The sequence below is a fragment of the Pagrus major genome, chromosome 23 (genome assembly GCF_040436345.1).
Source record: "Pagrus major chromosome 23, Pma_NU_1.0".
NCBI classification, from domain to species: domain Eukaryota; kingdom Metazoa; phylum Chordata; class Actinopteri; order Spariformes; family Sparidae; genus Pagrus; species Pagrus major.
The window spans coordinates 16,587,613-16,731,791 of NC_133237.1; the positions used below are offsets into that span (position 1 = coordinate 16,587,613).

A 144,179-nucleotide genomic window follows, 5' to 3' on the forward strand; every position below is an offset into this window, starting at 1 on the left:
TCAAGGGATACACAAGTTCATTTTCATACTCAAATGGCCAAGTTGATGTATTTCCTCTGAGGTTTATAATTCAGACAGTAGATGGAGCTGTGTGCAAATAATGTTACAATGAGAGTTTTGTCCTTCTCTGGTTACTATTTACCTAGTGATAAGGTTATTATGACGCTGCTATATTATATGTTGTGCCAAGTATTTCTGTTTTATCCCTGTTATAAATGTCTCTGTGTTCTATCTCTCTCTAAAAAGGGAACTTCAGTATTTGGCCGACCAAGAGAAAATCTCCCCAGCTGCCATAAAGAAGACAACTCTGGACAAAGTGTTGCAGCAGCCAGGAGTGACTGCAGAAGCTGTTGGAGTCAAACCTCGTGGGATCAGTATGTTCAACAACAGCGGCAGCAGCAGTAACCCAAGGAGCAGAAAGAAGTGAACATTTCTTTTGTAACGCTCAGACACAGCACATTGTAATGTGAGGATGCAGTATACACTGTAAATAAACCACTACTGGCAGATTAGATAAGCCAGTGGAGTACTTTCTAGAATAAAATATATATATTTGGGATGATACTGTGAAAACAGCAATATTTCTTTTTTGTAATAAACTGTCTTTAAATAAATAATAAACTTTGTGAGATGTAATGTCTTATATTTCTACAGTAGTTTACAGTATGCACTATTTGTCTTGGAATCTATTAGGACTGGTCATTTCTCTTCCCAGCAACAATACAACATTTATATTCTTATGATGTGAAAAGTTTCATGTTAAAATGTGATAACGTATATTGGTATAACATGTTAAGTTTGTATGTCGAAATAATGTGAAAATATTTAGTTATAACGTGAAAAACATGTTGTTACAACAAAACTATTTTCGCCTTTCATGCCAGACTAGAAAAAGAAAAAACGGATCACTATCACATCTTAACATGAAAATTTACATACAAACTTATCATGTTATAACAAGGAACTTTTCTTGTTAAAATAATATAAAAACAATGTATAAACATTGAATTGTGATAACTTACATTGTTGTAACGTGATAAGTTTGTCATAATAACATGAAAATATCTTGTTATAACATGAAAAAATCATGTTATAGCAATAACATTTTCATGTTGTCATCTCGTTATCACAGTGATGAAAATGTGTTTTTTTTGTATTTGGCATATTATGTTAGAAAACTATGGAGGACTATTGCTGCCAAACCACAAAAAGAAAAACGGATCGCTATCGCATTATAACATGAAGATTTTATTGTGATTACAGGATTGTTTTCACGTTATATCAGGGTATTTTCACATTTTTACAACATACGAACTTATCGCTTTTACACATTAAAACGTGGTAAATTTAAGTCATAATAACGTTAAAGTATCTTGTTATAAGGTGAAAAACATCTTGTTGTAAAAAAAATTTCACATTGTAACGCGATAGTGATCTGTTTTTTCTTTGTGTGGTTTGGCAACAATAAGCTCCAGTAGTTTTCAAACATATTTCTTAAGATGCAATGAAACTGGAAGTTTTCAAAAGCTTACATGATTAAAAACGTGGATGTGATTTATTTATCGTTGGCGAGCAGTTCTGTTTTCCAGTCACCTGATAAGTGTTAGCAGCTGGTGAGAGTGTGACAGTAAGGGGAACATTTTTGGTGAAAATGTTTTTTTTTTCTTGTGAGGGAAGAAGATCCTTCATGAATGAAGGCACGTGACCAAACACGATGACGTCTGGCTTCGATACAAGAGAAAGGAATCAACAAGGAGAGCACGAGCTGGCGTCTGGAAGCGCCAACGCTTCTGTCAGTGAGCCGACATTTATCCGCTGCCCCTGATGTTTACTCACCGTCGGGACGGTACCAGGAGAGGAAACTGACGGCGACAACCCCAGAGAGCGTCATTTTTTAAAGCCAGGTGGGTCTGTAAACCAAACAGAGTCGGTGTTGTTATGCTGAGTGTGCATGCTTTGCCGACGAGCTGCGGCTAGCTTCACGGGCTAGCATGCCTAGCCGTCGTCGTCAAGCTGGCACGATGCGTACCAGAAACGGATTTCAAAATAAGACTAACACGCTTGCTCTCGCTTGTGAGGGTTTTTTATTGTGAAACGCCCGTACCGGAAACACGTCGCGTATTCGCCGGGAGCTGACAACAGTCGGGCTGCTACTATGCTGAGATGGCAGCTAATCTTTTGTACACACTCGTGAGCCGCGGATCAAACATGTCACTCTGATTCGGGACTCGGTGTCACGACGGGCAGCAGTTTCGCCCGTTGACGGTGATTTCCCCGCGGGGAGAGAAATCGCTCGGATAATGCTTCAGTGGTAGTAGGGAGGCTGAGCACGGGGATTTCCTCGCCTGCTTGTTTTGTAGGCGGGGAGTTGTTTGCCACTTTCACAAGCAGCCGATGAGGGGCTGGAGACACAGGAGTCGAGGAATGTCAAAACTGTGCAACTAAGGCTGCTTTTGTGATAAATATTGCGTGTGCAGTGTATCACATCGCACCTTCTTCTTCTTCTTCTTCTCCTCCCCCGTCTTCTTCTTCTTCTTCTTCTTCTTCTTGCTGGTTTGTCAACTCATGCGCTTCTTGCTGTTCAAACCTGCTGCTTCATCACCTCGTTGTGAAAAGGAGCAAGAGCGAGCCGAGGCAGCGGTTTAGCGAGATCAGGTTGGTTTTTTTAAAAAATAAATAAATATTTAATTTATTTTTTTTTAAATATTCCCCCCTTCATGACATTTGTTAACGTGATTTTGTAAAAAGAAAAAAAAAAAAAGAAAAATCTGTGCAGCGTGTTGTGAGCTTTCGTGCGGCTTTATGTGAATGCATGCGCGGATTTCATCTGTTCAAGAAATGCAGCGAATTGGTTCACCTGAAGTGACAATTCATTTAACCACTGGTTCAGTTGTAACAATGGCAGAGGCAAACCTAACCCGCCGTCCTTGGCTTTAATATCACAGCCAAGGCAAGCATTGTTTCATTCTCAGAGCCAACAAACAAGTAGCGGTATTTTTATCGTGCTGAATCATCACAATGATGTATTTAGACGTTCTCAGAATCCACCCCGAAATATGGCACCACCGCACAAAGGTCTGCTCGCTGGATAAAGGGGGTCGATGTCTATCACCGAGCCGCCTTTTATTGTTATTGTGATTATTATCATCATCATCATGGATCGAAATGGTGCTGATCTGTCGTGCACAGTCAGTCATCAAGCCATGAGCATCAAGTGATGACCATCATGCATTTATCAATAGCCTCATCTACATTCATGCTGAGAATGTGCATTTTTATTGCAGTGCTGTCAGGATGTACATCAACAAGCGGGGTGTGAGTACATTTCGACTAAGTGCTCAAGTGTCAACTGCGATGTCAAATCCATTTTAAAAATGCATGATAAGCAATATATTATGCCCGCATGTGTTGTTATAATGGAGTCTGGCAACGAGTGGCTGTTTAAATTGGGTCATGTGTAATTATGGGATGTATGGGAAGTTGAAAACAACACATAATTCAGGTGGTATTTGACATAAAATGCTGGCGTAGGAGATAAGTATTTTTGTGTGTTTTTATTTTGTATTTTCTTTTTTTCAAAAAGCTAAATACTATTGAGAACCAGCTTACGCAGGATAACACTTGATTTATTTTGGAGGCAGATGCTCTTGTTTCTCTGTGTGTGACATGATGAAATTTGCTGCCTATTAGAGTGCATGCTTATGGAGGGCAGGTAATGAATTATCCATGGAGAATCACCGTGCAATTTGAAAAGTCACCTTGGAAACTGTTGAGCGTTTATAGGCAGCGGGGCTAAACAGATAGAAGTTGCCCATTCTTGCTCCGATATCCAACTTATTTCATCATCTCTGTTCATGCGAGCAGGGCATTGAAGTGTGTTTAGCAGACAGGCCGGCCCTACATCAGAAGCTCGGCTTTGCAATAAAGCGTAATGCCCATCTCTGCCTTTCTCTGCAGGTAACCAGAACAGATGAGGGCCCATATTAGAGCCCGATGGGGCTGTGTGGAATGGATGCAGGGAGTGGTGGAGATCAGATCTGAGATTTATCGCCTCTTGCATTGAGGTAGCGATGATAAAATAAGTCTGGATACCGTAGAGGTGAACCGAGTGCACAACTCATACCCAGTGGCGTTGCTCAGAATGGGCAGGCGGTGGAGGGTAGAAGAGGGATATTTGAGGTTGATGAAACACGAGGCAAGACTTTACACAGCATAAGGCGCAGTCTGGCCACCAACACCTCTGTATGGCCAACACAGCTGTGCCGTGGGACTAGTTACGCCTATTCAGGACAATTAATAGCCTCCAGAAAGGAACACAAATGTGGGATTTGTCCACAAAAGTGCTGCTTAAGCTGCACGGGGAAATGGGAATGCCTGGAAGGAAGGGAGAAAAAGATCAATATAGTTTTTTTTCCTCGTCTTTTTTTGCAGTAGGGAGGGAATGTTGGTGATGAAACCTCTTGCAAGTGCGGTGCGGATTATGATTGCTTAGCGTTGCGATATGCCCGCTCCACTTCTCAAAGCAATACTTTCATCCAGACAGAGTAGCAAGTGTGTTTGATGAATTTCTGTTTGGAACTTGAGTTAGACTTGGCATGTTCATTACCGCCCTGTGTGTGTGTGTTCATAATTTAGATTAGCCAGTACCGGACAGAACATGGCGAGCAAAGGCGTCAAGCAGTGCATTAATAGCTGCTGTTTATCATGTAACCTACTTTTAACTTGGCTGATTAATGTTTGAGAGACATCAGTGGTGAACTGACATGAAAAACAAGTCATTTGACCGGACAAATACTTCTGTAAGGACTCGAAATGAAACTAGTTAACGACACAATGAGGAAATAAACAGTTTCTGTGCACTTAAAAATAGACTGTTCTTCCTATGTTCTGATGTGTCCGGGGTAGGGATGCAAATGTAAAGCAAAGAAGACATTTGCAACATGTGATTTGACCGGACGTTTACTTCTGTAAGAAGTCGAAATGAAACTAGTTAATGACATAATGAGGAAATCAGCAGTTTCTATACATTTCTGAGAGCACTGGGGGACAAAAATAGACTGTTCTTCCTATGTTCTGATATATCCTGCGAAGGGATGCAAATGTCTGACATGATCTATGTTTGAAGCAAACTCAGGGAACGCTACATTAGGAGTTAAAATAAAAGGTAAGGTAAACACCAAGTTACTTTACTGATAAACTAACTAACACAAAATAATGACTTCATTTTAATTGCAAAGCTCCAGTCCATCGCTATTCAATACCTGACCCAACAAAATCCAACCCTTATTCGGTCTTTTCGTAGTACAAATTACTGGTATTTTAATTAAATACTTTTTCTGATGCCATTATTTTGTATTTTATACTCATATATTTTATAAACAAGTATTTGTAATTTGTGACAAGATACTTTTGGATAGATTTGTGCTGATCTTGATTGTGGGTTCATAGATATTAACTCGGTTAAATACTAAACAATGATTAATCCTGAATCATTAACATCCCAAGTCATGTTTATAAAGAGGTTAAATATAGGGAGACCTTTTTCTTAGACAAGCAGCACATAGAAAAGGAGCTCAAGCAGATCATTAAACTGCCACTAATACTGCATGTTTTGGTTCTTGATCAAATTAGCAGATTGTATGCTGCAGGATACAGCATTCAGACTTTGTATTACTTGTTTTGTCCAGTCAATATCTTTTAACTGGCACTGGTAGACAAGATGACAATCAAATTTTATAAATGTGCAGGTTTTAATGCTACAAAATACTCCTTCTTTACAAAAGAAGAGTGACAAAATTCTTTAAAGACTATCCTGCTTTCTTTATCGCTAAATAGAACAATGAGTTCATTATTTGATATTTGCTCAGTTATTAAGTATACAGCTGCAGTAACAGGGTGAGCAGGTTGCAGCTCAGTTTCTTGCTCAAGATTAAAGGTAATTTTGGGGAAGGAATTTCAATCGGAAGAGAAAGTTCTTCATTGATTCACTCAATGTGGAATTTCTTCTCCAAAATTACATAGTAGTTAATGATAATATTTTCAGCTCTGTGGACGGACACACTGGGTGCTGCGGGGATCAAACTTGTGACCATTAGACCATTTAACAATCTTTATTCCACTTCTACATTTCTTGAAATTTGAAAGTATGTGAAGCACTGAGTGAGGACTCCCCAGGTGATCAGTTGAGGGAGACTTGACTTAAAAGTCTCGGTACTGAAGGAACGGTTGTTATTTCAGACTGTATGCTGGAGTGACGTAATTGTGATTTTCTTTTTTAGACCAGCACATGAAGTGTGAGGCTCCATCAAATATCCTGTAGGCAGACATCATCAGTCACTTGGCATAATTTGAACTGAGCGCTGGCAGTGTTATTAATAGAAATTAGCATCTTTGTTACTCTCAGGTAATAACTCTGCTGCTAACCGACTGCACTTGAATCAAAGCCCTCCACAGGAGAAAAACAAGATGATAAATTTGTTTTCTTTATTATGTTTTTTAACTCGGTGGTGCTGCTGAGCTCTGTTTGTGTGATGGCGTTATCACAGAGTGGTGTTTCAGAAGAGAAATCATGGCTGTGCAGTAGTAACCAGTAACAGATGTGAATTAATGCAGTGCTGTTTTACTTTCAGTAGCATTAAAATGTATTGAACTGCTCTAGTTTAGCCTTTTGTGTGCAGAATGCTGTGTTGTAGTTGTTAGGTCAATGCAATGTGCATTTAATATGTATGCAACCAGTGTAGTAAAGCTCCTGGATATTTTTCCAGTGTGTGGGTTGCCTGCAACCCTTACTTCCTCTGCCAGTGCAAGGCCGAAGTATCAAGAGCTATTCTCTTCCTGTTTAATCAAGTCCTCCAGGCAGATGCTGCAGAAGGCCAATGAAGTCTCCTCTCCTGTCCTACTGCTTGTACTAACAGAGCAGCTCTGAGAGTAAACAGCAGCTACTGAGCTCGGAAATGGATAAATCTGTATGTATCGAAACATTCGTTAATTCAAACCAGTCTAACCCGAGTCCCTTTAAATAAGCTTCACATTTTCAGTGACTCCAGAAAATACAGAATCCCTCGGGGGCGGTGATTCATGTTTTCACTTTAAACCACATGAACTGGATGCAAATCACAGACATAAATGTACCACATGCTCTTCTGCATGGTATAACATACTAGCTTCCATATGGGACTTTCTCAGTGCCAGAGTTTATTATAGTGCATCCTTTTGTGGTGTCTATTTTCACATTTGGACGAATGCTCAGTGTTTTGTACGGATATTTAACTTTAATGTTGTTCGCTTCCATCTTACAACCAGTTATACTTTATACTTCGAGACTGATTTTCAAATTGAGCAATATTGACAAACACGTTAAGCATAAAAGCAACATAAATAACACATGCTTGACTAATTAGTTATTAACCTAAAAAGCATTTGCCTTTAATCCTGAAAATATAGTGTAATCTAAGATTAGCAATTATTGAATAATTGAGCATTTAAAATGTAAATACCAATTAGGGCTTCAACTAACGATTGTTTTGATTTTCAATTAATCAGCCAATTGTTTTCGCAATTAATCAATTAATTGTGTAGTCTGTAAAATGCCAAAACAATTGTGAAAATTCTCTTTATTTGTCCAATAAACAATACAAAACCCAGAGACTCTTCATGTACCGTCACAGATTTATTACATTATTGCATGAAAAATATCATCAAAATAGTTTGGAAATAAATTATCTTCTGGTCACGTTATTGATTAATTGACTAATTGCAGCTTCACTCTTTATTAACTTAAAGGCATCAAAATAATTAAGACTAAATTCGGTGCTTTGTAAAATTAGAAACATGTAGGTGCTGATAAATAAGTTAATCATAATGAGTCTATCGTTATTTATTCGGCAGATGGTAGAAGTTCATTCTGTTAAGTCAAATCTTATTTTTACTGTATGAGTTTCTGGAGCAAGAGTCACCAAAGCCTTGGATAAAACGATCACATATTTAGTTTCATAGTGAAAGTATGTCTTTATATCTACCTTGACATCATTTGCAAGTCAGAGCTTTATTAGGGCAAAGTACAGACTGTTCCTAACAACCATTTAACTCTTCAGTGGAATAGTCATACTGTATTTATGCTGTGAGTCAGGATCCAAAAGATTTCAGTGAACTGCTATTTTTGCATCGCCCTGAACCTCCGCTGGTCAAAAGCATTGGCTTAGTATTTCCCCTCTACTACAAGCGTATCACATTTCCCTGTGAAAGCTGCTGAATGATTTCCCCTCTCCCTCTTTTTGTCACTCTTATTTCACGCTCTGAATACTTAGTAGTTAATAGCTTCCCTCCCCTCTTCCCATCGTACCTTTCTTTCTTTCAGACAGACACACTCACTCGCACTCTGCTGCTCTCTCCGTGCACAAGTTCGTACCAGTCATCCAGTAAGTCTTCCAGAGCTATCAGAGGAGTCTGATTTTTAATTTGCAGTTAAATGGCGCCCAACACATGGAGCGTGCTTGATAATTGACTTCACTCAGCTGAAGGGAGGAATGATTAGATCTGAATATCTAGGCGATCTTTTTTCGACTCCCAAACTAGTAGGGAGGGAGTAAAAGTAGTGGCTCTGATCAGGCGTGAAGTGGTGAAGATGACTATTTATGGCATCCGGGATGGCGTGGTTGGCTGGCTGCATTAAACGTCTGACCCCTGATGGAGCACAAATAAGCACAAAGTATGATGGGAAAGTGCTGACATCTCTTTTTATTTTTTCACAGGCTTATCTCATCGTGTGCTTTTGGGTATCTGTGTGGTCATCATCGCTCTATTTCCTGTGGAAAGTCCATGATAATGGAGCGAGAGGCTACATGTCTCATACATTATTGATCAGGGAAACTGAATAGGTGATCACACTGACTTCACATCCAGCTCTCCTCTTTTTTTCATGTGTTAATTGTATAAGATGTGCAAAGACAACAGAATGCTAAGCCGTTCTATCATCTTAGGCCACATCTCCTATGTCTCTTCTCTTGGCTGTACAAACCTTTACAAGTCTGGACTGGTCACAGCAGAGGAAGAAGATTTAAAATAGGCATATGACCAAAATGAGCCGCCCTGTTCGTCCTCTCCTTTGGAGCGAAAAGCATTGTTTGGTGTGAGATGATATTCAGCTGTTACTTTCACAGAACTGAGTTGCCATTGTTGGACGCTGCCCGCGCTTTTCCTGAAAACAGTCTTTCATCAGCATGCACCTCCACTGTCTAGTTTTATTCACTTCATTAGCAAGCCGCCGGTGCCAAGTGCTCGGACGCTTCTCCTCAAGAATTGATCATGACAAGTTAAATTTATATGTGCTTGTGTGGTTTTGGCGATCTGTCTCAGCGTGGATACATGTGCATGTGATTAGTTACGTGATGTGCAATCGACTGTCATGTCTCGGTAAAGCCTGTTAGTCCTCCCCAGCCACGTTTAGTATTCAGAGAGCAGGCGCTGTCGTAATCTGGATTCTGAGGCAGGTTGCAGGGGTTTTTGTTTGCTCTTATGGCCCTGATAATCTTGTTACACTGCTGTCAAGTGGAGCTGGCTCTCCCTGCAGCCCTGAACCACCATGCGTGCCACCTCGACTACCAGAAATCCACCCCCCGCCCCCACCAGCCCACCGCCATTTTGAGACAGCCGTTGATGGAAGAGCCTTGGATGTATCCTTGAAGAATCACCTCCTGAGCATCTTTATTCAGCCTCCCACCCCCCGCCCCTGTCTCCCACCCCCACCTTAGGCAGCGAACGACAGTGATAAATATTCATCAGGGGACGCAGTACGTGGATGCTGTAGCCTCGGTTCCCCCTCAACAAAGGGTCCCCTAGCTAATGGTGTCCATCCTTGGCAGCCCCCCTGGAGAGATCCTGTGGAGGGGATGATATCATTAAAGCATGACACGGGCTCAAGGCCGGACCTATCATGTCACATCAGCATTTATCCCAGCAGAGTTTTTTTCTCCCCCGCCTTGAGTCTCAACCTAAGCCGACCCCACCTCCACGAGCTGCCCTCTATAGATTCGCATGAACACAGACAGCTTTTGAAGGTTGGCCGGGTTGCTCGCGTGGTGTTGGTTCAACTTCACAACTTCCTAATTGGCACCTTGGTTTTGGTCCTTGCTGAGATCAGTATCTTTTTTTTTTTTTTCAACCTCAACCTGTTCTTCTCAAGCTCCTCCAAATGTGTCGAGCATGCATTTTTCCACAAGGCTGTTTTCTCTCTCTTTCTCTCTCTCTCTCTTTCTTTTCTTCTCACCCTCTCTTTCCCTCTCTGTCTGTCTCTCTCACCATCCCCTCCTTCCCTTTCTCTGGGTGACCACACTCAGCGATTTCTATTTCCTGTGGGTGTGATGTCTCTCCTCCACAAGCAATCAGCTCTGATTTGTCAGCGTTCTTCCAGGCGATTCATAAAAATTCAGCAAGCGCCTACAAAAGACGTCTGTGTCCCCGCGCTTGCTCCCTGCCTCTACCGGCCCCGTGCTCCGAGCTGCAGCTTTCGCCTGCTGCTCCCTTTTGCTAGGAACAAACAAAAGACCTGAGATCATTAATAGGAGGTGATGCATGTGTGCAAGGAAGGCATCGGTGTCTGACGTCCTTGTTTTCGGTGAACTTGTCAAATGCAAGGGCATCCTGTTGCAAATCAGTGCAGCAAGTCTGAAATTTCCCTGTCACTTTTTTAGGGAAAATTACAGGTGTGTTTTCCGTTCTCTTTTTTCTCTCCGTGTGTTTGTGTGAGCGGGCCTCTTTGTCTCTGCGAGGTATGACATGCCTGGTAGTGGAAGGGAGCAGCTGTGCATTGGACCTTGTCTGTGTTGGGCTGCCATGCCCTGTCATTGGTAGCCGTCTGTTGGCAGCAGCTTGTGCTGGAGGGTTGCAGCCTGGGCGCAATCCTTCCACGGTGTCATATGGTGAGCTTTCAGCCATGCCAAGCCATTCCTACTATGTTACCCCTACACAGCTGTGTGACCGAATACGCCTCTTCAACCTGGACAATGTGCCATCTCTCCGCATTTTCAAGATTCCAACTGCTTATTGAACAATGTTGGGTCTGGGCAGCTGAGGGGAAAATGATAGGCTTATATGAAATTTGGAAGAAGCAGCCTTTTTTTCCACTCTCATCCCAGTAGCTATTAGTGGAGTACTTTCCTGTCTATTTGTCCATTATCTGTGCATCATCAAGCAGACCATTATCCCATTATGTTTTGCATCTGTGGTCCAAATGCTTACTGGAAATGAGTCACCACAAAGGCCGGTGAAAGGTAGGTGTTACTATCAGTCGGCTATTCATAGCCAGCCCAACAAGGATGAAAGTATCGCATTTAAAAAGTCCTCCTCAGAACGTGAAAGGCCTTTCTCTTTTTGTTAATACGGGCATACGCAGCACGGGGAAACATTGCCGTTTTATGAGGAGCCAGAGGAGTTTTTGAAGTGAAAGCATCAAGAATGCGAGTCACAGTCTGACCTCATGTTATGTCCCCCGCCTGTGTGATAGTGTCGTATTCAGGTCATTTTTAACAAGCGTCTGTCTCTCCCTGTTTGGCTCAGGTGACCGGTCCACCTGTAGCACCCTTTTGTTGCCATGGAAATATCCTGGCCATCTTAGTGCACTTCGGAGCTACGTCTCATCTCTTTTATTTATTTTTTTCTCCCTCTCTGAGCTTCGCTACTCACATCATACATAAACATGATTTGTAGCTTAGTGTAGGCTGTAAACACATGCACACACTTGACAGTAGTTCCTCTTTTTGTGGGGATTCTTTTGTTTCCTGTTTTGATGCTAAAAAGTTGTAAGAGCCCACATGCATTTGTTTATGTGCTAAGCACAAACACTCCGCTGGCCTGTGTAAATCAGCTTACAGAGGCAATGTGCTGGCTGGGCTGACTGCGGTGGGTGCCTGTGTCGCTGATGCAGCATTTACCGTGTGTAGTGTAAAGCACCCAGAGCCACAGCTGTGTGTGTTTATGTGTGTGTTTGCTTATCCTGAGACAGAAGGCACCCAACCTTCTGTCTGTCTTAACACCACCAGGTTAGATTTCTTGCCTGCACAGCTTCTCTCGGTGTTCCCTCAGTACTGACATGACAGAATGAACTGCAGTGCAGCCATGTTATTCTGGACGGTAGCTGAGGCTCTGCAGTAGTCACAACATACCCCTCTCTCATTGATTTATGGGATTATAGTCACACACCAGCCAAATCTAGACAGGTGTGACTGTCTAGACTGGACAGCTCGGACAGTAGACGAGAGCCTGCCCAGCGTCCCTCCTGCGGATGCATTTAGCTGAGGTTATATCTACAGTAGAAAGGCTGGAGGCTTTGTTTCAGTCTGTCCACGTCCTCCGCTCTGAGAGGCTGCTCTTAACGAAAGTGACTCGAGTTTTGTCTTCCAAGAAATCATTGTGAATCGCTGCCAGCCGACTAAATGTCATCCTCCTTGTGACTGGCCACGCTGCACTTTAAATGCAGCGAAGGATCCAAGTGAGAGACCTTTGTCGGAGGAGGAAATGCATACCACTAAGTTGTTTCCTCTTACCGACAGGTGCAGTAATAGTCCAGGTACCACTTGCTGAACAGACTTGGCATCATTTACAAGGAAGTGTTAAGTCCTTGACCCACTTTATGGCTTGTGTATTTGAAGGACTTAGTCATGCTGTAGCTTCGCTGCCAGAAAAATACTTTCTTGTGTATTTCACAGAAGTGTTCTTCTTTCAAGCTTTTCTATTCTTGTGGTATTGTTCTTTATACTCACAGTGACTTTTCTTCCCCACAGACCAACCAGCAGTACAGGTGGACGCGGCTCTTGTGGCATGACTACCACACACAAGGGAAACAAGGCCTTGAAGGTAATTAGCATGTATGACAGCAAATTTAATTTGTCAAAGAGTGACAAATTAAGCCCACCAGTGTGTTGCTAATGTACGATCATGTTTTGACTGTTGCTACAAACACAGCTAGAAACTGTCCCGACTAGGCATGCGACGGTGTGAAATTTCATCTCATGATTATCCTGGTCAAAATAATTGCAATTCACGATATTATCCCGACAATCATCGAAATATGTTTAAAACTCTGCAAACATACTGGACTCACTACACCTTACATTTTGGGGATACAATAGGCAAGCCAGGCCTATTGCCATGGTTACAGGCTTATCCTGATTCACGATTACTCCGATAATGGAAATTTACCAGTGTTTTTAATCTCGATCCGCGATAAAATCTTATATCCTCCCATCCCTAGTCCCGACATCGTGTTGAAAATATCCAGTGGTTTCACGCCAACAAATGTTGAAACGCCTTCTCAAACAGCGGTCTCGCACCACCATCCCCTCCACCTCCGTAGACATGAAAGTCAGCTCATAAACGCAAGTAATCTGAACGTGAAATGACACATATTTTAGAAATGTTGATATGATATGTATGACATGTACAAATTTAAAATATCCGTAGTTTGCAAAACTGTAAAATGCCAACATTTCATGTGGAGACTGGGTTGGAAGAATTTATAGAGACACTATATAACTTTTAAAGTAATTATGGAGAGGGGCACTATGTCATTTTGGAGAAGAAATTCAAACTCAGAAGTTCGCTCCTTTTTAAATGCCAATGTAAAAATCGACTCTAACTAAATCCCATCTACAGGTGAAGCGGGAGCCAGGGGAAAATGGCACCAGCCTGACAGACGACGAGCTGGTAACCATGTCCGTGCGGGAGCTGAACCAGCATCTACGAGGCCTGACAAAGGAGGAAATCCTTCAGCTGAAGCAGCGACGGCGTACCCTGAAGAACCGGGGCTACGCCGCGAGCTGCCGGGTGAAGCGTGTCACCCAGAAGGAGGAGCTGGAGAAGCAAAAGGCTCAGCTGCAGCAGGAAGTGGACAAGCTGGCCACTGAGAATGCCAGCATGAAGGTGGAGCTGGACGCTCTGCGTTCAAAGTACGAGGCCCTGCAGAGCTTTGCCAGGACTGTGGCCCGCAGCCCCGTCACCTCCGCCAGGGGGCCTATGGCCTCCGTCATAGGGCCCCTCATCCCTGGTAAAGTCGGTGCCACCAGCGTCATCACCATCGTCAAATCCAAAACGGAGGCTAGGTCGTAGTAGCAGAAAGGGGCGGGAGGAAGATTTTCAAGACTAAACTCTAGTCAGTGCATCGTAACACGGCGCAGGATTACCTGTGTAAGTTCTCAATTTTAATCCTCGTAACAAACACTAATGACATGCTTCCCAAATTCACTCTGAAAGTATGACTCAGCAGTCTGTACCTTTTAGACAGACACATCATGCTTTAGGGTGACACAATCAAATTGTTTAGGAGATCACATGGTGACATATTGGCAATACTGAAACATTTTATTTTAAAAGTAGATTGTGTTCAAGAAGGCAATATTTGGCATCAAATCCAGACTGTTAATAGCTTGTTGATTACTGATAAGGTGCAGTAAGTAATGTCTGTTTCCTTAAGACTGAACTCTTAAGTTTTTCCGTCCTATGAATCGGCATTCGTAGAGTCTCACAACCAGTAAAATAACTGAAAAAGCCAGCACACATCTCACTATGAACCCCTTTGCTTGTTATTATGCACTGACTTAAATTGGGATGAATAACAAACGGTCACAAACTCTTGGCATGGATGCTACAGATGTCTTCAAAACAGCCTGACTAACCCAAAACTAGTAAATTAGTCCAATTTGTGATTTTGTTGGTCGTCTGTCAAGACCATAATCATGAAATAATGCTCCCAAATCTTGCATTAATTTCTGTTTATGTGACAGGCTTTAATGAACTCGTCATTATCGACATGACTGGTAGATGCAATAATATATGTATGCACTGAAAATACAAAGAGGTCTTGCATATTTATGGTTAAGTGGAAACATTTAAAAAAAAAAAAAAAAAGATCAGCAGTTCTTAATGATATTGTGTCGGAGCCGAGTGCCATTCCGATATGAGAGATTCTTCTACAATATCTGAAAACCTGAATGTTATAACAGTAATATCCTCGTGTTTTGTGGGGACGGTGAAATCCACAAACCTTTTGAAACATCATTTTTGCTCATAGAGAAAGTATGTTCGAGTTGTTTTGTTTAAAAGATAATATATTGCATTTTTTGTAATTACTTGTCAACAGGGCCGTCAGATATTTCCAAAAGAAAATCTTTACACAAGCTTTACTGTTTGAATTGTTAAGGTGTAGAAAACTTTGTCTAATGTTGAGTTCTTGGTTTTTATTACTAGGTAGATTACCTTCCATTGTTTATAGAAATACAGATAAAGAAAACGTAAAAAAAAAAAATCCTGTGACATCTTTTTTGCAATTGTACCGAAAGTGGCTTACTATTGAAGTCTGATAGCTTTTTTCTAGTGACTAGGCGCGTACTGTGGGGTAGCGCGTGATGTGATGTGTAAGTGACAAGTTGGCAGTGTCGTTCACTGTATAGATGTCAATGCTGTGCTATTTAAAAACAAATCTGTAGAGCTAAACTAGGTGGTGTAAACAAGGTCAATTGTCTTTGTGCGTATTGGCATCTGTGATATCCTCCGCTTCCTTGGTGTTAGTTACAAATCATATTGTCATTAAGAGTTTACCACATTTGAGCCATGTAAGACAGAATTGGGTGAAATGGCATTAGCGAACATGAACTTAAAAAGACTTTTTACCTGAAGCTCAAAGTCTGAATAATGGCTGCACCTGGTGCTGGATGCCCTCTAAACACATCCTCTGTAACCTGAAAGTAAATGACTTCATTGTTGAGAGGAAGACTTCATTATCGTATTCATTCCAGCTGTTTAATTGGTCTGGATTAGCTTGCAGGAATAGAAATTAAAGCTGCTGTAAGCGTTGTCACCACCGTTTTAGCTAGCTTCCTGTCCATTTTGCAGCTAGAAATCATCTCCTCCCTACTAAATGTCATCACATTTACACAAATCTTTCTTTTCTTCAACCGTTTTCTCTTCACATGGCCTGTTTGGTAGTATGTTCTGCCAGCTGGAATTGGTAGCTTTCCCTGTTCTGCTATTGCTGGTGTAGGCACCAGAACAGGAGGATCCTGTTTTCTGCCTGTTTCCTGTGCAGACAGGACCGCCTCTTTCTTGAGTTCTCAGTCCTGATTGGATAAAGTGGGCAGGGATACTAGAACATTTCTTTTCTCTGACATGGTGCCGTAACAGTGATTACTGTTGGAATATGGAGCTATTTAACGCTTATTTTAATAAGAAAACAACACTTACAGCAACTTTAATAACCTCACGAATGTCACTTTTGATAGACAACGTGGAATTTTAAACAATTTTATAGTTATTTTTCTCCAAATGTTGAGAATTCTTTCCTCAAGATAATAATGATAAGATTGCAACAATGCACTTAATGGGTAACCGCCAAACGGTGCAGCATCACTGTAAATTTGTCCCCTGGTCTTCAGATTTTCAGATTAAAAGCGGTAGGGTTTGTATGCACTATAAGCTCCTGCTTGTTTTGCTCAGGACAAAACAGGTCACACTAAAAATGAACAAACCGTTCTCGATGAAAAAAAAAAGGGAGGCAGGGGTGGCAGCTCTGCTCATTTCTTTGTTTTCTTTTCTTTTATATAATAAGCATGTCATAAAGGGCTTCTTCAATCCACACTCAGAAAGAGACGCAGCACGACCACGTAGAATTACAATCAACAGCAGCTGCCAGCAGCGGCGCTCCTTCTGTGCCAAGTGTCTCGTCACTCTGCCGGTCCTCTAAAAAGGAATTTAACAGTGAAGGAGGTTTACACCGCAAGGTGAAAGTAGTCGTGTAATGACATTAACAGAATGCACTTCATCCAGATCTCACTCTGCTCTGCTCTGCTCTGCTGCTGGTCAGAATGTCTTATGGTGTCAGCGAGGTGTTAAATCTACAGCCAGAGACCACCATGGTGCTGGTTAATACTGTCTGTGCGCAAGTCTCCTCCTCGCTTTGTCAACATGCTTAGCTATCTACATTGACTGGTTAACTGTGGGAAAATATATATCTGACTCTTGACATAGCCCAGTATCGATGTTGGCGTCCTTATTGCTGTGGCAGTCTTGTGGAGTGAATCTTTATTCGTGTCAAGTGTCTTTAAAGGTGTTCGAGCAGCACCGTCGACCAATCTCTCGATCTCCGCTAGAGACGACGAGTCTCTGTCTCTCTCTCTCACACATACAGGTGTATAATATGTAGCTACAGTAGGTATTAATGACCATTGTGAAAAAGTGACCCTTAATATGCAACTCAGTGGAAAAAGGTGTGAAAGAGTAGATGTAAGAGTAATCAATATTGTCAAAGTGACTATGGTCTGTTATTTAATAATTCTTGCTGTTTTGTAGATTTTTTTTGTAAAGTGTGTTTTTGTTTTTTGCCCTCAGATTTTTGAATCCCTAAATTTAAGAAGCAATTGGCCCTTGTTTATCGCAGCTAACATGTTCAAACTGTAACGGTTGTTTTCAAAAGGATTCATGAGACAGTTGCACTCGAGCCTTACTCACTAATTACTCTGGTCTTAAATTAGCTGAATCCATAAATTGGACTTGTGACTGAAACATACTGCTATTATTATAAATGTTTGTGCACTGAGTGAAATGAATGCAACAAGGGCCACTTGCAATATTTTACTTTCTCTGGTATGCCTGTGTGTGTGTGTGCGCGCGTGTTTTGTACGTTTGAGGTTCCTCTGCTGCTACACCAGTCATTAATGCTCGTCGTTTGCTGTAGCATCACCCACAGCGTTTCTGTTCTCATCGTGTGTCGAGTGTGTATTTTGAAATTGATCTTAACACTGTAATTTGTTCTGCAGATTTCATTTTTTAATTCCTTGCCGCTTTTTTTTTCTTGTTTTTTTTTTCTTGTTTTTTTTTTTACAAACAACATTTTAGAGAGGATAAATAACAGCACTTGTGTGGCAGTTGAATTTAATAGCTCTCTCAAGACGTTGGCTTTTTTTCATGATATAATGCTTTGTAAACAGTTGACTGTGCAGGTTTTTTCCTCTTGCTCCATGGAGTTGGGTCTGTGTTTCAAAGGTTTAAAAATCTGACTAAAGCGAGTAATACAAAGTTAATAATCTGTTTTGTTATTTTTCTGTATGGGTTGTAATAAAATATTGCAGTACTTTGTATGAAAACAGACAATAGTTAATTGTAACTATTTATAAATTAAATTATTGTACTTTTTGCAATCTGTAGATAAGTACTATGTATTCATATATACAGTAACAACTGTGGATTTAAACGTGATTCTCTGAGGTGTCTAAGTTATTGATGTATATATTGTATGTTTGTTGATACAGCTTACTTTATTTTCTATAAGACCAATAAAAATGTTTTGAAAAAGGATTTCACTCTGTCTGTGGAGGCTTTTAAACACTGTTGAAATTGGGTTTTGTCATATTCTGTGGCGTCATTGACCCAGTTTGATACTTGTAAAAATAAACTGGCGGGGAAGGCTTTCTTGCCGTCCAGGGTGGGTTTGAGAAGACAGCGATCATTTAGATGGCACGATTTCTTTTTCTGTGATCCAAAAAAAGCTGTTGGGCGACCCACTTTGGCTAACCTCAGCGGACATATTTTTGGCCCGACACGAGTAAAACATTAGAGTCATGAAGGATGTCTAGGTGTGCTTGTCCTAGATTAGGAGGAGTAGTGAGTTAGTCATCTGTGCTCCCTATGGGCCTCCCAAGCCCCCTCTGTCTCGGCGCACCTCATCAAACATCACCCTCCTCAGCAGCGTTTTCAACCCCAGCACATTCAAAACACATCTCATGAGAGAACGCGCTGAGACAAAGAGACAGATGGCTGAAGACAGGCTGCATCTTACCACTCCATCCTGCAGGGCAAGTCTAAACCCCAGTGCCTGTGCACCGTTGCAGCGTGGTATTGTTCTCCTCTTAAATGAAGGAGGCTCCTACAGGTCTGTGTGACCTGTGCCTTAAAAACGGGCTCCTCTCCCTCCTCGGATGCCTGCCCCAGACAAACCTGATGGCCTCTGAAGAGTTGATTAATTTGGCGGGTTGGGTTTAAGGTGAGCTGGTGGGCAATCTAGGACAGCATTCTTCATCTTCACCCACTTCTGCAGCAGGTGCCTGCCCCAGTTCTCCGACCACAGCCCCCGCCTTACAATTAATGTTGCCATCCCCATCAGCGAGGCCGTTCATTTAGCACATCTCGACGCTGCCAAAGATTGGCCACGGGGCTCCACTATGCAGAGGACATGTCTGTTTATAAGAGAGGCTTCAGTGTGTTTCTTACTGTTCACATCAGCAGTTATTCAATCGCTTAAAGCTGCTGTGACGAGGGAACAACACATGCTCAGATAATCAGTTCCATCCCGGCAATAACAAAAAAGCTAATGTGCATTCCCTCAAGATAAAAGAGGTGAGGCAAGACTACAGATATACCAGGATATTAAATATCTCAGCTCCTGAGGAGTTCACCTTGCTTGAGCTAACATTATGTGGGTGTAGGGTTCCCTCTGCTGGCGCTCGCGTGTGAACACTTTGTGTGATTTAACAGGGTTTTTCCACAAGATGACGCCATACTTCCTTAACAGAGGGATTTCCCCTACAGTGCACATCTTTGCTGCATCCAGCAGTAAATTAATTGATTCCTTCTCACTTGTTGAAGTCTGAAAAAGTCTGCCCTAAAGTAATCTGTCTTTTAAATCCAGCTCTCTACACATACTACATGTACAACATATACATCATTTACTTTTACTTTTTGATACTAAAGTACATTTTTAATCAAGTACAATTCATATTAGTGACTTTCACTTGGCCAAAGTAATATTTCAACCTGATATCTTTTCTTTTGGGCACTTTTGACAATACTGTTCACTGTGCTGGTCAGTGCTGAGTTTGAATTTTTATAATTTTAGTATTCAGATCTTTTACTTTAGGAAAAGTAGTAATACCACATGTCAAAATACTCCATTAAAGTAAAAGTCCTGCATTCAAAGTCTTACTAAAGTATAAGTACAAACTATACTAAAAGTATAAAAAGTAAAAGTACTCATTATAATGAATAACCCATTTCAGATTGATATCTGATTGATATATTTGGATTAGGCTTCAGTTATTGATCACTTTATTTTAGAGCCAGACCAATATATTGGTTGGCCAGTATTACTGGCCAATATTGGCTTATCATAGATATTGGTATCGTTGCCCGAGATGCACCTACAGCATATGAAAAGTGTTATAATGTTAGTGTATTATAATGCAGAAAAATATGTGTGCGGTATGATAAGGCCTGTTAAATTCACAGTGAAGTGTAGTAAAGTTGTTTCTGTGCAATAATGTAATTTTTAGACAACAGAGTTTATTGTTAAACTGTAAAATACCGTACCTCCATTATATATCGTTGTCACAAATTCATTGCAAAAAAAAAAAGTGCGTATATCGGCTAATATATCAAAATCGGTATTGTTTATTCGATAATAACGATATTGGCATTCATACAGTCTTAATGCAAACTAGCCTAATAACACTGATGCGGTGAATCACAGTGATGTATCGGACAATTCGACAGGCATTTCAGTTATAATAGAGTCAGTACAACTCAGCACAAAATGATCTTTGTCTCAACTGAGCACAGTAAACATGAGCGTCCACGACAACTGAACCGTCCAATAAAGATCTTTATCTTTACGCCAGCTGATAAAGTCTCGCTGAATTGCATTGTTGGATTACATAATGAGCACTGAATGTAGATGTACCTAAAAACAAACAAAGAGATGTTCTTCTGGGTTGTGATCTCGACAGTCGCAACAAATTTGCAATCATATTTTAAAAGCTGTTTGATATATTTTGTCTATATGATGCATGAATAAAATTCAGATGGTATAATGTGACTTTGGCCAGTGCTTCTGTATGTGTTACAGCCTGTATTTATTTAACCAAGAACATATTTTTTGTTTTATTCCATTTTATCAACATTTTATATATCATCAACATCACTATTGATAAGATATTAATATTACTGATAAAGATGAATGAAGTAGGGGCAACACTTTATAATAAGCATCTTTAATGACTGGCAAATTTATAGTTAATTTAACCTCATTTAATAGCAGTTTCAAAAGTACAAGTGAAAGTAAATTATACATAAACATGTATGTATATGTTGTATGTTAGGGCCAATTATCATATTCGATGTTCAGCATTTTTCTGTCAGAATCAGCAATAAAGTGAACTGATTTAAAAATGCACTACCTTGGCTCCGATGCAGCATGCAATCTGCAACGTGGAGTAAAATCACAATATTTGCCTCTGAAATGGAGTAGAAGTGTAAAGTAGCAAAAAATGAAAATACTCAAGTAAAGTACAAGTACTTCAAATTGTACTTACGTAAATGTACATCTCATCACTGATCAATGGTTATTTCACTGTAAACAATGAAATGCTCTAAAAAACATTTATTGAAAGCTTAATTAATGTTTTATAATTTTTTATTTAATTGCATTTAATTGTTTTTTAAAGGTGCAGTATGTAGTTTATGGGAAGACATTTTAATGAAATGAAATGAAAAGTTTTCTTGAATAAACTGAATAAACAAACTGACCTTAAAGGACAACACAATTCCGTACTTTGTTTACATGTGGCGGACCCTGTCACCTTTCTAGCTTCATAAAGTGTTCTTGGGACCTTATTTTCCTCTGACAGATTGTTTATCCAGTCATGGAGAAAATAAATACTTCTGAGTTTGTATAATAACCTCATTAATATCGCAAATATTAAAAGTCTGAGTTTGAACTTCTTCTCCAAAACTACATAGCGCCCCTTTAACCGTATATAACTATTGACCAAACTCTAATCAACTATAAATTGACCCATTTCTTAATGATGCTTACCAGAACAGGGTGCACATGACTTTATTTAATTTCTATAATGGCTGGTGTGTGAAAACTTGATTAAAGTGGACACAATGTACAGAACCTGGCAGGTCATCAGAGACAGCTTTGGCAGACAGCCTGCTGTTTCTGTGGGAATCCAGATTCTGTCACATGACGGTGGAGAACGCCGCTATTATGTAACAACATGTCGGCTGCGTGCACCGGCACTTCATCGTACGATCCGACCCGTGTCGAGTCCGCCACCGGAAGCGCGCATCTTCCGGTCGGGGCTTTTCAAAACAAAACTAAAGCCTACGAAGATGTGGTGAGCGGGGTTTTACTTACAGCTCTCCGTTCCTTCCTGGTGCGTCTGTCTGATGTGGTGGGCTTGACGTAGCGCGCGTCGTGCGTCGCTGCGTCGCCGGCAGAGGAGGCGTTGGCGCATCGCACTGGTGCTGCTGCCGCTGACACACAAACCGGCTGTCCTGCGCTGACACGGGCCACACAATTAACCGACACGGTCCGGTCACCATCTCCATCGTGGAGGCAGTCCCCTCCGCTGCACTTCTTGCTTTTCTATAGAGATCAAGTCACCAGCTTTTTGAGAAATGATCAAGAACGGACATCACCACCACCAGGGCAACAGCACGGCAGCCGGGAAAGACGCAGGGACGACCCCCGGCGCTGCAGCGTGCAGTCCCGAGAAGAGGAGGCGAAGGATCCGGGTGTGGTGCGATGGATGGTGAGTACGGGATGATCGATCGTGACAGGAAGATGCCACAAGACAATTAATAATCGTTTACATCGAGCACGTTTTGAATGAGAGTGACCTCCTGTAGCAGCGGGACGGGCCTGCTGCAGGTTGCAGAGCTCTCACTGGACCGTCAATTCTCCAGAGATGCACAGAAAACTTTTAATTGAACACAAATTCTACTCTGACAGTTTTAATGACAGGACACAGGACTCATTATATTGCATTACTTGTACTGGGCAACACTACTGAGGCATCCCACTCTCTCAGTTTTCCATCTCAGTGGACACACTGTTACATAATAACATCAGGACAGATCCACATTGATCTCTGGTGCTGCAGTTCATCATGACTCACTGTCATGATGTGGAGGAAGCCTCCTAACTTTGACCAGCCCTAAGAAGTCATGCTTATACAGACAATGACACATTATTGTGAGTGCTTAGGACTAAGACTGTCTGTGCCAAATGATTGTGTTGTAAGTGCATAACAAATGTTAAAGGCAACTAAACTGACAGTGATGCTTTTGTGTAGTCAGCCCTTGTATGTGTGTTTAGTTAAAAACAGTCAACAAGCTTGTTAAATTTAAGATATCATTAACAAGCAGGGCACAGGATACATGTTGAATTCATGTGTAATGTTTCTTCCACAAGTAATTTGATGTGGCCGCTACATAATGCAGCATGTCATCCTCCAAACTTTGTCGTTAGTGTCTTGTTTAGAGTTAAAAAATGTACTCATGTGACACTTATTACACCAAAACACGTAAAACAGGTTTATGATCCATGAAACTACACCTTGAGACACAACCAAGAAGGTATTGCTGCCACGAAGATGTCAACAGTGATGTTTAAATGCGTACCGACCTTCAGGAAAATGAGTTGTACAAAGTAATTCTGACTATAGTCATTTATATACAAAAAAAAAACACAAATAAAATATGTATTTTACAGCATATGTTCACCCAGAAATGAAAATTCAGTCATTATCTGCTCACCCTCATGCTGATGGAAAGTCAAATGAAGTTTCGTCATCCACAAAATGTTTTCTGGAGCTTCACAGCAAAACAAGACTTGCAGCATTCTCCTCAACAACTGAAGTGGATGGGGGTTTGTTTTAAAAGACGGCAAACCTAAACCTGAAAAAACCCATAAAATGGCTCCATACAGCTCTACTGGTGTAATCCAAGTCTCTGGAAGCTTCACTTTAGCTGCTAAGCTATAAGCGTCACCTCATCTGAAGTGGGTGCACGAGACTTGGATTACACCGGTAGAGCTGTATGGAGCCATTTTTTTGTTGTTGTTTTACTGCTGCTTTTTTTTTTTACATCCCCATCCACTTCAGTTGTTAAGGAGAATGCTTCAACGCTGTTTTGCTGTGATGCTCCAGAAATATTTCAAGAACTACAAAAGTTCACCCAACTTTTTTTCGGCATGTGGGTGAATAGATAATGACTGAATTTTCCTTTTTGGGTGAACTGTTCCTTTAATTACAGTTTTACAGAAAACACATGAGCGTTCTTTAAAACAATAATCTCCTAAATTATAGAAAAATGTGAAAAAAAAAGAAAAGCAGAACACAACCGTCTGACGCGCTCTCTAATATGTCTTTTCTTACAATATGACAACAGGAAATTAAGTGATTCTTGAAGGAGAGGAAGGACAAAGATCCTTGTTCACATGCAAACCCAGAGCATCGCATTCATAATGCACCTCAGATCACTTTGAACGTGCCTCGTCTGACTTATCTTGGGATTGCTTCCATGATGACACCTGTACACACAAGGTGTCTTCTTTCAGCTCGATGTAATGGAATACAGAACAATTATATTAGAGTCGGGCAAGGTGCTCACATAGTGCCAGGTGCTGTCTTTACTGCCGGACAGGCGACGGATTAATATGAACGCACAGCTGTGGAGAAGACAGGGCAAACCATGGAAAATCAGCACTCGTGTTCACATCAATTGGCAAACATGTCTCCTTGTTTGACAGCCAGGCTTGACTTGATTGTCGGCCGCTGTTCAGGTGACAGGCGAGCCTAATTACCCTGAACACTCTGAGCAGGTTTCATTGACTGGCCTAAAGGTGGAAATGTTCCACGGTGTCGTCTAAGGTACACCTTTCGCAAATATTTCAGTTGCCTCGCCTTGACACTTTGAGAAGAGCCCCAGTGAGTCTCAATGAGGTCTTGAGCACATTATTGTCACTCTCAAGTATTTGCTGTAGATATCTAAAAAAATTGGGGGCGAAATGACCGGCACAAACAAAGATGAATCGCTAAATTCAGGTCAGAAAATTAATCGGCAACTATTTTAATAATCAACTAATCGTTAGAGACATTTTTCGAGCAGAAATGCCAAATATTCGCTGGTTCCAGCTCCTCAAATGTGATGATTGGAGGCTTTTTGTGGCACTGTCGGTTGAATAAAACAAACAGTTTGAATGTGTCACAGTGACAGGCATTTTCCCAGTGTTTTCTGGCCTTTTATAGACAAAACTATTAGTCACGACAATAGTCATTAGTTGCACTTTCAGATGCTTCCTCTGGGAGGACTGCATTCTGGCTCTGTGGTGCAGCAGCAGCAGCAGCAGCGGCGGCGGCGACATAAATGTTTTGAATTTCTGCATTTGAAGGCCAGGATTATGTCGGCTTTCTCTATAAGAATTCCTGTCATTTAGGTGTGGCTGTCTATCCGTGGTTTGATGGAATGTTTGCAGAATATTTGGGATGCCAGAATATTAACCGGTGGGGTGAGCACGCAAAGAGAGCCAATGTCAACAGAGCTCATGTCATTAACCCCTCTAACCCCTCCGTCCCACACCTGCTCCGGCCGCTGTCGCTCCAGCAGCGGCGTCTCGTCATAACTGAGCACATTGTGTCCCTGCTGGACATCCAGCGGTGTCAGCAGCGTGAGAGGAAAATTCCAAGGAAAGAGAACAGTCGCTTCATGTGTTGAGACGTCTCTGACAAAGGCTACTCTCTTATTGGTCACCCTGAAAAGAGGCGACCGGGGTCGAAGATCAGTCGCCAGGGAAGCATCATCAAGCAGGAGTGTAAAGTCCACCTACAGTGTGTATCTGCTGAGGTTGTGTGTCCATGCAAGACTGTAAACAGGCCATTAAAAGCCTCAGTGAAGGGTGTTCCCATTGATTATCTGAGACTTGGTAATCTGACAATTAAACATCAGTCCACATTTGGACAATTGAGATCTCACCAAAATGCCAAGGTTATAACCTTTCTTTTGCTATTTCCTGCACGTGTCCCATCCTATTCTTTCCCTGTCTGTCTGCTTCTGCTCTCGAGGAGCTTAGGTGTTCTGTCCGGGTGTCCGCTAACAGGCTACGCTAATTCATAATTCATCGCCCCCACGGTGATACCGGCGTGATCCGTCCCTGCTAAAAAATACAACAGGAATACGGTAACATATCTACAGGCATCGAGCGAGTATAAAACCCCTGAAAGCAGCCTCTTGGTCTTATGCAACTCCGTCTAGGTCTCAGGGTTTTCTTCCCCATTCATTCACCTCCAAATGCCCCCCTTCCCCCTCCCTTTACTGCATTCTTCCGGCCCTGCACTATCGCCTTAGAGTCTGCACACGTGGATCCCATTTCAACAGATTGACAGCACACGCAGGAAATCTCTTGGTTTCTGATGAGCTTCCTTCACCTACAGCCCTGTAATAGCTGTGTTTTGGTGACACAGATGCTGTCGTTCATTAGCGTAGCCCGGGGCAGAGAACAACATGGGATTCTGTTACTGTTGTGGCTGTGTGCATACTGTAGCGCTGGCAGAGCTCATCTGTTTTTCTTATTGATTTTTGAGGATGCTATTCATAGCACTGTTTTACTCCTGACTCCTGAGAGTGCTGACGAGTAATATGATGCACTAAAAAGGGCACAGTTTGGATGATTTGAATGTATTATATTGCTATTATTGTTATTCTCCAAGTTAACTGCCAACACAAAACTGCTGATGGTTATTTTAAACTCAAACTCATTATCACGTTCTTCTTTTTCTGTGCACAGTTGATGTCAATATCACGTTCAAAGTAGAGCAGAGAGACAAACCATCAGACTGATGTCAGCTGTTGGCAACAGTAACAGTGATGGGAGGCTAATGCCCATCTGTTCTCTATTACTATGCGAGATTAGCCTGTTACAATCTCACTCTACAATCTGTGCTAATCTAATTATTTACAGATGGTATCATAGTCGGGGTGGAGTGAAGAGGGTGGGAAGAACACACTGCGGCGTTGACTTTTTTTAAATGTTGAGACTTTGATTAAGTATCCAAAAGATCACATGAAGCGTGAGGATGACATCTGTGGGGCAGATAACATCAAAAACACCAAAGATATTAAAGGATCGCACTGGTAGTTTTGCATGTTTGAAATAATGAACTTAAAAAGGTCATTTCATTTATTTCACAACGGTTTCGATCAACTTTCTGCAAGTAGCGAAACCGCCTTTATGGTGCGTTTAAGACCATAAACGCACTGATATGCTTGGCTATCTAGTCTACACTTCACTTCTCTACCCAGATCCAGCAGTTTGACGTCATGAGCGCAACAACAGCGTGCTGCGCTTCTTCTTCTCTATCTTTGTTTGATTCCCAAGACATTAAAAAACAAACAGATAATCATTTCCTACGGCCACTGTACCTCCTTGTGATAATGAAACTTTGATATTTCTTATCTTTTTTCCTCCCAGCTATGACATGGTCCATTATGGCCACTCCAACCAGCTGCGACAGGCCAAGGCCATGGGAGATTACCTCATCGTTGGAGTACACACAGACAGTAAGAGAACCTTTGACTGTCATGTCACAAACATAGTCGCTACCACACCAGCAGTGCATCATCAGTGGAAACCAGGAGTGTTTAAAGGTCCCATATTATGCGTATTTTAAGGTTAATGTTAAAGGGAACTTCTGTCTTGTGCTGGAAGTCTTAAACGCTCTTTTTTATCTCCTGTCTCTTTAAGGCCCCCCTCCCAAAAAGCCCAGTCTACCCTGATTGGTCAGCTCTCACAGGCCTGAGCAGGCACCACCCACTGTGATAACACATTAGCTCTGCTGTGTTTTTTTTGTAATGCTGAGGGCAGTGGCTGTACAGTTGTGACATCAATTCAGCCCGGACCTGCTGCCCCTCGGGAGCCGTGTCACCCATAGCTTCTGTTTATTTTCTCTTCACTACCAGCTGTTCCTTTTTGACAGCAGCGCAGCAGCTCACCCTCCTGTGGCACACTGGGGCATCCTGATATTATGATGACTTCATAGTCAGGGCCAGCACAGATAACAGCAACCTCTCCCTCCGCTGTGATCGTAAAATATTTAAAGCTGCTTATCGCAGTGTCAGTGCAAATGGAGATTTCTGTCTCTCTGTTCTTTTAAACTCAGTTTAAAGTGTGTACAAGCCGTATCTGTTCCGTTTTCAAGGTGAGATTGCGAAGCACAAGGGCCCGCCGGTCTTCACTCAGGCAGAGAGATACAAGATGGTCCGGGCCATTAAATGGGTGGATGAGGTCGTGGAAGGAGCGCCTTACGTCACCACCCTCGGGACCCTCGACAAGTACAACTGTGACTTCTGCGTGCACGGAGGTATATCACTAACAGTCTAACAGTCTCACTATAACAGTCATAGACGAGGCTGATCAGATCACTGATTCTGGATCTGTTAGTAGCTGATATAAACAGTATGTCCTGTTGTTCCAGATGATATAACACTCACAGTGGATGGCAAAGACACGTATGAAGAGGTGAAGAAGTCAGGGCGGTACAGGTGAGTTTCCTTTGAAATATGCACACAATGAAAATAAAAGCATTGTGGATGTTGTGTTTGTTTCTCAGGCGCTCACACCGTGTATTGTGTGGTTACAGGGAGTGTAAGAGAACCCAGGGAGTTTCCACCACAGATCTGGTCGGCAGGATGCTGCTGATGACCAAAGCACACCACAGCAACATTGTGAGTACAGCTGTAATCACTCTTATGTGCCTCCAGCACACAGCACACGCCCTAATTCAATCCTTTTCTTCTCTCTTAGGATAGTTCAGACTATCAGCAGCACACAGACAACTTTGGAAAGGTAGGTACCAAACATATTTCAGAGTATTTTTAACCCTTACGATTTGCCTATCCAAATGTTGGTCGTCACTGTGTTTCAGCTTCCTGACAAACTCTTAAGTAAAGTATCTATAAAACCAAATTAAGCTTCCTCTTCCTTGAATGTTTTCTCATTCAAGTAGTCGAAGATAAAATGTGGCCCGGATGTCAACTGCTATTAAATAAAAGCCTTTACTGTGGAGCCACTTGATAAACAAGATGCAGGCCTTGCCGGTACACAGTGAATGGCACTTGTGTTCCTGAGCGGAGAAAGTAACTCAGAGTTAACACGCTGGGGTATTTAAACAGCGTGAAAGCAGCGGAGGGCTTCATTTAAGACTGAGAAGAGAAATGCTGTGGATTTGGCGAGGGTTGAATACACGTGCTGGGGCTTTGTGGGACAGCTTTGAGTTAGCCATCACCAAAATGTGGCTTCACTACTCGCTCACACCACAAGGTGGCACCGACGCAGCGCTCTGGTCTCATACGCTGAGTGATGATACTGAAGTGCATCTGTCTTGTTGCATCACTTTGTACTCATTGTGCCTCTTTGTGGATTACGGGGGTCACATGGTCAGAAGGGCCACAGTCCCTGGACGGGGGTGTCTCAGTTCCTGCAGACTTCACAGAAGATCATCCAGTTCGCTTCAGGCCAGGAGCCTCAACCCGGAGACACCATCATCTACGTGGCTGGAGCCTTCGACCTCTTCCGTATCCTTTTATAACCTCACTAAAAATGTTTTCCTTTTTTATCAGCTAAATAAACAGAGACGATTCTGTAACTGCCACATCAGCTTTCCTTGACTGTTCTCCTGTTTAGACATTGGCCATGTGGACTTCTTGGAAGCAGTGCATAAGCTCGCAGAAAAGCCATACATTATAGTGGGGTTGCACTTTGATCAGGTGAGTCTCCCTTCATCAGCATCTTCGTGAGACGTTCACTGACTCCCGTATTACGAGACATTAATTCTTTGTGTATATTTTTCAGGAGGTGAATCGCTACAAAGGGAAAAACTACCCCATCATGAATGTCCACGAGAGAACGCTCAGCGTCCTGGCTTGTCGAGTAGGTTCTTCTTCTTCCTCTTTCATGTAGTTTATCCTGTAGTGTATATGTACAGCTCATTTTGAGTGACTGATTTGTGGTTTTGTTTTTCTCAGTATGTGTCAGAAGTGGTGATTGGTGCACCCTTTGCAGTCACGAAAGACTTGCTGGACCATTTCAAGGTAAGTACAGGAAGCCACCAAGATATAAATGTAATAATATAATAAATTGTTTTAATAGTTTATGTGGAGTCATGGGAGTAATAACAATAAATAAATGTCATAATATAATTTATTTTTTTGTTCATTTATTTCTGTATATAATAGTATTATTATATATTTATTTATGTATTTAAAAAAAATTGGCATCATGGCATATATATCACTCAACAATTTATGTATGTTTCATTTTTTTGTATTTTTCTTTATTTAATACATCTTATCTTATTATTTATGTCATTTATTTATTTGTATCTATTTATTTTCCTTAAGTAGTACCTTTATTGAATACAGAAAAAAAACACAAAAAAATGTAGTATGCAATAAATACATATTTATAAACATATGAATAAACATATAATACTACAATACTATACAGAAACAAATTATTATTATGATTATTTTAAGGCACTTCTGTGACTCTATATATTCCCTGCAATTATAAATGAATAAAATAGCACATCTTTTAATCCCCAGGTGGATCTCGTATGCCACGGAAAGACAGAAATATATCCTGACAAGGATGGATCCGACCCTTATGCTGTAAGACTCCGAACACTCCACCTCCGTGAAATACTGTAATCCTCAGGGATGATAAATCACATTCATTTGGTCATGTTTTATTCATACGCAGGAGCCGAGGAGGAAAGGAATCCTGCGCACCGTTGACAGTGGGAACAGCCTCACTACGGATGCCATTGTGCAGAGAATAATCAAGAACAGGTAAAAAATAAAAAGCAGGGGGCAAGGCTCCTGTCAACTCCAAGAAAAATCCACAATGACTTAGGGGCAGAGATAGCCAAATGTATATATTTTTTATATCTATATATTTATATCCCCTGGGAACAATTTTTTTATCTCATAATTTCAACCTTTTATCTCATTATTATAACTTCACATGGGTTTTTTTTTTATCAAGGTAAATTTTCATCAGTTATTTTTTCTAAGTGGCAGAAATGGGCTTCCGTACAAAACAGTATTCTTCTAAGGTAAAATAAAGGGGACATAGTGTGCTTCTGCTGTAAAAAGGCCTGTATTGATTTCCTTTACTTCACACTTTCCTTTCTTTGATCCAGGTTGCTATTTGAAGCGAGAAACCAGAAGAAAGAGGCCAAAGAGATCGCTGTGATCCAGGCAATGAAGCGGAAAGAGGAGGAAAAGACTAAAGAAAGAGCCCAGGCTGTGCTTTAGAAAGGCCCCAAACAAGCACCATCAGCCAAGTGTCAACACAACACTGACGAGCTCAATGAATCTAAACTCATGTACAGTAAAAAATCGACCCTTTTATAAGTGTTATGACACCCTCCACACACGATCCTGGCTAATTACAGCAGGCCTTACAGCAGCCCATTTATAGCCAGGGCTGTTGAGCCTGCTGAGAGATCATCAGGTATACAGTGTGGGTGTGTGCGAGTATGCGTGTGACTGTGTGTCTTCTGTGTGTTAATATATTCTGCATATGCAACTACATGTCCATGTCAGTCAACAATCACCCATACATACAGAAGTCTGGACTGAAAAATAGGAAAAGTCGGAGCAAGGACGACATCACTACATCCTCAAATGTCTATTTTATGTCTTCGGATATTTTGAATTCCTCAAGTACTTTTATTTTTTGCCTTCAAAACAAAAAAGAAATGTATTTTTAAGTATTATATCATGGGATTTGGGCACATGAAGGGCAGGTGTGGGTCTTTGTATATACTGTATGTACTGTATGTATGTATTATAAAGTGATTACAGTTTCCCTGGAGGATGCTAAAACCACCAGAGGATCAGGGGAGGAAAAACACCCCCGCGTCTCTGCATCTGCCTTGGGCTGTGTTGAAGGTGTTGACGGACTCTTTTCGGGACCTCATGTACATATCAGACCTTGCTCCTATCAGACTGCACTGACTGCTCAGAAATCATCACTCTGTTTCTTCGGTAGAGCAGGTTTTTAACTCAAAAACGCACACTGTTGAGACCTGCACGCCCGGCCTTCTGAGTGCAATTTCTTTTTTTTAAAAACCAACACTCCTGAGATTTATCCTAACATAGAGAACACGACAGAGTTTTATCAGACAGCTTTTAACCTTTAGTTTTCTTAGCGTGTCTCGAGGAAACTAAGACAGAAGCTCAGTGTTGTTGACTTGATCATGAAATAGACCTCTTACTCATGAAATAGACCTCGTACTGTCATTGAGCCCTGTACTATTTAACCTCTGTCTCTATATCAAATGGGATTAAATAATATATTTTTTGTAGATGTATATTTTACTCACCTCCTCTCCATTAACTACTGTATAGATGGTTTTCTTATTGTTTAAAAAGCATAATAATATGTCTGTATGTCAAGTTGGAATGTATTCAGTGTAGGCTATAATCTATATGTTATTGACAGATACTGTAGAAACTGATTGGACTACAGTATACTACTGCTGATAATAATAACATTTTAATCTGAAAGGCTATTTGTCATCTTTTATTTAACTTAATCGATTTCTTTTAGTAATTAAGGCAGCACATGGGTCGCATTATGAAAGGTTAAGGTCATGTTTTGGACACAGAAATGACCTTTGATCAGATAAAACGACCTGTGTATAATTATGAATTAGTCACACAGAGAGTTCGTTAAATGTCAGGCAATTAAGAGTAGATTATTTTAGCAGCAGATTGGTACCCGCCCTAAAGTTGAAGCAAGTTACATGACTCTTGCGGTAAGTGGCCCAGCACCTCACAGTCGATGAAGGAAATTATTAGTAATTAACTGACAAATTCACTGATTTGAGGTCACATGCTGTCCTTTAAAGGACATTTGGAAAAGTAATTTAGTCATTAGTGTGTTAGAGTGGAAGTGTAAAGTAGCAGAAATAAGGAACAAGGACCGCAAAATTGTACACAAGTGCAGCACTTTAAGCGAATGTATTTAGTTACATTCCAGTATAAGTATAAAGTATTTTACAATGAGAAAAAAAACCCAGTGGTGTTAAAAGTAGAAATATCACCAGCTAACCCAGCTAAATATGAGAGATACAACCATTAAACATTTACATGATGAGGAAAGCTACATTTTTGTTTTCTTCAATCATCATTATCTAACAGCACATGGAAGTGAGGATGTTTTCTAGACGCCATCTTTACTTCTCTGTCCCTCCACCTACCTGTAGCACACCTGGCCCCAATCAAGCAAATGAGCTCTTGGATGTGTTGCTAACAGTTTGTCAGCAGTTTGAGTTGTGAGTCAGAGGAAAAGCACAGAGATGTTCTGCTGTCTTAACATACTGCCAGTCCCACTGCAGGTACTACATCCACTGAATTAACAATTTAAACTCACTTATAAATTACACATTTTGCTTCTGGTGGCACTGAAACATAAGTATGAGAGGTGCATTTTAATTGTATATCCTTTGTCTGGAAGAATGTTAAACAAAACTTACATTTTACATTAATTTCTTGTGAGCTAGTTATAAATTACATAGCTATATGTCCCAGTGTCTCAGGAAAATGTGCATGTTTAGCAGAAATATTGTTTTTTAAATGGATTTCTAGTCAGTTTTGTATTTAAAACATTTAGCAACATGTAGAAATATGTTATTATTAGACATATACGGGATAGTCTGCCCTAGTTTTTGCAGTCAGTGCTTCACTTTAGCAAAGTATAAAGTGTGACTTCCTTGTCAGATCTGCATGGGAATGTGCCTTCACCAGGACATCACAGAGGAGGGTAAAAAGGCCAAACTGCAGAGCTCCAGAATAGAGCAGGACCTTTGTGATCATGCCAAGACTGAGATGAATGTGGTGAAAATCCTCATGCTTGGTAAGTGAAACTGCAGTAAAGTCAATACTTTTTAAAAATGTTTTTATCAGGTGTCAGTGAAGTGACATTTAAAACAGAGTGTCTCTGTTTTTTGTGTGCCAGGAGCTGGTGAGAGTGGAAAGAGCACCCTCATCAAACAGATTAAGATAATCCACAGTCACGGCTTCTCCAAACAGGAGCTCCTCAGTTTCAAGGTATCAGTAAAGCGGTTGTTTTCACATCTGGAGCAGCACGAGTTAAAAGACAAACTGTCGTCTCCTCCATTCGCAGCCTGCAGTGCTGGACAACCTGCTGACCTCCATGAAGTTTGTTCTTCGAGGGATGGGGATGCTGAGGGTCAACCTCGCAAACAAGAACAACAAGGTGACGAGAGATGGTGCAGGTTCCTGTGGAGTCTTGGATATTAAACTTAGTCATTGCAGCCCCTCTTTATCACACTAGATGTCAGGCTTCATCTGCACTAGATATGACTGATGGAGATGCAGTGGTGGAATGTAACTAAGTATGCTGCTACAAATTTGAGTCTTTTCTTTTTATGCCACTTTCTCCTTCTATGCAACCACGTTTCAGAGAAATGTTGTTCTTTACTGTCCTGAAGTTTTGTATTTTAAGCCCAAATCTTCACTGTACCTGCCAAGCTAAAAAAAGCCCCCAACTCCACTACTTTTTAGACTTTACATACATTTTTCTGACACTTACATATTTTTACTTAAGCAGAACAGTTTTAATGTAGAACTTTTACTTATGACCTGTACTGTCAATGCTTGACAGTAACAGTATTTGTTACAGGCAGCACAGTCTGCACTGCATTATGCTATTTGGGGAGAAAACCATACATTTATTCACATTTACTACAAATGGAAATCTAAATGTGCCGTTCTGATGATGTTCTGTCCCGTTTACCGTAGATGCACGCCCGCTCCATCCTGTCCTGCAGTCAGTGTTTGGGGGACGACCAGGAGCTGCTTCCATTCGTGGCCCATGCTTTCTGCGCCCTCTGGGCCGACCTGGGGGTTCGAGCTGCTGCGGCCAGAGGTTACGAGTTTGAGCTGAACGACTCTGCACTCTAGTAAGTAAAATGAACTTAAAGTGTGTTTACAGGTCTTGGGGAGAACTCCTGCATATGTGAAACACAATAAAAGTAGTATAAAGCCTTTTGTGGCTCCAGATGAAGCTGCATGTAAAGCTGATACATTTCCTCACTCGGTGGTTAAGTTGCATTGTGGGCATTGTGAGCCATTGAGTGACATCAGTGGGAGAAGTTTATCAGATTACATGCAGTGTCCCTCTGGAGCCACAAAAGGCTTCATACTGCTTTCCCACAAATGCAGTCGTATTCCCAAAGACCTGTAAACATACTTTAAGGTGTAAAAATGGTGGAGTTACCCTTTAAGTGATCCCCGCTGCACAGCGTCGCCCAATTATGACTGGCGGCAGAAATGTCAGGTGAAATTGCCCAGTGAGAAGCGTGTCGTCACATCTTATCAATACAGAGCAACAGTCCAGCGTGTGCTGAGAATAACTCGTCTTCAGGAAACGATTCCTGTGACATTTGTGGAAATGGGAGGTTTAATTGGGACCAAATTAAAAGGCACTGTTTGCAGATCTCCAGGAAGGAGGGGAAGTAGGGTTGACCAGACAAAACGGGCGTGATTAGTGTCAGGTTTTTGTTTAATCTGTAAGAAGTCAAACAGCAGTGTACATGTGATGCTACAAGTTAGGGGGAACTGCAGTTGAGGCTCTTACCACAAAAACATCTCACTGCAAATGATCTCCATTTATTATGAAACACGTGGTATTAGAATCCATTCAGTGTGTTTTCTTCCCACATCTTTTACAGGGGACGTTTTACATCTATGTGGTTGGAACTGGTTTGTCCAATCGCCGTCCTTCAGCAATTGTGCCCTTTTCTACTGTTCATCAAGAAGCAAGCGGTACTCTGCGTTGATCATTTATCTGAGTGCGTTGCATCATCGCTGAAGTGTGGATCATTAACTGAAGTGTGGAATACATTTTGCTCAATGACGGTGTTGTTTGCGCTCCCAGTTTCAGGCCAACTATGAAGTGAAGTGCGAGTACTTTTTTTTTTTTTAATCATCCGCAACACATGTGATATTCTTGTTGAAGTTAAAACCAGACCCCCTTTTGAATTAACACAATTTGAAAACATTTTGTAGTCGAGTAAAATATGTCACGTTATCATGCAGCACAATCAACAAAAGTGTGCAATAAGAAGGCTGACTCCATAGCTTTCTTCAAAAGAGAGCTCAGTCCATTCACCTTTTCCTTTCCAAGAGGCATTCTGGGAAATGTAGGAAACTGTAAGGTAGAAATTGGCACATGAACGCATCTTTGAATATCCATCAGTGAAGACATTGCACCAACAGATAATCTATACCTTCTCTTAAACAGTTACTGTCTTTAAAGCTACCTGCTGCTAACTGGCTTTATTTAATGATCCACTTGTGTTTGCTTGTATTCAGACGCCTGCGATATTTGTGTTCAGCTGATTGAATTGCTGAACAAAACAAAGAAATAATGTATTGTGACCACTTAAAAATATTTCCCCAGCAAGTCTTATCTAAAAAGACTGATCAAACAGACTGAGTAGACGGCAGACCTCTCCGTCTCCTTAGAGATAAGACAAGTTCAAACGTGCTCCAGCCGGCTAGACTGAGACAGACGAAGATGTGACAGCTTCATTATCGGAACTCGATGAGGTTGGAGCTGTAGGATGATCTGAAACTCAACTCGCTCTCTTTCAATCTCCTCACTCTGCTGGACCCCACATTGATTTCCCCCTCCAGAAATATTGGATTAGACTTGAGTCGTGACACACTTGACTTCCCCGGGACCTGAAGGCACCTCAGCGTGTAAAATGACTTCTTGGATATTTTAGCTTTGGCATGAACTTTGGAAATTCACAGTAAAAGGAAGTTATTGATGTAACCTGTGTGTCTTTAGAAAAAGGCCAGTGAAATATGCTGTTTTACTGTCCTGAGAAGAGAACTAAAACTAACAAAAGCAAGAGCTGGATGTGTATTTGTCCCCGGCTGACTTTCTGAAATACTGTCTCTTCTTATTCCCCCTCCAGTTTCTTTGAGAACATGAATCGAATCATTGCTCCCAAATACGTTCCCACCGAGACAGATGTTCTGAGAGTGAGAGTGAGGACCTGCGGAATCATCGAGACGCAGTTTCAACTTAATCAAATGATCTTTCGGTAAGACTTATTAAACTGGCAGTGCAAATTCAGCTGTGGTTGCAACATGATACATGATTTATATGCCTACATAATGCTGTGTATTGAACACATAATGGTGTAACGGCTTTAATGACTCAGACCTGTCTCCCTGAAAGCTCCCTGAAATCACATTATACATTTTTATTGTTGAGTGGACAATTGGATTCCTGAAGAGGCAGTTAATATTAAAAGAATATTTCACCTTTCTTTACTTTCAAGCTGTTTGCATCTTCTACCTTTTTACATGAACAGTTAAGTTACTGATGCATTATGAAACAGAAACGTGTCTTGCAACCTTAGAAGACCAATTTTATTGAAGAAAGCTTGATTATTCCGATTTAAGGGTTCTTGGATACGCAGGATTTTGTTGCTTGAGTGACATGCCATCAATTTATCAAACAAACCAGGGCCTACTTTGGGTTGTTGTCTAAAAAAAGTTTTTTCCAAAGAGAGACATTCAAGTCATTCAACTGTATTTTATTTCATATCACAACATATATTGACAAAAAACCCTGTAAAATTGCAGTGTCAGTTGTTTCCAACATCGGCAGTGTTGGTGTGCGAGCTCAAAGACGCACGCGTGTCACAAGCATGATGGTGACATTTGGATGCGTTCGTGATTAGCCGACCCAGACGGCGGTGATCCAATATGAAAATCTGCGTGATAGCAGCAAAAATAAGCATTAAATACATTAAAACAACCTCTCAAGGATGATGAAATAAATATTCAGTCGTAATTCTGCGGCCTAATTTTCCCCGTGTTAGCCCGGTGGTTAGGTTGCTCGTTAACGAGCCACAACATGCACACGAGATGGCTTTGGAGTTGTTAAAAGATTAAATTAATGTTCTGCATTTTGTCCTTTATTGGACAGTTGGTAGTTTAAAGACCATAAGGAAACCATACGAGAGAGAACGGGCGGGAGCACGACATTCAGCAAAGCTCCTCAGCCATTACTGAACCACCCATATTTCACAACTGTCTAAGCCTCTCGGGACTGAGCCACACCGCCAACTCTTGAAGGGTCCCTGACGAAAGCTGGACTTTTGTGAGCTGAGGGAGAAGGCAGCCCGGGCATGACTCAGACATGAAATATTGATGGCTTTACTCTGCCTGGGTATTCAAGGACTCATAATATGAATGTGGAGTAGGAATAGCTATGAAACACTGAACCCCCACCCCCGTCCCCCTTTTGAACTTCTGTTTTCACAGTAAGCAACCACTCATGATGCTTCCTGTCCCTGTGCTGTGTCCGCATTCGGTGTGTGGATCATCATAAGAAATACAGACCAGGACTTCATGAATATTGCATATCCGTAGCTTCTTTAAGGTTGCAGTTGCACAAACATGCGTCACTTTATGAAAAATTAAAGAGTGACAGTTTGGCTGAACTTTTTAAGATATTTCGTCAAGAAGTTTTATCTTTTGCTGACGACAATGTACGGTTTTATCACTTTTTTAAAAATCAAATTATGCGTTTAAACTGTGCAGAATTTGGTGCGTGATACTGTGCCACAGTATAAAGTTGATCTGCAAAACAAAATAAAAGCCACTATTTGAATGAATGACCCAAAGCCTATTTGATATTCTCTGGATTGCACACACAAAGAAAAACACGATTTAGGGTAATAATTACAAACCGAGATCATTGTGGTTGCTGTCGAGGTCCCCAAAGCACTTAACTTCAGTTCTAATGCAGCTTGAAGGTGGTTCAAGGTAGTCAGGCTAGATTTCTATACACCACCTATAAACTTGTTTGGCATTGAACACCAAGTAAACTGTATAACTCTGTCTTTATGCAGTCTGTTTTGACGTTCCCTGCATTAGTTAACTTTCTTCATCGTTGACATGTAATTGTTTTCTGTGCAGATGATCTGGCCTCGCCTTCTATCTCCATATTATTCATTGTAGTGAAATTAATATGTACCAGAAGTTTTGGAGGTGAGTTGTAACCTCATCTAGATTGTCAAAATCAGTTGGTCTGCCATGACTTTTGAAATGATTTCTTGTCTCTTGACACACCAAAAGATATATATATATATATATATATATATATATATATATATATATATATATATATATATATATATATATATAGAGCCCAGGTTTAAAAATACTGGAATTTCCCTTTGATATTGTCCTGAACAATTGATTGAAGCCAAAACCTCCCCAGTCTTCTTCAGGTCTTACAAGTTGCATCAGTTTTCAGGTCTGACCTTCCACTAAATCTGAAACAGCGGTCCTGTGTGATTTTCTTTTCACTGTCAAACGCCACAGTTGACGCTTATTGTCCCCCAGCTTGTTAAAACTGACTCTTGACCCAGGGGAGAAACGCTTCACTGCCTCTGACATGAGTATCGCAATCATGCACCTGGAAGACTGTCTGGCCCAAATGGAAACTCATTACCTGTGTCACCGAGACCCCTCGGCTTCACTCAGTGCTGGATCACACTTTGAAATAAAGTATTTGTTTCAATGTTTCAATCCATTCCTTTTTCCTAATACTGAAAATGAATGAGGCACTTTGGTACACAGCAGAACAACATCATGACTTTGTAGATGATTTATAGTGATTTAAGCTCATGCACAAGGTAACACAAAACAGCTCACTGGTTGAATAAAGCATGACTGGATTTTGCTCTGCTTATTGACAGGTTGTATGATGTCGGGGGCCAGCGCAGTGAGAGGAGGAAGTGGCTCAGCTGCTTCGACTGCATTCAAGCTGCGTTGTTTGTCGTTGCCCTCAGCAGCTATGACACGACACTGATGGAGGATCCTTCTGGGGTATGTTGTGATGGAAAAAGCCATAATGGAATCAAACTTAATGACATTTATTTCAAACTTAGGTGTAGTAAACTCACCCATTTTCCTCTAGAATCGTCTGAAGGAAAGTCTTGAACTTTTCAGATCCATCTGCACCAACGCAGTCTTTAGGAGCACCTCACTGGTGAGTTTCTTGACACCTCATTTAGATGGCCTGACTATGAATGTGCTGAGAATACAACAAAGGTATCACTCTGGAGTTTTACGGCCTCTTCCTTTGTGTCATGCACAGAGTGTCTGCTGTGTCTCATCTGAATGTGCGGAGGGTGACTAAAGCACTGAGTGGCTTTTTTTGACAATTACTCATAGCGAGCAGACGGGACATAAACTGGCTATGATTGCGTCTGACATACATAATTGGCATACAAAATCTAATTGAGATGTAGGGCAGGTGATTTCTGTTTTAGTAAGTTGGCTGCGAGCACTGAAACACTCTGTAATTAGTTTGTTTGATTTCTTTCATATTGTAAGTTTGTGGAAACATTTGCAAGCATGAATGACTCACTTGTCGGTCGGAGGCATTCATATCTGCACTTGATTAACTCGGTGCATTCAGGGCTTATCTTGCAGTCACTTCCTTGCATCATTTTTTACAAGGTTAATTGTGTTTCACATTATTTGTTAACAGTATATGAAAGTAATTTCTACAGAAAGTTATAGAGGTGCTTTTTTGACTGGAGATGCCTTGAAATACTAAATGAACCAGGTTCTGAACTTTTAATGGAGATGATGGCTGTAATGGTGCCTTCAAGGCAAGATACGAGCCATAATCAATCACGTCAACAGGCCTTTCCTCTACTTATATTTTTGTAGTACTTATATTTCAACAAGATGTGATTCATTTTCTGTAAAACTTTAGCAAAAGGTATCATGAAGCCATTACGAGGTTCTCAGTTAGAGCCAGAGGTGAAGGACTGGAGACTTACTGGATTAATAATGATAGACATGACTTGACTTTAACTTGGTATTCATGACTTGAGACTTGACTTTAAATCAAATATTTTCTTTTTTTTTTTTTACAGATATTCAGTAGCTTTTTGTTTTTGAAACCTGATTTCTATAACAGTGCACGCAAGCCTAGGAGCCTATGAGACCTGCAGAGGTCAACGCACAAATGGGCTAGTCCAAAAATAATAAAATTTCAATTCAAGGATTACATTGTAAACGATGGTAGTAAGAAGAGAACAGTGGTAAGTAATGTCTGTAGTTAAAAAATGTAATGACACAACTATCACAAACCTTCATCTGTCACTACAAAACCCACCAAGAAATGTCCTGAGTGTGTCCTCTGAGTCGACTCAAACGTTGGCTACAAGCTTGCGTTTTGCTCGATTCTCACCACAGTAACTTGGGTCAACTCGAGGGTTATTTGAATATCGTCACCATTTGACTGTTTCTTTTATTCACACTTCTGTTGCCTTCTCTCTCTCCTACAGATTCTGCTCATGAACAAAACAGACCTTTTCCAGGAGAAGATCCTACACTCTGGCAGACACTTGAGATTTTACCTTTCTGGTTATAAAGGTACGTGTGTGATAGTATTCAACATTCAAACTGCTCCTGTGTTTACTTTAGAAACTGTCATACTCCAGTTCCTGCTCAACTTTCTCTGACATGTGTGTGTCTTCATCTTCTTGCTGGATGATTCACTGTCCGCTGGGTAATCAGAATTCCTTCTGGCCCAGAGATTGTCACCATATTCACATACAGTCCCCTGTTCATCATTCATTCTATCCAGATCATGGTCATACATATTTCAGACTCATTCACAGCATGAGAAGCAAACTCTGTCATGTTTTATTTGTGTAGTGAGCAGAAAAAATGGATTCTCACTGGAAGCCGATGTCTTGCTTTATGGATATTTAATGAATGAGACATTTTTCTCACTCTGTTCCTGGTCCAGGAGCAGATGGTGACGTGGATGCTGCAGCCCACCACATCACCGCCATGTTCTCATCATGTAACAACTGTCCTGACAAGCCCGTGTACCACCACTTCACCACGGCCACGGACACCGCTAACATACAGGTGGTCTTCGACATGGTCATGGATCAGATCATCAAGGAGAACCTGGCGGCTGTCCAGCTGCTGTAAAAGTCTCCTGAACACCTGAAGATTGTTTTTATTATTGTTGTTTTCATGTGGGTAAATGTTTTATTTATTTAAGCAGCTAATAATAGTCATGTTATTTAGCTGCATGTTCCCCAATCTATTTTAAAACATTTTAAATAAAATATTTATTGATAAACCTTTTTATGCTGCTTATATCTCTTAAGAGTTACCAATGCAGGATTTTCTCTCCTGTTAGAATAAAATCTCATCATGCACATTTATCCTCATATCACTGAGCTGTTTTTAATACACACATGGTTACTCTAACTTGGAAAAATGCACCAATTTGTAGTATTTCCTTCTCCCTAATTACCCATAACTTAATTAACATAATATCTGTGCAAGTCACGCAATAATGCAAAACATGCAGTGAGTGACTTAGTTTATCTCCAGTGTAGGTGAGCATAAAAACCTGACACTGTAATTAACATGCTTTGTATTCAGTAATTCCAACAAGTGGCTGCAGTATGATTCATTTATTAATGAAAACTCAGACGGCATATTTACAATAATACATTCCTTTTTCAGCTTAAAGTTTTAAGACAGGTTTTTGATAAACTCTATAAATACATTTGTGAAATGATGAATGAGAAGCAGCACATCTTCCATCAAGTTAAACTTGAAAATTGCACAGTTTTTAAGTGTAACGCCTCCGAGAAGTAGGCTTCATCGTCCAGCCTGGCTGTCGGCTTTACTGCTCAGTCTCCTGCACACTGTGAGGAGTCCAGGGAGAGGAAGACGTCCGCTTTGCACTTCACTGAACCCTTGAGTTCCTGGAGGAGTTCACAGCTCTGCAGGTCTGGTGTGATGTCTTTGATACAAACGGGCTGTAGAGAAACAGACAAATGTCTAAGCGTGCGTACAAAAAAGAGCTTTAAATGTGCAGACAGTGTGTGAGGTTTAATATCCCAACACAAACTAATCAATAGTTATTTGTGACATAACAGCATTATGAAAATTAAGTACATTTTTTCAAATACTGTACACAAGCATGATGATACTTGACTTTCTATGACTGTTGTACCTTCAAGTAACTGCAGATTTATATTAGTTTACAAGGATGCATGATTAGCAAATGAAACTGAAGACGAAGTAGCAAAAATTATTTGCACCTCCAACAGCTACATTAAAATGGTTATTCTTTTATATGTATCAACAATAATCCATGAAGATAACAGGCTTTAATTTGACATGAGCCTATTTTGCTGCATAATTAACACTTTTGACAACATCTTTCACATTTTGCTGCATATTTTGAATGTCATACTTTCACTTACAATTAAGTGGATTTGTACTGTTTTGACTACTTAAGTAAAAGGTATACACATACAAATCCCAAGACCATTATTGCTATTGTTACTATTGTCACTTTCTTTATTTCTTGATTGGAAAGCTAATGAAGTGACCATGAGTCCCAGAGAAGAAGAAGAAATAATTCATACATTTATATTAAAATATGTATATTTTGATCTAAAATGCTATCACAAAATGTTTTCACTGGAAGAAAATATGTAGCAGAGTGCATGTGTCTATATCAGGAGCCCGTGTTAACTCACTATTGAGTACAATGGTGCAAACATTGCGTTAATTTTAAAAAAGTCTATTGTTCTGAACATAAGTTCACAATCATGTGAAACAAAACCGATTTTAAATGTGGATAACACACTCGTGCGCTCATGCGTAATGCGTAATGGCAACCCCATCCATCCCATGAAATCAACGCGCACTGACCATCGTCTTCAGGACTGAGTTCTGCGCAGTAAACTCGGACAGCACGCTGTTGCTCGCTGCCTCTCCGCTGTCTGACGCCTCCGGCTCGGCTCTCCTGGCGTACGGTGACCTCCGGATACCGGACAGCAAGCCGGACGCCCTGCCCACAGAGTAGTAGCTCGGACCGGCCACCTGCTTGTACCACGCCTCCGTCGGACTGCAAGCGACCAGGACGGAGATGATCACGGCGGGGAACACGAGTTTAGCGAGCAGATCCATGTCGAGCAGTGATGCGTGGTTTCTGGTCCTCCTGGCTGTCAGCGCTGCTCCAGTCTTCTTATAGGGACCCCGTGATCATCCTCACTGTTTCGTCAACGCAAAGTGCCCCGGAGTGGGTGATTCACACACACACGCACGCACACACACACACACACACACACACACACACACACACACACACACACACACACACACACACACACACACACACACACACACACACACACACCGGAGAAACCCACCTCCTGGACAGCTCTGATTGACGTATCTGTTTGAGATGAAGTGCATAAAATTCTGCCATAACATCTTGTTTTTCGAGTCTAACTCTGCATGTATTGATCGTCTTGAAATTAAATAACTGACAAGATTGGCTTTAGAGAATTAAATAAATTGTTTTTAATATTCCTAGAGATTTATAGAGAAGTCAGAGCACTCAAAGATGTAAAAAATGTCCCACAGTGTGTACAGAGGTGACTCATAAATACAGAAAATGAATAGCATGATTTTACACAATAATCACACCAGCTTCTCTTATCAAGATTGTCACTTTATATTAAAAAAACATATTATTTTAAGCAATATAATTGATTGTGAGATGTCAGTAGATATTTAAAGCGGGAGAAAAAAAATTGCTGATTTAATTTAATGCTGTTTATCATGTAGCATTTCTTGGAGCAAGGTATTTGTCAGGACCTTTTGTTTAAAACAAATTATGCTTTTAAAGGTGCACTATGCAACATTTTATTTTTTTTACAGAGGCAGTGCTCTCGATGTATGGAATAGCATTTTGCAAAAGCTAGCATGACTTTTCTCTCTCTGATGAATAATTTTAAAATGTTTTTAAGAATACAGGACTGTGTAACCAAAACTGTAACTATGAAAACGTACATAGTGCACCTTTAAGTATTAATGGGGCCAAAATCAGCCATTTAAAAACGTGTGGGGAACGAGTCCCCAGCGTCCCCAGTGTAAATGTCACATTATCATTCAGACTTAGCATTTCACTCTCACCAGTTAAACTTTTCTAGAATCACATTTTTTTAAACCCGTCAGCTCAATAAATCCACAGAGTTTTACGTTTCCTTTGACTTGATATTTAAACATTAAACAGTGTTAACTGGTAACTTTTTTCCACTGTGTCAAAACTTACAAAATGGCAAATACATGAAGCAAACTACTCAGCAGTTATGGTAACACTTGGTCTTGGTACACTGTTTCATGCAACTCTGACTTTGTTTTTAACCACAACAAAGCTCCATCAGGCTGCACAGGGCGCAGAGGAGAGGGGGCTTGTTTCCTCCATGACACATTCAAACAGTAAAAGCTGAGACGGTGCATTGAGTTTGTGGTGTAGCGACCTCATTTCACGTGCCAAGACCTTTTGTTATGGTGACCTAAAAGCTCTTTTTTTTTTTATTACAGGAAGCTGTGTGTTAGGAAGCAGATAACGAAGAGCAAACAATTGTTCACTTTGTATTTTGGGTGGAGAAACATCAACAGCGTTTCAGAATCGATTACAAACTTGATGATTTTGGTCGTAACATGAAACATGCGCTTTGAACACAGAAACCTGACATGGACACTGATGCCTCTGTTTCTGGCTGGTGAGTATAACACTGACACGTCATTCAGTGTTTTATTAAAACGACAAAATCTTGAAAGGATACGTCTTTTTCAGGCGTCATCTGCAAAACGTGGAAAGTGGAATATCAGCGGCTGCAAATCTGTGCAGTGAAAGGCTCGTCTGTCGTCATCCCCTGTTCGTTGTACCATCCTGATAACCTGACAGTGAAGAAAGTCATGTGGGGTCATGTTAAGTCTCGTAGTTCCAAGGGTTATTTCATATCTGGCAGCGATTTTAAAAAAGTCACCGCGAGATTTCAGTATATTGGCGACAAACAACACAATTGTTCTTTAAAAATACACAGAGTAGAGCATAAGGATGCAGGAAAATATGTTGTCAGGTTAGACAACATTTATAGGTTTGGTAATGTCAGCCCAACGTTGAAGGTTGCTGGTAAGTCCTTTTCTTTTTCTTTTTTAAACATCAACTATAACTTGCAACCAGCAAAATGCGATGCTTTAAAAGTACTCTGCTCTTCTAGATTTGAAAGTGTCACTGACAAAACCCAGCGCGACTGAGACGACAAAGGAAGGCGACTCTGTGATTCTGACCTGCATAAACGGCTGTGATCACCTTTCATCTGCTTTCACCTGGTTTAAGAACGGAGAACCCATAAAAGAAGGACCTGTTCTTTATTTAAGCAGCATGTCCTCCACTGACTCAGGAAACTACTCCTGCTCTCTAAAGACACACACAGGAACAGCTTCACGAGTCATAAACATCGACGTTGAATGTGAGTAATCAATCAACCTGAGTCTGCCACATGATTTCTCTGACAGGTAACAGCTCCAGTTTTCTTTCAGATTGCCCGAAGAACACATCAGTGTCTGTCAGACCGTCGATGGAGGTGGAGGCCGGCACCAACATCAGCCTGATCTGCAGCAGCCACGCAAACCCCCCAGTGGAGGATTATACTTGGTTTAAAATAGATGAAAGACATGTCATGGATGTTGAGCACCAGCCTGTGTTCTTCTCTGCTAATGGAGGCCAGTATTTCTGCAGTGCCACCAACAAACATGGGAGTCAAAACTCCTCTGTTGTGACTGTAAAGATTAAAGGTGAGTAGGTTAAAATGGTTGATGTTTCCGGTTATTTAGTGGGTGATTAAATAGAGGATTTATTTAGGTTTTTTTATGAGTTATTTGGGACAGGCATGAACAGATGTAGCAAAGAAATGTACTATATGTAATTGTGATGCAACTTATGTTTGGGGTGAATTAGACCTCCATTTAACAAAGTGCTATAAAACAGGACCTTAAAAAGGATATTGAGTTTAACTGAATTAATCACTTGGAGCTCATATACTTCCTTTGTTTCACAGCATCTTGGCTGACATTTACCAGAGATGTACTCATAATTTCTATTGTCACTGTGCTTCTGATTGTGACCGGGGTTTTTGTCATCAGGAGGTAAGCTGTATTCCACCTCTACATTAATATGACGGCAACATTTTTTATTTCATGTCTGAAAAATGTCTTTGAACTGTAGTGGAGCAGAAATATAAAGTAGCAAGTAATCAAGTAATCAAACCGTACTCAGATACAGTACTTGAGTACATTTGCTTAGTTTCCACCACTGCTAATGCCTTGCGGGGCAGCTGGATTCAAAAGACCACATGATCACGTGATGTTGCAAATCCATCTCGCCAGGCTTTAAACTGCGTGGCTGTACTTGTGGCCGAACACACTGTTGTTGAACCAATCAGTAGGGGTGGAAGTACGTAATAACAGCTACTCAAATATCTAAATCTTCCATCTGCTCTCCTGCTGTCGATCTGATTGGTTGAAGTTAGTTGTTGAGATGGTTCGTCCAGACACCAAGTGTCTGCACCTTTCCAAACAGTTCCTGGCAGTGCCTTTCCAGATGGTTCTGTGCAACAAAGCCATCTGGCGTGTCAGGAGTCTGATATATGTCATGATTATATCTAATTGCAATGATTCTGTTTATCTGTTTCAGACTCATGAGAAGAAGGAAGTGGACATCAAAGACAGACTGCGTGGAGGACATACAGGTGCCTCAGTTATTTCTGTCAGTTGAGTCCACCACGTTATATTGTGGTCTGACTTTGTTGTGGCATACATTATATACAGTACACTCCACTGCTAATCACAGATACATGATCAGAATCAGGTAAGAGGACATAAAGTGTAAAAGGAGGACATTGTTAAACACTGACTCATCTTGTGTTAATTTTTTATGATTGTGTGCAGAATACCGACTTTGTTAACGGGCTCACCTGTGACAATAACCAATCACAAGAAGGAAATCATCGTGAGGGAGGAACGACAGAAGTCGTCTATGCAGCTATTGACTTCAGCAGGAGAAGGGAGCCGAACACGTAAGAGCTTTTGACGATTTTATCAGTTTTTGTCACATTTGCTGCGTTGGAGACTCGTGTTTTGATCGACTGTATCGCCTGCAGGCAGCAGCAGCAGATGGAGTCGCATGATGACGAAGATGTGATTTACAGCACGGTGTGCAGGTAAAGCTCAGGAAACACTCAAACATCTAATTGTTGTGTGCTTTTGGCAGATTATGTGCAAACATTTTTCTTTTTTTCTTTTTCAGGTACCGACCGTTTAACCCTTCGTACATTGAGCCCCACTGATTTGACAACAAACATCTGCCTTTTTTCTCAGCAACAGATGTGCAGATATAATGTTTTCAGGGTGGTTTGTGATTTTTGCTTTTATTTTCTTTTATAAATCTGTAATATGTGCTGCCCATACATCTCAGTGAAGATAGGTTTTACAGTCCAGACTAAAAGAAATATTAGGACACAATGTAGTGGAAAAATACGGCACATGTGACATTCTTTAAAGGTGCAATATGTGGTTTTGGGGAATACATTTTTATCAGAAAGATCTTCGGTGACTGAGTGTGATGCCTAAAAATACAAAATAAACGAACTCTCTTTGTTTTCATGACTGACTAAACTGAATAAACAAACTGACCTTAAAGGACAACACAATTCATACTGTTTTACTTTGTTTATATGTGGCGGACCCTGCCACCTTTCTAGCTTCAAACAGTGTTCTGAACCTTATTTTCCTCTGAGGACAGCTTGTTTATTCAGTTATGGAAAATGTAAATATTTCTGAGTTTGTATAATTACTATTAGTTGAAGCATCCACTTGAAAGTGTTTGAATAAAGAAAAGTCTACTATCTCCCGTTGTTAGTAAGCTTTTCAGAAGTTACCACAATACACATCTACCCCTTACAATTACAACTGTAACTCAAAAGAAAAGACACCACCAAGAGTCACAAAGATGATGCACAGTCTTGGCATCAAAAACGTAATCTGATGGGAAATTTAGTCAAACATGCGGGTCAGGTAACAAAATGTTTTGTGTGTCATTTCCCTACTGCTGCATTTACTCTGTCGGCTGTGCATGTATGAGAATTCATAACACTTCTTCAGTGTAGAGTGTGCCATTTTCAATTTTCTCCTTTTACCTGATCCAATGCAAAGGAGCCACTGAGTCTATTGATACATTTTCACATGATGCACTTTCTTGTCTGCTTCCCGTAGTGTTACACCAGGGTGAAAAAATGTTTTTTGTTCATTCAACTTGTGACAGAGTTATTGAATGTAGCGCCACTAGGTGGTGCCTCCTTTTGTTTAGTGGGGAATGTAACCTGTACCAAGAAGAAGAGCAGGTGCACTTCCACTCCACCACGAGTAACGATACCGTCCACAGAGTGAAGGCTCTCCTTTATGTTATTTGATTTTATTTTGTAATGTGTTTGGTGTAGGATCCTGGGCCTGTGTTCGTCCGTGCATGTATGCATAAGATAGTAATAGGCATGGTATGGTCAGTATATTGTAATAAAAGTGCCATGCAGAAAACCCCATATGTTGCCTGCCGTGTCCTTGAACTAACCGAAGCTACCGGCACTAAGGCTGTCCATAACCTTCCCCTTCACCAGCCCACGTTACAAACTTTATCAAAAACCTGTTATGTAAGTAGTCCTCTGACCCTTGTGATTAAAAACATTGATCTGAACCTCAATTTTTAGGCCCTTCTGTTAACATTTTTCTCATAAAATGACCTGGGTTCAATAGTCAGTGGTGATTATACTGAGAAAGTAGTTGATGATCTTTTTCTCTGTACAGGGCCTGGTGTCATTTCTATCACACTCACATTCAAATATGGGCTGTGCAATAAGTCTGTGGTGGACATGACAGGAAGCTTTGCTGAGTAGAGGAAGAAGACAGAAGCCACACAGTCTCTCACCTTTCCCAAACCTAACCAAGTCATTTTTAAAAGCGAAGATAAAAATCATTTTTATAAATGATGCATAGATTTAATATTGCAAATTTCAACCCCAAACTTTTTTATACTTTGATCTCCTTCTTGCCTCTCAAACACAGAGGAGTAACCTCCTCTGCCTCTGTGGACCAGCCTCCCCTGCTCGTCATAGTGATAGTCCTATTAACCACACTGTTCTTTGACCACAAAAAAGCAACATCACAAGCGTGTGAAATTTCCTCTGTACAGGGTCTGGGGTCGTATCAGTCATGCTCACATTCTAATAAACGTGGTGCATTGAGTCTGTGGTGGAGAGGACAGGAAGCTTTGCTGAGTAAGGGGAAGAAGAGAGAAGAAACACCATCACTTTATTTTAAGTAGAAAACAATCAATGCAGCTCTAAGATCCAACAGGAGCTTTGTGATTGCTTGGAAAGATTTCAACATGTGTGTAAACCTGTCGCTGACACTGATGCTGCTGCTTCTGTCTTGTGGGTACAACATTTAAATCTCATTTAAGGAAACGTTCAAAGGATGGAATAATTCATGTGCCTTATTTGTTTCAGGTACTTTTTGCAGTGAATGGAACGTGGAATATCATCAGCAGCACATCTGTGCAGTGAAAGGCTCGTCTGTTGTCATTCCTTGTTCATTTTACTATCTTGACAACCTGCAAGTGAAGAAAGTCATGTGGGGTCATGAGAGGTCTAACATTATTGACGGTCCTTTCATATTTGACAGTGAGATAAATGAAACTGCCTCAAGATTTAAGTACATTGGCGACAAACAACACAATTGTTCTTTTAAAATACACAACGTAGAGCATAACGATGCAGGAAAATATACCTTCAGATTCGTAACTGATCTTAAAGAGGGCAAATGGACTGGTAGAGCTGGCTCGACGTTAAAGGTCGTTGGTAAGTTTTCTTTTTCATAAACTAACTATACTTCTGAATCTTCCCTGAACCTTAATGTGTGAAGTTTGATACTAAAGCAGTACTTTGTTCTTCTAGATTTGAAGGATTTGATGACAAAACCTCATGAGAACAGAGCAACAAAGGAAGGCGACTCTGTGGATCTGACCTGCATAAATGGCTGTGACGGCGATCACCTTTCATCTGCTTTCACCTGGTTTAAGAACGGAGAACCCACAAACGAAGGACCTGTTCTTTATTTAAGCAGCATGTCCTCCACTGACTCTGGAAACTACTCCTGCTCTCTAAAGACACACACAGGAACAGCTTCACGAGTCATAAACATCGACGTTGAATGTGAGTATTGGACACAAGATCATCTCTGTACAGAGTTTGCCACATGATTTCTCTGACAGATAACAGCTCCGGTTTTCTTTCAGATGGCCCGAAGAACACATCAGTGTCTGTCAGACCGTCAATGGGCATCATCAGCCTGATCTGCAGCAGCCACGCAAACCCCCCAGTGGAGGATTATACCTGGTATAAGACAGATGAAAATGATGTCATGGATGTTGAGCACCAGCCTGTGTTCTTCCCTGCTAATGGAGGCCAGTATTTCTGCAGTGCCACCAACAAACATGGGAGTCAAAACTCCTCTGTTGTGACTGTAAAGATTGAAGGTAAGTTAATTTACATACACTACTTGTCCCTGGTGGACTGTTTGCTTCCTGCCTAACCCCTAGTTTTGTGAGACTGAGAAGTGGCACATCTAATATGATCCACAGCACCAACTCTATAGTGGGGAAAAAATTAGAGCATCAGAAAATTATGTTAGTTCATGAAAAATAACTAACTCATTTATAGGGGAGAAAATCACAATTTCAAACTGTGCTGGCACTGCGACATCACTCTTAGTACATCTTGACAATTGTTGACACTATCTGTTAGTGTTTGTTTGCACGCTGTATATCACGTAGAGGTGTCAAATAAATAAAAATGGGGGATCAGCTTGCAGGAAATGAAGATACATTTGTGGTGAAACAGTTCCAAACCCTTTTTCTAGTGCCGGAGACGCTCTTGAAGGCACTGCAGTGTGTTTTCTCTTTTTAGTAGATTATGTTGTGTCACATATTTTGACTTTATTGTCAGGATTTCATTCTTGTGCTCTCACAAAGCTAACACTCTGCCTTTGCTACACAGAAAGGTGGCTGTTATTCAACAGAGACGTACTCATTATCATACTCACTGTGGCTGTGCTTCTGATTGTGATCACTGTTGTTGCCGTCATAAGGTAAGATGCATTTGAACTGGATCATTATTATATCTCAATACAACGATCATATGAGGATTTTCCACAGTCTGTGTATGTGTTTTAGACTCAAGAAGAGAAGGACAAGAGCACAAGAGACCAACTGTGAGGAGGATGTAGAGGTGACACCATCATTATATTGACAATCATTCAAATACTTTACATTGTTCTGCACTCATTAATCATGTGTTTTATATCCAGGATGCAGTCTATGTCAACTGGTCTGTTTTTAACAGTAACCAATCACAAGAGAGAAGCCAGGGTGAGGGAGCCACAGTAAAAGTCGTCTATATAACTGTTGACTTTCACAATAAGAGAAAGTCAAACACATGAGTTCTATTTTTATATTTTACCTGTTCAATATTTTTTCAAATATTTATGTACGTCTTTAAAGGAACATTTCTGTATGGACCTTATCTGCAGGAAGGAGCAGACAGACTCCCACCATGATGACGAAAGTGTAATTTACAGGACAATGTGCAGGTAAAGCTCAACAAGAACTTACACACATCAGTGGTTGTTTGCCTATGAGGCAGCTCAGTGCAGTTTCTTTTTCTTTCTTTCAGGAAGCGACCGTTGGACCCTTCTGTTATGACCACAGTTGTATTTCAGATGTGTTAATGTGTCAGGACAAGGAGGCAATTGGTTTACCAACTACTGACTCCTACAAGTGATTGTTATTGTTATCCCCCCAGATAAAGACCCGCTGTATAAGGAGCCAAGATGGCTCTTGTCTTCAGGTTATGCTGGTTTCTTGGTCGACTTGGTCTGGTCTTTCTCCACGATGATCAGCTCCAGCCATGTGAAAACTCATTGTAAATAAATCAACGCTTGATTCTCAACTGTCTGTGGCTGCTTGGGACTTGGAGAAGATGAGCTGTATTCATGTTGTGTCTCGGTGAACCCTAGTCAGCTGTAATCCTTCATATGTGTGTTTCCCTGATTTGAAATCAATCACGTGCCATTTTGCAGTAATGTTCAGAGTGTGTTACAGGTGTACAGATGCGATGTTTTGAGTGTATTTGTTGAATGACATTTTTTGTTTTTATTTCCTCACATTTTACATATCTGAAGGTTTCATCAAAGAGAAGAAAGATTTGTATTTTTGATATGTTTTTTGTATTTCTTTCAACATGAAGCAGAACTCATGGACAATAAAACCAATTTTCTAACAGCTGTTCAGTGGTCCTTCTTTTTATTATTTCAACAGTGTGTTGGAATACCAGCGGACAAACTCACCCAGTCCACCAAACACCTACAGTATGTTTATACATACAGGAATATACACCAAATAGAGTCACATGTGAAAGTCTTCACAGCAAATGTAAAAATAACATAATAAAACATAAACAGGATTAATAATGCTCAACAACTGAGGAGAGTCATTACTCCACATTGTGCAGTAACATTTGGTCACTATTGTCTAATTCAGGGGTCAGCAACCCCATTTTTGCCCCGTCCCTCGCCAAAAAAATCTCTCTGGAGCCACAAAACACATTTCTGTCTTAATAATGACGGTAACGCAGCCTAGAAAGTCTAAATCAGCCTATCAAGATTATTTACAGCTCTAAATGAGCATTCATTTATATTTTCACATGATCTGGCAACTCTGCAGTGGGCTACTTATGCCTACAGTATAAGGCACTTGAACTTTGCATTTCCATTTCAATGATGCCATGTTTTGGTGCATTTATGAAGTAAAAGAGATAACAATAAATAGAAATAGAGTAGTGGTACAGAACTATATACAGTATGTAGACCTACTTACCTACTTACCTACTTACGGAAGAGTATTAGGGCCAGGGATGAGGGAAAAAAATGAGAGACAAGATAAATAGTGCCGTAGAGATCTGGCATGGTATGGTCAGTATATTGTAAAAAAAGTGTTGTGTGGAAAACCCCATATGTTGCCTGCCGTGTCCTTGAACTAACCGAAGCTACCGGCACTAAAGCTGTCCATAACCTTCCCCTTCACCAGCCCACGTTACAAACTTTATCAAAAACCTGTTATGTAAATAGTCCTCTGACCCTTGTGATTAAAAACATTGATCTGAACCTCAATTTTTAGGCCCTTCTGTTAACATTTTTCTCATAAAATGACCTGGGTTCAATAGTCAGTGGTGATTATATTCAGAAAGTGATGATCTTTTTCTCTGTACAGGGCCTGGTGTCATTTCTATCACACTCACATTCAAATATGGGCTGTGCAATAAGTCTGTGGTGGACATGACAGGAAGCTTTGCTGAGTAGAGGAAGAAGACAGAAGCCACACAGTCTCTCACCTTTCCCAAACCTAACCAAGTCATTTTTAAAAGCGAAGATAAAAATCATTTTTATAAATGATGCAGAGATTTAATATTGCAAATTTCAACCCCAAACTTTTTTTTATACTTGGATCTCCTTCTTGCCTCTCAAACACAGAGGAGTAACCTCCTCTGCCTCTGTGAACCAGCCTCCACTGCTCATCATAGTGATAGTCCTATTAACCACACTGTTCTTTGACCACAAAAACAACAACATCACAAATGTGTGACATTTCCTCTGTACAGGGTCATGGGTCATATCAGTCATGCTCACATTCTAATATATGTGGTGCATTGAGTCTGTGTTGGACAGGAAGCTTTGCTGAGTAAGGGGAAGAAGAGAGAAGAAACACCATCACTTCATTTTGAGTAGAAAACAATCAATGCAGCTCTAAGATCCAACAGGAGCTTTGTGATTGCTTGGAAAAATTTCAACATGTGTGTAAACCTGTCGCTGACACTGATGCTGCTGCTTCTGTCTGGTGGGTACAACATTTAAATCTCATTTAAGGAAACGTTCAAAGGATGGAATAATTCATGTGCCTTATTTGTTTCAGGTACTTTTTGCAGTGAATGGAACGTGGAATATCATCAGCAGCCCATCTGTGCAGTGAAAGGCTCGTCTGTTGTCATTCCTTGTTCATTTTACTATCTTGACAACCTGCAAGTGAAGAGAGTCATGTGGGGTCATGAGAGGTCTAACATTTATGACGGTCCTTTAATATTTGACAGTGAGATGAATGAAACTGCCTCAAGATTTAATTACACTGGCGACAATCAACACAATTGTTCTTTCAAAATACACAACGTAGAGCATAACGATGCAGGAAAATATACCTTCAGATTCATAACTGATCTTGAAGAGGGCAAATGGACTGGTACAGCTGGCTCGACGTTAAAGGTTGTTGGTAAGTTTTCTTTTTCATAAACTAACTATACTTCTGAATCTTCCCTGAACCTTAATGTGTGAAGTTTGATACTAAAGCAGTACTTTGTTCTTCTAGATTTGAAGGATTTGATGACAAAACCTCATGAGAACAGAGCAACAAAGGAAGGCGACTCTGTGGATCTGACCTGCATAAATGGCTGTGACGGCGATCACCTTTCATCTGCTTTCACCTGGTTTAAGAACGGAGAACCCACAAACGAAGGACCTGTTCTTTATTTAAGCAGCATGTCCTCCACTGACTCAGGAAACTACTCCTGCTCTCTAAAGACACACACAGGAACAGCTTCACGAGTCATAAACATCGACGTTGAATGTGAGTAGACAAGATCAAGATCAACAAAAAAAAAATGTACAAAATGAGAATTAAAAGAAAACTGCATGATTTCTGTATTGAGAATTAAATCTAGAGTCAAATGCCAAAGTAATCAACCTGAGTCTGCCACATGATTTCTCTGACAGATAACAGCTCCGGTTTTCTTTCAGATGGCCCGAAGAACACATCAGTGTCTGTCAGACCGTCAATGGGCATCATCAGCCTGATCTGCAGCAGCCACGCAAACCCCCCAGTGGAGGATTATACCTGGTATAAGACAGATGAAAATGATGTCATGGATGTTGAGCACCAGCCTGTGTTCTTCCCTGCTAATGGAGGCCAGTATTTCTGCAGTGCCACCAACAAACATGGAAGTCAAAACTCCTCTGTTGTGACTGTAAAGATTGAAGGTAAGTTAATGCACATGCACTTGCCCTTCTTTCCTGGGTAAAGAGACAGATGAAGCAAATACAAAAAATGCTTGCCTTGGTTCTATTTTTGCAAGGTTTTGCAGACTTGCATCACCTCCAACCTATTTTGAATGTCAAAATCAACACTGATGTCTCTGACGTTTTTGCTTTCCATCCAGTAAGCGGACAACAAGGAAGATGAGAGACTAATTTTGTGAGACTGAGAAGTGGCACATCTAATATGATCCACAGCACCAACTCTATAGTAGGGAACTAATTAGAGCTTCAAACTGTGCTTGCCGTGCGACACCTCTCTTATCAAAGCTTGACAACTTGTGACACTATCTACCCGTGTTGTTTGCACGCTGTATATAAGAACAAGGTGTCAATTAATAAACATAAAAGGGCCATCAGCTCACAGGAAGTGGTGATACACTTCAGATGAAACAGCTCCAAACACCTTTTATGGCATTAAGGCTGCTCTTGAAGGCACTGCAGTGTGTTTTCTCCACTGGACGGCCTTTTTAGTAGATTATGTTGTGTCACATATTTTGACTTTATTTTTTTTTAGGATTTCATTCTTGTGCTCTCACAAAGCTAACACTCTGCCTTTGCTACACAGAAAGGTGGCCGTTATTCAACAGAGACATACTCATTATCATACTCACTGTGGCTGTGCTTCTGATTGTGATCACTGTTGTTGCCGTCATGAGGTAAGATGCATTTGAACTGGATCATTATTATATCTCAATACAACAATCATATGAGGATTTTCCACAGTCTGTGTATGTGTTTTAGACTCAAGAAGAGAAGGACAAGAGCACAAGAGACCAACTGTGAGGAGGACGTAGAGGTGACACCATCATTATATTGACAATCATTCAAATACTTTACATTGTTCTGCACTCATTAATCATGTGTTTTATATCCAGGATGCAGTCTATGTCAACTGGTCTGTTTTTGACAAAAAACAATCACAAGAGAGAAGCCAGGGTGAGGGAGCCACAGTAAAAGTCGTCTATATAACTGTTGACTTTACACTAAGAGAAAGTCAAACACGTGTATATTTTTATACCCGTTCACAATTTTTTCAAATATTTATGTACGTCTTTAAAGGAACATCTCTGTATGGACTTTATCTGCAGGAAGGAGCAGACAGACTCCCACCATGATGACGAAAGTGTAATTTACAGGACAATGTGCAGGTAAAGCTCAACAAGAACTTACACACATCAGTGGTTGTTTGCCTATGAGGCAGCTCAGTGCAATTTCTTTTTTTTTTCAGGAACCAACCGTTGGACCCTTCTGTTATGACCACAGTTGTATTTAGATGTGTTAATGTGTCAGGACAAGGAGGCAATTGGTTTACCAACAACTGACTCCTACAAGTGATTGTTATTGTTATCCCCCAGATAAATACCCTAGTCAGCTGTAATCCTTCATATGTGTGTCTCCCTGATTTGAAAACAATCATGTGCCATTTTGCAGTAATGTTCAGAGTGTGTTACAGGTGTACAGATGCGATGTTTTGAGTGTATTTGTTGAATGACATTTTTTGGTTTTATTTCCTCACATTTTACAAATCTCAAGGTTTCATCAAAGAGAAAAAGGTTAAGATTTGTATTTTTGATGTTTTTTTTGTAGTTCTTTCAACATGAAGCAGAACTCATAGACAATAAAACCAATTTTCTAACAGCTGTTCAGTGGTCTTTCTTTTTATTAATTCAACAGTGTGTTGAAATACCAGAGGACAAACTCACCCAGTCCACCAAACACCTACAGTATGTTTATACATACAGGAATATACACCTAATAGAGTCACATGTGAAAGTCTTCACAGCAAAAGTAAATACAACATAATAAAACATAAACAGGATTAATAATGCTCAACAACTGAGTACAGTCATTACTGGACATCGTGCAGTAACATTTGGTCACTATTGTCTAATTTAGGGGTCAGCAACCCCATTTTTGCCCCGTCCCTCGCCAAAAAAATCTGTCTGGAGCCACAAAACACATTTGTGTCTTATAATGAAGGTAACGCAGCCTAGAAAGTCTAAATTAGCCTATCAAGATTATTTACAGCTCTAAATGAGCATTCATTTATATTTTCACATGATCTGGCAACTCTGCAGTGGGCTACTTATGCTTACAGTATAAGGTACTTGAACTTTGCATTTCCATTTCAATGATGCCATGTTTTGGTGCATTTATGAAGTAAAAGAGATAACAATAAATAGAAATAGAGTAGCGGTACAGAACTATATACAGTATGTAGACCTACTTACCTGTGTTTTTGAAAATGCACAAAATAAAAAGTAGCCTCATTTGACAATAAATAAATACGGAAGAGTATTAGGGCCAGGGATGAGGGAAAAAAACGAGAGGAGGAAGTTTTTTTTTTTTTCATTCTGTAATGAAACTTTTAACTTTTATCTTGAAATGACAACTTTACTCTCAAAATTTCGACTTTATTAACGAAATTGTATTTCGACTTTATTCTCGACATTTCGACTTTTTTCTTGAAGTGCATAATGAAAATAAAAAAAACTTCCTCCTGACATTTTTTTTCTCACCTCTGGCCCTAATATTCTTCCGTAAATAAAACATAGCGGCAGGCTAGATTTTAAATCAGTAAAAAACAATTAAAAAAAATACATAAAAATATCACAACTTGATAAAAGGCAATCCTGTGTGTAGGCTTTGCATTTTTATTGAAGAATGTAAGAATCACTGCAGGCCTAAAACAGTGATGATGATTCAAAAAAAACATTATTCATTTCTATATAAAATGTCAAAGCCACAGGGAGCCACTGCAGAGGGGCAAAAGAGCTGCAGGTTGCAGACCCCTGGTCTAGTTGAACAAACTGTCAGCAGCTCTGCTCTGTTGTCTGCCCACAATAAAGCAGCATCATTAGCATGTGACACATTTCCTCTATACAGGGCCTGCTTTCATGACTGTAACCCTCCAAATATATGCTGTGCATTGGGTCTGCGGTGTGGATGACCTGATTTCAGGGGCTGTGTTCCATCCAAAACTTTACACTACAGGAAGCTTTGCTTCATAGAGAACGAAGAGAGCAGACACAATCACCTTATTCTGAGGAAAAAAACAGTCAGTACAGTTTTACGATCCAACAGGAGCTTTTTGATTACTTGGAACGAGTTTCAACATGTGTGTAAACCTGTCGCTGATGCTGCTGTTTCTGTCTGGTGGGTACAACATTTAAATCTCATTTAAGGAAACATTCAAAGGATGGAATAATTTATGTGCCTTATTTGTTTCAGGTACTTTTTGCAGTGAATGGAACGTGGAATATCATCAGCAGCACATCTGTGCAGTGAAAGGCTCGTCTGTTGTCATTCCTTGTTCATTTTACTATCCTGACAACCTGCAAGTGAAGAGAGTCATGTGGGGTCATGAGAGGTCTAACATTTATGACGGTCCTTTCATATTTGACAGTGAGATGAAGGACACTGCCTCAAGATTTAAGTACATTGGCGACAAACAACACAATTGTTCTTTTAAAATACACAACGTAGAGCATAACGATGCAGGAAAATATGCCTTCAGATTTATCTACGGCAAACAGGGCAAATGGACTGGTACAGCTGGCTCGACGTTAAAGGTTGTTGGTAAGTTTTCTTTTTCATAAACTAACTATAGTTCTAAATCTTCCCTATCTTGATACTAAAGCAGTACTTTGCTCTTCTAGATTTGAAGGATTTGATGACAAAACCTCATGAGAACAGAGTAACAAAGGAAGGCGACTCTGTGAATCTGACCTGCATAAACGGCTGTGACGGCGATCACCTTTCATCTGCCTTCACCTGGTTTAAGAACGGAGAACCCACAAACGAAGGACCTGTTCTTTATTTAAGCAGCATGTCCTCCACTGACTCTGGAAACTACTCCTGCTCTCTAAAGACACACACAGGAACAGCTTCACGAGTCATAAACATCGATGTTGAATGTGAGTAGACAAGATCAAGATCAACAAAAAAAAATGTACAGAATGAGAATTAAAAGAAAACTGCATGATTTCTGTATTGAGAATTAAATCTAGAGTCAAATGCCAAAGTAATCAACCTGAGTCTGCCACATGATTTCTCTGACAGATAACAGCTCCGGTTTTCTTTCAGATGGCCCGAAGAACACATCAGTGTCTGTCAGACCGTCAATGGAGGTGGAGGCCGGCACCAACATCACCCTGATCTGCAGCAGCCACGCAAACCCCCCAGTGGAGGATTATACCTGGTTTAAAATAAATGAAAGTTATGTAATGGATGTTGAGCACCAGCCTGTGTTCTTCCCTGCTAATGGAGGCCAGTATTTCTGCAGTGCCACCAACAAACATGGGAGACAAAACTCCTCTGTTGTGACTGTAAAGATTAAAGGTAGGTTGGATTACATGCTCATGCTACTCGTCTTTTAGCACTGGTGGACTCAGGCTTTCTGAGGGGCAGCGGCGATAAAACTAAAAAAGGCACCAGCTGCGTGTGGTGTGTGAAGACACCCTGTTTAAAATTCATTATAGTCTTTCTGCTCCTTTTACTTTTCTTAATTTATGTCATCTGTTTCTAATTCCTCTTCTGTGATGTCTTCTTGCTGTCCTTTATTAATTAATTAATTAATTAATTAATTTATAATTCTTACTGTTCTTAATCTATTTGTATTTGCCTGTTTCTAATTCTTCTTAAGTGATACCATCTTCTCACTGTCCTCTATTGATTGTATTTATTTATTTTCTTATTTTTTATTTATTTTGCTTGTATGTGATTTTGCCTTTTTTGGTCACTTTCACTTGTATTTATTCATGTTGGCATTTTTGTGTTTTGCCTTCTTGTTTTAAGTTTTAAATCTTTGGCTTGACTGTTGACTTTTTATTCAGTTATATTGTCTTCCTGAGTGTCCTGCTTTTGCCTTCTCTGTCAAAACACTTTGTGAACTCTGTTTTTAAAGGTGCTACATAAATAAAGTTATTATAATTTCTAAGGGCACCCATAAGAGCACTCCACTAAACAGAGTTTTTGTCATGTTTTATCTACCATTTGAGCACTTTTGCACTGTTATGCCTCCGTTGTTCAAGATCATAAAGGTCTAATTGCTTAATCAATCATTCAATTTATTATTTGATGCGATTATGTTGTATCACATACTTGGAATTTGATTTGAGGATTTCACTCTTGTGCTCTCACAAAGCTAACACTCTGCCTTTGCTACACAGAAAGGTGGGCGTTATTCAACAGAGATGTACTCATTATCATACTCACTGTGGCTGTGCTTCTGATTGTGATCACTGTTGTTGCCGTCATAAGGTAGGATGTATTTCCACTGACACATAACTATATCTCAATACACCGATCATATGAGGATGTTCCAAATACTTTTTATTTGTTTCAGACTCAAGAAAACAAGAACAAGAGCACAAGAGACCAACTGTGAGGAGGACATAAAGGTGACACCATCATTTGACTATTTAAGGTTTATTATGGTTATTATGGTGTTTCTGATATTGTATGTGAATTGTGTACATTACAGGCTAAGCTGTTATTAGAAGTAACTTTAACCCTCATCCTAATTGGATGATCTGCACTCATTCGTCATGTGTTGTTATCAGGATACAGTCTATGCCAACTGGCCTGTTTGTGACAATAACCAATCAGAAGAGAGAAGCCGCTGTGAGGGAGCAACAGCGGAGCTCGTCTACGCAACTGTTAACTTTCACGCCAAGAGAAAGCCAAACACGTGAGATATATATCTATGTTTTTTGCAACTGTTTTCCAGATAATTATTTATAATGCATGAGAGGCACATGTGTTCATCTATGTATCACCTGCAGGGAGCCACAGATGGATCATGATGATGACGGCAATGTAATTTACAGCACAGTGTGCAAGTGAAGCTCAACAAGAACCAACATAGTCAGTGAGTAATGATTAGCTTAGGGCAGCTCAAGCGCAAATATGTCCTTTATCAGGAACCAACCACTGAACCCGTCATATATTGAGACTCTTTGATTTGATGACGAACACGTTTTGTAATAATAGATGTAGAGAGAAAATGTTTCGAGGGTGTTTGTTTTATGAATTTTTGTATTTATGTCCTCGTGTTTTACAAATCTGTAATAATCCAGACCACAAGCAAACGTGAAAATATCAAGAACAACACAGTGAAACACAGCTTCCCCTTAACACTAATACTTGTAACTCAAAAGAAAAGACACCGACCAAAATGGGTTCAACAAAATCTCATTGAATGTTTATCTTTACAGTTTGCAGTCTATACATTTTTCTTAAGATCAGCACTGAGGGTATAAATCAGGAGTCAGCAACCTTTACTAGCAGAGGAGCCATTTTTGCCGCCTTCCTGTCTGGAGCTGCAAAACATATCTGAGCCTCAGAATGACAGTAATGCAACCTAAAAAGTCTAAATTCAAGATTATTAACAGGCCTCAATAAGCACTCGTTAGCATTTTCACATGTGGCTACTCTGCAGTGGGCTATTTGTGCTTATTAGGTAATTAAACTTCACATTTCCATTACAGTAACACCATGTTTTATACAATTATAGAACTAGAACACAATAAAGAAACTTGGATCTGCTGGTTGTAGTAAAGTAAAGTAAAGGTGACCAGGCCTCTGCAGTAAGAGCCCACTGTGGTACTTTTCTGCCTATTGAAATCACTCAGGCTGCATCATTAGCAGCTTTTAAATCTCTTAAAACCTTCTTTTATAGGAAGGCATTTACAAATTGTTGATAAGGATTGGGTTTTACCATGATGCTTCTCAATTTTCTGTTGTTTTTGTCACGTTACACAGAATGGGACCCAAACACCACACACACAGGTTGGCGGGTAAAGAACAAAAGGCTGATAAAATAAAAGCAACCGCACAAGGCAGGCCAAGCAGCAGAAACAAAAATACGTATATAATACACGTGGAATAAAAACCAGAGAGACAACAGGCAGATGAAACCAGGAGACACAGGAACAGAACGTAGCAGGATGGGAAACTGAACAGATGAACTGACCAAGAGAGCAGGCAGCACACAGACTATATACACAAGGGAGGTAGAGATAACTGGACACATGTTAAACACATCAGAGAGGGGCAAACAATCCCAAAGGTGGAAAACATGGACAAAGGGAGGAAATGGAAAGCAAAAAAAAAAAAAAATGACACAGGATGTAACTTCTGACAGCTGACAGTTTCATCTCTGTTTGTGTTTTTTTATCTGATGTTTGTTCTTTCTTTTCTGTGAAGCACTTTGTAACCTTGTTTAGAAAAGTGCCATATAAATAAAGTTATTATTAAAAGTGTTTACATTTGTGTTATTTTGAATTAGAGATTAGAGCCTACTTTGTTATTAGGTAAATACTAAAAAACAAACAAAAAAAAACAACAACAAAAACAGGTCAGTTTCATTGTGAAGATTGATCTGAAAAAAAAAATCATATTGTGATCATTTTGACAGATTGCTAAATGAGTCATTATTTTAGTGGAAATACATTTTATTTTCTTTGAACAAATCTGCGATTTTTATTATATTTCGATTGATCCAGCCTTTGAAATTAAGAAATAAGAGGCATGAAACTGACTTCTGGAGCATGTGAAATAAATGTGTCATCTGCCTGCTCTCACCTAAGGTGTTTTGTTCACTAGGTCTATAAAGGTGATGAACATCTCGGCTTCAAAACATAATCTAAAGGGAAATTTAGAGAAAAATGCTGGTCAGGGAATATGTGTTTTGATGTGCATCATTTCTACAGCGCTGCACTTCTTCAGTATAGTGTGCCATCTCATTTCTCCTTGTGCCCGATCCCACACAAGTGACTGTGAGGCTCAGACCCTGCTGACACATCTTGGATGATGTCCTCCCTCTCCCTGCAGGAGGGTGAAGTCTGACAGCAGCCGAACTAAATATCAAAATGATCTCAGCCTCCCATAGAAGAGAATACGTGTTGTTTGTTTTTTTACTGCATGTTCTGGTATTTCTTTCATCATGCCTCTGGATCAAACCTGCACCAGCTGGCTGTTAAGTTCTGGTGCTCAGTGTTTAAATCATGGATGTTTTTTTGGTTTAGTGTAAGAGTTAATTTGTTTTTTGTAGTCTGTAGCTGCTTAGGTTCCCGAGAGTAGCTTACTAAAGTAAGGTAATATACCCAACCTAGGCTAGAGACAATTGCATCCATCAAACAGGCTGTAAAAAGATGGAAATATGTGACTCTATGTTAAATTCAAAATATTAAATTGGAAAATGCTGTAGCGGCAGCCTAACCGTAAAAAGAAGCGTCTTTGCTTTTCAGGGGAAAAGCACTTGAAGCAATTTCCCTCATGCCTCTCATCAAGGTTCAGTAGTCTTTCTTTCACACTGTCATTTTAAGCATTTTATTTTCACAACATCTGCCTGGTTGTCCTCCAGAGCTTCAGTGATGGGTGTAGGTGAAGCACATTTAATATACATACATTCATCACTAGAAAGGAAGCTTCCTGCCACTCATTGTAAGCTCTTACTTGCAGCCCAGTGGGCAAAATGGCAATAAAAAAAAAATCACTGTGGATCTGTGAGTCTCTAAACACCCTGCAAACACCTGCTACTACTATGAATTCACCAGTATCCTTTGCATTTTTAAAGAAGACTATTTTATATAGGTTTGTGTGCATGTAAAGAATCTTTAAAGTTAATAAAAAGATCAAAGTCTGCACCAACAGGAGCTCCTCTCTCCCACACAAAACACTGCTCCTGAAACGCCTCGTCAGTAGTCCCGCCTTTAATTCTGTGACTTTGTGACATCACACTACGTAGCCATGTCACACATGTGCATAACTTATGCCTAGCAGCTAGTTTGGCACGTAAGAATTGGTTTAACACAGCTGCTCTGGTGTTGTTAGCGGTGCTGACTCAGGCGTGTGTGAGCTGACCAATCAGAGCAGACAAAATAAAGTTATGAACCTGAAAACAAGCATAATATGTCTCCTTTAAAGGGGCACTATGTAGTTTTGGAGGAAGAAATTCAGACTCAGAGTTTTAATATTTACAATATTAATGTGATATGATACTCAGAAATATTTATTTTTCCTTAAGTGAATAAACAAGCTGTTCTCAGAGGGAAATAAGGTCCCCAAAACACTGTTTGAAGCTAGAAAGATGGCAGGGTCCACCACATATAAACAAAGTAAAACAGTATGAATTTGTGTTGTCCTTTAAGATCAATTTGTTTATGCAGTCATGAAAATGAAGAGAGTTTTTTTTATTTAGTTTATTTAGGCAGAAACAAATGGATAAACATAGTGCACCTTTAACTTGCCATGTGCATGCAAGTTTTTCAAAAAAAAAAAAAATTTTTTTGCCATAGGCCACAGGATTTTCTACTTTTGTGTCACTAGTGTATCATTTTACAGCCTGCACGATACAAGACAGGTTTCAACGTCTTTGGATCTGACACTCCCGCTGACCTGAGAGTGTAGTCCGAGTTACCAAGGTGACGTTCCCACTCAAAATGAAACTGAAACACTTGCTGAAACTCCAATCTCGGGTGTTTCAGCAGGATTAGTTGCTTTTTTTCCCCTGACAAGCACAGAGTCATCGTGTGAAGTCTGAAATTGCAGAGACCCTGAGCTCGATGGCACATTGTTAGAATTCAGGGTTATAGTGCCCTCTGCTGACAACTTAAGAGCACAGCATCCTTGAGCCCCCCGTTGCTCTCATGCAACAGCCACCTCCTCTCAATGGATGAGTGGGTTTCAGGTGAGAGCTGTAGAGGAGCACAGCTCATATCAGGATGAAAGGTCATCAGACAGGCATCACAGGACACACAGTATGACAGTAAACATGTGCAGGTTGAGTGTCTTTCAGTTAACTGAGAATTTACATTTTATTTTCTGTTGATCTAAGGAAAGGCCCTGGATATCTTACTTCTAGTTTACACACTTCAGCATATCAAGGGGGGAGTTTCCACTGATAAAAGACCAGCTGGGAGTGCCCTTACTCAAAGCCAGAAAGTAAGATACAGCCACACACATGAACATTTTTCTCTTAAGGCCTAAAGGCTTTGACTTTAATTTTTGCATGAATGGTTGGAAAAAAACATGTACTTACTCAAGGCACCAAAATATATCATCTTAAACAGATCTGTGCTTTCATGCCACAAGCCATCGCAGTGCTGCTCTTCATTAAGACTTAGAAATAATGTGCACCTCATTGTTTTTATTACTGCTTGTCTATAGGTAACAGAAAAAAAGGAAAATCCCACAATCCACAAGTGTGTAAGCAAATAATCCTATTAATAATCCGAGAATGATTTTGACTCCTACATGCTTCCCATTGGTGATATTTCATTCATAATGGATTCATAAGGATGGAGTAGAAGGACAATTGCTTTCAAAATGTAGTGGAGTGGAAGTATGAAGTAGCACAAAAGGGGAATACTCAAGTAAAGTACAAATACCTCAAGATTGTACTTAAAGGTGCAGTATGTAGTTTTGGGGAAGCCTCATTGACTGATTTTTTTTATGCCTAGACAAACTTAATAAATAAAATCTTTGTTTTCATGACTGAATAAACAAACTGACCTTAAGGGACAACACAGTTTCATACTGTTTAACTTTGTTTATATGTGGCGGACCCTGCCACCTTTCTAGCCTCAAACAGTGTTCTGGGAACACTCTGAGAACAGCTTGTAGTTTGTATTATTACCTCATATTATAATTCTTTGAATTGAATTTCTTCTTCTAAAACTAGTACTTGACAGTACTTGAGTAAATGTACTTAGTTACATCTCATCACTGATCACAATAAACTTAAAAGTCATGTTTTCATAAAAACGAAGCACATTATTTCCTCTTGGAATTTGTCATAACATATTATTCTTATTCAAAAAAGTAAATATAATTTAAAGAAAAGAAACAATGAATTATTGAGTGTGATTAGAGCAGGCTGATTAAGTTTGGTTACAGTACAGAGTCATAATTAGATACTTTCCACAATTGTGCATGCATGGAAATACCACCTGAGTCATAAGAAATATAACTGTATCAATGTTAGTCAACACCCATTTCTGATAAAAACGAAACTTTAAAAATACATTTTCCCTGCTGGAATGTGAGATAACACACAGTCTCTCATACATAACTTAAAAAAATACAATTATAGTAATTATTGAGTGTGATCAGAGCAGGTTGGTGAGGTTTGGTTACAGTCCTGAGGGTCCAACTGAGTTTCTTCCCACACATGTGCATGGAAACTTGCTCTCCAAAAAATAAGAAGTATGATTCATTAAGAAAGTTAAGTTTGTCAACATTAGTCGACGCCCATTTCTGACAAAACGAAACTTTACAGGACAACATGCGGAAATGAGTTGACTGCATGTGACTCAGACAGAGCCGGTACACCGCAGGATGAGCAGGGATCACCTCTGTGCTCTTCATCTTGTGGAACAGAGGAGGAGGAGGTCGCAGTCAGCTCAGGTAGGACTCTTCAAACATGTGTTGCTGTATTACAGAGAGATGGAGGCGATAACGTCAGATCTAATGACAAACTAGGAGGAAACTAATCCGTTTAGCAGGAGCAGCTATCAGACTTCACTGTCGCAGGACACTTATGAGTGAGTGTGGCTCAAAATGAGCGGGTTTAATGTGTGTGTGTGTGTTTTTACACCTGTCCTCGCACCTGCACTTTGTTGTTGTTGTTGTTGTTCTCGGGCAGTAAACAGCTGATGTTAGCTAACATGCGCAGCTCAGGACACTCGCAGTTAGTGGGCGAGTTCGTAAGCTAGTTAGCTAACTCGCTGCTAACTCGGTGCAAGGACGCTTATAAAGTGTGTTGGTCACCGCAGCGGGTTTAACGTGTCGTATGCACATTTATAATAAACAGCTGTGTTTTTTTACGTAAAATTCCCCATTTCGCTGCTGTCAAAGGAGGTTAAAGGCTGGAAGCGAAACAGGAAGTGACCTAGAAGCATAGATTTACGAAGATGACATGTGATTGGCTAATCGATGCGGCCGAAGATCTTATCATTAACAGGAGATATCACTTCATACGTGAAAAACGTTGTCCAACCTACCTCTCTCCTTCTGCAATTCTTCTTTGTAGTTTTCCCTGCTCACTTACATTAGCACTGATATATGACTTATATTGTGTTTGTACTTGTCTTTACAAGTTATTTTTAATAGTTAGGAGCACAATTATACAGTCTTTCTGTATAATACAGAGTACAAGCACACTGCTAAGCATATCTCCAGCAAGATTAAAAAACATAGATATTTTTGTGTATTTTCTTTGAAAAAAAAAAAAAATGTATTCATATAGAGAACATAGGGTTTGCATTGAATGAAATGTGTTTGTCTTCTTTTTTGTTTTCACCGTCCCTGATGAACCAGCTACATGAGACAAAAAGTTTGCAGAAACGTGTCAGGACAAGGTGCACGCACCACACGAACATTCGAGCAAATTACTGTATTCCCTCGGGGCATAGCCACAAGTCACGAGGGTTTCAACAAGGAGAGAACACAGCAGTGATTACTGATTGTCCCAAAGAGGAAATTAAGTAAACATTCAGTGATATATTCTCAACAAATATATTATTTTTTTTATTTTTTGATATACTTTCATTTTAATTCTATGCTGAAGCCTCTGAAACGGAATTTCGTTCTGTGTTCATTTGTTGCTCACAGAATGACAATAAAATCCGTCTAAGTCTAAGAATTGTTACAAGTTTTTGGAAATGTATTATTTGACATCTGATATAAGGATGGTTCTTTTATTGAGTTGTTTTAGTTTGTTAACATGAACTCCAGACAGCTATATGGATAAGAACAAAGGATAAAATCGTGTCTCATACCACCAACCTAGCCTATCTGCAGCCCTTTGCACCTGAGAATTAGTATTATTATTATGGAGTATTACTTTAACAAGGCTTGATCAGTGTTATCAGTTCTAAAGCACGTTTCTTTGAGAAACTGTTCTCCAGTAATGCGTAGTGAGACCTCTTAGTTTTTCTCCTCTTTGGCTGCTGTGAGTTTATCATTGGATGCCAGCTTGCGGTAGTGAAGGTGTGTGTGCAGTGGAGTGGCCCACTGACACTTGGGTACACATATTTCCATTCGGGTCACTTAACTGTTTATTTGTCAGTTTGTTGAGTAATGGAGCTCAAAGTCCAAATGAAAGGAGAAACAGCGACTTTGCTGTGGGCGGTCGTTTTGCAGCACTGAGCACTGTCTCATGAGGCCTCAACTGGCAGAATTGAAAGTGAAAGGATTCTGCTACTGGGTGGGACCTTAATGCACATTTGAGATAAACTTGTGTGTTTTTCCATGACAGAGATCACTGAAGTCTGAAGATGAAGTGCCCAGATTGTTATCACAATATTGTGGAAAAGACAGCCAAATTCTGCAGTGAGTGTGGTTTCAAGCTGTCAGTCCAACCTGCAAACACACAGGGTGAGTAGATTCATTCAGAAAGTTGGTTTAATATCATATTTTTACTTACAGGATATGATTAATGAGGTCTCCATATATTTAATGTTTAATGCAACATTCAGAATATAAATATGAGGGGTTAACAGTGTGTCACTATCACCTTACCTTAAACCTCATTGTTTTAACATAAAACTGTGCAGACATAATTAACCGTCACTTTCTTCCTAAATAATCATCCTCATCAACCATTGTTATTCAGAGAAAATGACTGAGCATGCCCTGAGGTCACATCCATACAGGCTAGACAGATACCTATATGGTAATAACCATGGTAATATGAGAGCAAATAGATCAAAGAGAAACAATAACTAGCAAACATATCTGCCATAATCATATGCAACAATAAAAACAGTAAAATAACAGAAAAAGAGAAGAATAAAGCCACAGCTATAGGAACAATAAAATAATTAAATAGAATATCAAAATAAAAACAATAAATAACAGACATGTTTGTGAATCAACCAAAGAAGCAACACTGTACAACAACCATTTCATCCGGTGTACACTTAAAGTGACCTTCTGACACACACCTGGCTATTTTTTAACACCTCTTGTTATCTGTTCCATTTGTTTGGTGCGAAGAAACTTAAAGCTCATTTACCCAGCTTTATTTAACGAGAAAAATAAATAAATAATCTAATTTACACGTTAATGCAGGGAGGCCTGTGATTTTAAATTGCCCATAGGTTGTTGAGAGTATTGATTAGGTGTCTGCTGAACATTGTTCGAAGAATTCGGGGCACTGAAATCAAATTCAGGCCCTAAGCATAAGCTATTCATGTGTGCGAGTTTAATAGGGTCCAAAGTTCCAGTTTCATAAGTCCATGTCATTGTGATGTAAGGTGGTAGCTCTCCAACAAGGGCTTTATAGAAGAACAAATAGCAGTGTTTATTATGCCTCTCTGCCAGAGGACACCAGCCCACCTGATCATGCCGGATACAATGGTGAGTTATGTAACTATCACTAGTAATAAATCTGAAGGCAGACTGAGAGAGGTTCAAGAGTGGAAGCAGCAGCATTTCTTTAAATGACATCCCCAGTATCTAAAACTGATAGGAAAACTGCCCCAACAGTCCTCGTTCTGCTAATCACACTGTAGGGAGGCTAAAAGTGAAAAAGTGAGTTTAACTGTTGAAGACCTTTTTATTCCAAATATTCTCATGACATGAGCCTACTTTATATTATTTATATAGCATCTGTAAAAGCACAATAAGAAAGGGTCATCGAGTGTCATTCTCTTACCTCAAGATGGAAGCATCTCACACTTCTTTGCAAGCATTGAATGCATCCTACAAATCTTTCACCAGCTACATGATTTGATTTGGATTTGACTGGAATAAAAAAAATTAACCTACGGCAGTAAACTACTGCTGATAACTCCCAGAGCGTACAGCGCTGTGTAGTTATCATTCATTCTAACAGTCACAGTGGTTTTCACACGTCTCTGGAAGCAGTCTGATTTATAAACCACATTTTTTATATCCAGATACAAGAGATCAGCCAACATCCTTGGTATCAGAGTCGGAGGGTACGCCTGAGAAATCAGTGTCACAGAAAAACACTTCGGATGTGGACAGGAGAGGATCCAGTAGATCTCCCAAACGACAGTATGAGGAGCCCATCACCAACCCAAAAAGAAAGGTGAGTGAGCTTCATGGAGTGATTTAATGATTGTTAATCTGCAGCAAAAGTTTTTTCTTTTTCTTTTAAACATATATTTTCTGTTTGTCATTTCTGCACAGACTTTTATAGTTTCATTTTTATGTGTTTGCAAAGGTCAGCTGCTATCAATTGAGGTTAACAGAAGTTGGTTTACAAGGCAGAATATTATTATGCAAGAGCTGAGTCAGAATGCCATCATCATTTTTTATTATTTCCAATTAATTCTGAATTATCTCAAGGTTTGGTCTACCTTTAGTTAAACCATCAGTGTTTCTATGACTATGTGATTTTATCTGCCACCAGGCACGCGGTCATGCAGGAAAAGGAAGGATAACGTGCGATCCATTTCTATTTTAGACTAAATTAATGAACAAACTCACTTTTTGTCCTGTCTTGTCATTTACTCTGAGGAAAATGGAAATGATCCAGTCGTCTCTGCAAAAACATCGCCAACAATAATACCAGTTGGAAAAGCCAGGGGGCAAAGTTAACCCTATATTCCACCAGATCCGTGATTGGTCCGTCTCCGCTCTGCCATGGCAGCGGAGCTGATAGGTTTTACTCTAGTCTATGTGTTTACTTCCACTGGCTCCGCAGATACGCAAGGCCTCTATTCCTGCCGTATGCCGGAGCACGGTGCAGCAATTCAGCCGAATTCAGCACAGAGCAGACAGCAAGTCAGGCACCAAAACAACAACATAAAATTTGGTTAATTTTCATAATAAAACACTCCGTGTTGACGCCAGCACAAAAATCTCAAAAAAGAGACAAATCCAAGGTCTTCTTCTAATCCTTTGGTTGGGAACACTTCTTATTGTTGTGTTTATAACACATACGTATAACTGCGCTTGCGCGTGATACTATAATTATCGCGAGAACCCCTCGGTCTCACAACTCCAGCTGTCCGGCACTGCTGCGCCGTGCTGCACTCAAAACGCAGCCGGTGGGGGTTGCCGGACGACTGAGCACGGAGCACAACCGTACCGGAGCCGTTCCACAATGCACATGCATCCAGTGGAATTCCCGGGTTAGTTGTCTGTTGCCACTTTAACTATCGTCCCTTTCACATATGAACTCCGGACAATATTCAGAGATTCAGATCAGGATATTGTCAACATTTGCTTGTTAACACAAGCAGCACACAACAGGTGATTGTCCTTGTCAGCCGTGTTCACACATGTTGGAAATGCTCCGCATGGTTTGGGCGAGGGTTAGCACCTCGGAGGCAACAGACCTCTCCGTAATGATGACTGTTTTGATATCAATACTACATGTATTTGGACGTATCCGCAATATAAACAAAAGAGCGGAAAGTTATTTACAAGCGAGCAGAGAAGAGTACAAAGCAGCTACAGCTAAAAGAAAGCTGCAGTATTTTTTTGGATTTGTTCTGCACAACTATTTTCGCTGTCTTACAGCTGATTAAACAAGCATTAGATAAATCCAGAGTTACGGTACATGTGTGAAAGGGGCGTATGTCTTCAGGTGAAAGCCGGGACATTTCTTTGACCAGCAAAAAAGTTCAACAGTTCTAATAATGAAGATAATTTCATATACTTGCACTATTTGGAATTGCTTTTAGTGGAAGTAGTTTATAAATCTAACATTTATTCTGTCAATAACACTAAGAATATGTTCACTAATAGATTAAACATTAGCCGAAAGTAATTTATAACACTGATCCTCCACCTTCTGGTCATCATAGAAAAAAAGGAAGAGGAGGAACAAAAAGAAGAAAGATGGCACCTTGTCATCAGACCCAGATCAAAGCCAGTCTGACCTGTCCCATGTCTCCCTCGGAGATGACCAGGGACAGAAGAAGAAGGGTGACGGAGAGTCCTCTGACAGCGAAAGCTCAGATAATGCAATGGATGAAACAGTAGACTCACTCCAAGATGGGCTGTCCTCCCTAGAGAGCCCGCCTGATTTTTCAGGAGCAAACACTCCTGCTGCACCATCTGAAGACTCCCAAGTCAATCAGAATGAAAGGGCCGCTGCCACAGAAGAGGCAAGAAGCCTAGAGGACGCTCCAGGTAACCCCGATGAGGGAGAGAGCAATGAAGCAAAATCAACTCACGATCAGACACTCAAGACAGCACCGGCAGAAACTCCAGCTCAACAGCCCCTGTCAGACGACAATAAGAGTACGACTCCTGAGTCAGATTCAGGCAAAGGGAAGAAGGCCACAAACCCTAATGACCAAAAGACTGACGGGAAAAACTCAAAGAACAAGAAGGACACGGCCACCACACAACAACCTAGTCTGGACCAGAACGCCAACGTGGAGTCGAATGTGAAACAGACAGGACAGACCAAACAGAAGGGAAAGAATCAGCAGGACCAGAAACAGAAACAAGCTCCGGCAGCTGGACAGCAGATGGTTTTTGGCCCTCAATCACAATCAAAGGTAATGCTGACTAAATTTGTTAAAATTAAATGTTACTGACAAACAAAAGTGCTCAATTTATTCTGTCAGTGGAGTAAGAGGTGACATATATAATACTACTTGTACAGGCTGACAGCACAGGCTCCAAAGTGGACCCAGAAGGGACAGAAGAGTCGATGGAGGTTCAGCAGTCTGACAGTGAGCAGGACTCGACCTCAACACAAACTGCTGATGCTGACAACGGAAATAAAGACGACAGCAAGGATAAGAAAGAATCAAACACCACAGCTGTCCCACCAGCCGCAAGGTGATGACGCTCTTTCAGATGGTTGTACACTTAAAATCACCGTTGCCAGTCTTATGTTTATGCATTATATTCACTGTATGTGTATGTATTTGTTTTTGCTCTTTAGCACTTCGAAAAACTTAAAGAACAAGAAAAACACGGCCGCCACACAACAATCTACCCCGGACCAGAAAGCCAACGTGGAGCCGAATGTGAAACAGACAGGACAGACCAAACAGAAGGGACAGAATCAGCAGGACCAGAAACAGAAACAAGCTCCGGCAGCTGCACAACAGAAGGTTTTTGGCCCTCAATCACAATCAAAGATAATACTGACTACATTTTAAAAAAGTAATTATTATTAAACTTCGGAAGTCCTCAATTTATTCTGTTCATGGAGAAGGGGTGACATATTTGATGCTACTTGTACAGGCTGACAGCAAAGGCTCCAGTGTTGACCCAGAGGTGAAGGTAGAGTCAATGGAGGTTCAGCAGTCTGGTAGCGAGCAGGACTCAACTGCAACACAGACTTCTGACGCTGACAAGGGAAATAAAGTTGGCAGCAAGGATAAGAAAGAATCCAAAACTGCAGCTGTCCCACCACCTGCAAGGTGATGAAGCTCTGATGCTATTACACATTTGTTTTAAGTCACCAGTCATAACCCTAACCCCTAACCCTAACCCTATGCATTGTATTCATTATATGTGTATTTAACTGTTTTTGCATTTAAGGCTGACCAGGAACCAGACGATTGCTGCACGAGAAAGACTCACAATTTACTTCCATGCAGTTCTCTCAAAGGATTTCAAATTTGATCCAAAAGAAGATCGTATCTTCATCCAGGCTGGGTTCCGCATTGGGAAATGGGACGAAAATATAGTTGAACTGTCAGCAAGCAGGTACTTATTCTTAAATGAAGTAAATATAATTCAGATGGAAGCCATGTGTATAGGCAAAATAAACATTGATACATAGACAAATCTGCTCCGTCCTAGATATCCAATACATACCAAAAATAATCCTCCAAAATCCAGTTATCACTTGGAAAAAAAATAGTTTTCTTTGTTAATTTTTAAAGCGTACACTTTTTCCCCACACAATCATTGTGGTACCTAAAGCAACATTATGTACTTTTTTTTTTTTTACCTCAAAATAACAGCTTCAAAATCATGTTGATGGTCAACTGTCTTGTAATAGGGTGAATGGTGTCTCTGTCTCATCCCCCCCATCACTTGTTTCTGCACTATGTAACTTCAGTGAGAGTGTAGGATCACAGCGCTACATACGTGTTTACTTCAACATACAAGATTTCAACACATAACAGTGTTATGACGTAATGAGTTTTGTTTGTAGTCAGCACGTCTGACAAATTGTTACAGACCTGGGATTTGTATTTACAACATTGGTGTTGCACTCAGAAACTGTGGGGAGCACCAAATAACACTAAATGCCAATTTCTTCATAATGTTTAAATATACATGCTGTATGTATACATACTATGCTATTTGCTAGTTGACCAACTATCTATGCAATCCAAAACTCAGGGTTTAGCTGCTTCCCTTAGTGGTAGAGTGAGGAATAGTTGTGGCTTTTGATGTGTACAAGGACAAACTGGTCTGCTTTTAATTTCCTTCTCTCTTTGACTTTACACCATTTACAATTATGTTCTTTTCCTTTTTTGTGCAGAGATCTTGGCGATCATGGTTTTTTGGTGGAGGGCAGTCTGCTGACAACCAGAGCTAAAGCCGAGTCTGTGTCGATACCGTACAAATATGTTGTCTATAATGTCAAAAAGAAGAAATATGACTATGAGTTCATCTACAAACAGGATTCTACACGATACATTACCAACAGATGTTTGTTCGTGAAATCCTTCCTCCTCAATGAAGATGGTAATGTGACCTTGAACTGGTCAAGCTGCAGTTATATTACCTGCGTGCTTTTGGCATCTGATTATTATGTAATGATGTATGTGTTATACACATAGTTAAATATCTATTTTATCTTTTTGTAAAGGGGACTGGCATCAGTATGACGACATCATCTGTGCAGAGCCATCGAAGTTTAAACGAGTTAAAGACACCATCAAAGAAGCGTTTTGGCTTGACCAAAGCCAGAATCTGGTTCAAGGCAGAGAGATTGCAGGGAACATAATGCTGGAGACCATTTTTGATCTTCTAAGGAACTGGACTGACGTAAATTTGAGAGGTTTTCTGATTCAGCTGAATCAGTTCTTTCAAGTTTATGGGGAGCCTTATGTGTATGAAGAAAGAGAAAAGAGATGGTCCTCTTTAAACTATGGGCAAGATGATGTAAGTTCACAATCTTTGTGTACAAAGCCTAGATGTACCTAATTATGGCCAACTCAACTTACTGTCTGTGTCTCTATGGTATAATGTCCCAGGTGCGGAAGATGCTAAAGGAATTCATGCTGATAAAAGTGATTCCTCAACTGCTGACGAAGTCTTCAGACGGGAAGATGCACTACATTCAGGATCGCATGAAAGTGGCTGTGATCATGCTTCATGTATGGAGACAGTTTCAAATCAGACTAGATAACGGTGAGCTCGCTCGGCTCTGCACTGAGCTCTGTTTACCACATCTAGGCAAAGAAGACTTCCTCCAGTACTGGACACAATTTTCTCAGGATGTTGCTAGTCTCAAAAAGTAGGTACCAAATCTTTTCAACAATTATGTAGTCATAAACTGTATATCAATCATTGTAAATGATTCTTTTCTGTTCAGGTGTTCATAAAATTATCTTTGTTGTAGTCTGCCTGAAAAGTTGGAGTATCTGATAATTGCTGTGAAAAAGGCAACAATGCCCCAATGGATTCTGGTACTGCCGCTACTCCACCTCCTAAGAGGCACCTCAAAGCCCTTTACAGTACCAGTTCCTGGAAACTTGAAGTATGGCTCATCCTGGGCAGGTTTGCAAGGCCTTGATATTGGTCCTGTGGCACACATGAACAGCCAACAGAGGAAGTAAGAGTCCTCCTACCTTTGCACAATTACAGCTTACACAAACATCCTCCAGTACATTTAAATGAAGTTGAATGGACATTGCTGTACCTACACCGATCAGCCACAACCTTGAAGCCACTGACAGTTCAAGCGAACAACATTGGTCATCTCGTTACAATGCAATGTTCTTCTGGGAAACCTTGGGTCATGTCATTCATGTGGATGCCACTTGACACACACCACCCACCCAAACTTGGTTGCAGACCAAATACACCTCCTCATGGCATCGGTACTCTCTGATGGCGGTGGCCCTCCCCAGCAGGACTGTGAGCCCTGCCACTGCAAAAACTGTTCATGAATGACCCAAGGAATGTGACAAAGAGCTCAAGATGTCAACCCGACCTCCAATTCACCAGATCTCAATCCAATGAAGTATCTGTGGGATGTCTCGGAACAAGTCCACCCCATGTTGCAACCCCAAGGACTCAAATGATCTGCCTTAATGGCAGAGAGCCAAGTCTGATCCATGGTTGGACAGATAGGAATTGTTCCAGGATGTCCCACAGATGCTCAATTTGAAGGTTTTGGGGAATTTGGATGCCAGGTCAACACCTTGAGTTCTTTGTCAAGTTCTTCAGGCCATTTGTGAGCAGTTCTTTGGCCTGCGACAATGTTTGGGTAGGTGGTGTATGCCAAGACCCAAGGTTTCCCAACAGAACATGACATTGCAAAAATATGATCATAGCTATTAACTTAACATGTCGGTGGTTTTAATGTTGTGGCTGATTGATGTATATTGCTTACTCTTCTGTTTTCAGAGCACTAGTGAATGCGATGAAAAGCCACAGTCACCTAATGGAAGTGGATGCACTTTTAGTGCGGTCCTGCTTGTACTTGATGACATTGGATGATCTGATGGAGTATGTCATCAATATTAACACTGAGCTTTTGGACATGCTGAATGTTTTTCTCAGCAAGGCTCCTGTGGATATTACTGCCAGTACAGTAACAGTAAGTACAAACCCTAGTTGAAAACAAAACATTTAGGTGTTATTGTAAATGATTAAATGTTCTTGGATTTCTGTTTTACAGACGGTGTCTGACATCCTCTCACATATCCAAGGGAATCTCATTGAGGAAAAATACAGGTGACTTGCTTTTCTAAATTTTACAAATTTTAAATTGAATCTTGAGGGCATGCTGTCAAAGATAAAGACTTATAATTTCTATTTGTCATTTATGTAGTTATTGTACAGTGTTTTGTTCTGTCAATATTCTTTTATGACCATTTTGCTGTGCAGATCACAAAACCAACTGTTTATAATATGTGATATTTTATTCTTCTATTCATGTCTCATTCACAGTCGTTTTACTGAGGCTTACAGGAGAGCGTGCCTAGTGACAGCAGTGAAACTTTTGGAGAAGTTCTGCAGAGGAGTCAAACCAACATCATATACCCAGAACTACCCTGGTATTCCTGTGGCCTGTATGAATCTGGTTGCATCAGTGTCAGACTTTGTTCACTGTAACAAGCAACAGGTATGTGAAGTGAATCTTATAAGGCGAGCTGTTAGCATTTCAGACAGTATTAAGTCTTGCTAGTTTCAAATACTGTGCTAATCCCACTTAGGAGAATCAAGAAATGGAAACAGAGCAGCAGTATACAAATGACTCCATCTCTCAGGCTTTGACCATCATGAGAGACTGGATGAGCCTTTCCTTTAGGCAGCGTTTGATTAACAGAGGCTGGTCCCCGTTACGAGATGAGAACACAGCGGAGATTGAAGTGAGCAATTTTGTTAAATTTTGTAAATAAAACACAATTCATACATGTTGATGCTCATAACCAATCATTGGTAGAGAAAGCTGGAAAATGGTTCTTTTGTCGGTTGTGTTTGACAGGTGTGGAACAACATAATCTCCATCCACTTTAAAGATGAACTTTGCACAAAACGATGGAGACAGACATTCACAATGGACTTTGAGGGCAAGTACATGAAGGTATGTAATGCACCTTTATTTTTTGGTAAAAATATACTGCTCAAAAAAACAAGGGAACACTTTAATCACACATCAGATGAGTGGATTATTCAAGTTGAAATTCATTGTTGATGTACATAGTATAATTTGTTGGGAACAAAATTATGTAACAATGGTCAATGGAAACCAAAATCATCGGCCCATTGACGGCTGGATTCAAAATCACACTGAAAATGAAAGTAAAAAATTGAAATCACAGGCTGATCCAACTTGCGTGAATTTTATCACAGCAACTCATAATGTGACTCAGTAGTGTGTATGGCCCCTGCGTACCTGTAGACACTCCCGACAACGTCTGGGCATGCTCCTGATGAGTTGGCGCATGGTGTCCTGGGGGATCTCCTCCCAGACCTGGATTAGAGCATCAGTGAGCTCCTGGACAGTCCGTGGCGGCACTTGGCGGTGTCGCATGCACCGATACATAATGTCCCATAGGTCCTCAATTGGATTTAGGTCAGGAGAATGAGAGGGCCAGTCAATGGCATCAATGCCTTCGTGCAGGTACCGCCTCATGCTACCAGTAGTGACAAAGAAACTAGCAGAACACAGAACTAGAGAGGAATCAGTCAGGAAGGATAAGGAGAAAGCAATTGTCTGTAGCCACCACATGCAAAACCATTCGCCTTTTGCGGTTGTCTTGCTTTTGCCTCTCCATTGCACCCGTTGTCCCTGTCATTTTTCCCCAGAGCAGGTGAAATAGATTCACAATCACTTGTGCTTCCTAAATGGACAGATTGATATCCCTAAGTTTAACTGACTTGGTGTTATACTATGATGATTAAGTGTTCTATTAATTTTTTTGGCAGTCTATAAAATACTAAATATATTTTGTGTCTGCCTGGTTTTAGGATTCACCTGTAGATCAAATTGAGTTCTACTGCACAAAGATAGAGGAACTCCGTGAAACCTATCCACATGTTGCTGCAAGTATTGAGAAGTGTGCTCTGGAGGCTGTTACATCTTTGTGCCAGGTATCATAAATTATATTCAAGAATGACTTTATTCTGTAGGCAGAAATTACAAATAAAATCTAAATGCTTCTCCTAAAAAGATGCATGGTAATAATGGATGTTTTTTCTTCATATGCAGAACAAGTCTGAGGGAACACTCTTTGAGAGGTTTAAGATAAACTGGAAGTTTGGGAAACTCATCTCAGCCATCATCGAGAAATCCTGGCCTAGGGATGGTCAAGGAAAGTATGAGGAAGATGAAGAAGTGGTCCTTCAACACCTCCTCTCCTGGACTGCTGCTAAAAACGTTTTCCAACTACATGGTATGCTGTGTTTACAATGTGTATAAGCTATGGTAATGTTCTTTTCCCACCTCCAGCTAAAAGCAGCCCACTCTTCTTTTTTGGCAGTGTCAGGTCCCATCTTTTCTCCAGTGACACTCAGCTGAATTCTTATTTTATTTATCATTTTGATGTTAAACTTTAGAAGAAAAAAAGTTAAATTGAATTGTTGTAAGAAATGGAAACATGATGTGTTGCAGTTGCCCTGATGGACTGTAGTGCTGCTACACTTGCTGCGTTCCAGACAACGTCTGAGGTCCAAATTTCCAAGTTGAAACTTTTAACTTCTGACCTCAAAGCGTTCCAGGTGCAAGACGCCATAACTGAACAAAAAACTTGACTGACCGTGACAAAATGATGTCTCTCTGGCATAAGTGGAAACTTATTTAAACGTTTAATTTACTAGCCTTTTACACCCTACAACCTTCCCATGGGTGCTACCATCGTTTGTATGAGTTCAGACAACTGCTCCCTCAAGTTTACAAGTAGGAATTCTGACTTGTACTCCATTGTACTTTTTCTAGTAGGAGGTAAGAAATTTTCGAGTTCCCAGCTGACTGGGATGCAGCATCTCATTCATGGGCTCTCATTACGTTCCTCTTGGGGCAGCTGAGTCTCGAGCGCATCTAGTGGTTAAATCCGGTATTACACGTCCAGTCCAGTCTTAGGCCTCAAACTGGTTGGAAAACTATTAAAAAGACCCAACCTGAGAAAGTACTGACATGTAATTTCTGTTTCTTCTGCAGGTGCAGATGAAAAGCTGATTGAGAAACTCTCTGAAGATGCCCGGGGCAGATTTGCTATAGCCATATCAGCATTCACAGCCATCAACAACCAAATGGTCCAAGGACGCATTAAGATCAGCTTGCTCAATATCATTTTGGAGAGGAAAAATGCCTTCTTAGATCTGCTGAAGATCGGTAAAAGCGGTCTTCTCATTATCAAAGAACTCCCTAGAAATATGTTTATCTTTTAGTAATAAATACCCCAGAATCTGCTTATTTCATGTAATAGCAGGCACTGACCTGTGCTGAAATATTGAAATATGTGTGTGTGACATGATTTTAACAGATTGCCTCTCTGAGAATGAACAATACAAGGATAATGCCAAGATGAGGAGGCTGTTACAGTGCAGAGAAGCTGAAGTGAAAGCTGTGTACCATGAGAAGGAGCTTGTGGATATCCTCTTAACAATGTGCCACAAACTTGAGGAACATATGACAGGTATGGTGGTCGTGTCAGGAGAATGAATCTGTTTTATTATGCAGTTATGCAGTTGCCTCATATTTGACATGTTTGTTTTATTTCCATGATAGTGGATTTTGGCGATATAGAAGAGAGACAACAGGTCAACATTGAGGTCATGCCCCTGAAAGATTTCATGGAGGTTCATCAGTTGGATCAGATGCCCTCACCCATGGCTGGTGTTGTCACCTTTTTCAGTCTGGATGAAGAAATCAGAAACATGGCAGAGGTCCTGCACACCTTCAAAGACAGTTATTTATTCAAAGTGTGTTGGGAGAAGCAAGCCAAACACTTGGCCGCTGCAGAAATAGAAGATGACAATCCTGATCAGCGTGAAATAGCGGACATTATGGCAACACCCGAGATGATACATGATGACATTTTTCAGCCTTGCTATGTTGATTATAATAACATCTACACTAGTCTCAAGAATAGTACCATAACTCTTGAGGAGGTAAAACAGCTCTTTGGCGATTACAAGGGCAAGTACGAAGAGCTTGCACAGGACCTGGACATCATGTGCAGAATTGATAAATCAACCGACAAACAGTGGATCAACGGCAGGGTTCATCAGATCGAACAGTATCATGAGCTTCATCTTGCAGTGGCGTCAGCTGAAATCATAATGAAGGTCAAAAAGACACTTCGTCTTCAAGGGGACTTCAGGGTTCTGGAGACACTCACAAAAGTTGTAAGTTGCCATATTACACCCAGAAATGTGACACATTATGTAAGAATTCATCAGGTATCATTCATCATTGTCTCTGATATCTACTCAGAGGTATTTGGGCAAGGTTAATGTGAACTTTTGACTATCTCCTGTCTTCAGAATCATGCAAACTTTCAGAGAGAGCAGCTCAGTCGGATTGACAATGACTTGATGCAGGCAAAGCAGGTTCTTGTGGACATCACTGAGCCCCGCAGACTGTGTCTAGAGGAGCTGGGACTCAGAAAGCACTTTGTAAAATGGGTAAAAGATGCACTTGAAGGTAAATATTTGTAATCTACTGAAAGGATAACAACTATTTATTTTAATGCTAACTCAGGCAAGTTACTAAATTGAAAACGTCATTTCTTTGCAGATATCAATGAGTTGAAGGTGTTTGTTGACCTGGCCTCAATCTCTGCGGGGGAGAATGACATGGATGTTGATCGTGTCGCTTGCTTCCATGATGCCGTCCTTGGCTACTCTTCAGTGCTCTATGAGCTCAAACAAGACTCTGATTTCCGTGCCTTCAAAGAGGTGCTCAAGAAGCTCTGGAGAGCTTTGGAGAATGATAGCAATCTACCAAAAAAACTGGTAAGAGGATGCCTTATGAAAACTACTAAAATTGTTCTCATGATATTTTGAGAATGACTCAGTTTTAGGGCCACTGATGTTTCCATTAAGACTCGGCAGACAGTTGGGGATGCTTGATGAATATTTAAATCCTTTAGAGGCTAATTGCTTCTCTACTTCTCTACTATGTTGTTCTGGGCAATATGTGCAAAGTTCAACTGGAAAGACTCCAGACATTTGAATCTCATTCACACATGATTTATTAATGCCTTGCTGGTTAAGATTATACTGATGGGAAAACATCTCTGAAATACAATAGCACAAATAGTAAATGACACATGATTGCTATTATCATATGGCCACGGTTACATTGGTTAACCCTGACCTTGTATTAAACAGCACAGTTCAGTTCAATGTTATCCTCTTTTCTAGCGGGACAGTGCACGCCATCTGGAATGGCTGAAGACTGTGAAGGACAGTCATGGGTCAGTGGAGCTGTCATCTCTGTCTTTAGCTTCGGCCATCAACAGCAAGGGTATCTACCTCATCAGCGCACAAAGTGTAAACAAGGTAAATAATGATATAAAAGACGATGGCATCCCTATGTCCATGCAGCACAGAGGTGGTCTCTGATAACAAAGTTCCTGCAAAATGATATATAAGACTGTGTTTCTGTTTGTTGTATCCAGCTGAGTCTTGACACCGTCCTGAAGCTGCAGATTCCAGAGGAGCATGATGAGGGTCAGCAGATGCGCTGCTACTCTCTCGAGGACCTGCGGGAGTTGCAGAACAAACTCATGCTCATGTCCGGGAAAGGGGACCAAGGCCAGAATGAAGTTGATCATTTTGCAGAGGTATTTTGAAATGTTTCCCTCCTATTTTATGAGCATAGGTCATTTTGTTTAGCATAGAAGCTATAATGATACAAGTGATGCTACCAGTAATTCTAATGCTGCTTCTATATGTACTGTTGATAATTATTTATAATCATAAAAAGTTTAGTTCAGTGTTTTTCTATCCTGCAATGTCTCATTAATTAATCTTGCAAGTTGGATGTGACTGTAGGTTTGCATTTATTTTTTTTTCAGGTTTTTGCCAGTGTTCAAAGACTAGCTGAGGCATTCATTGCCCTCTACACTGCTGGGAATCCTCTGTTCAGACACTGGGAAGCAAAGATCAACTGCTGTATAAACAGCTATGAACCAAGCATTATGATGGACTTCAACCTGGGTAGTGTTGTCAGTGTTGTCACTGAGGATGGCAGCATAGAAGAGCAGCTTCCTGAATTTTGCCGGAAAATGGAGAAATGCCTGAGTTATTGGACAGATTTTGTGGACAAACAGAGATCTCAACATTACTATCTGAACTACTACACAGCCGAACAGATTGTCTACCTGTGCAGCCAGCTGACGCAGAGAACCACTGTGGAGGACCAAGTCCTCATGATGCTCTCCTTTGTCAAACCAAATTGCACAGCCTTAGACTTGAGACAGGTCGGGCATGAACTCCAGTATGAACTCCTCACCAAACCAGAAGATCAAAATGAGGACATTGACTTCCAGACGTTTGTTGTGGTTCCAACAAGTGAGCCAGAAGACCCAGGCTTCACCAGTGGATTGGATCCTCTGCCAAGTCTTGTGGAGTCAAATGGTTCACAAAAATTTGATCTGATATGGAATGCTTATATGAAAGACATGAAGAATTTTCTTCCAGACATTCTTGATATAAAAAGTCTTGGAAGACTCTTGGAATTACTGGCCAACAAAGGAGATGAGAGCAAAGATGACGAGAGCGAAGAAGACATTTCTGACGATAACATGGAGAATCTCATAAAGAGGCAACTGCCTCAAGGCCTGGCCACTGGAAATCCAAACCTCATTGTGTGCCCGCATGATGAAGTCTTGACATCTTGCATCTCCATTTACATGAGTAGTGAAGAAGAGACACTGCCCACCTATGATGAAGTCCTCTTGTGCAACTCCTCAACACCGTACGAACAGGTGGAGCTATTCCTCAGACGTTGTCTCAGCAGGGGATACAGGGGACAGAAGATATACTCTCTACTGTTTGGAGATCTGCTCACTTATGATGTGAGTTCTAAGGTTGAGAACTTTTTCCAGCGAATAAAAATGCAGAGCAGGAAAGACTACAGACTTGTCATCATCTGCAGCTCAGAAAGAGAACATGCCTACCTTCCTTCAGCCTTCAGTCAGTACAGATTGCACATGATTCCCCAGGAGTCCCTGGCGCGGATCCAACGGTACCTCCACAAACACTTTGTTGTCCCAGCAGATCAATGCAGTGCTGCAGCTGCATTCAAAGACCGACTGTGCGTTGGTGTCGTCTCATCTAAAAGGGCTGGTGTTGGTGTGTATACATTTACATTACTCAGCTATTTAAAATTGATCATTTCACTCATGGTTAATATTTAACTGCAGAGATTATTTATACCTTTCAAAACAATGTTTTTGTTTTTAAAATTATAGGTAAATCTCTCTACATCAAGAGGCTCTATGAAAACCTGAAGCACTCAACCAAGAAGACGTCAGTAATGCAATGCATTCGCTTGATTGAACCTAATGTTGATGAGAACGTCATCCTTCAATCTTTGTTGAACACACCAAAGACAAAAGAAGTCATGATCTTCCATTTTGACATCACATCATCGGTAATAATGACTCAAGAATTAATGCTTTGCTGGGTGATACAAACACCATTCAGCCACAACATTAAAACCACATGCTTAATATTGTTAGCATTGTCAAGGCATGGTCATAAGACTTCTGGGGATGTCCTGTGTTGTCTCGCACCAGGACGATTGTAGTGGATCTTTTGGGTCCTGTATGTTTGGAGGTGAGGCTTCCATGAATCAGACATGTTCAGGCACGTCCCACAGATGCTCAATCAGATTGGGATCTGGGGAAGGTCGACACCATGAGCTCTTTGGCATGTCTCTCTAGCTGTTCCTGAGCAGTTTTGTGGTGTGGCAGGGTGCATTGTCCTGCTGGGGGGCCACTGTCACTGGGGTGTGCCCTTGCCATTAGAGGGTGTAGTTGGTCCGCAATTGTGTTTGGATGGGTGGTGCATGGCAAGTGTCATCAGCATAGATGCCAGGACCCAAAGCAGAACATTGCATTGTAATGAGATGGTCAATGTTATTCACATCACCTATCAGTAGTTTTAATGTTGTGGCTGATCGGTGTATGCTGTAGCCTAATTAATAGGATATGTCTCAACTGCTTACATGTGATGTTAATGGACTGTGTTTTATGTGGTTTAAAAGGTGCAGAAAGGTCTCCATGAATTTCTTTTCAAATTGTTGATTCTGCGCTATTTGACGGACTCTGAGGGGAAGATGTGGAAGTGCAGCAACAGGGACCTGTATCTCATGGAGATGTTGGAGCCGACTGTCAAGTCAACCAGAAATCCTTCACGGCAGGTAGGAGTTTTTACAACTGGTCAACTCCACATCTGATTTTAAACCACTGCTTACCCTATGTTGTGTTTTCATCTCATTTCCTTCATAGGATCAGACCGTGAACAGCACATTCACAGATGTGTTTCCAAATATTTTCTGCCGACCACCCAAAGAGGTGCTAATGCTTGAGATGAGGAAGCAAGAAGATCCCACAATTGTGAGCTCTGATGACCCACTGATGGATGAGGAAGAATTCAGGAGTGCAGCCTTTCAGCGCCCATACCAGTATCTCACACGGTTTCACAACCACAGTGATCTTGATGTGTTCACATATCAAGGTGTTGAAGGATCCCACGTGGAATGTCTTCAGATGCTACTCATGTACTGTGGAATCATGGACCCCTCCTGGGCAGAACTGAGAAATTTTGCATGGTTCCTTAACCTTCAGCTGCAAGACTGTGAGACGTCTGTGTTTTGTGATGCTACTTTCACTGGAGACACACTGACTGGATTCAAAACCTTTGTGGTTGACTTCATGATTCTGATGGCAAAGGACTTTGCTACTCCATCCCTCAGCATTTCTGACCAGAGTCCTGGCAGGCAGCAGATGGACCTGACTGGTGTCCGAGATGAAGACTTGGCTCCTTTTCTGATTAGGAAGAGATGGGAAACAGAGCCACATCCATACATCTTCTTTAATGATGACCATGTGTCCATGACCTTCATTGGTTTCCATCTTCAGCCAAATGAACAGAACTCTGTTGATGCAATTGAGCCCACCTCTGGAAGGGTGATAAAAAAGAATGTCATGACAAGGGCATTGTTTGAAGGCCTGAAGCTACAGAGAGTCCCTTTCAACATCGACTTTGATCAACTTCCAAGAGGGGAGAAAATAGAGCGAATCTGCAGTGTTCTTGGTATCCAATGGCCTCTTGACCCAGACGAAACATATGAGCTCACAACTGACAACATCCTGAAGATGCTGGCAATCCATATGCGGTTCAGGTGTGGCATCCCTGTCATTATCATGGGAGAGACAGGGTGTGGAAAGACGAGGCTCATCAAATTCCTTTGTGAGTTGCGGAGGAGTGGGGTGGCAACTGAGAACATGAAACTGGTCAAGGTGCATGGAGGGACAACTTCGGAGATGATTTACACCAAAGTCAGAGATGCAGAAGACATTGCTTCTATTAACAAGCTAGACTATGGATTTGACTCTGTTCTCTTCTTTGATGAGGCCAACACTACTGAGGCCATCAGCAGCATTAAGGAGGTCCTCTGTGACAAGACGGTCAAGGGGGAACGTTTGACACAAGACTGTGGGTTGCAGATCATCGCCGCATGCAACCCTTACCGAAAACATACAGATGAAATGATTCAGAGGTTGGAATCTGCTGGCCTTGGGTACAGAGTTCGAGCTGAAGAGACAGATGAAAAGCTTGGGTCCATTCCTCTCCGCCAGTTGGTCTATAGAGTTCAGGCATTGCCACCAAGCATGATCCCTCTGGTGTGGGACTTTGGACAGTTAAATGATCACACAGAGAAAATATACATCCAGCAGATTGTGCAAAGAGTGGCCGAAAGCAAAGCAATCGATCAAAGTTTCATCAAGTGCATCACAGATGTCCTTTCAGCTTCACAGAAGTATATGCGGACAAGAAAGGATGAATGCAGCTTTGTCAGCCTGAGAGATGTAGAACGCTGCATGCAGTGTTTTGTTTGGTTCTATGAAAACCATGTCAGGTTGTTTGCAGAGCTTGAAGACTTTGAGACTAAACAAAACGCTGAGAAGACTGAAAGACATCAGCGACAGCCTGAGGTCAGAGACCCTGTGCTCTGGTCTTTAGTCATGGCCATAGGAGTGTGCTATCATGCCTGCCTTGAAAATAAAGATAAATACAGACAGAAAGTCAGCAGAAGCCTACCAGAATACAGCCCAACAAAGGTTATGCAGGAAATCTCACTCATGCAGGATTTACTCTTGAGTGGCGTGCCAATGGGAGACACCATCGCAAGAAACTATGCCCTCAAAGAGAATGTCTTCATGATGGTTCTCTGCATTGAGCTAAGGATCCCTCTCTTCCTAGTCGGAAAACCTGGAAGTTCAAAATCTCTGTCTAAAACTCTGGTGGCAGATGCAATGCAGGGCCAAGCTGCTCATTCTGACCTCTACAAAATGCTGAAACAGATCCACTTGGTGTCCTTCCAGTGTAGCCCTCACTCAACACCAGAAGGCATCATCAATACATTCAAGCAATGCGGACGCTTCCAGGAAGGCAAGAACCTGGATGAGTACATTTCAGTGGTGGTCCTTGACGAGATTGGGCTGGCTGAGGACTCTCCTAAGATGCCACTGAAAACCCTTCATCCACTGCTAGAGGAGGGATGCATTGACGATGAGCCACTACCACACAAAAAAGTTGGATTCATTGGCATCTCCAATTGGGCTTTAGACCCTGCAAAGATGAACCGAGGCATTTTCGTCTCCCGCGGTGATCCTGATGAGAAGGAACTGGTCGAGAGTGCTAAAGGCATCTGCAGATCGGATGCAATGGTTTTGGAGAAGGTCAGGGATTTCTTCCAACCCTTTGCAAGAGCCTATTTAAACATCTGCCGCAAAAAACAAGGCAAAGGATTTTTTGGCCTGCGTGACTATTACAGCTTAATTAAGATGATATTTGCAGTGGCCAAGGTTTCTCAACGGAAACCCACTGCAGAGGAAACTGCCAAGGCTGTGTTGAGAAATTTCAGTGGCAGAAATGACGTGGATGCAGTCACTGTCTTTACCGAAAGACTGCAGATTGCACCCAACCTGGAAAACATCAGTGCCATTGAGTTTGTGAGAGAAAACATTCAGGCAGTTGGACAGGAAGAAGAATGTCGGTACCTGCTGGTGCTAACAAAAAACTATGCAGCCCTACAGATCCTGCAGCAAACCTTCTTTTCAGAAAACGGTCAGCCAGAAATAATCTTTGGATCCAGTTTCCCAAAAGACCAAGAGTACACCCAAATCTGCCGCAACATCAACAGAGTCAAGATCTGCATGGAGACTGGTCAGACAGTTGTGCTCCTAAACTTGCAGAACCTTTATGAAAGTCTCTATGATGCACTCAACCAATACTATGTCTGCTTGGGAGGACAGAAGTATGTGGACCTTGGACTGGGAACCCACCGTGTGAAATGCAGGGTGCACCATGCCTTCAGGCTTATTGTCATTGAGGAAAGAGAGGTCGTCTACAAACAGTTCCCAATACCTCTCATCAACAGGCTGGAGAAGCACTACCTAGACATCCACACTGTCCTTAAAACTGAACAGAAGAGGATGGTAAATGAACTGGAGAAATGGGTGAAACTTTTTGTTTCTCTCAATAGTCAAAACACAACAGCAGCTCAGACCTACAAGTACAAGCCACCAGATGTTTTCATTGGCTACCACTCAGATACATGTGCGTCTGTGTTACTTCAAGTGATAGAGAAGCAGAAGGACACAGAGATCTCAGATCCTGAGAGAGGGGTTCTGGATGAGGCAAAACTCATACTGCTCAAATGTGCTACACCAGACTCAGTGGTGCGGTTAGACTGCACAGGCCTCCCCAAAGTGGAGAGTGCAGATCTGGCCAGGGTCTACTTTGAAGAGCAGACCAACAGCTGTTTAGCTGACTTCATTCTTGCGCACACAAGGCAGGAAGTGCATTGCTGCTCCTCCTTCACAGAGGTAACGTTAAACCATTACCATACAACCTTACCATTCAATACCAGTTTCAAATACTTTATATACTGAATTTGGAAGTCCTTATAAATCCTTAATAATTGTAATTTCAAACCACAGGTGACAACGTTCTCCAGACTTCTGACAGCATCTGACCTGAAACCACTGGAGCAAATGTTACACTGTGTTGAGCTTCTCTCACTGCAGCAGTTTGACACAGAGCACTCCTTCCTGAAGAAGATCAGGTTTGTTGATATATTTGGGAACATATAATTTTACTTTTGGTAACAATTATGGCACATGAAACTGAAAATTGGTTGGTATTCTAACACCGTAAACTTCAATATACAAAGCTATGGACATATGTTTCATCTCTGGTGAATACTGGTATGTTAAGTCATAAAGAAATCTATAGAAAACAGACAGTGCAATTATACTCTTACCAATATCTTTTAAAGCCATTCAATTTTTTTGTCACTTGTATTGTTACAGTATGTTAGTAGGGACATACTGTATGTTCAGTAAACCACTGAAGATTTACAGTACTCAAAATCACATAAGGATATTTTGATATTTTAGTGTTTCATTGGATTGTTTATTCTGTGACATATCTGAATTTTTATTTTGTGTTTTGTGAATATTTTTGGTCCCCAAAAATAATGTAACACATTTCATTGGACTTTAATTGCATATCCATGCACCTAACTTATTTTGAGTAGTGTATTAGCAAAGAATATACTAAACACATATGACCTTGAGGTATGATCCCAATTCCTGTTTTCTTGTAGGAACTTCCTCACAGCTCAGAATGGAGGCAGTAACACTGGCCCCTGCAACAAGATCCTCATCATTCAGTGTGATTTCGACGAAGCCTCTCATAGTGCCAATCTCATTGCATCTGCAAAGTAAGCCCAACGTTTCCTCTCTGTTAAGTATGCACCACTGTGTCATTTTGCCATATTAAGTTTTGCTGTTCATTTCTAGGTATTCATCCATAAATGAAATCAACAAGATAACACAGGAGAGCATGGCGAACAAGGTGTTTGTCTACTTTATCACCAGACTTCCAAGAATGGAAGGAGGGACTTCCTATGTCGGCTTTCACGGAGGTAGTACAACTTGTACTTGTAAATATTAAGTTTTGTTATCACATTGCTTGGAGAATAGAGAACAATCTAACACATGTTGATGTTTACAGGCCCATGGAGATCAGCTCACATTGATGACCTCAGACAGTCAAAAGACATCGTTTCAGACATCAAAGCCTTGCAAAACATGACAATCAGTCAGATGTTTGAAACAAAGATAAATCAGTCTGAAGGTAAGTGATAAATAGTTGATAGCAAATTATAATTTTATCTTTACATAACATTTCTTTGTTGTGTTTTGGGGCATTAAATCAAAAAATATATTTTTCTACAGCCATGGAGGTGGATGACATGTACACTGAGAATGAGCAGGAGGAAATGGAGTTGGAGGAAAATGTGAGTACAGACAACATATGTATTTTTATATACTGTATATGCATCATTAGAAAAAAGTGATAACTCTCTTCCCTGACCACAATGACATGTCATTTTATTCGGGGTTACTTGTGACACTAGTTTTTGACCAGTGTGTCCTTCTGCTGCAGGGCTGTGATAACGTCGTGGACACCACAGCACTGGTGCGGAGCTGTGTGCAGAGTGCAGTAAGCATGCTGAGGGACCAGGTGGACAGTGGCTTCCGCAGTACCCGGAGAATTGAGATCCTGCTGACACTGCTCGGTGACAATAACGAAACAAAGGGTACTAACCACTACTTTATTTCAGGACTTTGTTTTTGTTACAGCTGTTGTCATTGCTTATTGTGTTATCTTACTCTCGTCAGGTGAATTTCTGGAGACTGTGAAGAGGCGTCTTCACTCATTGCTGGCGATTCATGATGGCAACACCTTCTCATCCATCAAAAGCAACTGGGTCATTAAGGAGGCCTCAAACATTGATGCCTTGCAAGAAGGAGGCACCTTCAGGTGAGTGTTTCACAGAATTCAACATAGCTATCCTGACTTTATTCCTATCTTTTTGGAAGAGCACTGTTAACTTTTTGGCGGTTTTTGACAGGCAAACCTTATGGAAGCGTGTTCAGGCTGTGGTCATTCCGTTCTTGGCACAACTGGTGTCTGTCATTGACCGGGACCAAAACTTGGACATCCTGCTAGATACAAACTGTGGTGAATCTGTCAAGAGGCTGTGGTTAGATATCTTTGACAATGATAAGCTGCTGGAAATCCCACAACTAACACTGGACCACAAGTAAGTGGTTGTTTTATTCCAGTTTGTATAAAGAATACCAAATTCCTATACCTAATAATATTTAGCATATTGTTTACTTAGCACAGTTAAACTTTTTTTTCTCTTTTTACAGGTCTGAGACAAGAACAATCCTTGTTCAGAACTACATTTCCCAAGACAGGAACATGAGGTGCAGCATGCCCTTCAGTTGGAGGATTAAGAACTACCTGGAGGAACTCTGGGTTCATGCACTTCAACATGAAGGTATTGGCATGCTGTCCGGTGCTGTCCCTTATTGTTACGTCACTCCAGTGTTGATGTTTTGACTTTTGCATTAACATTATACGTATATATGTCTGTTAGGCCAAACTCAACTGGAGTTTGATGAGTTCTTTTGGAAAACACCACTGGGACGATACATTGTGAAAGCCGACCCAGAGATGCAGACAGAGTTTTTTCACCGCTACCTCCAGGATTTCATCTCCATGACAATGAACGTGACTTGTCAGGAGGATCTGAAGGTTGTTTTTCTGTAATACTTGAAGGCCTTAAATTTCAGGCTACATCAGTATGGTGGTGTTTGCATGTATATACTAATGCACATCATTCTCCTTTCTAGCTCCTGTGTGGAGCCTTGAACTGTTGTGTTAATGAGCTGCGATTGCAGCTCAATGCCATGGACACAGCAGCATCTCTTCCATGGGTCCATGCTGCCTATCATGAGTTCAAGAACCGACTGCAGAACTTCTCCAGAATGATCTGCATTGAACCCCAGGTGACCCAGCACCTCTTGGAGAATCATCATACCAGAGACGGAGTCGAACTGGTGAGCATCTTTTGACTATATAAGCATTTTAAACAATACTTCTCTTACTCCACTTTTATCAAGATTTTTGAGCCTGCGATGTGTAGTGATCATATTCTCCCTGTCTCCAAGGTACTGGATGTGTATGCTGCTTTAGCATGTGTGGAGTACCTGGAGCCTCAATTCCTGGACACAGACGCCCAAAGACAGGCTTGGCTCAGACAAGTCAAAAAACACCAGGTTCCCATTGAGCTGATCTGCTCAGAGGAAAATGTGAGACGCTATGGAGAGAGAAGCAAGGCGATGGTCCTTAGAGTCCAGTAAGTACAACTGAAATAAAAATATTTAAGTGGTCCAAGTGCTTAAGATTTTAGATGCCTTCAGATTCTACTTTAGCTGTATTGAGTTTGATGATTGTTTGTTTGTTTGTCCCTTAGAGCTGGATGGAATCGGATATTTTCTCTCTCTCTGTTTGTGGAGCACGTCTTGCTGGGCATCGAGGAGGTGGAGAAGAAGCTGACACCTTTAGTCCTGGATCATACACGAGGACTTTGCCGGGTTAGTCTGGGTTCTTTCTACTTTTTTCATAAGATTAATCGAACAAATTAACCATACAATTACATTCACAATAACCACATGAATTCCTCCATCCATTATAAAATACACTATGTCTGTTCTTTCTTAAGGTGCTGGAAAAAAACTCAGACCTAAAAACTCATCAGGCGTTTACCGCAGTAATTGGTTTGCTCAAAACCTGCAAAGACGAAGCCATCGAACGCATCTTCAGGTAGTAATTTAGTTTTCTGTCTGTTGCAATTTGTCGGAGTCTCCCCTACCTCCACCCTGGGTCAACTGTTGTATGTTTTATCCAGGTTCGGTCTCAGGCTGTGCCCAGTGTGCATGGGAGACCCCCAAGATCCGCTCTGCCTGCCATGTGAACACATCTACTGTGTAGCCTGCATCAAGCAGTGGTTGGTCCCTGGTCAGATGTACTGTCCTCTCTGCATGCAGCCGGTTGCAGACGACTTGCCTATCGTACCGTCAGGCGCCATCAGGTTGGTAACTGCATGTGAATTAGAACCACAGAAACTGATTTTAATTTGTGTTGTTGCTCATAAAAGTCACAGTTATGGTCTGGTTCTTCACACACACAAAATTATTTGATGTACCCTGTGGTGTTATTTGTCCCTACATGGGATCGAGGTAACTTCATGCTGTGTAAATCTCATTAATCTGTAACAAAAACATGTTTGTCTCATGTTTTGTTTAGGATTCTAATCAACCAACACGCTCGGTTCAGGAATCAGTGCAATGCTTTCTTCATTGACCTGGTGTCCACTGTGTGCTTCAAGGACAACTCGCCCCCCTGTTCAGATATCATTCTCCATTTGCTGTCCTTTCTCATGGTGGAGTCTCCTGTCCCCATTCTCGGAGGTAGGACATTTTTCCAAGACCATGTCTCTTTTTATACATGTTTTATCAGCTCTGACTACGTTTTTTTTTTGTTTATTTGACAGGTACTCGACAAACTCGACAAATGACAAAGGTCCTCTCCCCGTTTGACGACTCTGTGGATAAAAATCCTGTGGTGCGCTCAGTAGTGCTCAAACTCCTGCTGAAGTACAGGTGGGGTGGTCGCACACTACATTAAGGCCTGTTTATGTACAATTTTAACAGTTTAAGCTGTTTCTCATTTTTCTGTATAAATTGTTCTGTGTCTGAAGCTTCGAGGAAGTTAAAGATTACCTGCAGCAGCACCTGGTGGCAGTTGAGCAGAGCAACATCCTGGAGAAGACGGACAAAACTGAACTCTACTTGTTGTACATTAACTGCCTGGAGGTACACATGAAAACATGAAATAAAGCCTTTTCTTTGTTCAGCAACAGTAAAAATAAATACAATTTTTAAATATGCTCATCCTTTGTGTTGTAGTTTCTAACTGGTTTTCATGAGGTACATCCACTTTTTACCGTTTCATTTGTCCAGGATTCCATGTTTGAAAGGTTGCAGTTCAGATCCACTGCAGACCAGCAGGCTTGTCTGCAGGATGAGAGTGCCTTCCTCACTGACTACCTGCAATCACAGTCTGCTGAAGCAGCCACTGTGGAGTACCTGCAGCAGGTGGCCAGAGTGCGTATGGACCTGGATATGGCTGCGAGCCTCATTGTAGAGAGACTGAGAGAAGCAGGTGTGTAATTTTGGTGAAATACAGTGTTAGTTTATCTCATACTGTACACTTATCCTTGACTGAAATATGATGTTTGTGATTGGTGCGTGTTTTCAAAAGTGTTTATTTTACACAAATGTGTTCTCTCTGTTTTTATCATGGCAGAGGCTCAAAGGAGAGGTCAGAGTGGAACCACAGCCTTCCTGACCAGTGTGGTGAACTTGTGTAGACACAGTGGAAACAACTGGTATCGTGTCTACTTGATCCGTAAGATCTGCAGCCAACATGGAGTGGAGTTTGTCCTGAAACTCCTCAGTGTGGATGCAACGCGCTGGCTCTTCCCTGAAGAGGTTCTACAAAAGGTTAATTATTCACATCTTTATTTTCAGTGTCAGTGCCCAAATGAAGGCAAGTTTTTATTCTAAATGTGATCCAAACAGTAAGGAAATAATCTGGTTTGATTTTCATTACTCCCAGAGTGAAGAAGCCACTCCAATAGACCATTATCTTGTGTGTGGGGAGAACTACAAGACTATCAGAAATGCTGTGGAAAAGGTTGTTATGGAAGGCAAAGTGGACGGACTGGACGAGACTTGTGAGGTAATGTTACATCACTTTCTTGTTGGTAACTGAGCACATCACATCAGGACTCTGCTATTACATTATTTACATGTTTACACAGGTATCTTGTTGCTCTTTTGCTTTTCTTCATAGGGGTGCGGATGTTTACCACAGTGGAAGACAGTTTATCTGCTGTTGGCGCTGTACAGAGAAGTCACCACTCTCTACAGAGAAGCCAATGCAAACTTCCATCCCAAACCTGAGGTAGACACTAAAATTAAGACCTAATGAGCCACTCTCATCTTGTGTCTACACTCTCAGCAGATACATTTTCATTTTAATCTATGCCGTAGTCTGCACCAGCTCCGCAGACTTGCATCTCAGCTGCGTCTCACAGCTCAACCTGAAGCATCTAATTAAGCTTCAAGTGTATTTTCTTGACAACTGCGATTTATGTACTTACAGCAAGTGGATGCCCTGTTGGCCTACATCCAGACCTCCAAATTCCTTCCCAGTCCAGAGGTGAAGGCCTTCGCCCAGGATCTGGTGATCAACCAACTCGGGCCGCTGGCTGTTCGTCCCAGTACCTCTGTTGCTCAGTGTGTTTTGGTGGACTTAACTATTCACCTGGCTGCTGTCTTGCTTTGCGGGACCCAGGGGATTGTAGCTCCTCTGCAGCAGCTGGCGTTGGCACCTGTTACCATGCAGGTATGTATATCGTCAGCTGCTTTCACTGTTGGCAACAAGGCTTCCGCTTCTTCATGAAGTGAACTGAGTGTTTTTATCTGTTGGTACAGAGAGCCTTCTTGCCTACCATGGCGGACGATATGTTAGTTGTGGCTCAACAAGCTCTGGGACGTTTGCAGTGGTACAGTAAGTAACAGACCAAAAATGTGCTCTAATACTTGAAATACAGTTGAAGATTCTATACATCGATGTTTAATGTAAACATTTAGAATGATTTATGTTTTATCTTTACCATAGATTGTCCAAATGGTCATCCCTGCACAATAGGAGAGGTATGTCATGTTAAGTCTGACTCAATAATATAATAATAATAATAAGTTTGTAATGAGTCTGTTTTTTTGTAGTATTCTTTTCATACGATGAAATCATGCATCCTGTGTCTTTTTCTCTAGTGTGGCATGCCAATGGAAACAAGTCGTTGTTTGGATTGTGGTGCTGTGATTGGAGGAAACCAACACCAACCTGTGCCGGGATTTCAAGCTGCTCAGTTCCAGTAAGTGGTCTACACCTTAATGTGGGGAAAAATGTAATGAAGAACAAGTTCAGAAGTAAAATAGTGTATATTTTATTTTAATTTCTATGTATTAATTGTGCTCTGACAGGGGTGACCGCACTCAGTCAGGCCACATCCTCGGCGACGTCAGCCGCAGGGACAATCCAGACATGCTGGACACAAAGAGCATGTCCCCCGTTCCCTTCACTGTTGTCCGCATGCTCACTCACATGACCATGCTGCTTGGTGCTGGCCGCCACTTACAGGTAGATAGGACAAAATAATGTGTACAGTTTAAATTGACATTAGTTCCTCCCGTAATATATTATTGTGTTTAAAAGGTGCAGTTGTAGGTGACAGCAAAAAATGCTATGTCTGGTGTGACAATAATCCACTTTATTTGTGTTTCCAGTCTATCTCCACAATCATCAAGCCTCCGGTCCCTGACCCAGGTGCATTCCTACTGGCTCACCTGAGAAAGGACTTGGATCATCTCATCAGATCCCTGGGTAAGGGGACGGACGACACAGTGAACACCGTTCACCTGCTCATCAGCAGCCTCCTGCAACCCTACCAGCCGCAACAATGTAAGGAGCAACTTAACAACAAACTCACTGTTAAACTGTCTTGTGCTGTTACTGTTTTGGTTTGTTTTTTTTGAAAGCATGTCTCTGAAGTTTGATCCTCCTCAACTCTTTCTTTCCTCATTACTGTTAATGTGCTGGTTGAAGGACAGTGACATAAAATGAGGAAAGAGAGGAAGGGGTGCCCTCTAGTGGTCACAGGAAAGAGTAATACTAAGTTTGATTTATGTATCAGGATTGTTCTTTGCCATGTTATTTCTAGCTTTCCAAATAGTTCAGGATAGTATAGTAATGACATCACAGTGGTAACTATACTAACTTGTGAGACCTGCCTACTTTTGGCCCTCCAAAAGTGAGACACTAGATTCACAGGATTCACTTCTTTTCTTTCCTTTCAGGGCCTGGTCATTATGACAATCTGCTCTCCACCAAAGATGCGAGGAATGTATGGGAGATGGAAGTGAGCAACGCCATCATCACACCTCAGCTGAAGGTAGAAATACAACTAAAGTACATCATTTCAGAAAATAACTCTGACTGGCGAAGAGATCTGCACACAACACGTTTTCTTTTATCGTCTTCTCTTCTACAGCATTTGGATCGACAGCTTAAGGAAGTGAACACAATCATCCGAGCTGACTCTCGCATCTCTGCCAACCCAATCATGAAGCTGTTGTTTGGCGATCCTCGCCTCTTTTTGGCCGCAATTCCCCCAAATTCTCTGATCCATGGTAATGCTGTGTGGAGCTGCAGGGAGAAAGTGTCTCTGCTGAGCCTCACCCACATTGTAGTGCAGAATGATGGCAAAGACACCCTGCCTGTGCTCTGGAGGTTTCTGCACAAGGTAAGAGAATGGTGACCAAACATGTGTCCTGTCTATCGTAGCAGGTTTTTGGAGAAGTTACTCCGAAACTGAAGAGTAGAAAATGTTGCTTCTCCCTTAAATTAGGTCATAAGTAATGCAGTGTTGCAACATATGAAAGAACGTCTACAGTTTCAGTTTGATTTGTTCACTGAAAGAGCACTAAACTATGTCCTCACATTGTCCAAAAGTTCATCAGTTTATCTGATTAGAGAGATTTTTGCCCTGGATTTAGCCTCTCCTGCAATGTCCAAGCTGCCCTACTCTCTTGGAGAAGTTTGTATGCAGCTTGTGAGGATGACTAAAGACACTAGCCATGGCGGAAAAAAGTGCGACTGCATTTTTTAGTATAAATAGCTGATTTTATTTACACATAATTCCCCTCAAAGGATGCTAAAACTGATCACCAATAAAAGATCATGCAAAGCTTTTCATAATGACGATAATGGTTGAGTTTAAAAGTTCATTGGTGACATTTGGAAACATTTGAATTTGTTTTCAAACATTTCTTATACAACAATACCAATATAACAATATCAAAAAGTAATTATTCGTGTTATTGTTATTGCATTTTTAATGCAGCAATTTATGTGGCTTTATTATTATTGTGGAATGAATGATAATAAGTTGAATAATAACTTCATTCATGGGCACTTATTTTAATACCTCTTGTGATTTATGAAAACCCTAGGGACTAACTTTTGAATGACCTACTGAGTCTGAAAACAACAAATAGAGCTCCAAAATTATCAGTGGAACCGAGTAATGTATCCATTAGGGTCAGACAATTTCTGTACCTTCAAAAAAGTGGTGGATTTGTTATTTTTTAAGGTTCCACATTTACCAGAAATCATATATCATCTTATATGCCAGAAAAAGTAGCCAGAAAGATTAAAAAAGTACGCATATATAGAAGCTGATACAGGACTTTTCACACACTTGAGACACTACTTGTTTTTAGGAAGCAGAGCTCCGACTGGTGAAGCACCTTCCTGACATCCTCACACTCCAGAGAGATCTGGTGAAGAAGTTTCAAAACGTCACTGAGATGACTTGTGGCACCATTGACGAGTTCCTCCAAAGTCAGAAAGCAGGTACTGAAACCGACTGTCTACACCAATGCTCCTCCACTCTTTTAACTGTATGACTCACTTACACAAGAGATGCAAAGTTCCACGCAGCTCCTAATTGCCGTTTCTCGGAAATGTCATAGTAAAATAGCTGGCAACGCGCGGTTTGAAAACCTGCCTGCCAACGGCTGAGTTGTTTTAAACCTGGAAGGAGACAATGATTGAGTATTTTTAAAAGAGCAAAATGTCTTCCACACGCGAGAGCCTCTGATGTGAACACTTTGGATTCAGTTTTCCTTTTTCTTGTGCATGTGTGCAGCTTCGCTCAAAGCCTGGTATGAGAAATACATCGAAATCTTCCTGACAACCTGGAATCAGCTCAGAGTGTCTCTGGCAACTAACGGTAAATACAAACACCAACTGTACACACAACACACTTTGTAGCACTAACACTCTCCTGGCCGACGTCCTGATCTGACTTTTGTCGTTCAGGCGAGATTAAGATCCCAGCTGAGTTCTGCCAGAATGACCTGGACCTCAACAGTGACTTCAAGGTGCTGTTACCACAGCGACAAGGCCCGGGATTGTGCTCTACAGCCCTCGTCAGCTACCTCATCGCCCTGCACAATGACCTGGTCTACTGTGTGGATAAACACACTGGAGAGGAGACCAGGTGGGGGCGCTCTTGCCACATTTTTCTCACTTGTTTGGCTGCAAGAGGACAGTGTGTTAACTACTTCTCCAGAGGCATTTTGCTACACATTTGTGCATCTGATTTACTGAAATATTGTTAAAAAATAGCAAGTTACAGCAAAGAAGGAGTCAAAATAGAAAAAAGATATACTTCCCTGATGTCTTTTTGCTGACTGTTTGTCCCTCCACCCAGCTACAAAGTGAGCCCTGCGGATCTGACTGACCTGCACGTGATTCGGTATGAGCTGGACAGGGACCTGATGCCCCTGGTTCTGTCCAACATGCAGTACAGCATCGAGAGAGGCCAGGAGACGCTTCACGAGTACGACTTGCCCAAGATCCAGCACCAGATCATCTCCCGCTTCTTACTGGGCAAACCTCTCCTCACCCTTAATGTGAGCAAATGCGGTCACTTTTGCCCTAAAAATGAGGGAAAAGTGAGAAAATGAATTGTTAAATACTTTTCCTTGTGCCTCTGTCCATTTTCCACAGGGCATTCCAACACTAGTGAACAGACATGATCGCAACTATGAGATGATCCTGAAGGATGTGAAAGGAAAAGTGCCGCAAGTAAGTTCATTCATTTTATCACATATAGTATATTAAACACGCTGCCCTCATGAGATTACACAACACGTGTCCACGTGCCAACAGGAGCCTCTCCAGACTCTCACCCTGTTTGCCGTGGCTGGAGAGCTGCACTCCTACAGCGAGGTGTGCGAGGCTTTGTCCACGCTGGAAGTGGCCCTCGGTTTCCTCGCCATGACTGGGGGAGAGCCTCAAATGCAGCTGTCCCGCTACCTGGAGGAGGTGCTGCAGATGGAAAACCAGATGGCTCCGCACATCCTCAAGGTCAGCCTATCTGAGACACCGGTTCCTTTATCCTATCTCTATCTTTGTATGCAAACAATTTGTGTCCTTGAGAGCAACTCTTTTGTTATCCAACTTGTGCTGAGCTGAGTTGTGGATTTAAAAAACAAAGTGTTAATTGGTCCTTTTTTAATGTGTAGAGAACTTAATGTTCTCCCTGTTTTGCCCACAGACCCTGAGCATGTGCTGTCTGAAGCATTGCGTGGCTCTGTGGCAGCTGCTGGCCTCACTCAAATCAGAAAATATGCTGCGACTCAAGAGGGTAAGGCATCAACCAGCGCTACCAGTATACAGTTATCATTCAAAGTATTATTACAGATGCCTTCATAAACACTTGTTTAAAACACTTTAAAAGTGCAGTTATTATCATCATTTTGACTGTTTCATGTGTTCCCTTTGCTCTTCAGGATCCATTCGTGGGAGTCTCAGAGAAGTACAAGCAGGCCCTGGGTGAGGATGAGCACAGGCTGCTGATTGGCTTCTTTTCAAAGAACAGCGCCGACAGTTTCCTGCTGGAGATGCACGAGTTTCTGGTGCTGGTCCTTAAAAAGCCCGATGCACCGGATACCTTCAAGCCTGACTGGAGGTAAAACAAAATGTTTTTGTTTTTTAATCAAATTATTTGTGAGTTTCTAACCTTTGCACCTTTCTTTAAATGTTTTAAAGAAAGTCTTAAATTATGTTATTTTAGATTGTCTAAGTGTAAAAATCATGTGAAAACTGTGATTAAAGAGTAAAGTAAGATGGAGGGTGAAGTTAGTTGCTGCAGCAGTGGACATACCATAAAATAAACATAACTTCAGACCTTAAAGTAAAATGAAGAATTAGACAGGAGTAAGTGTGTTCATGTGCGTTTAAGTATGATGAGTAAAGTGTATGTTTTGTCTCTTAAAAGCATCAAAGACACACTGATGCCTTACATGGAGCGCAAAGACCTGGACGTTCCCCCTGACGTGGAGGAGCTCTTCCCAGACGAGATCCTGCTGTCCCACTACGTTGAAGCCTGGAAGTTCATTGTGGCCTTCAAGCAGGAGCGCCAAAGACAATGAAGACGAGATGAGAGGGCCGAGTTCTTTTTTCAGATCACATCCTTCAGAAGTTTACAATCATGTTGAATCGACAGTATTGAAGTTGTATGGATGCGATATAATCTGTATTTTAAGATGTGCCTTAGGTGCACTAATGTTGAGCTGCATAGTGCCACAGAATACGTGTGCAGTTCACATTTACAGCTCATGAAGACGTGACCTGTGAAGATTCCTTTTTTTTTTCCATTATCTGTTCTCGTTTTGCATCACTTCCTTATTCCTAATCATCAACATGTACAGACTTTCCGTACAGTTGACAGTCTTCTTTCTTGCACTTCATTTCTAATGTGAATCTGTCCCAAAGAGGCAGAAAAATGTCTGGATCCTACTCAGGTACAAAATGTTGAATAAATCTGGGGACTTACAATCATGCTTAGAATAATCACTTTATCAAGAATAATGTGTCATTCCCATCCATTTATTGTATCACTGTTGTGTCTTATTATGTTCTCACTGTCTTAAACGGCTTTAAAGCCTATTTCCTTTTGGTTTTGACTTTTTCATTCAATTTTCAGCATATTTACAAAATACTTTATTGACTTTTCTGATTAGTTATTTTTTATGTGGGCTTGGTAAAACATGGCTGCTTTCATTAAAGAGTGAATATCACCTTTGTGTACTTCAGTGTGTTTTGTGTTCTATGAGTTAATGATAGATAACATCACATATGTTTCAAATGTGGGGTCTTATTCACCTCATGCTGGTGTGTCAGTGGTCTCAGTCCGTCCTTCTGTCCTTTCTGGCTAGCCACAGTAATTTCCCTTTAATTTGTTCAAATATTTGTCAATATGGCGCAACAATAAGAATACATTTTGGTGTTTCCATCTGCCATTGTAGACAAACTAGACTGTGGGCGTGGTCCAACTAAAAACGCTTAAGAGCACCATATTTAGAAACCACAGCTCATGTAGCATGTTCTGACTTATCCACGGGAGAATAAACAACATGGATGCAAAATCGAAGCAACAGTGGTCCGTGGACATGAAGCAACACTTGAACGATGGTTTTTCCCTAAACTTAACCAAACTGTGACTGAAAACCTGATAGATGTGAGGTCAAAAGCATGTACTGCTACGTCATGCAAAACCACACCCATTCAGGTGGAATACCAAGTTTTTAGTGAGACCTGTGTCTGCAAAAATGCCCACTGATGGCTGAATAATCCACCGACATCATGGCAGGGCGTCATGCAAGCTAGGACTGCCACTGGGTAGATCTAAATTGAGTTGTACTTAATGTCTGTACTGTTTCAAAGAATGTGTTACACAGTAGATTCCCAGCTTCACTCCTACTGTAGATCACAATAAATCACTCCTTATTTACACGTTACATCACGGCCAACAGCCAGCAGCGTCTCTCCATGATGGAGTGCTCAGGAAATGGCCGCCTGCCTAAGGTTACGTGACTTTCTGACCCTCTGTTGGTGGGAGCTCAATGTGTTTCTGATCAGGCTGATGAAAATGATAAGGACAAGACAGCCGCAAGACTGCTGCTGGACGGCTCCTGGACGGCTCCTTAATTCAATTTCCTCTGTACCAAAGCAGTGTTTAGCATAACAATGACAAATGGAAGCATGCGCCTGTGAAAGTAAACCATGCCAGCGACCACCCTCTGGGAGTGGAGTCAAATGATATCCATAAGAGTGGCTGTAGACGTAGACGGTTGGGTTTCCAGATTTCAACCAAATCCCATAATGTTTTTACTTAATCTCAGTGGCATGCATTTATTAAGCAGAGATATTAATCTATGAATCATGATGAAATAGATAAGCGCCCAGTGGACGGACTAAAAAGCACAGTGGGTTCCACCAGGCGAAGGTATTTCTGATGTGTTATCTAGCCATGTCCTCGCAGCTCATTAGCAAGCCCAAATGTGGAACTACTGTACATGGGGTTAATAAACACACCCACAAATGGGTCACGAGGCGTGATTTGCGCAACCCGAGCCCGCAGAACAAGCCTCGCTGAGCAAGTTCAATCACTTCAACTTCCACTTCTGTAGGCTTCAAAGCCACCATGCTCAGGACACAAAGAGGAGGATACAAAGGGGCCAAATTCTTCTCCCTGCTCTCTGTTTGTTTCTCGTCTCTGCCTCTTGATGAGGAGAAATTAGGGGCAACAGCACTGTGCATCGTGTCTCGCATTTAATGATATTCATGGGTGATGGACAGTTGGGGGATCAGGGCCCAAGCATGAGGGTTACTGGATAATGATGTGCAGGAATCGCCTCTTTTGGTTTTGCAGCTACCGTGCGTCGTTCAGCAAACTTTCTAAGAAGAATTGGTTTGTTGGCCGATTACATATTACACCGCATGCCTCGTTCTTCTAAAACCTGTTATACAAGAGTCTGAGTGAAGGATTTTAAGGGGTGTTTTGTCTCCAAATATGTAGCTGTGCTGGGTCATTAGCATACTGGCATCAGTCTTCAGTCAGCTTTTTTAAAAAGCATTGGTTAAATGAGTCATTATACTAACTCCAAACTAAAATTAAAGACCATATGTGAAAAATGTATTTGTTTTAAACCATTAAATGAAATCAGTTCATATTTTTGTTGAAATAGTGCTTAGTTTGAACGTGTCAACAAACCCTGTTGCATGTAATCACATACTTTCTCCACATATGATACTCTCTCTTCTCTAAGTGCTATATCGTAGGCAACTGGACTTGTTTCAGTTTCTTGAAGATGTTTCACCTCTCATCCAAGACGCTTTTTCAGTTCTAGCACTTTTCCGCAGTTCCAACGAAGTCAAAAATCGCTGTTTAAATGTTTTTATCACATGTCCTGCTCCGTATCTCACCTATACGCTAGTATCAGGCCAAACAATGGCAACAAAGCTGTCTTATAGGTGGAGTTTGTAGCTTCCTGGAAAATCATTAAAAATGCTGATGACTCATCCTGCACTCGTGGGCCGATACTAATTACTTGTCCAAAAGATGCTTTCTTTGTTTCATGTTGCTGCCTTGGATGTATAAAAAGAAGGAAGTCGCAGTGTGTTGCTTTGGACCAGACACAACTTTTTAACTTTATTCTGTGATTTGGTTGAAACTGGATCATGTTTTATGTTTTATGTTTAAAAATTCAGCAATGTAAAATCTAGGTCAGCAATCTTAATCAATTCTCCTCTTCATACTCGTCTTGAGTTACTCCGCTTTATTTACTAACCCGTCAGCGATGCCCTATGAACTTTGAAAATCCAGTTAAAATAATATGAAGTTCAGCTTTGAATCGTCACTGTGCCTTGATCTGTGGAGGAGCTTCAGACTTAACCCTTTGCAAAACAGCCTCAGATATTCATCAGGTTTACACCTTGGGGATCCAATATCATTCACAGGCGCCGTCGCCAGTCAGGCGCTTTCAGCCAAAAGGGAGCTAAGATTTTAATGATTGCGGTATGAAATCAGTACCCCGAAACACCCCCGAGACCTCAGAGAGCACACCAACAGGCTACTGTATTTGCTATGGGGCATTACATATGCTTTACTGGCGGTCTGGGAAAATGTTTTCTTTAAATTAGCCCTTCAGGGTGCTGCTGTTATTGCATTATTATCAAATTAGTGTATTTTAATTACTACGTCATCTGAAATGTATGTGCCAGTAGGTCACAGTGGGGTGAGAGCAGAGACCGTGTCCAAACGCTCAGGTCGCCCAGCCCGCTGTGCAACGCTGACATGAGGAGGAGAAAAAGAGAGAGAGAAAACCCTCAGCGAGCACATCTGTGAATTATATTAGCTAATTGTGTACACTTCTCCTTGCACTCAACACTTGGGTTGTCCTCCAAGCACAAGGAAGAAATTAAGAGCACCGCTGCCATGTTGTTCTATTAAATACGTGAAGAGAAAATACAATTACTGGTTAAGTGGGAACATACCACATGGGATTATGAGAGGCGCAGCGTTTCAAGAGTTCAGAGTGAGTTAATTTTTTGCCATGCACAGGAACAGGTTTCCCAGCAACACCACTGTAAGACGTTCATGCAAGCGGATGGCAGAAAACAGCAATAATAGAGATTTTTCTTTAAAAGGCAGAACCGTGCAGGCACAAATAGGTCATCAGCTAAATGGAGTCATCTTTGGTCGTTCATTCAGACGCAAAAAAAAGCAAAATGATGGACTTTCTTCAATGGAACATTGCTGTTTTGCAAATTACCGAGTCCCCAGTTTGGGTGGAGTCTGCTGCAAATCTCACCTTGGGCCGAGAAATCTTAACTGTGCCCGATTCATTACTACAGCTTGAATTTCAATACCAAACTGTCTGCTACAGGCAGACAGCTCAACCTTTGCGTTCCATAACAATAAAACCACATATTGAATCAGATTGTTATGGTAAGATGAGAACGTGTTTGAGAAGCCCAGAAATATGTCTTGCATTTCCCAAATAACAAGAGGAAGCAAAGGCAAGACAGGGTTACTGAGTTACATTTACTTTGTACATCTCACTGACTTTTGTTTTGGGAGAAAAAGGGCGACAAAGGTAAAGGCGTTGGATACGAGCCAGAACTGCTCATCTGTGCATTATGTTCGTAGGGACGCAACTTGGAGTGCTGTATCAAGGCTGGGAGACAAAAAAGCTAATGTTACAGAGTGGTATCTGTTTTCTGCTGATACCAGTCTCTTCCTCAAGTCAGTCATGTTTGCTATCAGGTACCAGTGAGCTACAATCATGGCCGATGTTCCTACCATGACTCTGGATGCATTTCTTGTATAGAGATATACTACATCAAGGTGACTTTTGTCCTGCATGGGCAGCTGTAAATAGTCTTATAAAGATATACATGTTTCTTCACTTGTCTTATTTCCTCAGTCGACAGTTGGAGCAGTAAGACGCCACCAAAGGGAGTGCAAACAAAGTCCTTATAGGCGAGTCCCGCAGCTCAGCAGCCATCTTGACAAAGCCTCCAGGTAGTTATTTGAGGATAGCAAGACTAGGGCGAGAGTGAATACCCGTCCGCTCACTCTTTTTCTTTTGCGGTGTTAGTTTCCACAGTTACTCTAGTTATTCCACCATTACCTGGGGATACCGACTGGGGAAAACAATGCCTCTTCCTGTTTTGGTTGCCCAATGGCAGTCCTGCTTCCTATGTGCTGGAATGCGATCTTAATCTTGGAGGGGAGAAAAAAATGAAGGTCATTTTTCTACAGCTGTGCAATTGATATTTACTTCAGAATGATAAGTAGAAACAGGAAAGCTGCTACTGCCAGATGTGTTTTTTTCTTCTGTTAATGTGGTTTAGCGTGAAATCCTCCTCATGCTATCCTCATGCTTTTCAAAGTCTGCTTGCGTCCGCTCCCTCCTGCCACCGAATTGGTTGAAACAGGTTGCATTGATTGCGTTAAAGCAACAACACGAGTAGCTAAATATGTTGATGATACACTGTTATAAAGTTGAATGCTTCTTCTTCTTAGCCTACCACCCTACAACACTGACTTATGAGCTAGTAGGCAGATGCTAATCCCTCTGCTACTCTTCAGCAGATCCTCTGCTGCTCCTAGTTTCCCAGCAGATACTGCACAAGGAATTAGCATGTCACCTTCACCTTACAGTTGATGCTTAGAGCCACCTACTTTTCAAGCCTTTGGCAAACATGTCCAAATTTGACTGAGGAGGACTTAACAGACCTGTCAGGTTCCCACCCAGATTTTGCCTCTCCACTCTCTGTGTGTGTGTGTGTTGGTCCCTGAAAGCCCTGACTCTCTCTGTTTCTCTTCACTGCCCAATGACGGATGGCATGTTCTTTAAAAAAGACCGAAGTGCTTGCCATCTTTATACTTCTTGGTTTTAGTCATAAATGTCACTTAATTGTTGTTATGTAAGATTTCCAGACATTTGACAGTGTGGAGTTTTCATTCTTGGAGGGGTTTGGATCGTGTAACATAACTCAAACAGCAAAGTATCGGTTTACATCGAGGCTGAGAAATGCCTGGAGCTCTTACAAAAGAAAACTCTCTTTGAAAGACAGAATACAGTTGCTGCCTGGCACACAGCAAAGAGTGTTATATAATACAATTAAATACTGTTCTCTCTCTCCTCTTTGTCCCCTTGTCCTTTTACTCTCTCTTGCTTTCTCTCACACTCCTCTGTCTTTCTTTCTTTCTTTCTTTCTCTCCTTCATTCATTTCTCTTCTCCCTGATGTGCTTTGTTATCTGACGGCCTTTGGCTGTGAATAGATAATGACTGTGCGAGAGGCTTTGTTTACCATGGATACCGAAGGATTAGAGTGATTACTACTGGTGCCACTGTTGTAACAAGCCGGGGAAGCCTTCCACGGTGTATGGAGGTGCTGACAGTTATCCTGTACAAGATTAGAGAACTTGGATTATGGGCTGTTTTTCTCCACCTGGTGATGAGAGACTAAAAGAAAAAGACTGAACGTCACAATGCCAAGACCCCGAGGAGCAAGGCTATCCTGAGTGAAAGTAATCCACAGCCTCGACATTTGTTTTAAACTTTGGCTTGTTCGTTCTTCAGAGCTGTATTAGCTGTAGCCCATAATATGCAGTCTTCGACGTGATTGTGGAAGTGACGTCACTTTTTACCTTGACCTTTCACCTTTGTAATCCCCGATGCCTGTGGAGGCCCATAGAGAAATATGGTTCCTCTGCCTCCAACTAAGCTCTCCTGTGGTCAGGGCCCAGGCCGGTGTTCAGTTTCACAGCTCTTTGGCCCCAGCACAAATACACAACACCCTCTCCGATTGCACTTGATAATATTTATCCTCAATTATAATTCCACAGATATGGATTCTCGAGTGGAGTACAGTGGCAGCAGACAAAGCTGAGCGGCCTTGAGCCCCAGACAAGGCCTTGCTGAGGTGGGTTCCTGCGTGAACCCCAGACAATTCATGTTCTTTTCAGCAGTGGGGCCAAATAAGCAATGCAGCCATTAAGAGCTCCGGTGCAATGGGGAAACACTTGGCTGTATATTTGTCCTTGTGATGAGTGCATGTATTGCTATAGTGAAAGGTGAAACCAGCTTGAATACACACTAAGTGTTGCATGTGAGGGGTGGTCACAGTTTAAATAAATGGATCTGGCTTCTTGTGAGCCTCGGCTGCGTTAACCCCCAAAAGAAGGCAATGTAGGTATGTTTAATAATGACTCGAGTTGAACAGAACGCCATGAATAAACTGTGAAATTGTAAATTAGTCAGACACATACAGGTATGAGAAACACACCTGAATGGAGAGACTCTCCTCAGTCGGTAATAACCAGAGTGGAAACACCTCAACAAATCAGTGGGTTGTTTTGCGCTACTTTGGCTCTGATGCAGCGTGCAAGCTGCAATGTGACAAGTAACTGAGGTTATCAAATAAATATACCTCAAAATTGCACTTGAGTAAATGTAACTAGTTACATTCCATCACTGCATTTGTACTATGCTTAAAGACAAAAGGGGTTTAAGTTGTGCATGGAGTCACTAGCCGAACATTTTCAAAGAACATCTGGCCAAAATGTCCAGTAATAAACCTGCCATATTAAACCTTCAAAAGCTTTCCGGCCACACGAAAACAAGCTGTGAACTCAACATATTCAGTGTGATCACCTTTCGTTTGTAATTGAGGGAAATCAATGGCTTTTTAGCTGCTAAATACTCCACTATGTTCATCAGCTACTGTATGTCGCTAACTTGTCTTTTTACCATTTGATAAACAACTTGCCAGGCTTCAGGAACCACAGGAGTCCGACTAAATATGACGACCAGCGAGAGAAGTGACTGTTCATTGGAAAACAACAATGGCGGCTCCTCCAGAGGTTAGCATAGATGCTGCTATGGCATCTCTTATATCGGAACTGGAGAGTATTTTTATTTCAAAGAGGAACAAAGACCAGCACTGTTTAGTTTTCTCCAACTTATGATCTGATTGGTTGAAATTAGCTCGTGATAGACAGTTATAGACTTCCTAGATGCTTCTGTGGCACAAAACATCTGAAATGTCAAGTCAATCTACTTCGTCTGAACACAGAGACATGAGAGCAGTGAGAGTCAACCAAAACATTAAAGTCAAGGGCCTGAAAACCAAAATAATGAGCTTAAAGACACTACAGTGCCTAAGAAGAACTTCAAAGTCAGGTGATAATTCTCTGCAGCTTCGTAACCAAGAGTGACCCTTCTAGTAGACATGAAATGCATTGATATAAGCCCATATGAGGTTTAGCATGTGCTAAATGAGCTACCTTAAACTCAGTGACCCAAAATGTCATGTTAGCTAGCAGTCCTTTACTACATGACGTCAGGCTAACCTGTGATTGTGAAGGCGACTCATAACAGTGCATGTATTTTGGGTAAAACTCCAATCTGTGTACATAAAGAACAATATTTAACTTGGCCAATCAGAGAGTATATGCGTCCCATTACCTATGGACCTTATTGCCTCAGACTGTGGCACCCCATATGTCTTGAGATCATCGTCTTATTTCTGGTCAGCCAGCATCCACTAAAGCTGGAGCTCTTATTGAGGATCAGCCTGCGATTTGTTGATTGTCTTGGCTATTAGAGATCCTCATCAGAGGGTTGAGGATTTTCTAGAAGGGGAAGTAGATGGAAATAATGAGGGGAAGGAGCGGCTGCCAGCCTTTGCTTTTTTAACCTGCACACACATGAGAGAGATCTGTGTGTAATATTGTTGTTACTGGCAGGGCCTATTTTGGGCAAGTCAGCACTACACTGTGATGCCCAGGAACGACATGTGTGTAATTTCCTGCCAGGGGCAGTCATTTGGTTATTACTGCTGCTCACTGGCAGCCCGCTCATGTTCTGTCTCTGATTTCCAAAATGAAACATGTATATTTTTCTTTTGTCGACAGCAGCAATATTTCCAGGCAAATCAAGATTACAGATCGAGAAGGTTTGAGGTCTCAGAAAACTTCAGTTTATAATGAAATGTATGAACTGTCGGAATCGGACCATTTATAAATACGCTCCAGAAGTGCTCTTGGCTTTGAAAAATAGCCTGTTTACTCTACCTTGTAATGCCCCATAGGATGGATTTCCAAAATGTATACATAAAGCTTGCACAAACAATACAGACTAATTACAATGTATCTTGAATTACATGATGTTTAGCTGGTGATAACAGGAGGGTCACATGTAATTAAATGTTATTAATGAGCGTACTGACTAAAATGAATGTTGTTTGAACGTTCAGTATCTAAAGTGAGTGAGCTTGACATTTCTTTTACCGAATGTAATTTGTAAAATTTACTGGCCTGGTCGGGCCACTGTCTGCTTAGATTACATTCAACCATTAGAGTGACAGAAATATGGTTAATGTGAAGTCTGAGGCTCAATATAGACGATATTCACACAGCGTCCATTTTCTTCAGGGTGGGAAGCTTGAATGTTGGGATAATGTTATTGCGTTCCAGGTTACAAGTCGTATAAATGTAGAGAATCTGACAAATTATCATTTCACCCCATCCCGATTGATCAGCTATGATGTATCCAACATCTGGAGGGGCATCGGTTCATGTTTCAAGGTTGTTTCCAGACAACAGCTAACGTTAGCATTCAATTGCTTCCCAGCTACTGTTTAATACATCCAGTACGTTTCACCTCCAGGCTTAAATAAATGTGTTAAAGATCTACCTTCCTTACGACAGATTTTCACTATCCATTGTCTTTTCAGTTGCTGATCAATCAGGAAGCAGTGAGATGAGAACATTTGTCAGATTCCCGAGGTTTATTGGACTTGCAACCTGGACCACAGTACGACTTTTGAGCTTCCCACTATTCCTTGTGCCACAAAGACAAATTGTTTGATGGGAAAATTTAAATTGAAACAGTTTACTGTGACAAACTGTGACGAAAGCAAAAATTGTGATCATTATTGCCAGATTTCCAATACAAATTTAGTAATAAAGCTTTTCATGGCACAACATGATCAGTCGTAGAGTTCGAAAACACTCACCATCTACAAAACGTCTAAGCCTCGACTTATTCCATCCAGTTTACCGGCAATTTATTTCGCTTTGGTCTCCCATTAGTAAGAAAAAAAGCAAAACAAAAGAGACTGGCACACACACACACACACACAAAATCCTTGAAGTCTTTAAAAGGCAGGACTTTCACCCTCACAGGGCCCCACAGCTGAGCATCAGTATTCCACAGTCATCAGATAGTTGGCTTGGTTGACAGCACAGCCGGTGATGTGGGCTGTCAGCCAACAAAGGACTAATGGCTGAATTACTGGCCACAAGCAGCTGGGCCCATCAACCAATTGACACGATCACATGAGGGTATATGTGTTTGAACTCCATGCACTTTTAAAATCATGACGACGGGAGAAGTGAATCGGTGCTTCTCTCCGTGCCGTGGATGGAGACATTTGCAGAGCAGCCCTGAGATGTCAGAATACACTCTGACCGTTCGTGGAAGGGAGGAAGGATCATGTCAGCCTCTTGACCTTACGGGTCTGAGGCTCAGCTGAGACCTTCTGCAGCGGATAACGACGATGAGCTCATAAAAACAGAAGATACCATACATGAAATTAGAGCCTGAGGCATCCTGTGGAACAGAAAGACATAAATCATACAACTTCTGCAAGTTACACTCCTCTTGATTTAATGTTTTTTATTGGTTGGCAACTCCAAAGCAACGATTTATTGTGTATTTGACACACACACACAGCTAAACACATTCATCCAGTTACACATACAACAGAGCTGTGAATTATCTCAGCGAAGACATACGTGCACGTCATATTGTAGTTTGTGTCTTGACCCCCACTGACAAAATGATTGGACTTTATCAGTCATGCTCAATACAAACTGTTCAACTTCTCGAGCTGCAGAGGAGGAGCGGCAGTGGAGGAGGCACAGGTGATAACCAGCGATGGCCTTCCGCCCACGCACACAGATATCACATGCAGCAACTCTGTCCTAACTGTAAGATAACCAAGGTCAGCTTATTAGCTTGTGGAAGACAGTGTCTTGTTTAAATACTGGTCAGGGGTGCAATCTATTAAGATTGGCAACCTAACAAAATGTAGGCGGCAGCACATCACCAGAGTAACCGCTACCTCTTTGCTGTAGTTATCTATGATTGAAGCTACTAGCTGCCGTAAGCTAGTTAGCTCAGCTAGCCGTGCAGCTAGTGGCCGTATTAGCTGACTGGAGCCTGCCTGGATCGCAAGAGTGTAAGTTTACACCGCAAGCAACCGGCCAGTGAACACTACATGACACCGGGCAGAGCCTCCGAGACGACGTGAAGCAAGGGATGAGCGTGTGGAAGATTGGTCATAACCAGCGTTGAAAAGCGGTCAGAAATTCACATCTAACTCAGTGAATTAAGGATTTATTTCATCTGGGTTGGTAGCCCAAAGCATCAGTATTTGCCAAGATGGTAATGGGACCCAAAAATCAACTTTCTCACAAACTGGTCCGGGGAGAATGGTCAGACATTTTGTCATACAATACAATATCAAAGCAAGATATTGTAGCTTTGCCCCAATAAGCTTCCATATTATCGGTTTTAATCATCAGATAAAATTTCAGTTTATCAGTGTATAATATATGACTAGCCTCTTTGAAAACAAGTTTAAGATTCCACGGGGAGGGGACAAGCAGTTTGTCATTTTAAGGACATTTAGAAACATCAGTAGATCCTTTTCAATCCTCTGGGTCAAACTAAGGACTCACAGGCTCTCTGAGTCAGGTTTACTATGTCAGATCTTGACACCGGACCAAAATCTGGTCAACCACGTAAATCTCTGACATACATTATGCAGACGATCTCAAGAATAACATTAATAAATCTGATAATGGGCAGGATGGAAGGGAAGGAGGCTGCTTGGGGAAAAAGTGAAACAAAAATCAAATAAGTATTTCATTTCCTTTTGAACTGGTGGAGAAGCCTCAGCGTGCGCCTGCTTTACATCACCGTGTGATGACTTTACCACACAGCCTTCGTCTCCCCCCCTTTGGACTCATCCATCTGGAGGTCTTTAGTGCAGATAAGCAGACAATGAGGGATCAGGGTTCATGCCAGAGAGGTGTTTAACATACGTTCCCCCCCCTCACTGCAGAGCAAGAGCTGCCATTTAATCACCTGAGACACAGAGAGAGAGGGAGATAGGGGCAGTGTCATTCAGTTTGGGTCCTCGTAGGATTTATGTCCGCTGTGGCCCTCGGTGCTGAAAAAGGATATTCTGTTGATCTGTTTCTACCTTGCAACCATATAAATCTGTCATTTGAATAAAGAACCGTGAGATCTTAATATATCAACAGAATGGTCCCGGAGTTCAGAGGAGCTGTTGGAGATTTATACCTATCCATGACTATACATCTTTTCTCTGCACTCCCTATGATCTTTATCTACGATAACAGACAATTTATCTCCTCATTTCTCAACACTGACAGGGCCCATTCCTCCCAACACATTAAATAAACCTCACAGCTCTGTTCAGTTTCTAGAAACACGTATGAAAACAAACAGGGGGTAAATGTATGGCTCTGTTGTGAGCAGCAAAAACAGATTTTTTTTTTTTTGGCTGTTAATGAAGCTGTGGCAAAGTGGAAAACATCCTTTGTGACAATGATCAGATGTCGTTTGAAGTGTTACTTGGGAAACACTGGTATGAATGAGTGTATGAATGGGTGAAAGTACTTCTACCTTTACATGAGGTAGTTGGGAAAGATTAACGATGACAATGCTCACAGTGCCCAGCCCCTGAGCCAAAGAACGAGGCAGCGCTAACCCGGTAACGTTAGCACAAAGCTAACACCAACTGCAGTTAGCAGTATGTGCTGGATTGGGTTACTTTTTCTATTTGGCTCGTGTTTATATGATTGTGACATTGAACAGAGTTGTTTATCTATTTATCTATTAGCCTAAAAAAGCTAAGAGAGCTTGCGAGTGTTCAGTGTTGTGACTTTGAAGGGAGGCCCGAAAGAAGCGGTTGGGATTTTTCCAGTTGGATACTTTCAAAATCTCGTTTCTCTAATCTTATGAACCCTAATTTAAAGTAATCTTTTGGATTCAGTTTTCATTTAAAACTGAATCCAAAGGCAACTGTATGCCTTTATTGCTCACGGCCATGAATCAGACAATAATAACTCACTGGGTCTACCCCACATACCGGTTTATCACACACAGGCAGCGCACACACAACAGTAATTTGTGTCAAACACTAAGTTATTCCCAACCGGTGGCTCATATTCCAGTAAGCGAGCTTCTATTAACAAACAAAAAAGACATTTTCTCTTGTTTTTTCAGACCTTTTGTCCTGTAATCAGCAGAGATGTGGAAAGGTTGTTGATACTAATGCAGTGCGGCAGAGCCTTCCGACGTGCCGCTGATGGACTGTTTGCTTGGACAGTTCTCCTGCGATTGAGAGGTGATGATGGCCAGAGGGAAGTTGTCAGTCAGAGTTGGCCGGTGGTACCGGTGCTAACAGGTGTGAATGTGTCACCGGGGCCATGTCTTTAGCCGAGCTGCGTGGAAATGCACATGTTCAACAGCTGCGGGGAATGTGTACGTGTGTGTATATGTGTATCCTAATGGTATGGTAGTGGGATTATTCTCTGAGGGAGGAAGCCCCGCACCCCTCCCTCTGTTTTCTGTGAGTCTGTCAGCGCTGCAGCTCCTCAGGGTCTCACTGCGCCAATATAGTGAATCAATATGTCGGCTAAATTCTGCTCCTAAAGGTGAAGGGATTAGAGTCCAGAGAGCCACAGGAAGTCAGGACGCCAGTCCTGAACTCTTGTGTCACCCCGTCCGTCCTCTATAAAAGCTGCTTCTGGAAGTCAGTAAGCTGTGACGGCGGCTGTGTTTCTGGCTATCAGGGAAAGCCAACTTGACTTCCTCTGTGTCAGCCTCAAGGAGCTCTGGGTTTTTGTAATATGGCTGAAACTTGTGGTTTTGGAAGGGCCAGACACATTATCTACTGCACTGGCTGAGCTTACAGACACGGCAACTTGAGCTTTATTCTGCGCAGATTGTGGTCCGTGGCCCTTAGCTTGTTAGTCTAACATCCAATATGGTTGCTATTTATGACCGGTTATATTCAAGTTAGTGGTCTGATAAAAAAATTATAAGGCAGTGATTAAGAAGCACAGTTATATAGAAGTAAGAGGAAGTTTCAGCTCATTTTGACTGAATTAACTGTAATCTAATGACACAGCTTTTTTTACATATGGGTTAGGCAGTACTATATATTTTCGACTATTGCGTAAGACTCCATACTACATTTGAAGGGTGGTTTCAGGCCACTGGACACAGCAACACTTACAATAATAGCTTTTGCTCTGTGCTTGCAATGGAAACTGCCAGTGGTATATCGACACAGCGGTCGACAGCATGATTCTGGATGCCTGTCTGATCCCAGAGACGTCAGCCTTCCTAATCATCACATCCTGAGGAAGATGGAGGACGCCAAGGGGATGATGACATGCCCACTGTCGCAGCGTGGGACAGCATGAGGTAATCTGTGCTCTGGGGAACTCCTCCCTGTGCTCTGCCCTATAGGGCTTGGCAGGAACCAGTAATAGGCAGTGTCACAGGATGACTGAGGTTTATTTTTTGTCTTCTCTGCTCATGTGCAAACCACTTTCATTTCTGCCCAGGCGTTACCATTGGCATCAGCCAGCTTTTTGCATCATTGACGTCAATATTTGGTTTTTCCTTTGATACATTAATGGCACATTTGGTTTTTGCCAGGACTGTTGAAATTCATACATTATGCTCTGTCACATCCAAGACAGCCCAAACTATATGGCTTTGGTTGCTTAAAATAAGTATGTTTGACAGAGGAAGACATTTGTCTGGTTTCATAACATATTGTTCAGCCAAAAGCCTGATCAGTAAATCGCATGGTGGATAGATTTACTCTCTAAGCCCCCCTGAAGACTGTATCCTCCAATCCACTCCCAACAGCATTAGCCATTGTTTTCTAACAACTGAATAAGACACAGGTTCTTACACTGCAAAGCTCCATTTGTGTATCTGATGTTTTAATCTAATTTTTTCCATGGACCTTGAAATTCAAAAAGCTTTTCACTGACAGAAAGCGTTTCACTCCCCCCACCCCCCCCGCGCCAAACATCTGTTAACATTAGCCTTGGTGAAAGTATTGGCTGCACATTTAGCCATTGTTATTTCTCCTAGCCTTTTCTATGTAGGATATAATGACCGGAGCAAGCGAGCGCTGTGTGCCCAGCAAAAATTAATGGCACTGTTAAAGCATCAATTAAACACCTCATAGAAAAAAAACAAACAAATGCAGTGAACACGTCCATTATGATTGGGAACCTTTAGTTGTATTGTTCTTGTTACAGGAATGTGTGAGGCGGAGTAAAGGAATGTGGGAAATTGGGCCTTGAGGCCAAACTGTAACACCACAACTCGTCTGTACTTTCATCTACAGACTGAAGCAGTAAAATGCTCGCCTTTATCCTGTCATCAAACCAACTGAAGAAATGATGCCGACGCTTGTAAATGGCGAGGGATGTTTTTTGTAAAAACAAAAGGCAATTGAAATGATTTTACATGACGCATAATATACAGTGAAATGTCATTTAAACGTTTCTCTGTTCTTTGTTTTGGTAGCTGGGATGGCCTCGTGTTTATGGACGTGCATGTGAGCCTGATTGTTCGCGTGCATCTGAGGCCCTCTTTGTCCTCTCTGTGTTCATTTTCAATATGGCGACCTGAGAATGAACTTTCCTGCATTTCAACCAAACCTAAACACGTCTATGGGGTGTAAAATAGGCTATGCAGGATCAGAATCTTGACCCATATCTGATCAGCACCGCCTAGTTAGACAGTTCGGTGAGCTCCGTTTTGAAGCAAAACACAAAATGGCGACCATCTGGTGACAAACTTTCCCATGAAAATACTTGAGGACAGGAAATAGGAGAAGTAGGCTATGTAGTACCACAATCTTGATCCATATATGATCAGCAGTGTCTAGTTTGACTGTTTGATCTGAGCCCTCCTTCGAAAAAAGACACAAAATGGGGGCTGACTCGTGACGAACTTTCTTGTTTTAGAGGTTAACAATACACTAAAATATGGTTCTGTAAACATTTTTTTGTTAACCTGACTTTATTGAGTGAATGCCATGCACATTAGTGTTGGTCTGAGATGCTGGTGCTCTAGTGTGAATTAGTGGCAGTGAATGTTGTTTATTTCCCCTTCAAAGTAGAATAAAACATATATAAGAGTGCATGAATGTAATAAACAGACAGTTTCATTGGATTTCCCTGCAATGGTGCAGATGAAAAGTATAAATAAATACAATTTTGCACACATAGATGATCAGCACACAGTTTATGATCAATGGCCTTGTTTTGGACTTTTGATCAGTATGCACATTATACTTAAAGCCTAAATGCATACATGTATAAAACACTTTCTGACAGTCTCAGCTGTACTGCCTTGTTGCAAAATGAAAAAAAAAGAGGTCATTTTTCTCTCCTGCAGTACCCGTGCTGATCTAGTGATGGCAATCTGGCTCCATTCAAACATGTACACTCCAGCCGCTTGACAAGTTTTTAAATGGGCCTCTGTCCCAGCATGTTCAGTCCAGGAAAAGGAGAATTACAATAAGTTATTAAGATGTATTGACACCAGATGTGCCCTGCCCCTATTCTGGAGATGGAGCAGAAAAGGGTTCAAGCACTAATTGGCCATCTGACCAGCCAACATGGTTCACAAGCAGTCAATTAACACATGCCCATATGAATACATACATGTAATGCACACATGTAGCCTCACGTTTGCAGGTTTCATTGATTTCATAGCAAAGCCACCATGATAACTGGAACATGGCAGAAAACAGCACATAATGAGGGGACTCAATCTTGACATACTGTACTGTTTTCATATTCTGCTGCTTTATACTTCCTCTCCGCTATGTTTTGGAGGCAAATAATAAAAAAAAGTAACTGTATTCTGGAAAAGTTACAAACACACACAAAAAAGATGTAATCAAAATAAAGCTACAGATAGTAAAAAGGGGGACTACTAACTTTTAAAAACAACTTTAAAAAAGAATGATATACTGGTCTGTAACCATGTACATGTGCACACATGAGTGAGTCTCACACAGCATCACTCTGGTCTCGAGTTAGACCAAAGACACGAGTGTATATTCTCACAGAACAAACACTCTCATTAATAAGATAAAGTAAAAGTCATCGCATTTATATTTCTTTTAGTCTTTATTTGCATATGTTTGGTATTAAGGTAATCAAAAGTAATGGAAAATAATCAAGTTACTTTAATATTATGATATTTGGATTATGCTACTGACTACATTTTTTAACAGGCAGTTAGTGCCTTTTTTTTAAAGAAACAATCCTAACCCTGGTAACTAATTACATTTCACGTAAGTACTGTATTTAAGTGCAATTTTGAGGTACTTGTACTTTACATGAGTATTTCTGCTACTTTGGCAAATATTTTTTGCTCCACTACATTTATTTGATAACATTACATATCAGAGCATAGCAGAGTTGCATCAGAGCTCAATTAATTTAGTCTGAAAATCAGATATGACAGTCAGTCAGATAATTGGTCAACCCACAGTATGCAGTGTAAATATACATCATATAAATATATGTATAGTTTACTTTTTAAAAGTTTTTAAGGAGGTATTTTTGAATACAGGGTTTTGAATTAGATTGTATCAAAGTTTCTATTTTCAAACTATTTTTCTAGTTTGGTTTTGTTACCTGTGAGTGCTGCATGCTCCAGTATGTTATTGTCCCCCTACACACCCTCTGTTGTAAGCCTTGGCTGTTTCTATAACTGACAGCAGCGTGGGGGGTCAAGGGTTATCAGTAAGAGTCATCTCTCTCAGATGATGTCACTGATAGCCTCTAGCAGACCAACTGAGATCCATTCAACATTAACCCAGACTGAAAACAAATTTGCCTGCCAGGCTGTCTATGCAGATCTTCCAGATATGTCCCATGTGCATTTTTACATAATGGTTACTGAGGTCGTCCGTCAAACTGCAGTCTTTGTCTTTGATCACCAGTGGGCTTACACCTGTTAAAGTATCCTTTCACAGGACAGTTAACCTCTAAACTGTCTGATCTTTTACATCAAACGCCTTTATATTCCAGGACCTGCAATTCTGCTGCAGTTGCTAACTGTCAGAAAACTGCACACACACAGATGAACAGTGGAGGTCTAAGTGTTATCAACTGACCGAACATCTGACACCACTCTTTAGCATAGATTGTGTGTGCAGCTGTGCACATTTTTAGAACTGAACAGAGGCCGTTAAGGTGCTGTAAGTAAATAAAACTCAACATCCTTATACTGAGCTGCTGTCAACCACTGAGCACATACAAAGCAGCACCTAACAAAGATGTCTTTTGTACTTTTTGATGTGTCCAGTTTCTGTTTATTTTGTGCATGCCTAAGAATACAATGTCTAAAATATATATCTTTGGGAGTTGGATTCAAAGACGAGCAGAAATTGTACATATTAGAAAAGAAAAAGGTGAATATGTCTTACTGTAGCTGTATCCTATGTTTTAAACTAAGTGTTGTGTGAAATTATTACCAAACAGCCCAGTCGCTAGAGTTAAATTTGGAATTTTACTCTCAAGCAAACCATGCATACACGTACAAGAGGAGAGGAGACATTAAGACATTTTTCAGCCATGGTTGTGGCAACAAAACTGCATATTTTTCACAAGACGTCAGGACAATTTTCAACTGTCTTTGTGGGGACAAACCAGGTATTTTTAAGCCAGATCTTTTCCTAACTCTGGTTTTTGTGCCTAAGCCTAACCACATCATAAGCACAGTTTCACAACATAAAGAAATGTAAAGCTTCAACATATCCGTGTTGTGCGGGAATGTTCATTGCCGACATTTGCGACTGGGAAGATCTCAATCTGATTATCTTGCCTTAAGCCTATAGAAGTGGCACAATTAGAAAAGAAAACTATTTAAACTGCTGTTAACATACTGTAGGATCTGCTCATGTGCTTGAACACAACGTTCAAGACGCTCAGCGGGACGTCTTTTTATTGCTCGTAATATGGGGCTAAAATCATTTGTTCAACAGTAGTTGAAAACCTCCTCAGCTCCTAGCGGGCAGGAGGGGGCTGAGACTTGGCCAGTGTTAAAACGGCAATGTGGGCCCAAGGTGCCATTAGTGGCTGTGGAGCAGCTGGAAGTGATTCCAAAAACATGGCGAGAAGGAGGCAGTTTAAAACCACATGGTTTCAACTGGGTTTTCACACTGTTCTTGGCAATTTACAGCTAATGGCTTCACGCAGCCTCAATGTGACTTTGTTTGTGTTCAACAAGAAAGACAACAGTGATGAGCGGATTAAATATGTGCAACTGTGGTTTAATGCACAGCACAGCAGCGCGGCTACTGTATCGCAGGTGTTAATGGGCTTATGGAGGGTATATGATCCCACATGGAGAGTGAAGGAAGGCCATCTGCTTCCTGTCTTTGACCCAGAGAGAGTTTGTTTTGGGTGTCCAAAAGTGCTGCCATGATTTCGTTGTAGATTTAGCGCAAGCCAGATGTTCTTATTTTTTCTTTTGAATATCATTTTTGTGTGCAACGCTCACATAAAACTCAAGAAAACAACTTGATAATTCTGATATTCAAAGCGGTGCCAGATTTTGTTTTTTATTTCACAGATGTATGTGATGTTGGGTCAACGCTCTAATGAAATCAACCAGACAGATTTCCAGAAGCCGTTATCAAATCGTTAAATCCCACAGCTGGTTTTGGTGATGAATAAACAAATAAACCTTAAACATTTGCAGCCTGATGCAGCCAGACAGAAATCCAACCAGCTAGAAAACAGCCGTCTCTCTGATAGGATTCTGTACCAGTGGAAAGCACCTAAACACTCTCTCTCTCGCTCTCATTTGGAGGCTTTTGTGCTCGGCTTGTCTCTCATACAGTAGAGTAGGTAGACAGGCCTGTTTAAAAAGCCCACCTGAATAAACTTCCTGTGCTATCTGCTCTAATTATGGGATTATCCCTCAGGAATTCTTGCGAACACGGCAACACACCGAGATACAGACATGCGCACGGAGGAACAGGCACATTTACACACATTGTTTTGTTAGATTTGTTAGGAATTTCCAACATGTTGTAACAGTAAGTAGGTAGTATAATATGATATTAACAATAGGTCTAAAATGACATGTAGGTGCATGGAGAGTGATTTAAATTAGAAGGCATCTGGGCCATTTCTTGTTTTGTAAGAAGAGCAACAAGTCTGCAAAATACAGTAATGGAAAATAAGCTTGGACTCATCCTTTGAACTACAACCTTTGAATGCACCCCCAATCTGCTGGTCAGAACTAAATGACCATTATTCAGTATTAAATTCACCAGATCTAATAGGCTGAATTTATCAGATTCAGCATGTTATTATCCAATCTAAAGCCAGAATATTTTCCTCTCAGTTTGGCCTGCAACCCACAAACAGGCTCACACTGTCGACTGAAAGGAGGGGCGGCGCGATGTCAGCCTAATCAGCGTGTTGTTTCCATCTCTTTGAAAATAAATGGTCCTAATAGCACATAAATGTAGCCTGTTTTGTTAATAGCCCAACTGGCCGATTTCATCCACACATCAGAGAATTATGTTCGGTATCTCTGTGATGTCTATCGCGCACGTTTGCAGTCCATTTGCACAAGGTTACAGTGGTTAAAGATTCAGACTTTTTAAATATTCTCTACACTCTGGGACTCTCTGTGTCACTGACTATAACTATCAGATCTTAGATTCCAAATACTTCAGTGATTTCAACTCAGGCCGTTAGGAATTTAAATTCACTATGGGATGATCTAAACATGTGGAGAAATATAAAATCATTTGTTTTTCTGGTCTGCATGTTGTTAAGTGACTATTTTACAGTGTTGTAAATGTGAAAGTCATCCATACAAATAGCACTTGAATAAAAGTCTTTAAGTATCTCATATGAAATGTAATTTTCTGGCAATAAATTACTTGAGCATCACTACAAGCAAAAGTAAATTAAACGTACATTTACATGTAGGTAGGTATAAACTGTATACTAGACGTTATCGGTGTTATCAGCAGTGGTGCTGATTTTTTTTATCTGATTGTGGATAAAATTAAATAATTTAAAAATGTGCTGCTTTGGCTCTGATGCAACACATAATCTGATAACAGTAGTGGAGTTAAACGTATAACATTTACCTCCAAAATGTAAAGGAATGGAAGTATATACTTAGTAATACTCAAGTAAAGTACAAGTACCTCAAAGTTATACTTGAGTAAATGTACTTAGTTACATTCCCTTATAGACCGCTTTCAGCAAACAATGAAACAATATGAATTTTTTTGCACAAACACACACCCACACACACATATTTCTTCAGTCCTTGGTCCACCGTGAACACTTTTTGTTTCCTCTCAAGCACTAAAATGTCTGTGATGAATTGCTTCAGGGGTGTCTCTCACGAGGCCAGGAAACCAATAATCTTCCGTAAGAAAGCACCCTAAAAGCTCTTTGCCAAACTGCAGAAAAGATCCACTTGAAAAGATTTAAAAACAGATTTCTTTGTGTAGCAGCGGACCGCCAGCAGTGTCTGCCTGCTGACCTGTTGCATCATCTTGAGGGATGCTTCTAGACTAACCCTCAGAGGCCTCTGTTATAACCAGACCGTGTATTTCTTTCTCAGAAAAAAGCCATGCTGATTTACATTTATGGACCATGGCAGCCTTACTGTATACAGTCCCACTGCATCAGTAAAAAAACAGACTTCTTCTCTAAATGTGCAAATGTTTGTATCTCTGGCTTTTATTGTCTCCCTGTCAGCACGTATGAAACAGAAACATACATAAGGTTTTATTGTGACATACAAAGATGTCATTTTCAAGATTTTCAAAATAAAACATTTGATACGTTTTTCTCCATTGTATTTTACAGCATTAACCATTTACGGTGATGTATTCAAACTCTGTATATGCTTTTCGTTCCCATGGCTGGAACTACAACTACCACTGCACATAAATACATTCAATAAATGCTTTTTGCTGCTGCAACTTGTAACAGAAAGGTACAGGATGGTTTTGTTTCTGTTGGCTTACTGGGAAAACTCTCCTCTCTTAAAGGGTAACTCCACCACTTTACACGTTAAAGTGTGTTTACAGCTCTTGAGGAGTACTGCTGCATATGTGAAGAAAGCAGTATAAAACCTTTTGTGGCTCCAGAGGAAGCTGCATGTAATCTAATAAATTGCCTTTGGTGATGTCACTCTGCTAAGTTGCATTGTGGGTAATGTAGGTGCCATGTTTTGAAAAGGAAGATGGATGTGTGGAATAAAAAAGGTGATATCTTGGGTTTTGCTGTATAGATTTTTTAAACTTATAGAAGTGCAACGCGAGACCAGTCGACTGCTTTTTAAAACTTGGCTCCTACATTACCCACAATGCAATGTAGCCACTGAGTGACAACCCTGGAGGAAATTTATCAGATTTCTTGCAGCTTCCTCTGGAGCCACAAAAAGGCTTTATGCTACTTTCTTCACATATGCAGTAGTACTCCTCAAGACCTGTAAACACACTTTAATGTGTAAAATTGGCTGTGTTACCGTTTAATGATCAAATATTGTGTACTGGCCTTATTTTGTCATGTAATTCTGTTATTTTTTTTTTCCATTTAATCAAAATAAAGCAAATTTTCATGTTTAGCCATGAGGCAACCGTGATCACCAGATTCCTCTGAACAAAATCTTGTCTGTCTTAATTTTTGTAATAATATCTATAATATCTATATCTAATATCTACATGTTTTTAAATTAAATACTTTCTTGAATGTAATATTTTTTCCAAAATGACTATGCAGCTCTGGCTTTTTGGTGTGTTACATTATAAATGTTGTCCTTGTGGTAACGGTTGAGGGAATGGTAATTATTTTAGAGGGTCAGTAAAATTGAGGGTTAGAGTTTCTTTTTTCTACATTTATGTGCCTTGTACTGGCTGCCAGGAAATGAACCACTTCAGATTTAAACCACTTACAGAAATTGTCAAACTCATGAGCCCCAGTTTGTTTGCGTGGCAGCTGTTCGTTCATTTTTCAAATGCAAAATACAGTAAGTCGCCTACAAGGCAGTCGTTCATCCAAACAGAAACAAAGATAATTGATAGTTTTCAGTTATAGTTGTCTGTTCTGTCCACAGTTCCCTGACTTTCTGCAACAGAGGTAGCAAGTGCAGTGAGTCACAATGGCCACTTTTATAAAATTTCCCCTCCCATGTATCTGGAGTCTGATGTCTGAGGATGGGGGTCTGCAGTGTGGAAGAGGGAGGTGGAGGGTGGGAGCAGTGTAAGACATGTGTCTGTCATGCTGGCAGTTTCCTGGCCTTGACTAGTGTCTCCACCACCTGGGGATGATGGGATATTTACAGAGCGTGTGGGGCGGGTGGAGTGAGACCAGAGGGTGGCCAGGCGCCCTGTCTCCTGCATCCCACACGCATGTGCGGGAAGGTCTGTATTTTTAACATGTGATGTGTTTTGGGGGGAGCGAATGAAACGTCCAAATATTTTCCTAGCTGATTTTCTGTCAGCAGCTTTCTCCAAATTGTGCATCGGATTCATTCTGTCATGATGAAAAGGTCCTTTCAGCGTGAGCGCAGGCTGGTGCTGACCAACCTGAGCTCCAGACACAGACACTAAAGACTTCTTACTTGTTCTTATGATAAAGACTTTTCAGCTCTGGTAGGTTTCAGCTGTGTTTAGTGCCCAATAAATACACTTTTAACAGTAAACTGAAGTCCTCGCTGCACTTTTTCTGGCATTAATGTGGATTGCTGATTGTTGAACACACACTGAGCCCCATTTTTCTATAGGCAGATCTCAAATATTTAAACTTTGATTTATTCAGCCACATGAAAAATCTCCTTAAACGATGTGTAGGCTGTAAAGATGACAATCGCAGAGGAGTGCTTTATGGGCGTGTGAAGTGCAAGAGCCAGGCAGGGAGATGTATTTCACATTAATTTCCTCCACAGACTGCTGCTGCTGCCCTGGCAAGGAACACTCAAGGATGTTATTGCTCCACTTTCACAGTCTGATACTGTACATGATAAGAAAAATAGCAAGAGTCTCTTGGCAGAGAGAGTACAGTGTGTTTGAATTTATGAGCTGCTGAAAGTGGCACTTTAACAGATATTTTAACGTGTAACATTATATCTCAGAAAGTGCTTGCGTTTATATAAAAAGCTGCAAACATTCAAAATATTAGAATTTTCCCTAAAAATGAGGATTTTTCAGGGCAGGATTTGAACTAAAAAAAACTTCAACATGCTCTCAGTACTTTCTTTTTAATCTTTGCTGAGGATATTCTCACGGGATGCCCTTGCAGGCCACTAATGTTTAGGGTCTCTGTGTGATTTGACAATTAATGACGCTTTCAGCAGCCTACATTCCTCCGTTAGAGCAGAATATGAGGGGTCACAGCCTCATGCCTCCTCCATGGATGACTGAACCTTCGATTTACACAACAGGCCAAACTTTAAGACTACAGGAAGTCAGGTTGGATTTTGTTTAACAGAGTTGGAGTGATGATTTGCTCAGTCAATTATTTTCCAGTAAAATCAAATCAATATTTTTCAGTTTTTCAATTAATTTCAATTTCATTTTACAAGATTTTTCAAGCCCTTCTGGCACAATGGCCGCTTTCAGACCTTATATAGCTACAATTTCCCACCAGGTTGTTCCCAAGCAAAAGGAAACAAACAATATATTGTGTTTCCTCCTGAGAACATTTTTACAGGCGGTAAGCAGGTAGTAACTGATTCTGTTGAGCTAACCTGGAAATCTGTTTTTCTTTTTTCAATAGAAAAGAGGTGTTTGCTGGGAAAATGATCACATCTGCTGTCGTTAACTTCAACACAGAGATACTAGTTGTACCACCGGTTTAATGCGAGGGCACGCATGTTGCCAGCCGTCCAGGATTATTAGCTGGGAGTAGTGAATGTAGCAATTAACGCCCGCTGGAGTGGTGTTGTCAATGTTATGAGGTGGGTGACATGAGGCAGACCATGACTATAACAGGTGGAAGCAAAGGTCAGGAGGGAGCAGGTTTCTGGAAGAGGCCAGAATCAGACATGTAGAGTGGGAAAGGAAATTTAATTTCCTTACCGGCCACTGTGACACTCATTCTGGCTACTTACACAGTAGCTAAAAATGACCAGACTACCAGGGCAAGTTTGGGGCAATGGAGCTCCACCACTGCAGATCTCTCTTGACTCTTGTGTTGTTATGTTGCAGTTATATCTTTGCTAAAAGTTCCCAAATGGGAACTCAAGGGAAGGGTCAGTGGGAGCAACACTACTGCGTGTATTCAATGGGCAACACAACCAGGAAGTAAACCCAGAAATGGGAAACTGTTTCACCGTATGTAAAGGAGGAAGTCAGGTGATGTAGTATAATAAGCAAGAAAGTCTGCAAATGGAGGCGGTCAGATGGACAGAACGCTCAACCAAATTTAGGATTTTCACCCAGAAGACTGAAAGTTAACAGCTGGTTATTTCAATCCATGTAACGTACTTAAAGCAACATTATTTAACTTTTTACCTTCAATACGCTGCCTGTTGCTGGTACTCCCTAATGCTCAATTATGTAGTTTTGGAAGTCATTTGGAAATAACCCTATTCAGTTATACTTACATAACCCTGGTCATAGAAGTCTATTGCAAAAATAATTTTAAAAAAAGATAGCAGGTCTTGATGAGTATTAATTTCTTCCAACTCCTACTCAAGCATGAATTATTTATTCATGTTGTTTATTGTCAGTTTGCTTTTAATTTTATTAATCTTGTTTTTTTTCCTTACTTATTTTTCTTCTCTTCAAACATATAATTTAGAAATAAAAGTTTGGATCTAAAATGCCTGATTGGTCTTCACAGCTCTCCAGAGACCTGTATGGCTCTTTTGTCCAGTATGTAAGCTGCGGTCCTGCCCTGCGTGTCTAGACAGAGGAAAAGGGAGAAATATCCTCCAGCATGTACTGTAAAAGGACTCATTCTGAAGGGAGGGAGTTTAATTACTTTTTCCTTCCCGATAACCTCTTATTAACTCTGACATTTACTCTCTCTTGCCAAAAATTAAAGCCGAAGACATACAGTAAATACTTCATTTTCTCGGAAAATAAAACAATCGCGGGCAAATTTTGATTAATGCACTAGACGTTTGTCGACATGCCGCAGCTACATTGGTCACCAAATGTGACTAAGCTCGCTTGTTTAGAACGGGAGACAGCAGATGTGTCATCTAAACATGGTGGCTTACAAAATAACATAAAGAGCCTTGTTGAAACCTGACGTTTTCTGCTTTGGGGCCAGTAAAAGTATGGATGTTACTATTTTAGTCGATTGAACATTTCCAATGTTTTCAAGAGCTAACTGTCAACGCATGCTCTATTTTTCCTCTCCATTAGAATGCATGAAATCAACGGCGAAGTCAAACTCATGAAGTCCTCTCATTGTGTGGCCTCAGGACAAAATGAACCTGAAAATAAGAAACAGTAAATCAAAAGTGATACAGTAAATTAGCTCTGAACTAATGTGATCTGAGTGTGTCAGTGTTTTCTTCGTCCCTGTCAGAAGTGTACAGCCTGCTCGGCCAAACGTAGACAGATCACCTTTCAGTCATAACAGCGTTTTAGATGACTGACAGACTGAACAGACCTTGTCCTGCCTCCTCCCTCCTCCTCACAGGCTACTGAGCATCTCCTGTCACCGGGCCTCGCAGTGTAAAACCAGGGGCTCTGCCGACGCGCCGTGACTGGCAGCGGAGAGAAAATAAACAGCCCTGGATTATGATAATTGGTTGGTCAGCTCCGTCTGGAGTGCAGTACTGAAGACATGCTCAATTAATCAACTGTTCTGCTGAAACCTTTTATAACGAGCACAACAATAACCTTTTAACAGATGGGAATCATTTTCCTTAATTAAAAACAGAAATAAATACTGCCTTATGACAACAGAACCACTCTGGCTGTTATACACACTTCAGCCATTCCCCTCAAGATTTTTCTAGCTAAGCCTGGGGTAATCAAGCCAATTGCAGGGGTGTCTTTTTTTGGGACCTTGTGCCTGTTATCTTAATTGGACCTTAAATCTCATGTCGCTGCCTTTAGAATGAGACACATAGGACTAAAAATACAAAGTTTTTTATTGTAAAAATACAAAAGATGTGTGCTGCAGCAGTAATGCAAAAACATAAAATAAACCATGATTATCAACAGAATGTGAAGAAAAAACAGTGTTGATGTTAAAGACATCTATGTGCTGTCTTATGAAAATTTCTTCTGAAGTTAGCATGCTAACCAGCTAGCTCGACCCGTCCTGTCTTGTTATACCGCCTTATTATGGATCCTACTGCATGTCTTGCCCTAGTCCGCATCTTATTGGCTGCACTTTCTATGCTTGACTCAAATTGTTAAGTTATAGTGTACCTTTGGTTAGCAGCAACGGTGATACAGCTGATTATTAGGTGTAGTCTCCCCAGTAAACACACCGACAAAAGAAGGCACCTGTCAGGTAAACTGCTGCTTGTCTTGCTTTCTCCAAAAATTGTTGGATGTATATAGCATGGAGTACCAGGACCACAAAGATGTCAAGGCTTTTGTCATACGGAAACAATAGCTACAGGCCAATCAGAGGTGAGGAGGGGCGGGTCTTGCAAGAAAAGCAGTGGGATCCATGATCACGCTGTAATACCACATAGTACCTCAAGAGGTGCATAGCCAGTGCAGTTCCAGCTAAGCTAAGCCTGATTGCTTTGCTAACTCATCATGCAGCACACTTCACCAAAACCGTCCTGGTTTGCCTTTCTCTCAGCAGACTGTAATAGGGCCACCTAGCTGGACAGCTAACTGAGCTAACTAGCTAGTCGCTAACGCCAAAGATAGCTACAGCAAAGAGTAGAGTGAGCAGCAGTTAGCGGGTACACTGGTGATGATGCTGCCCCGTATATTTTTGGAGCTACCTTGGACAGGTGGCCATATATTAGACGTTACACCTTCAAAGAGTAATCTGACTATAACATCTTCCAGCACTGTCTGTAGTTATGTATAATAAGTGAATGTGTGTGAATGTCCAATGAAGAGTTGCATCATAAGGGAGAAAGATATGTCTTACAATGTCTGTCAATACAATACTCTGCAAATTGAAATGTATGCTGCGTTCCTGGCTCAGTTTGTTTGCTCTACAAAACCTTTAATCTCATTCTCAGGGTGGAGCTGTTGGCCCTGAATCATACTGTTCATACCAGCACATCAACAACAATGATCTGACTACGTCTACAAGCTGTACAGAGTTTAAGAGTGGGATTAGTACGACATGGCAACTGTTTCACAGTCATCAATCAGAAGCAGCATTTGGTGGAGCTTCAGCGTTGAGTTTCAGCCTTGAATAAAGGTGCTCGGTGAGAACTTTTCAGCCATATCAGCTATATGGATGGTAATGTTGGTCCATTGGTTAGTTAGTCCACTTTGGTCCAGACTTGAGTTTATCTCAACATCTCAGTTTACCTTGTAATTACATATTACACTTGTATGAACAGTAGACACAGGCTTTTTGAAATTAGTATCTTCATATGTATAGTTTTAATTATATATTATTGAATTTACAAATGATGTATTCTTTATATATTGACATACACCAATTACTACAGTTTTCAATAATTGCTAAAATGTTACCATATATTATGTAGTTATATATGAAAATGTACTTTACTCGTAGATTTTTAAGTACATGTCAGAATAAAGTACCATTGATCATCAAAATGTAGATTTATAATTTGCAATACATTCTTGAAGCAAAAAGAGAATATATTGGCATGTATTGACACATTTATATCCAGGGCCAGATTAAATGGACTTTAATAACTTTTTTTATTCCATTGTAAATATGTATTGTTATTGTGAGCCTGTTAGCATGCTGATGTTAGCATTTACTCAAAGCACAGACTCCTAATCTTGTTGTATATAACAGTCCTTTATCTTCTCATGAATAAATATCATGCAGCTTTTTTGAGGCCACTTTATTCACTGATGGAGCTCCTCCGTCTGTGTCACCCCTGCACTGGCTGTGTGGACGTGTGTTCCAGCAGAGACGTGAAAACAATCTCTCCAGGTCTGTGACGACTGCAGCCACAGTCCACAAACTCTCTGCCCACCAACAGACAGGATGGTCAGCCTGAAGAGTTCCCAAGCACATGTCGATAACTGTCGCTCCCTCTGTCTGGGTGTCATATATCACTCTTCTCTTCTGTCTCACACAGACTCACCCTTACCCTCACCCTCTTTTCATTCTCTCCCCACCTCTCTCAATCAACCCCTCTCCCTCCACAGGTCCAATAAAAAACGATAAAGCCACTGTGTCACTGAAACCACACTCAGCCAGACGGGCTGTAGAGCTGGTTTGAAAGAGCCTCTCTCACTGAGTCTATTTCTCGTCAGAGTGACCTGGGCTGCTGGCGCTGGGCTAGTTTAGATCGGACTTTGGGAGGAGACAGACCGTAATCTCACCCTTAATCCATTTTAATCAACAATAACACACTACCTCCAGTCCCAGGGCGAGGCCACAGAGCCTTTCTGAGCCCTAGATTTACATCTCACTGAGGCAACGCTGAAATATGGCTTTGATTTATTCAGGTTTTATTTGGCACAAATTGTCTGAGTTACAGATCACATAGCTCAGCCCTTTCACCCCAGGCGTTAAGAGAAAGAGCTCTGAGCTGTGTTTAATTGCAAAAAGCAAGGTTAATGTCAGAGCAGCACTTCAGCTACTATAGTCTGCTGGTTGCAGACTATGGCTCCTACACTTTTTCTAAAATGACACTCAAGAAATAAATTAACTCGGAGAACTTTAACAGACTTAGAATAACTTTAGATTTCAGCTAATAGGTATTAAGGAATTTGGGGGAAGCGTACAGACCTGAGTGATGTTTTATGGAAATTTTTGAAGGGGGGTTTGTGCTGTATTGACCCTCAACATCCCTTTTTACTGGAATCAAAATTAATATTATTACAGGATTACCATTTTACTGTAACTTGGTGGGTATGAAGAAAAACACCTATTTCCTTGTTTTTTATACTAATTAGATAAAAATTGTGATTTATAGTAATGTAAGAAGCACGATGCGAGTAACAGTCTGTGACTAAACTCAATTACAAGTGATGGACGATCAGTTTGATGCAGTTCAAGTCAAGTCTTTACCGTCATTGTGGAAAACAATAAAACAGCAACTGTGGAAATCTGTAAACAAATATTCTTCTCAAATCCTGTATCTATGGAAGCCCTGAGGGTCAAGTGACGAAAGAGTTTTTTTTTTTTTTTTCTGGTGATCCATTTTCTGTCTGATCTACATTATTTTCTTTCCTGTGTTTATGACTCGTGACGTGGTGGGGAAAAAAAGTTTTGCCAGGATAATCTTTCTAAGTTCCCCTATTTTTTTCGATCACTGATATTTTTTTCAGGAGGAATACATTTTTTTTTCTTAATGTGCGAAACTGAGTAATTTTTTTCTTCTAAAATTTTTTTTTCAGAAACCAGACATCTTTGCTTGCCCCGAGGGCTTCCATATGTATCAATTAAAAGAAAGCAAAAGAAAAAAAGACTACTGCTGTGTTGTAGTAGAAGTGAAGTAATTAATAGATTAATAAATTATAATAATAAACAGAAGTTGTTCAACCATTTTTAACTTCATTTTTGATCGGTAGACAGACCAAATATTTGATATATTTTCAAATACAGACTTGCTTTTTGTGTGTCCTTTGACTTTTTTGGTCAGACAAAAACTTTGGTTTTGCAACTTTTGATAGATATTTGTTGCTGCAATGGTAAAGAGAAAGATGGACATACTTCTTTTTTTTTCAATATTTTCTGATTCTCTATAAACTGAAGCCAAAGAAGAGATTGCTCACTGTACGTTTTCTCTCTCTTCGCTGTGACACCCCCACTGTATTTTTAGACCAGACACAGCATGACTCTCTCAACAGTACACAGAGTTGATTACACTTGCTGAAGTTGTATCCTTCCCCATTACACCCCTATTACTGGTCCCATCCAACCGTGACAAGCTCCTTCTTTGTTCGGTGAGTCTCCTCCAAGTGACAGGATGTGTTAATATCACTTGGTTGATTGGATGCGATAAGTCTTTGCACGCTGCCGTTTTTTTTCTTGTGTATTCAGGCCCGGTGTCCAGCAGAAAGCTCTGCCTGCCTCCAGATCTCGCGCCCCGGCTCTGAATTGGCCTCTTTGTCTGTCCCTGCAGATCCAAATCATCAAGGCCAACGCTGTGCCCTTGTGCGGCGTCGCCATGGGAACGGGGGCTGCGGCTGCCAGCAGGTTTGCTGTTTGCCTTGGCTGGGAATCAAAGCGCGAGTGGAGGTGGGGATGCATGGGGTAGAGTGGGAGGTGATGTGGCTTGACGTGGGATGGTCGAGGTGATACAGCGTCTCGAGGTACACCGTGGCTTTGTCCCCCTAAACAGGAAGCCACAGTACACTGGTCCTCCCTGAGGGACGGGATCAGGTTTTCCTGACCACCTCTGCCTTGTCATCAACCCAACATGCTCCTCCTGATCCTGACAAGATCTGCATGTGTCACAACCTACAACATGACCCCACCCTCTGCAAACCCTGCCTTACCCCCCTCGCTCAGTTTGTTTGCTTTGGCAAACACGGCTAAACCCATGAAACAGATACGCCGCCTCGTTCTAAATGTGACAATATCAGCCGCCTCCCCCCCCAAAAAAATCAATAAAGCCGCAGTTCACAGCTCAGCAGAACGTTTTTCATGACTGTAGCACGATTCTGTCGCGAATGACAGATACGCTTTTGTTAGCGTAGAGAAGGCTAATCACTCTCAAAGCTACTGAAAGCAAACAGGCTATTATACACCAGAAAACCACACTGTTGCTCTTCTGTTCTCCTCCGGATCACGAGGAGAATTTCCTTACAGAGCACAGATCACTTGTGCACCGATTCATCAAGCGTTGAATTCGAGTTTTATATTTATCGTCAGCTCCGTTGTACAAATAAAGTTATATAGCTTGTAATTTCTGCGGGTGCGAATTCATATTGGACGGACAAGGCCATTTATCACTGTCAGAGCAGCGACTCACTTAGAAATCCCTGTTTTGACAGGCGTTCAGGAGGCAGGCACAGCTGAGGCTGGGACAGGCGCTGTAGGGGGTCTTCTGGCACACAAGCTTCTGACGTCCCCAGGCCCTCTCACATTCAGGTGTAAAACCCCTCGAGCAGCACAGCCAGGCTAACATTGCCCGGGAGTCTCAGCGCCACAGTGTCTGCTGCAGCCCCCGAGCCTCCCTAAAATAGAAGCAACCTCACACCGAGACATGGCTTCACATCTAGCATATAAAAATCTGAATATTCAAAGGATTCAAAGCTCGTCCATCATTTTTTCATGCTGAAATAAACTTGATTTGGCTTTTTTTTTTGCAGTAGCTCTGCTCATGATTTTGATATTTCAATTGTAAGTATATTGGACATCTCAATCATACATCATTTATAGTCTAAATGTCTGTAACCTGTATTTTCTGGCTTTTTTTGATGGATTGATTCTGTTTGTTGAAGGCCTCACACTCTCGCAGTTGCAAAGTTACAGCAAGATTGTTGTAGCTTTGTCGACAGTGTTTAAAGGATAAGTTCACCCATAAATGAAAATTCAGTTGTCACTTAATCACCCACTTTCTGATGAAAAGTCAAAAAATCCAAGTCTTCCGAAGACCCAAGATCCCAAATTGATTTGAAAAGACAAAAGACAAGATAGTGTTTTTATTTTTAGGAGAATGTTAACTATGAATGTTCTGTTTTTCACACGCTGTAAAACTCTTGTGTCAAGGTTTTCTATAGGCTACAGGTGGCGCCCTTTCGGGGCCCATTATCCCAGATGATCAACAGATGATTCCCCCATGCCACTCACCTCTGCTTCCTGTCCTGCAACACAGCGGATATCAAAACCACACATGTTCCTTCAGCACTCCAGATTCCCTGTCTGGGAATGGCCCCCTGAGGGTCAAACCTCGGCTTCTTCCTCCTCTTCCTGCTATTTGCAGGTCAAAGGCGACGGCCTGCTGGCGAGGCGTTTCCCACTACAGCTCTTCTGGATTCACACTGAAACCTACACGGAGGAAGAGAGCAGCGGTAAACTTTGTGTATCGCAAAGCTGATAAAATCTTGCGAGGGCGAGTTGATGCAAAGACGGTTGTGTTCACTGAAACAAGCCGAGACACAAGCAGAGCATTTATGACCATCAACTGACACCAGGAGGAGGTGAGCAGATGAAGGAGAGAGGCGCCAGATGGGAGGAAGGCAGCATTGATAGAAAGGATACATCACATAATTGTTGTCTTGACAATATACTGTATGTTTCGAGAACAAGATGTTCTCTGAAAATGACTTGACAGATGAAATCAATCTGGAAATCAACCCGCCCCACAGAATATTATGAATAAGTAGAATCTGACTGGATCTCAGAGCATTTTTCTTGGGCCTCATTAGTGTCATGACTGATTTCCCCTCCGATATTGAGCTCGGGTCTCCTTGAGGGACCCCTGTACCATGGAAGCGGATCTGTCGAGTGGAGTGATGATGATGGGAGCCTTTTGACACATGTGTACTTTTACAGTGAGAGGACATGCATAATGCATGCGGCTTTAACCAAACATCCAGCGCTCGACTCTACTGGGGTGTTATCTGGTGTGTGACTCTGGCTTTCTTCCTGAGTGGGACGGTGTATCAAATTCCTGGAGGCCCTGCTTCCCTCAAGTGTACACATGTAAATACTCACAGGCTAGGGAAAACACACACACACACACACACACATGGATACTATCAAACATCTCCCAGCTGATCGCCACCAGCACCAGATGTTGTCTTGCAACATCCACAATCAGAGTTTAATTGGAGTGAGAAATTATCTTGGATTCTCACAGGATTAATGCTAAAGTGCATGTCCATTGCATAATGGACAAGCTATTCTGACAGATATCAGCTCTGCCACGTTGCCCTTAGATGCAACAGTAACTAGAAAGATGTTCATGCAAAGAAAGCCTCACAATCCTCTCCCTTATGTCTGGCTTGTTCCCCTGAGCCTCAGAGGACGCTGCGTGGGCTAACTCCAACACATCTGGCATGATAGAGTATGTCTGCGCTGGCGGCTCAGCTTTGCAGACACAAACACACATAGAGATCCAGGCTTCTTGTCGTTGTCATCTACCACGAAAACATAAAAAGCGAGGGTCCCATAAATGAAGGAGCAGACAGGATTTACATGTTATGTAATAACTGAGGCAGCAGGGGGGCATTTGATTCTTGGAATAACAAGCAACAACACGTTAATGATGCTTACCCAGCCCAAAGTTTGCTTTGCATTTTATATTCATGCAGCATGCCAGAGAATGTTTGAATGTGAGTGTAAGTGGGTAGGTTGTGGAGGGTCAGGGAGGGTTAGTCAGCCTTCTTTCTTCTGTGGACTTTATCCATTAAATGGCCATTTATTACCCTTAAATACTCATGCAAAGTTGATTCTTTTTATGGGGCTACTGTGTGAAGAGGTGTCAATGATAATGACAGCCATCAGTTCAAAAAATTAACAAAAATTATCAACAGATTAGGAAGAAAACACAGTTTTGATGTTATATCAAAGATATCTCAGTATTGTGACACAAAGATATCTACTGAAGTTAGCATGCTAATCAACTAGCCCTGGCCCAACCTCTCTCACAATACTGCTTTGTACCTAAAGAGGTGATAGTCCGATAGTGTCATGTTGACATGTGATCAAATCTAATCGCACCATTAACATCATTGTAAAAATACATTTTGACAGCCATAATCACAATGAAATCTTGTTCAAGTTTTCGAACTAAACTCAATGTGAATCTGAAGGTCTGTCATCAGGGGCTCTTCTAAGACCCCTCAGCATCCAGAGTGAGTTTTCTAAGCTTCGACTGAAAGGGAATCGTACCCAAGGTGCCTTCCAGGGCCCATTTGACCAGAGCTTTTATGCTCTGTGTGCATTATATGACCGCTTTGTGGTTCCAGCCAGCTGTGGGCCTTCCCTGTAAATGAACCCCTGACTGCGAGGAGCCGACTTATACCTGTGTGTTTATACCTGTCAGAAAAAGGGCAAGACTCAGCGCCGTGACTGAGGCTCCTCTGCTGATGTCAAAGTTTTGATACCTCTCTGATGCGTGGAAGAACCCTCCAGCTAGCTTGCTCTGATAGGGTCCAGGGGAGTACGGATCAGAGGATTGTGGAAATGGTGTTAAAACTAAACCTTTGCACAAAAGAGATTTCTGGAGCTTAATGATCTCTAAAGAGGTGTTGAAACTGCAGTTTATGCTGCAGTGATGTGTGAATGGGTCCAGAAGGCAGGATATTGTCATACTGCTGTTCCTTAAGGTTAGAGGTGTAGCGTCTGACTGTATTTTCCTTTATTCAGGGCTCTTTCTGTTGGTCCTCTTCAATCGTAACCTGTGCAAAAACTGTTTAGAAGTTTTGGTTTCTGGCTGGCAATTTCAAATCCAACATCTACTGTCTGAAATAGGCCCCATTCATTTAATATCACCAGACGAACGTCATCAAAGCCTACACATCGAAGGCCTAAATCCTTAAAGGTGCACTGTGTAAGAAGAGGCCACCTGTCAAATTTATACTCAAAACAAATAGGGGCAGCATATCACCAGAGTAACCGCTAACTGCTGCTAACTGTAGCTAGCAGTTCGGACTGGGAGCTCGGGACCAGGGGAGTGGTAGTGTTTACACTACTAGCACAGGAACTTTGGACGGGGGCAGTTTTTCTTTATATCTGGCTTTAAAGGTGATGGGTAGGGAATCTTTTTTGAATTTGAGGAAATGAAGACAATAAACAGGCTTTAATAAAGTTACATATTTTTGTTTCATTACATTTATTTAACTAAATTTTAATAATTGTTATACAAATTCAATTTATTGTCATATTTTTTTAACCGATTAGATGACTGGTACTTAGCCCTTGTCTTTTCTCTTTTTAATGACAACATACTTGCAAGCGAGATTGACGGGACTTGGCTTGCCTTAACTGAAAACTCGACATGACTTGACACAACTTAGGAGTTGACTTGCCTCAGAAAAAAATGACTTGGGACATGCTTGAGACTTGTCTGGCATTAAATAAACACAAAGATGTGGACAGGCGACACTGAATTGCGACCCACTGGAGTAGCGGGCCCTATGTTCAGTATATGATTCACATTCAGTATAAAGCAACCCGAGTGCTGGCTTCATCCAGTGTTGTGTAACAAGTGTGGCAGGCTGTAAGTGTGTGAAGTGCTGGGGCTGGGGCAGCTTTCCCTCTCATTTACAGTTGGTTGTGTGAGAATATGCAGAGTGCAGGTCCAGGCCTACAGCTGCTTATTTACTATGGAGCAAGCAGACAGGAGCGGGAGCAGCAGCCAAGAGGGGTCCTCCAGGGGCCTGGCCCGGGGACCAACACAGTGTCTGACAAAAGCATAAACACAGAGGACCTCCAAACCGCCGCTGCACCGCTGCCAAAACACCGCCCACAACACTTTTACCGGCACCGCCACACCACCGTTTCAAAAACCTTGCTTTCCCAGCAACAATTTGTTTTAGAAACAAGCATTTTGGGCAGCAGGAACCTGACACTGCTAATATTTTGATTTGTAGCCATGTGCTAATTAAGCAAAACAGGAAGTGTGCAGTTTTTGCCCTGATGAACCACTGAGGACGATGGACTGAAAAGAGGTCCAGCTGTAAGACTTAGTGTTAAGCCTTACTTGTCAGCATCAGACTTGGTTTAAACATACACACTCTACATGATCATGCCAATGTACACAAGAGAGTGAATATATACTGTATCGTACTTTAGACGCTGACTTTTACCCATCTGACCTCACTGAATTCACTGAAACTGAATGGCCACAATCTGAACAGGTCTCTGGAGCTCTTGATAACAGTCTCATTGAGGAAGGCTTTGGGGACATTGGGCGTCTTATCACTCTAAACTGTTCCTATGACAGTCATTGGTGCCTGTACCAAGTTGCGTGGGTGGACAGCCAGAGGCCTGCAACTTCTCTTTATTTAGTACACTTGGTGTTTCCAAAGTGAAGCCCTGCACAAGCTCAGACAGCATTTCAACACCATGGAGCCTGTCTCTGCTGCTGGTCAGGCCTGCAGCTTCCACCCCCTCCTTCCCCTATCACTTCCGGAGAAAGAAAAGAGAGATGTCTCAGCTGGACTCACATCAAAGGAAAAGGAAAAGAGACGAGGAAGAGCTTTGACGGGTCTCGAGCCACTCTTGTGGGATCACTTCAAAGACAGACCTGCAAAGATAGCTGCAGTCAAGTCAATGTAATTCTGTACCTTTGAGCATCTGCCTTCATCTGTTTTTGACCAATGTTTGACCACAGTGCTGTCCTGTGGGTCTTTCTTCACAGACATATTGACCTGGTTTTAGCCTTTTGGTGTTGAGTCATTGCTCACTTTAAAAACAATAGTTGGCGGTGTGTTTAGTCTGAGGTGCCCGGCCTTAGCAATAGACCATAGTCACATGGCGGCCATTTTCCTCTGAGATCACAGTCAGGGTGGGAAGAGTGTACTGCTTTTTTCCAGGTTGCAAAATCTGACAGATAGTTATCATTTCAACACTTTGATATTGATTAGCGACTGTAAAGATGATGCATTGTGAAAATCTGCAGGGACACTGACCACAACATATTTGATAAACCGTTACCTTCCGTTAGCCAACAGCTAATGTTAGCAATACTGAATGATAGTCGCATGATACGATGGCAAAAGCACGATATAAATTGATTCTAAAATATCAACTCACATCTTCGACACATCTATTTAATCCTGGAAGGGAAACACACTGGATGTAATGTAACTGTGACGATAGCTTGGAAGTGGTTGAATGCTGACGTTAGCTAACGTGTTATCAAATATATTGTTTTACCTTGAAATATGGCCTGATGTCCCTCCAAATTTTCACTATCCATCATCTTTTCAGTTGATGATCATCCAGTAAGTAGTAAATTGATAACAGATTGTCAACCTGGAACGAGCAGCAGAACATTATTCAAGTATTTGAGCTTCCCACCTTTAGCGTGACGTCAGAGGAAAATGGCGAACATGGTCAACGAAACATGCAGCACTACAGCCAATGCAGGAATCTTGTCGCTTCTCTCTTGTAAGCCAGGTCTAGTAAGAAAATATAAATGTCAGCCTATCTCCCTGCAGCAATCTTGGATACTTCAACCGAGACTTATGAGTCAGACAATGCAGTGACACAGTTCTCTAGAAGCCAGTAAACTACACACCACACTGAGAAAAGTCAAAATAAATATAGTATTTCTGCCCAGCCACCACACTGTGCGCAGGAGAATCCCTCTTGTCAGTCACGTCATATGTTTGGAGGTTTCTATTACTCCCGCCCTACTCTGGTGGCCTGGTCATGCTTTAACAATGGCTGAGGGCTGACTGACTCCAAGACATACAAACGCATGTGGTGGAATGTGTCTCATGTTGTGGAGGGTTTCCTAGAGGTGTCACGTTATTTAATTACATACAGCTTACAACTCCTGTCCGCCTACGGGGGGCCACCCCTCGCCTTCATCTGGTTTAATATGGCTACCTTTGCAGAGAAAATATGAATATGAGCTTTTGTTTGCATAACTTTAATTAGCCCTTAATTAATATTGTCATCTCAAGAACAGGCCTCAAATCAGGCTGGCAAATTAAGGAGACAGTGTGTGTGGAATGCGGCTCCATTTCAAGACAAACTGACGTGAGAGACAGCGGACAGCGAGGGAGAAATCCTCTCATTATGAAAACAGAATGAAATAGATCCCGGCCTTACGCCTGGTATTGCTAACATGACAAGACAACATCTGTTTTCGTTGGGCCTCTGGGCTCAGCCTCCAGACAAAATTATGTTTTATTAAGGAACTAATATTTCCTTCTCAGTGGTGTTCGGGATGGAGGGAGGTTTTGTGTATCAGAAATCGAAACCGTTACTTGTTGAAATTTGGAGTTACCTTGGTGATGGCCTTGTCTTTGTCATTATAGAATTTACTGAAAACTGAAACCATGTCCCACTGAGGGAAATCAGTCTTTGCTCGTTGGAGAAATCTCACTGTACCTTTGCTCCTTTGCTATTACCCCATCCTATATTGAAATGTATACATGCATAGCAAAGAAAGACAACGCAAACTCCAGTACAAATGCGTAAATAATTCCTGTGTACGATTGAGCCTCACTGCCACCTCACATTCTCATTTCCAGACACACAACACCAGAAGTAGTCTCCAGGGCTGAGTGAACACCACATGAAGGCTGTCTTTGTCCTCTGTGGCTGTGGTAACGTAGCTTGCTAACACTGCAGCCCTGGCCTGCAAACAGCAGCGTGTCACCCAGGAGGTGTCAGCCCAAACGTGCCGGCGACTCTGACATCAGCCAATTTTTTTTTTACCACCATGTTTGTATTTTTATGTGTGCTTGCGTGTGCATGCGTCTTTGTTTGTGTTGACTGGTTTAGATTTAAATTGTTGGTCTTGTGTGTGTGTATGTGCTTCTGTGGAAGCATGGGTGTCACTTATAGGTTTGTCCCACTCTTAGCTCACTTGGGAAAGGCAAGGATGCATTGTATTTATGAAGCAAGCATGACATTTATTCTGACACTCACTCTCCGTTATTAGAGTTATAAACAGACTCCAGAGAAGGCCACCTCCTATAATTATTCGCTCACTTGACCCTGAGTGAACAGAGAGGTTGCTTTCTCCACGCCAAGTGGTTTGCATTTGCATGAACACACACATGTAGACACGGAGATTAGTGTATTTGTATGCCAAATAATTGCTGTCTCACACACACATGCGTACACACCGTACTCGCTGGTGGAATCATTATTTCCTAAGGTGTACTGCATGTTGTCTTAGTGCTTTTACTGTTTCGGTCTGCCAGTGTCATGCCTCTATAAAGCTGTCAGTGTCACTGTAGGCCCCTGCAAGTCTGCTGGTTTAAATCCCTCTAAAGGCAACACACTTGTGTTTCTGTGGACCTGTTTATCAGCTCAGATGAACTGCCACCTTGCTGGGTCAGCTAAGTGCTGTAGGCCTTTTAGCACCATGTTTCTCGGCAGTCATATAAGCCATTTAACTCAAGCAAGCTCCAGCACAGTTTATTCCAAGGCCAATTTTAACCTATACCCTTTGTTTTCAAGTGACTCCTTGCCGCTCAGAAATGAGTTGCAAATGGTAGTAGATATGCCATCAAAGGGATAGGGGTGGGTGCAAAATTGAAGTCGACAAAGTGCAGCACTGCACAAACATGATGCTAGCTAGGTAGTTAGCTACTGCGACATCAGCAAACTACTGGCAATTGATTGTTTTATGCTTGTTATAAAGAAAAGAACCATAATACCCTGATACAACAGAGAGTTCTCATGACCCTCAGCACCAAAATTGTACCCATTGTTGACACATTCATCTGGTCTGCATACTGTGTGGAATGATGGCACTTGGGCGGTCCACTCAAGAGCGACCTGAATAAACCATAAACCTGCCCAAATCCTGACCGCAGTTAATTTCTATTCTGGTGGGCTGGATCGGACCCAAACTTGGGCCAGTTCTGGTTTATTCAGTTCGCTCTTTGCTGACATGTGGCCATGGTATTGCCTGCTTGTGGCTCAGATCCGGCAAACAGGAGTGGACCGCCCAAGGGTCATCATTCCACGCAGTATGTGGGCCGGTTGAATGTGTCTGGTGCGGGCCAGATCTGGGCCACAACAATTTTGTCATCTTTGGTGGAGGTTTGGAGGGCCGTGTTGCCCCAGCCCTTCACCATACTCCTCTATCCCAATGGGAATCGGGGCAGGCGTCAACGCAGCAAATGAAGGGTTGGACTAAGTGGTCAGGTCAAATATTAGGGATTATATTGGGATTGGGCCTAGAGGTAACACAAAGCCACAAGCAGTCAGAAGAGCTTGAATTCTAGAGCATCCGTATATCTATTGACAACAATTGTGGATAACGTACGTATAATTGAATGTACTCACCTACTTTCAGCAGATATATAAAATTACCGACCTTGCTTTGGAGCTCACAGACCTGACTGCATTCTATCGCCCATGTCTCAGTTTGGCAAGCAGACATAAGGCTGGTGGGAACCACTTTTTCCAGAAGTCACATGACATGTTTCCAGTCTGTTGCCAATGCCAAACCAAACGGCCAACCTGCATACAGTCCACACAGTACATGCTGCTGGTTTGGTTCCAAAATATTCTGGGAATGGATCCACCAGAGTGTGAGAGTGTCTGTGTGTGGTGTAGCCTGTGTGTGGACATGTGAATGTGTGCTTGTCATAATGAGTATGTATGTACCATGCCAACTTCCAGTGCCCACATCCACCTATCCAGCGAGCTGTAGTTGCAGTACACATGTCCCGTCCGGGCCAACCCAAATAGCTGCTTACCCTCCTATTCTCCCACAGCCTCAGAGCCGGACCAGCAGACAGCAGACAGGCACGCTCCACCTCTTAGAAAAACCAGAGGCCAGATACCGCAGCACACCTTGCTCACAGTACATAACAGTGTACCACAATGTACCACAGTGTGCTGGAAGAGTCATTTGACAACTTTGGCCATTTGGTGGAAGGTTTTATTACAAGAAGTAACACAAGTGCATTTTTGTTTCTTTTTCTCACCATGGCCAATCTAAATGAGAAATATATTATGTTAAGCATACAATACAGGCCTACAGTATATTTGGATAATATTACTCCTTACCAGTAATCAGTGTCTTTTTTTTGGCTTTCTGTTTCTTACGTTCCATGGGTATATTTGGTAATTCGGTCATGTTTTCAGTTTATATGTTTTAACTAAAACTAATCAGGACCAAGATGTGGTGCTTTAAGTATCAGATGAAACCAGTAGCGTGTTGAGGTCAAGAGTTTCTTTCTGCAGTAATAGGGGAGAACAGGATAACCTCTCCAGGGCGAGCACCAAACACCTGACCTTCCCACAACATTCAGTGGGAGTTCAGATTGTAAGGATTTATGAGAGAAGGTGAGAGGCTCTGGCATAGGCTCTGCCCCATGACCGACCCTCAGGGGTCCTGCTCTCCCTTGTGTGTTGACAGTGTTACTGCGCACACGGACCCCTGAAAGATTGGGTGTGCTTTTCTCCCAATTGTTCTGACCCCTATAAACCGTGGCCTGGCTACCAATA

At 41.3% G+C, this 144,179-nt stretch overlaps 7 protein-coding genes across 8 annotated transcripts in view; 6 read left to right on the plus strand and 1 right to left on the minus strand.

Annotated features, from left to right (window-relative positions):
• Nucleotides 1-626, plus strand: part of LOC141019517 (pyrroline-5-carboxylate reductase 1, mitochondrial-like) — a 3,489-nt gene extending 2,863 nt beyond the window's left edge. Inside the window, exon 8 of the mRNA XM_073494461.1 lies at nt 247-626. Within this exon, the coding sequence (XP_073350562.1) occupies nt 247-427 (181 nt within the window). The 3' untranslated portion in view covers nt 428-626. The remainder of the gene's footprint in view (nt 1-246) is intronic.
• A 1,136-nt stretch (nt 627-1,762) lies between these two features.
• On the plus strand, nt 1,763-18,329 carry LOC141018893 (transcription factor MafG). 2 transcript variants are annotated; one of them, XM_073493635.1, is made up of 3 exons: nt 1,763-1,904; nt 12,777-12,849; nt 13,648-18,329. In XM_073493635.1, the coding sequence occupies exons 2-3, from the start codon at nt 12,814-12,816 to the stop codon at nt 14,098-14,100; spliced, it is 489 nt and encodes a 162-aa protein (XP_073349736.1). In that variant the 5' UTR covers nt 1,763-1,904; nt 12,777-12,813; the 3' UTR covers nt 14,101-18,329. The 2 variants fall into 2 exon arrangements, with proteins under 2 accessions (XP_073349736.1, XP_073349737.1); XM_073493636.1 differs by lacking the exon at nt 1,763-1,904 and adding an exon at nt 2,611-2,655.
• Nucleotides 18,330-27,299: 8,970 nt separating this feature from the next.
• On the plus strand, nt 27,300-32,394 carry LOC141019729 (ethanolamine-phosphate cytidylyltransferase-like). The gene is made up of 12 exons (XM_073494726.1): nt 27,300-27,381; nt 28,020-28,181; nt 28,296-28,362; nt 28,461-28,545; nt 28,625-28,666; nt 29,262-29,394; nt 29,504-29,586; nt 29,672-29,749; nt 29,845-29,910; nt 30,424-30,489; nt 30,581-30,669; nt 31,023-32,394. Exons 1-12 carry the CDS (start codon nt 27,300-27,302, stop codon nt 31,135-31,137), a joined length of 1,068 nt encoding a protein of 355 aa, XP_073350827.1. The 3' UTR covers nt 31,138-32,394.
• A 737-nt stretch (nt 32,395-33,131) lies between these two features.
• Nucleotides 33,132-42,062, plus strand: LOC141019786 (guanine nucleotide-binding protein G(o) subunit alpha-like). Its single transcript, XM_073494793.1, has 10 exons — nt 33,132-33,227; nt 33,610-33,745; nt 33,848-33,939; nt 34,016-34,108; nt 34,654-34,814; nt 36,840-36,968; nt 39,642-39,771; nt 39,863-39,934; nt 41,247-41,334; nt 41,714-42,062. The coding sequence occupies exons 1-10, from the start codon at nt 33,189-33,191 to the stop codon at nt 41,902-41,904; spliced, it is 1,131 nt and encodes a 376-aa protein (XP_073350894.1). The 5' UTR covers nt 33,132-33,188; the 3' UTR covers nt 41,905-42,062.
• Nucleotides 42,063-42,620: 558 nt separating this feature from the next.
• On the minus strand, nt 42,621-43,911 carry LOC141020196 (neuropeptide B-like). The gene is made up of 2 exons (XM_073495265.1): nt 43,654-43,911; nt 42,621-42,749 (listed from the first exon to the last, which is right to left on the minus strand). Exons 1-2 carry the CDS (start codon nt 43,909-43,911, stop codon nt 42,621-42,623), a joined length of 387 nt encoding a protein of 128 aa, XP_073351366.1.
• A 1,517-nt stretch (nt 43,912-45,428) lies between these two features.
• LOC141020033 (B-cell receptor CD22-like) lies at nt 45,429-48,571 on the plus strand. Its single transcript, XM_073495071.1, has 8 exons — nt 45,429-45,515; nt 45,590-45,928; nt 46,017-46,593; nt 46,857-46,944; nt 47,492-47,546; nt 47,746-47,873; nt 47,958-48,017; nt 48,104-48,571. The coding sequence occupies exons 3-8, from the start codon at nt 46,299-46,301 to the stop codon at nt 48,141-48,143; spliced, it is 666 nt and encodes a 221-aa protein (XP_073351172.1). The 5' UTR covers nt 45,429-45,515; nt 45,590-45,928; nt 46,017-46,298; the 3' UTR covers nt 48,144-48,571.
• Nucleotides 48,572-67,380: 18,809 nt separating this feature from the next.
• Nucleotides 67,381-102,569, plus strand: rnf213a (ring finger protein 213a). Its single transcript, XM_073494918.1, has 69 exons — nt 67,381-67,455; nt 69,308-69,426; nt 70,953-71,107; nt 72,834-73,535; nt 73,643-73,821; nt 73,928-74,099; nt 74,233-74,411; nt 74,533-74,700; nt 75,488-75,693; nt 75,818-76,113; nt 76,206-76,468; nt 76,574-76,786; nt 77,584-77,776; nt 77,858-77,913; nt 78,130-78,304; nt 78,396-78,551; nt 78,668-78,766; nt 79,654-79,776; nt 79,895-80,078; nt 80,843-81,016; nt 81,168-81,320; nt 81,413-82,032; nt 82,171-82,330; nt 82,424-82,641; nt 83,053-83,190; nt 83,310-83,474; nt 83,709-84,987; nt 85,107-85,288; nt 85,904-86,059; nt 86,148-89,753; nt 89,868-89,992; nt 90,536-90,652; nt 90,732-90,856; nt 90,946-91,068; nt 91,170-91,231; nt 91,381-91,534; nt 91,617-91,758; nt 91,850-92,041; nt 92,154-92,284; nt 92,384-92,541; nt 92,640-92,846; nt 92,958-93,145; nt 93,263-93,383; nt 93,512-93,612; nt 93,698-93,880; nt 94,096-94,259; nt 94,343-94,451; nt 94,550-94,664; nt 94,812-95,013; nt 95,158-95,354; nt 95,470-95,592; nt 95,707-95,817; nt 96,019-96,261; nt 96,351-96,426; nt 96,538-96,572; nt 96,693-96,793; nt 96,903-97,059; nt 97,206-97,380; nt 97,776-97,870; nt 97,970-98,221; nt 99,201-99,333; nt 99,629-99,712; nt 99,802-99,982; nt 100,196-100,397; nt 100,495-100,572; nt 100,657-100,854; nt 101,045-101,134; nt 101,280-101,458; nt 101,768-102,569. Exons 2-69 carry the CDS (start codon nt 69,327-69,329, stop codon nt 101,919-101,921), a joined length of 16,053 nt encoding a protein of 5,350 aa, XP_073351019.1. The 5' UTR covers nt 67,381-67,455; nt 69,308-69,326; the 3' UTR covers nt 101,922-102,569.
• Nucleotides 102,570-144,179: the final 41,610 nt, after the last annotated feature.

Bases quoted from the DNA above. Each gene is read 5' to 3' on its own strand.
- LOC141018893 (XM_073493635.1), top strand. From the start codon at position 12,814: ATGACTACCACACACAAGGGAAACAAGGCCTTGAAG. The intron at 12,850-13,647 runs GTAATTAGCATG...TCCCATCTACAG, and splicing joins AGGGAAACAAGGCCTTGAAG to GTGAAGCGGGAGCCAGGGGA.
- LOC141019729 (XM_073494726.1), top strand. From the start codon at position 27,300: ATGGTCCATTATGGCCACTCCAACCAGCTGCGACAGGCCAAGGCCATG. The intron at 28,546-28,624 runs GTGAGTACAGCT...CTTCTCTCTTAG, and splicing joins AAGCACACCACAGCAACATT to GATAGTTCAGACTATCAGCA. The intron at 30,670-31,022 runs GTAAAAAATAAA...TCTTTGATCCAG, and splicing joins CAGAGAATAATCAAGAACAG to GTTGCTATTTGAAGCGAGAA.
- LOC141019786 (XM_073494793.1), top strand. From the start codon at position 33,189: ATGTTCTGCTGTCTTAACATACTGCCAGTCCCACTGCAG. The intron at 33,746-33,847 runs GTAAGTGAAACT...TTTGTGTGCCAG, and splicing joins GGTGAAAATCCTCATGCTTG to GAGCTGGTGAGAGTGGAAAG. The intron at 39,935-41,246 runs GTGAGTTTCTTG...TCTCTCCTACAG, and splicing joins TCTTTAGGAGCACCTCACTG to ATTCTGCTCATGAACAAAAC.
- LOC141020196 (XM_073495265.1), bottom strand. From the start codon at position 43,911: ATGGATCTGCTCGCTAAACTCGTGTTCCCCGCCGTGATCATCTCCGTC. The intron at 42,750-43,653 runs GTCAGTGCGCGT...GTTTCTCTACAG, and splicing joins ACTCAGTCCTGAAGACGATG to CCCGTTTGTATCAAAGACAT.
- LOC141020033 (XM_073495071.1), top strand. From the start codon at position 46,299: ATGATTTCTCTGACAGGTAACAGCTCCAGTTTTCTTTCAGATTGCCCG. The intron at 46,945-47,491 runs GTAAGCTGTATT...TATCTGTTTCAG, and splicing joins GGGGTTTTTGTCATCAGGAG to ACTCATGAGAAGAAGGAAGT. The intron at 47,547-47,745 runs GTGCCTCAGTTA...GATTGTGTGCAG, and splicing joins ACTGCGTGGAGGACATACAG to AATACCGACTTTGTTAACGG.
- rnf213a (XM_073494918.1), top strand. From the start codon at position 69,327: ATGAAGTGCCCAGATTGTTATCACAATATTGTGGAAAAGACAGCCAAA. The intron at 92,042-92,153 runs GTAAGTGGTTGT...CTCTTTTTACAG, and splicing joins CAACTAACACTGGACCACAA to GTCTGAGACAAGAACAATCC. The intron at 92,285-92,383 runs GTATTGGCATGC...TATGTCTGTTAG, and splicing joins TCATGCACTTCAACATGAAG to GCCAAACTCAACTGGAGTTT.